We start from the raw sequence: 122526 nt of genomic DNA, 5'->3' as shown, positions 1-122526 counted from the left end.
AATTAGCCGGGCATGGTGGTGCATGCCTGTAGTCCCAGCTACTCAGGAGGCTGAGGCAGGAGGATCGCTTGAGCCCAGGAGTTTGAGGTTGCTGTGAGCTAGGCTGACACCATGGCACTCTAGCCGGGGAAACAGAGTGAGACTCTGTCTCAAAAAAAAAAAAAAAAGCATTGTCACTGCCTTGTGGGTTTGGTTGCTCAAGTTTGAATCTTTAGGCTGGGTGTGGTGGCTCATGCCTGTAATCCTAGCACTCTGGGAGGCCAAGGTGGGTGGATCATTTGAGCTCAGGAGTTCGAGTTAATTGGCTAACTAAAAATATATATAAAAAATTAGCCAGGCATGGTGGCGCATGCCTGTAGTCCCAGCTACTTGGGAGGCTGAGGCAGAGGGATCGCTTGAGCCCAGGAATTTGAGGTTGCTGTGAGCTAGGCTGATGCCACGGCACGCTAGCCTGGGCAACAGAGTGAGACTCGGTCTCAAAAAAAAAGTTTGAATCTTTAGCTTCTTTTAGTGCCCAGGTGACTAGCATTCTGCTCTTTACTCTTTAAGTGTTTGGCACCTCAGTAGAGTTTTTCCTCTGGTCAAACAATGGGAGCTAAGTACTGAGCACCAACCCATCAATCACTCTGCAGCTGGACTCTGAAATGCTTCCCACCAAGCTTCCTTTTTCCTGTTGACTGTGTTTAAATGACAGTAATAAATGCACCTGCTGTTTCTTAAATGGGTCAGTAATGTCTTTTACTGGGATGTGTTTGTTATAGTAGGACCCTAGCAAAAGAAATAGGGGCCCTTGTTTGGAAGGCCCTTGGTGAAACCTTCCCAGGCCATCCCTTTCCCACTTTTGTCTCTCTGGGCCACCAGGGTTCTTAGGACTCTGAAGGAAGGCAGGGTCTGCAGATGGTCCTCCAAGACCTCCTTATCTTGTAATGACCTCCTTTTGTGCCCTAGGACAGATTCAAAATCTCCTACCTCCAAGTCTTTCTTCTCCTTTAGGGTGGAAATAGAGTTCACTACATAAGTAAGATCTTTTTTTTTTTCCTTGCGAGGAGCACTGTGTCCGGGTGAGACGGTGATGTTCCGCAGGGCCCTGGCCACAGTGTCTGGAGGACAGAGCTCTAGAGCCCCGGCGACTAGACCTAGTCCTAGTGCTGGTCTCAGCTCAGGTGACCTCCGTACCTCACTGCTTCATGGAATGGGCTTTGCAGTTACCTCTCTGGCCGGTGCACAAGAGTGAGTTGAGGCAGGCGACGTGGAAACTGTAAAGCACTGTGCTCCTGGTGACCATGCAGCCAGATCACCTGGATGCCAGTTCTGGCCCAAATGCTTACTAGTGGTGTGGCGGTGGACACATCTCTAAGCGAAGAGTAAGGATAACAGTACCGCCCACAGAGCGTTGATCCACACAAGTCATTCAGAACAGTATTCGCTGTGATAAGGGGGCGAAGATCATTTTAACAGGGTCCCTTGGGGCTCTGAGGCTGCCGAGATGGGGTTAGGTAGAATCTAGGAAAACTCTCACGCAAAAGCAGCAGGCAGTTTTCTCCCAAGTGGAGATTGTTAATGATGCAAACGTACAAAGCAGAGCCCCCTTCTCCCCTTCGGGCATCACGGGTGTTAGGCATGTACTTGCGAGGGAGGCGAGCTGGCCCAGGTGGAGACAGAGGGCAGATGCTGTGGGTCACCGCTCTCGAGTATTTTTAACGTTATTTTGACTGTGACCCACAGGAAGAAGTATATTCTACTCCATTATGCCACATACAGACACGCTCATACTTGAAACGAAAGTTTCACAAAACAATACCCACCCTAACTTTCTTAAACACCTCTGATATTTCCTTCCTTCCTTCCTTCCTTCCTTCCTTCCTTCCTTCCTTCCTTCCTTCCTTCCTTCCTTCCTTCCTTCCTTCCTTCCTTCCTTCCTTCCTTCCTTCCTCCCTCCCTCCTTCCTTCCTTCCTTCCTTCCTTCCTTCCTTCCTTCCTTCCTTCCTTCCTTCCTTCCTTCCTTCCTTCCTTCCTTCCCCTAGTAAACTAAAGTCATGACTCTAACAAGCTGGGTAGGGCACGGAGGCCAGTCGGAGCAGGGCCCCTTCTCTGACACCAGAGTGGCAGTCGTGTCAGGCCACAGAGGCGCCAGGCATTTCGGCCTCTGCAGCAGCACACAGTAGGCACTCAGGAAAGGTTTGACGAGTCAAGAGCAGGAGAGTGCCCTGGATGGGGGCCAGCCGGAAGCTCTGCTCTGTGACCTGGGGCCTCACCTAGCTCCCTGTCTTGCAAAATGAAGGCCCTGTTCTCTGCTGGGGAGAGGTTTCCCACCACAGAACGAGCAGGCCCCAGCCACAGAACTCGGGACTCCCTTTGGGGAGTGGAGAGACTCACCCCTAGAGCTCTTCTCCAGGCCAGGTGCAATTCGGGAGGCTCCGAGAGGCTCTGGAAGTCCACCTTCCCTCTGTACCTCAGGGTGACGGGCAACTTCACAAACATGATGTCGCTCCATGGAGTCTGCTCTGTGGAGTGTTGGAGAGCCCAAGAGTAGGGGAGAGTGAGGATGACTTCAGCTTCTAAAATCTCCAGTCATGACCGGGACAGAGTGGCAGCTCCAAATGCCTTCCCACCCCCTGTTTAAAAATAATCAGGGCTGGTTTGTCCATTCAGCCAACAAGTATGTCTGAGCTATTATGTGGCAGGCATAGGGCTGGCCATGGGGCATGGAGATGTCCAAAAGCAAGGTCCCTGCCCTCCTGGAGCTTCTGGTCTTAGTGGGGGACAGTCAATAAGTTAATGAGATCCTATCAGATAGTGACAAGTGCTCTAAGGGAATAAGATGGGGTGAAGGGATAGAAAGTGATTGGGCTGGGGCTACTTTTGGTGGGTGATTATAAAGAACAGGCCTTTTTGAGGAAATAGCGTTTGAGTTGGAACTGATGAAAAGGGGCAAAGATACGTGCTTTGCAAATGACAATTTGAGAGCAAAATATAATAGATTCCCAGCCCCACCTTAGACTTGGTGAATGAGAATTTTAGAGCCACGGCCCAGGAATTTGCCTTTTTCCTTCCAAATGATTCCCAAGCACACGGACACCGGAGAGCTCACCTGGGGCTTCCACGCTTAGAGAGGACCACCCTTGGGGAACTTTAGGGCCCTTCAAACTCCCAGAGCCTGTAGTTCAGGGAAGATGAGCTGCTTCTTTGCTTGTGAATGCAAGAGGTAGGGGAGGAGCAGGACTGCTTGAGGTCATATCGCAAGGTGCAGAAAATGGGTGTGCACAGCTCCTCACACACACAGCTCTCCCAGGGCCCTGCCTCTCTATGGCTGTCACAAATTCTGAAGCCGACCTCCTCCAGGACGCCCTCCCTCATCCCCGCTCCCAACCCTCTCTCTTTTTAATTTCACATATTGTGAGGGTTGCTGTCATAGCAGCCTGGATTAGGTCTATCTTTTGCTTTGGGAATCATTCCAAACAGTTGGTGCATGCATTCTCTCCAGGCATATTTTATGATCCTGGGCCTTGGTTGCCTGTGTCTCCCCACCCCCACTCCATCCACCCTGAGTGTGGGACAGAGTTCTTCATGCTTTGGGTATTGTGGACCTGTTTAGCAACTGACTTCCTGGGAGTGGGGTTTTAAATCTGCAGCAGCTGCTGCATTAGGAACGCCCACTTAATCACAGCCAAAACAGGCAGCCATGGGTCAGACAAGTCTGTCTCTTCCAGCCTGTGGTGGTGGTGGTGGGGGGGCAGGGCTCCCCCGGGGAGCAAGAAAGCATCTGCCTCCCAGTAGCTCCTAGCACCAGGAGAATCAAGAAACCTACTGTGCTTACCTGTGAATGTTCTTTATCCCCTCTTCACCTCCACTGTGCTAGGTACTCCCTTCCCAGGCCTCAGTTTCTCCATTCATTCAATAGGAAGAATCTGGCCAGTGGGGTGGCTCAGGCCTGTAATCCCAGCACCAGCACTTTGAGAGGCTGAGGCAGGAGGATTTCTTGAGATCAGAAGTCCCAGACCAGCCTGGGCAACATAGGAGACCCCATCTCTGCAAAAAAAAAAATTAAAAAATTAGCCAAGTATGCTGGTGCATGCCTGTAGTCCCAGCTATTCCAGAGGCTGAGGCAGGAGGGTTGCTTGAACCCAGGAGTCGGAGGTTGCTGTGAGCTGTGATCTGCTACTGCACTCCAGCTGTCAGGTGTGGTTAGGGAGAGCTGTCCTGGTTCTGTGGCTCCTTTCTTGGAAGAATCACAAGCAGGGCTGGTGCCATGGAGTGATGACAGACACGAAGCACTTCCACACAAGTAGCTTTTATTGCAAAGCGAAAGTCATTCCCCAGAGAGAGGAACAGGTCTATCCCAGTGAGTGGAGATGACCCTGAGTTTAAAGACAGAGTATAGAGAGTATAGTACACTCTCAAGGTCAGTAGCGAGGGGACTGCTCCAATAAGGAACAGCATCATCCCAGGGTTAGGGTCTGTCCTTTATGCGAATCACTAATGATATGTTAAGCTGGGTGGAATATTCATATCTTTTGGGGGAAGTGGGTGGAGATTCCCAGAATCATGTACCCTCCCATTTTCTGTCCTCCTATGGCTGGCTCTAGAACTGTCAGGGCACTAGGGTGTGTGTGTTTTATTATGCTAATGAGGGAACTTTGGTCCTAAGTTCCTAGTTTCTGCGCTTGCTAAAGTCCCTAACCTTAAGCTCTTGATGTTGCGGTTTCTTTTTTTTTTTCATTGTACGATATTATATTTTCCTTATTTTTTATTTATGTCAGCTGTCAGAATATTACGGGTGTGCAAACAATTTGGTTATATAAATTGCTTTTGTGCCGTGCCCATCCCCCAGACAGTGTGCAGTGTAGTGTACCTGTTGGGTGTGATTTTAGCCCCCCCTTAATTTCCGAGGAGTGCTATCGCGCTGTTGGGGTTTCTGCTCTTTGTTTTTATTGGTCCAGACCCTCGCCCCGTGATCACATCCTCCTACCGCCTGCCCTGACACCTGCTTACCCTCATCCCTAACAGCCTGGGCAAGAGTGAGACCGTGTCTTTAAAAAAAAAAAAAATAGGAAGAAGCCTTTGAGATTTCTCCCAGAGGACAGAAAGAGGGATTTTGCCTTAAAAGGAGCCTTTTCCCCCTTCCCCCTTCCATTCCCCCGCCTGTCACTCCTTCCCTGCGGGGCAGCCGCACGCGCGGTCCTGCGGACTCCGGGAGTGTCTCCCAGGCCGGCGGCTGGGGAGGACGGTCCAGTGGTGTCACTGTGTCAGGGGACGAGGAGGAGGAGGAGGAGGAAGGGGTGGCGGCAAGGTCGCACGCAGTGCACGGCTCCGCGCTCGCCCCAGCCGGCTCCCAGCCGAGGCTTCATTAGCTGGCCACGCACCGCCGGGAGCCCCGCGGCGCGCCCCGCAGCCGCCCGCGCCGCCCGCGTCTATGCAAGTTGGGGCCGCGCACGCCACGCCGGGTGCTGCAGTGCAGACGCGGCCGAGCCGGCGGCCGGGCGGGCAGGGCGCGCGAGCGAGCGCGAGGCGGCGGCTCCCCATGCGGCGCACGTGGGGCCGGGCGGGTCGCAGGTCCCCGTGAGCCGGCACCATGGGGCCGAGGGGCTGGAAGGAGCTGTTCCTGTCGCTGTTCGACTACAAGACCGAGAAGTATGTCGTCGCCAAGAACAAGAAGGTGGGCCTGCTCTACAGGCTGCTGCAGTTCTTCATCCTGACGTACCTGGTCGTGTGAGTTCTCCGGGGACTTTGGGGAAGGAGGAGGAGGGGCGGGGACAAGCGGGGTGGGCAGGGAGGGCGCCAGCCACTGACTCTTTCTCCAGGGTCCTGAAATTTGCGCGTGGTTTTCCTTGTGGCGGTGGTGGGGAGGGGTTCCTCCTTGGGCCTTGGGGGTAAGGGTGGGGGTAAGCAGGGAGCCCTCGACTCCCCCCACTGGCTCTGGAGGTGTGGGCAGGGGCTGTGGGGTTCCTCCAGTTATGAGACTTCCCATGGTCAGCTCCTTCCCCCAGTGTTAGGGCCACAGGAAGGGGGCAGGGATGCAGGGGGCTGGTGGCAGCTGTCGCCCCAGGAGCCTCCCTGGGCCTTGGCCTGGCAGCTGACCAGGCGCTGGGCAAGTTATTTATAATCACTGGTGTCAGTGCCCTACTGGGGGCTGGAGCAACTCATCTGCCTGGCATGTCCCTGAACTCAGTTCCAGTCAAGTCACCGTGGCCTGCCTCTCTGGTACCCATCCGAGGGTCCTCCCCAGGGGCCTCTACTCCTGCTCCCGGCTTGGCTGTCCCCTTCCCCATCACCATCCCACGTGGCAGGAGTTGTTGCCACCAGCCAAGGGGGCAGCTTGTTGAGGTTGCTCAGCCAGGCATGTTCAGAGCCCCCGCCCCTGGGGGCGGTGACCAGGTGGAGGGAGGAAGTAGCCGGGAAACCGGGATGCGCCTTCTTTTACTCATTCAGTGGATGCTGCTGAGTCCTCCTGTTTCCTCCTGGGCGGGCAGCCCTGGCCTCACCTCGCTCTGTCCTGGAGGCCAAGCACTCAGCGTTCCCCCAGCTTCATCCCTGGGCACCTGGCTGTGTTCTTCAGCCAGGCATGCCTTTCCTCCTTCCATGCCTTTGGTGAGCGCCCACTCATCCTCCAGATCTGGGTTCTCAAGTGACTCCCTCTCTTCCCCCCTCCACCCACCCTGCCCCGCATTCCCACAGTGTAATTATAAGCTTATGTGGGGTATCATTAATGTCAAAGTCTGACATCCTGCCAGTCTGGGGGTGCCATGAGAGTGGGGCCTGGCGTTACTTAATTGCTAAGGGAATAGGAGTGAAATGAATGAATGAATGAAGTTGGTCCTCGAACATTTGCCTAATGTTTCTGTCGGGGCCAGGCCCACCTAGCATGTCCCTACTAAAATGGCTGGTTGACTCAAGGGTCACAGGCCTCTCACAGTTCCTTGGAGACGTGACAGTCTTGGGCCCAGGGCATCTCAGCTCTGCCCCCAGACATGAGGAGGGTGGACACATCCTGATTGGCACCTGCTATATAGAGAACCCTTACTGGCACCCTGCAGAGTGCAGGGCATTCCACTCACTGCATGGCCTCAGGCAGGTGGCTTTCTGCTCTCAAGCCTCAGTTTCCCCAACTTTACCAAGGGGGTTAACCTGGACAATCTCTAATATTAACAGCAACATCAACAATTGGTTAATGAGTTGTATTCATGGAGCTCTTCCAGGGTGCCAGCCACTCACTGTGCAAAGCAATTTACATGTGTCATCTCACTTTTTAAAAAAAATATCTTTTGGGTTTTGATATAATTTTAGACTTATAGAAAAGTTACAAGAGTAGCACCAAAAAAGTATTGAATACCCTTCACCTAGATTCCCCAAATGTGAGGATTTTACCATCTGTGTCGTCCTCCCTTTCTATGTGTGTATGCAATTCTTCCTGAGCTGTTTAAGAGTAGGTTGCAGACATGATGCCTCTTCACTCCTAAATGCTTCGATGTGTATTTCTTGAAAACAAGGAATTCTCTCTCATTCTTTCTTTTTTTTGGCTTAAACAAGAGAAATTTATTTCTCACAGTTCTGGATGCTGGGAGTCTGAGAACAGGGTACCAGTGTGGTCCAGTTTTGATGAGGGCTCTCTTCTTGGCTTGAAGGTGGCTTCCTGCTTGTTGTGTCTTCGTATCATGGGGAGAGCAGGAATTCTCTTGTTTACAACCAAGTACCAGTAAGAAATTAGGAAATTAACATTATAATAGTATCTAACCTACAGATTTTTTTGTAAATTGTCAAAATCATTACCTTTATAGCAAAAGAAAATCTGAAAGCATGCCTTGCATTCTTGGCCTTTTAGTCCCCTTTAATCAAGAATTGCTCCTGAATCTTTTTATTTCATGACATTGACGTGTTTTGAAGAGTACTGGATTTTTTTTCTTTTATCACTTTTTAATTGAGGTAAAATTCACATAGCATGTAATTCACCATTTTAACCACTTAAAATCACACAATTCGGCCGGGCGCTGTGGCTCACGCCTGTAATCCTAGCTCTTGGGAGGCCGAGGCGGGCGGATTGCTCAAGGTCAGGAGTTCAAAACCAGCCTGAGCAAGAGCGAGACCCCATCTCTACTATAAATAGAAAGAAATTAATTGGCCAACTGATACATATATAAAAAAATTAGCCGGGCATGGTGGTGCATGCCTGTAGTCCCAGCTACCCGGGAGGCTGAGGCAGAAGGATCACTTGAGCCCAGGAGTTTGAGGTTGCTGTGAGCTAGGCTGACGCCACGGCACTCACTCTAGCCTGGGCAACAAAGCGAGACTCTGTCTCAAAAAAAAAAAAAATAAATAAAATCACACAATTCAATGCTTTTTACTACATTCACAATATTGTACAACCATCATCACTATTTAATTTCAGAATGTTTCCATCATCCCAAAAAGAAACCTGTATCTGTTACCAGTCAGTCACAATTCTCCCCCAGCCCCATTCCCTGGAAATCACAAATCTCCTTTCTGTCTCTATGGATTTGCCTGTTCTAGACGTTTCGTATAAAGGAAATCGTGCAATACGTGGCCTCTTGTGTCTGGCTTCTCTTACTTAGCATAATGTTTTTGAGGTTCATTCATGTTGTAGGATGTATCAGATCTTCATTCCTTTTTGTGCTAGAACAATATCCCACTGTATGGATAGACCACATTTTGTTTATCCATTCATCAGTTGATGGACATTCGGATTGTTTCCACTTTCTGGCTATTGTGAATAATGATGCTAAGAACGTTCATGTATAAGTTTTTTTTTTTGTGTGTGTGTGTGTGTGTGTGTGGACATGTTTTCAATTCTTTTGGGAATTCCACTCTTAGGAATTTCTGGGTCCTATGGCAACTCTAATCTCTTGAGGAACTGCTAAACTGTTTTCCTCAGTAGCTACATCATTTTACATTCCCATCAGCAATGTACGAGGGCTTTGATTTCTTCATGTCCTTATCAACACATGTTACTTGAAGTTTTTTTTTTTTATTATTATTACTATAGCCATCCTAGTGAGTGTGAAGTGGTATCTCATTGTGGTTTTGATTTGCCTTTCCCTAATGACTAATGAAATTGAGCTTCTTTTTTCATGTGTTTATTGACCACTTGTATATCTTTTTTGGAAAAATGTCTGTTCAAATCCTTTGCCCACTTTTAAATTAGGTTGTCTTTTTGTTGTTAAATTGTAATAGTTCTTTGTATATTTCTGTATACTAGACCTTTATCAGATAAATGATTTGCAAATGTTTTCTTCCATTCTGTGGGTTGTCTTTTCACTTTTCTTGGTAGTGTTGTTTGATTTTGTTTTTTGTTTTTGGGAGTCTCAATTTGTTGCCCTGGGTAGAGTGCAGTGGTGTCATCATAGCTCACAGCAACCTCAAACTCCTGGCCTCAAGTGATCCTCTTGCCTCAGCCTCCCAAGCAGCTGGGACTACAGGCATGCGACACCATGCCTGGCTAATTTTTCTTATTTTTAGTAGAGACAGGTTTACAGGTGTGAACCACCACCGTGCCTGGCTGGTAGTGGTGCACAAAAGTTTTTAATTTTAGGCCAGGCGAGGTAGCTCACACCTGTAATCCTAGCACTCTGGGAGGCCGAGGCTGGCGGATTGCTCCAGGTCAGGAGTTGGAAACCAGCCTGAGCAAGAGCGAGACCCCGTCTCTACTATAAATAGAAAGAAATTAATTGGCCAACTAATATATATAGAAAAAATTAGCCGGGCATGGTGGCGCATGCCTGTAGTCCCAGCTACTCGGGAGGCTGAGGTAGGAGGATTGCTTGAGCCCAGGAGTCTGATGTAAGCTATGCTGATGCCGAGGCACTCACTCTAGCCTGGGCAACAAAGCGAGACTCTGTCTCCAAAAAAAAAAAAAGTTTTTAATTTTGATGAAGGTCAATTTATCAATTTTTTTTTTTTTTTTTTTACTGCTTGTGTTTTTGGTGCCAAAGAATACAGGATTTGAAGTCTTGTAGATTACCCTTCAGTGTGGGTTTGTCTCAGGTTGCTCATGATTGTTTTCAGGTTCTGTACTGTTTCCTTTAACCATCCCACCGTCCATGGAGGGAGGCAGTCATCCCCGTGTTACATGCGGGAAATCGGCTTCCCGGAGTCCCAGGGCCAGTACGCGGCTGAGCTGGTTTGGGCCCAGGCTTGCCCAGCGTCGGGCCTCGGTTCCTGAGCGCAGCGGTCTTCGGTCCTTCAGAGCCCCAGCCTCTGGGGCTGCTCGTCTCCTCTGCTGCTTGCAGGACGGGTTTCAGAGGGCGCTGGGAGCTGTGCCCCCTGCCCAGGAGTGGCGGGCTAGGTGGAGCCCTGAGCCTGCCCCCGCCCCACCTGGGAGTTGCTCTGCCTCCTAACCCGCTCCGGGCTGGGCACACTTCCCTGGGCGCAGTAATGTGGCTGATGCCTGCCTGCTGGCCCCTTCCACAGGTGGGTGTTCATTATAAAGAAGGGTTACCAAGACGTGGACACCTCCCTGCAGAGTGCCGTTGTCACCAAAGTCAAGGGCGTGGCCTTTACTAACACCTCGGCGCTCGGGGCACGGCTCTGGGACGTTGCCGACTATGTCATCCCAGCTCAGGTCTGAGACCCCACCTAGCACCGGGGCCCCGGCTGGCAGGGGCTGGCTCGGGGTGGGTCATGTGGGAAGCTGCACAGGTACCCAGGGACCTTCACCCCTGGTCTCCCTTGGCCTAGGACGGCTGCCAGGGCTTGCAGGTAGCCACCCTGTCCAGATCCTACTCCCCACACCAAACCCCTGTCCTCTTTGTGCCTTGCGTCACCACTCTGTTCCCAATGATCTCTGAGTCTGTTGAGACCAAACGGGGCTCAGAGAACTTTCGGGTCATTGTGAGTCAGGTGGCCTGGCACAGAGAACCCCCTTAGATGCCACCGTCCCTGGGAATGGCTCCCCAGCCTGTTCACAGTTGGCTGGGGCCGGGGAAGTCCCATCGCTACCCCTGCTGCTTTCACACTGGGCGTGGATCCCGGAGACTGGGGTCAGAACAGCCACCCATGGGTGGGGGCAGTTGGGTTTGTGGGCCCGGGAGAAACCCACCAAAGGGTCTGCTTGGGGACTGCGGGGTCAGCAAGCAGATGCTTCAGCCGGCAGGTGGGAGAAGTCTGCCAGTTTTGTGGCCACATGGTCCCCAACACTCAGGCAGAGGCCTCAGCCCCTGCCAAGCAGCCCTGGGAAGGAGGGTCCCCAAGAGAGCAGGTTCCTCAGCGCCTCTCTGGTTCCTCAGGGAGAGAATGTTTTCTTCGTGGTCACCAACCTGATCGTGACCCCCAACCAGCGGCAGAGGACCTGTGCTGAGGTTTGGTTTGGCATGGGGCAGGGGGTGGGGTGGGAGAGCCGCTGGCCGCAGTTCAGGTCAGCCCCCTGAACCGCCCCCGGTCCAGTCCCGGGGGCCCGGGAGGCTGTGTGCACGGTGCACCCTTCCCACATTGTTTGGGGGAGAAGCAGGTTCTCAAAGGGGGTGCGGCCCCGGCCAACCCTGTTCTAACCTCTGGGGTGGGCCCGACTCTGAGCTGGGGGGGCACCCCCACCCAAGTGCCCCTTCTCTCCTGGCAGAGAGAAGACATTCCTGATGGTCTGTGCTCTGAGGACAGTGACTGCCACCCCGGCGAGGCTGTTATAGCTGGACATGGTGAGGGCCTGGAGTGGCCAGGACTGGAGCGGGGGTAAAGGGGGCTTGGAGCTGGGAGGCTCCTGGCATCGTCCCTGTTCTGTCCCTGTTCCGCCCCCGCAGGAGTAAAGACGGGCCGCTGCCTGCGTGCGGGGGACCAAGCCAGGGGCACCTGTGAGATCTTCGCCTGGTGCCCACTGGAGACAAAGTCCGAGCCAGAGTGAGTGGCTGAGCCTCCGGCCCCTGAGGCGGTCCCTAGGTGGGTCCCGGCTGGAGGGCGGAGACGGGCTCATTGCGGGAGCCTCACTCGAGCGAGCGGGAAGCCAGCACGTCCCAGAGAGGCCTGAGGACCCCGCAGCAGGAGCGGATTAGCTGTCCTTGGCAAAGGTGCCAGGGGACCCAGGGAAGAGACCTCAGCCCTGGCACAGCCTGGGGGAGGCACGGAGCGGCAGGGCAGGGCAGGGACCCCTGGACAGGCTGTTCTTCTGGGTTGGTTTTCAGGGAGCCATTCCTGAAGGAGGCTGAAGACTTCACCATATTCATAAAGAACTTCATTCGGTTCCCCAAATTCAACTTCTCCAAGTATGAGGGGCTTGGCCACTGGGTCTGGGGGTGGGGTCTCTTTATGATTTGGGCCCCCGAGGGCCTAGGCCTGGCCCTCCTTGTGCTGTGCACGCCCACGTGTGAGAGCGTGCGTGGCGACTTCTGCTTGTGCGTGAACGGCTGGGTGGTGCCGGGGCGCCCCTTCCTCTGCCGTGGCCCGGGCTCTGTGCCGGGCTGAGCAGGGTGTCAGCTGGGGAAGTGGTGAGGGCTCAGGTTGGGTAAGGAGGGACCCAGTGACTCCCAGGGTCGGGCCCAGGATCCGAGAGGCTCACCCTCATCTCCCTGGCTGTGCATGGCCTCCACCCAGGAGCAATGTGATGGACATCAAGGACAAATCTTTCCTGAAATTCTGTCACTTTGGCCCTGAGAACCACTACTGCCCCATCTTCCGACTGGGCTCCGTGATCCGCTGGGCGGGGAGCAGCTTCCAAGAACTGGCCCTGAAGGTGGGTGGCATGTGCTCAGGGAGCCCTCCCTAGGGTTAGGGGGCTCTGGACCCGGGCTCTGCAATGAGGAGGGGGTGTGGAAGGGACTCGGGGGCCAAGGGTGGCTCTGCAAAGTCACCTGCCTTCAAGGACTCTCGGTTTTCAGAATTAGCTGTGACACACAGCTGGGCAGCGGCAGTGCTGGGACCACAGGCATCCGTGAGGGCAGCCGAGGCACCTGCTGTGTAGCTCTGAGTCCTTGCGGCACTGGATGGAATCGGACCAGAAAGACCCCCATGGGCACATCCTGGCTTGTATATGAAGTGCCTGTCGTGAAAGCTGCTCGCTCTGGGCCATTCTCTTCTCTCCTGGGGCTGGAACGATGCAATTTTTGCAGCCACTTGAGGGGTGGAGCTAGAACTTTCCAGAAGGGTGGTCCAGCCGGGCTGACCTTGCCTGAGCACTTCCGTGTCTTGCCCAGCTGTTGTGAGGAGCTGGCCTGCGACTTCTGTCCGTTTTCAGAAAGCTCTGTGTGCTGACCCTGTCTCTCTCTCGTCAAGGGTGGTGTGATAGGAATTCGTATTGAATGGAACTGTGATCTTGATAAAGCTGCCTCTGAATGCAACCCTCACTATTCTTTTAGCCGTCTGGACAACAAACCTGCAAAGTCTGTCTCCTCTGGGTACAACTTCAGGTAACTGCCGCCTTGTGCCCCTGACCACATGTCACGACCGTCCCTGGGTGCCAGCACTATGACACCCCTTCCTGCGGGTGGGTGTCAGAGCGGGAGGTGCAGGGAGCGCGGCCGAGGAGAGGTGTGGATCCGAGCATCTCGGAGAGGAGTGTGTCTTCTTGCCCTGCTCTTGCCACAAAGCCAAGGCTTGGCTCCTCTGCTGGGTCAGTTCCAGCAGTGCCTTGGTGGCCAGGGGTTGACCCAGAGTGCAGTGGGAAAGCCCTTGCCCCTGGGGGGATGTGGGACAGGGATTCCAAAGCTCTGGCTGAGTCTCTGCACTTGGCTCGGTGGGAGGGTGTGCAGGGTCCTGGGAGTGCTTATACGTTCCCAAAGCAGCCAAGTCTGTGCTGCCAAAGGGGGAGGCCGGGCGGCTGAGGCTTCCCCGGGCCTGTCTCCCCCAGGTTTGCCAGGTACTACCGGGACCAGGCTGGGGTGGAGTTCCGCACCCTGCTGAAAGCCTACGGGATCCGCTTTGATGTGATGGTGAATGGCAAGGTGCGTGGGCCGGTTCTCCCATCCTGAGGCAGGGGTGTTGGGAGAGGCCCTGGGGGCCCCCCCACGCGGATGCCCCCGCCTCGCTCACCCACCTCATCTGTGCCTTTCAGGCAGGGAAGTTCAACATCATCCCCACCATCATCAACGTGGGCTCGGGGCTGGCGCTAATGAGTGCTGTGAGTACCTCTGCCTCCCTCCCTGCCTCCTGCTCCGACTTGGCAGCCGTGGGGGGTGGGGGTGTGACTGCCCAGGGGGAGTTGGTCCCAGTGCCCCAGAAAGAGTGACACTGGCGAGGTCACGCCCTGCCAGCTGCCCCCAGGGGGCAGTGACGGCCTGGCTTTCCCTTCCCAGAGCCAGAGCGGCATCCATCCCTAGCTCTGGAGCCTCGGGTGCGTCTGGGTCAGTCCCCGGCCGAGGTGTGGGCTGGGACTTCTCTGGGATCCCGGGTCAGCCCCTGTACTGATGTCTCCATCTCCACTTCTGCTAGAAGAGGGCAGGATTAAGCTACACACAGGGTTTCCTAACCTTAGCACAGTCGACATTTTGGGCGAGATAATTCTCAGTTGTCTTAAACACATCCTTCGATGTGTTCTTCCATACCCTAGCATGCACAGGGGGCTGTCCTGTGCGTTGTAGGATGTTTAAGAGCATCCCTGGCCTCTACCTGCTGGTGCCAGGAGCACCTGCCCTGCGGTTACGATGCCTTGAGAACGTCTCCGGGGGAGTTAAATGCACCCTGGCGGAGAAGCAGCGGGCTGAGAGGAGGGGAGGTGGGAGGACAGCCCTGGGACCCCTCCCTGGAGGTGGCCATTCAGCTGGGCTGGCAGGGGCCACACAAGAGGAAGTAGTGGCTCAGGGCAGGGCAAGGTTTCTTCTGAATCTCTGCAGGGCCCCTTTGTACTTCTGGAAGTTTTTTTAAGATGTGGGAGCCCTCAGTGGGTGTCTCTCGTCCATCCCAGAAAGTCCCTTTCCAAGGTTTCTGGCAGCTTCTTCCCTCATTCCTCTTTGCAGCCCAAACAACCCCACTGGAGGATTCTGCTAGGCCCTAGGATTGGCTGTTTTTTTTTTTTTTTGAGACAGAGTCTCGCTTTGTTGCCCAGGCTAGAGTGAGTGCCGTGGCGTCAGCCTAGCTCACAGCAACCTCAAACTCCTGGGCTCAGGTGATCCTCCTGCCTCAGCCTCCCAAGTGGGGGACTACAGGCATGCGCCACCATGCCTGACTAATTTTTTCTATATATATTAGTTGGCCAATTAATTTCTTTCTATTTATAGTAAAGACGGGGTCTCGCTCTTGCTCAGCTGGTTTCGAACTCCTGACCTGAGCAATCCGCCCGCCTTGGCCTCCCAGAGTGCTAGGATTACAGGCGGAGGATTGGCTTTTTATGAGGCCGGGAAAACTGTGTCCTGTCACAGGACTCGGAGGCCATGCTCCTGAGAGGTGGTCGGTAAAAGTGAGCCCCAGACGGCTTCCTCCTAACTACAGACATTGTCAGGGACCCTGGACGTTTGCATATGTAACTTCTTAGAGAGGGGCCAGCCTGCAGGCATCATTGGCTTGTGACGTGCATAAAATCAGAACACTGACCATGAGGGCCAGGCCTGTTGGAGGAAGGTAATGGTGCAGGGAAGAGGGTGGTGGAGGCTGGGGTGGGGGCTGTTCTCTGTGGAACGAGAAATTGACAACACTTTTGGCATGTGGGGAAATGAGGTGTGCAGCGCCCAGGTCAGAGGACCAGGGCGGCCCGCCCATCACCCCCTCCCCACCTCCACCCTCCTCCTCAGTCGTTCAGGGTCCCCCCACCCCCATCCCACCCCTGGGATGTGGGTGGCATCACCCTCTGGCGGAGGAGGAGGGCATTTGTACAACTGCTCGGGACCGAGGGGCAAGCGTTCAGGTGGGAGCCGGTCCCAGCTGGGTGGCTCAGGCCTCACTGTCTTCCCTTGACGGCTGCGGTACTGTCCTTGCTGGTTGGGTTTAGAGCCCTCAGATCCATCCCACACTGGCCACCAGGGGGATCTTTCTGCAACGCCGCAATTCTCACTGTCGTGCCTGCCTCCTACCTGTAGGACCAACGCCTCCCTCGGAAGCTTTCTAAGGCGCTTTCCAGGCTGGTCTCCAGCCACCTCTCTAGAAGGGTCTCTCGCTCTTCCCCCACAAGCCCCGTGCATTTCCCAGGCATGACAAGCTCGCTCCTCCCCCAGGCTTTCTGTGCCTGTATAATAAACTCCTGATCAGCCCTCAAGACTCAGCCCAGGTGTCCCTCCCTAGGCTGAGCGAAGTCCTGTCTCCTCTCTGCTCCAGCTCCCCTCCCCATCACAGCACGCGTCACTGGGTCATAATTTACGTGCTGTCTCCTGCGCCAGAGGGAGGGTCCCCAGGGGTCTGTCTCTCTTGTCCGTGTCCTGCCTGCACCCCAGTTCCGGCCCGGGCACGTGGCGGGTGCTCAGGAACGAGGATGGGCCGGGGCAGGCGCTGGGCTCGGTGGCGCTCCAGGCTAGCCTTGGCCCTACCAGGGCCCAGCTTCGTGGGCTCGGACAAGGTGCCCCTTTCTGAGCCCGGTTCCCTCACCTATTAGGTGGGGATGGTGACGCCCCCCTCACAGGCTTTTGCAGGATGGAAGTGAAGTGCGGAGGGCGGCTGGTGCTCCCCCGAAGTCTAGGATTCTGAGTCAGGGACCCCAACTCTTTTGCAGGGTGCTTTCTTCTGCGACCTGGTACTCATCTACTTAATCAAAAAGAGCGGGTTTTACCGAGACAAGAAGTACGAGGAAGTGAGGTCAGTCACGGCTTCCTCCCCAGCTATCCGAGGGGGACTCCCCCCCACCTCTGAGCTGAGACCCTTTAACCCTGATTTGATTTCGCATTTGGAGTGTGTGGCAGGGGCTGAAGGGCCGGGAGGTGGAATGTTCTGGTACACGCTCTACAGAACTGGACTGAGGCTCAGAGCAGCCGGTGGAAGGAGAGGCCACTTGGGCTGTGGGGCAGGAGACCCACACACAGGCTCTGTCATCCTCCCACCGAGTGTGGTTGTGGACAAGTCCCCGGCCTTCTTGGGCCTCGGTTTCTCTGGAAGGCACGAGAGGTGGCTGACGTGTGGTGCCTCCTGCAGTCTGCTTCAGGGTCCTTGGACGTAGGGATCCTGGTGGGCTGGGGTTGAGGGAAGCTGGGTGGTAAAGGGAGGAAAAACAGATTTATTTTCCCACTACAGTGGCCTCTTTGAAGGGTCTCTTGGGTGTGCGCGTGTGTTCAGAGCCGCAGAGCACAGTATGAGTGGGGAGCCCGGATGTCCGTAGGTGGGCAGGAAGGAAGGGGCTCTGGCTTTCTGGAGGAATGGGGTCAGAGTGGGGGACTGGGAGATTAGCTTATTGAAATGGGGAAAATTAAAAAAAAAAAAAGAGAGAGAGACTGGGGAATTCGGCACTCCTTTAGCCCACCCCAGCCTGGGGCAGCGGGTGCAGGACCTGCCTGTGTCATTCGCCTTAATGAACCCAGCCAAGCCTGGGTCCCAGCCCTGGGCTACAGGGGCCCCCAGTCCTGACTTGGCTGTTGGAGGAACCAAGGTGGCGCCCTGCAGGGCTGTCCCAGGTTAACAGATGATGTCCTGTTAACAGATCGTGTCCTCCAGACAATGTCCTGGAGGCCGAGGAGGAGGAGGAGGAAGAGGAGGAGGAGCCGGGGCTGGGGCTGTCAGAGCAGCCTGTCTCAGAGTCAGGGCTTCAGGAGCAGCCGGAGCAGCCCAAGGCACAGCACGGAAGCCTCGACCTGAAGGGGAACAGCTACGTGAGCCCGCAGCGCCTGGAGCCCAGCAGGTAGGGGGTGCTGCAGGGAGGGGTCCCTGCTCTGGCACCTTACGCCCCGCAGCCCCAGTGGGCTGTTCTGCACCGGGGTGACCTGACCACAGGCAGGACGTCCAGGACCCACAAGGGCCTGTCTGAGCCTCTCTGGGGAGGGGGTCTGGTGGTGCTTGTCCCCCATCAGCTCCCACGCCCCGGGATAACCATCTAAACCGAGTGCACTTGCTGTGCTGTCCCATGTCCAGGTAACTGCTCCTCTCACATGCAGGGTGCTTAGTCCCTGCCGGCTCGCCTCTGAGCCCACTTAAGCGACTTGATGAGGTGGGCGCTGATAGGACCTACTTTACTGATGAGGAGTATGAGGCACAGCAAGGGTAAGGAACTTGCTCGAGTCACACAGCTCATAAATGGCAGAACGGGGATTGAACCCAGGCTGTGTGTCTCTAGAATCCAGTTCTTCTCCAATGAGTTCTTCTGCCTTATCAAGTCCCCCTCCCCCACCTCCCATCAGATCAGTCCCCTAAGTCCCTCTTCTATGTGTGCCCCAGCCTCAGGAGGGTGGTGGCTGTGCTGCCAGGTGGCCAGGGCAGCCTGGCCTTTTCTGCAAGCGTGAGCCCTGGCTGAGTCGGGAGGCCTGCTTCAGGCCTGCTCGGCGTCTGCCTCGGTGCGTGCCTTTGAGCAGGTGCCCCGCCCTTTCCAGACCTTGTTGTCCAGACCTTATTGTCCTTCTTTTCCCCGTCCCAGTGGGGGCTGGACACAGGGCCCCCACCCGCTCGGTCAGGCTAGCATTCTGTGACTCTCCTCTCGTAAACCATGTCCCAGGCTGTTCACCGGCCTGGGCGGCCTTTCCTCCGGCTGGGCTTTCATTGCTTGCTGACTCAGGTATTGGCAGCCTCCAGCTGGGAGGCGGGTCTGGGAAGGACTGAGGAGAGACAGAGAGGCTGGGGGATCCGGATAGGGCAGGCCCAGAGCCCAGAAGCCCTCTGGTGCTTCCTGAACTACTGTCCCTTCCCGGGCACTCACCTGAACTCCATGCCCTGCAAGCAGGAAGCGCCGCCGCCTTGCTTGTCTTGGCTTAGCCTTGCCTGCTGCTGCGGGAGGTTCTGTCCGCTCTGGCCTAGACTCCGGCTGCCATGCAGTTGCTGTTGCTCATTGCTGGGTGGCTCCGGAGGCCTCTGCCCGAACATCTCCATGTATCTGGGCTGCAGCAGGAACCCTGACAGGTGGCCCCTCTCTCTGACTGGCTTCCGACAGTCCTCTCTGCCCTCTGTGTGCGCCCCTCCCGCCCCCCGCAGGCCTGGCCACCTGGTGAACGTGGAGCAGCCGCAGACCCTGCAGACAGTGGAGACGTAGCCAGAGCTGCTGGCTGAGAACAGACTCAGTGGCGACGCCGGGGCCTGAACCACCCACAGCTCTGAACTGGGAAGAGGTGTCTTTGTGCCTGCGTGAGACAGGGGCTTCCAGGCACAGCCATCTCACCTGCACTTTGGGATCGTGCCACAAGCTTTTTGTCACGTGAGGAGGGGAGCCACCCAATGGCCAGAGTGGCTCAGATGGAGAAGAGGAGGCCCTGGAGCAGGCATCCAGGGAAGGGGGCAGGCCAGGGCCTGAGTGGAACGAGAGTGTTTCAGTCATCTCTGAGAACCTGGTTGGACACTCATTCATTCATACGGGCAGTAAACATTTGTAGATGCATGCTGCGTGCTGCGCCCTAGCCCAGAGACGCTGCAGTGAAATGCTGACCTGCCCTCAGGGCAGGGGGCACATGTGTGACTCCTCCAAGGCCAACCGAGACATTGCAGCCAGGCCCAGCACTCTGGCCTGCCCCTAGCTGCGTTTCCCAGATCCCTGTAGTAAATGATGGCTGCTCAGAGAAAGCCCTTGGACCACATCCAAGGGGACACTTGGCCCTGGCTCCAGGGATAAAATTTAAAGGAGGCCAAGGAGGCAACCAGGAAAGGCAGCTGGCTCTTAGGGGAGAGACCAACTCCAAGGGCTTCTAGGTAAGAGGGGGAAAGGGAGGCAGGGTGGCCTCTGCTCGGTCTCCATTCTGACTGCCCCCGTCCTGGGAAGCTCTAGGAATATCCACTTGCCCACGTGGGCGATGCATTTGCCTGTGTGGTTTGTCTCTTGCTGTTGTGTGGCGAGATGTCCCCTCTGGGCTCCCGGCTTCTCTCCTCAGAGGCCTGGTCTGAAGTTCTAGAGATGGGGCTTGAGCAGCAGATACAAACAGTTGTTGGGGACCCTCACCTCCCACCCGTGCCAACCCCACCCCGCAGAACTGGCAGTTGCTCCCTCCCTCGGTGGCTACAGAGCCTCACTATTCCAAGTGGGGTCCACGGGCCAGCAGCATGGCATGTGTCACTCGGGAATCTGTCAGAAACGCTGAGTCTCGGCCCCTCCCTCGTCCTACTAAACCAGAACCTCCGTTTGCACAAGCTTCCGAGGTGATTTGCGTGCACGGTAACGTTGGAGAAGCCCTGGTTCTGAGGGGAAAAAAGCCAGCTCTGGTGGGTGGGGCCAATATCTAGGTCAGACTTACACACGTGCTACCTGGAGGTCAAGAGGAGTCCTCCCCCACCCTGAAAGCAACATTATGCTCCATTTACTTAAAATTTTTTGATTAGGTAATACTTATGTGATTTAAAAGGTGCAAAAGAATAGACAGTGAAAAGTGACCATCTCAGCCTCGTTCTCAGGAGGCAACCAGTGTTAGCAATTCCAAGATGCTCCCTTGTTTTCCCTGAGAATCCACTGGGTTACTCGCACACTCACTCAGGAAATGACCTTTTTCTGATGCCTGCACGTAAGACAGTCTCCTCTGTCAAAACAGACATGTAATACACTTCGGTACTGGGCGTGGGGAGCCCGCTAGCACTCTTCTCCTTATGCCACTGTCTGGGTCACCCCCATGTAGACCCGAGGTGAGAAACCTAGAGCTCACCATTCACTGTTGTGATGAACTGCCCGGCAGAAAAGTCCTCCAGTGCTGCTCTGACCCAACCAGTCCCCACTCCCTGGACACACCCTGGGAGTCCTCTTTGGAAGGGCCTCTCTGCACACAGAAGAGGGCAGTGAGCATCCTTCCACTGAGGCCTTTGGCGAGGGTTGCCAGAGGGGCCTGGCAGCTCTCTGATGAGGCCCCGGTGGGGCAGAGGGCCATGGACCCCAGGACAGGAGGCCTTCTGGAGCGAGTGGCTCCCTCACTTCCAGTTGTCTGGGAACCCCTCAACAAGTCCAACCTGCTCTCTGAATAGAAAGTGAAAAATCCGGGTGATCCACTGAAGTGTTTCACTTCCTCACTAAAGCAAACCCTTGGATTTATAATCTAGCATGTTACATTTATGTTTTGGAGGAAGCAAAAAAGGCAGGGGTCATGGCTGCTTAGGGATTGGCCTGACTTTTTAAACCTGATTTTGAAATGGCTTGGCAGCAGCCATATAATCTGGGGACAATTGTACTATTTGTTTTATATTGGAATGGAAATGTCTTCCTACAATTATTCAGTCAGTAAATATTTATTGAGTACCTATGATGTGTCAGGTGTTGGGCTAAACGCTAGTGATACAGTGGAGAGTGACGCTACGGTTCCTACCTTGTGTGCTTCCAGTCTGGGGGGAATTGAATCTTAACCAAGTGATCACACCAGTCATCACTGGATAGGGTGTTTGAGACTTCAACCAGGTAGTCAGAGGTTTCCCCAAGGAAGTGATGTACGTGTTGGAAATTGGAAAGGTTATGGCAGCCTAACTAGGTGACAGGGAGCAGCACTCTAGGTGAAGAAACCACATGTTAGAGATGCTTTGACATGGGAAGATGCAACCGAGGAAGTGGATGAAGTCAGCAGACAGGAGTGGGTTTTGTGAGGCTTTTTTTTTTTTTTTAAATCAAGTTGACTTTAATTGTAAGGGTTGCCCCATTAAACTTTACTTCCTTAGAGGACTTATTCAACCTAATTGTTTCTTCAAGGCCAGCAAAACCTTCCAGGTGGCCTCCCCACTGCACGTCAGGGGTCCCATCCCCAGAACAGCCGGTGATCCATTACAGCTTCTGGACACTGTTGCACACGCTGCCAAGGTTTCCTTGCTTTCTGCCAGCCCCCCACCCCCCACCTTTCTTCTACATTGTCTCGGTGCAAGAGTGGGAGGCTCATCAATCTTATAGAAACTGGCTTTTAAATGGGGAGAAGTGAAGCAGGACCTTGAGCTCCTTTCAAACTTGGGAAAGCCCCTTTCGCTCTGGGCACTGGTTGCTCATTGCAAAGGTGAGTGCCAGCCTCTCACAACTCCTGTCCTGATAGTACGGGATCACATGAATCGTCTACACTATGCTCAGGCCCTAGCCTAGTACTAGGCCACCTAGTACACAGCCACCTAGTACTGAGCTATCTCATGCCTTTGGGAGTACCATGATGCTGGGAACGGGAAATTTGTACATTGGGTGCTATTAATGTGACATCACATGGACCAGCCATGAAAGAGCAAGTACCCCCAACTCCTGATGCTGGTATCATCAGGATTGACCAGTCACGGTTGTCTTTTTGCCCTGCCCCCCATCAGTTCTTCCTTTCTCAGTGGCTGGTTGCCCCACTAGGGAACCAGTCGTAAATGGGGAACTTGACTTCCTCTAGATGTCCTTGAGCACCTTGGCTAAGGACTGCAGTGCCTCGTAGAGTTCCTAAATCACCCCACTTGGAATGGCATCTTAAATGTCTTTAAAAGGACTCCACTCAGTTCCAGTCCACCTCCTCCCTCCAATGATGCAACTTTCCTCAGAGCATACTTTCCTGTGGATCGAAGAACTCAGCACCTTTCTGCCACCTGTGTCCCCTTAGGCCAGTACACAGAATTAAACAGGGGGAAGATGGCACTTTCTGGGACCTGCCCAATGTATGTGTTCTCTGGCACTTTTCTTTGGTTATAAAACAATAAAAGGTGTCAATTTCATATGTGTCCTGATTTTTTCCCCTTCAGGTCTTCCAGTTACCCTGTGTTTTAGGGGAAAATGTAAAGAGAAGGCGAGACCAAAAGAGGCAGACACAAGAAACAATTAGCAAGCAATATATTATGTTCCTTGTTATCTTGCAAAGAAATTCAAGTGAAAGCATGGAAACTCTTTAGATGAGCAAACATTAAAATAAAATTAAAGACTAGGAAGGCACTGATAAAACTGGTACTTTTCATTCAACAAGTATAATCTGATAAAGCTTGGAAAGCACTTGGAATCAAATTTTTATCCTTCTGCCCTAGGAGCTTATTAAATTCTCTCAAAATGACATAAACATGAAGACATTCATTGCAGTATTTTTTTATAATAATGAACATCTCAAACAAACTTACTGCTCAACAAGAGGGAAATGGTTAAGTAAATCAGCGCACTTATCCCTCTTCCTTTTCCCTCCTCTTCCAGCAGTAGGAACCCCCCACCCCTTCAACCACTGCTTTCTGCATCAGGCATGAACCCTTCCTTCCCACTCAGGGAAGGCCTTGAGAGAGAACTGGGGTGTGCAAACCATGAACATGAGGATCTTTGGTGGTGAGCAGAGACGGCTCATCAGGTGGGAGATGGAGGCAAAGCTGTGGCTTCGGCTGCTGCTTGGCCGTGTGTGCATGCATGTGGTCCTGAACCCAAAATGGAATTCAGGAGGTCTAAGTCCCAGTTCCATCTCTACTATTGGCCATAGGCTACCTAAGGTCTGTAAAAGAAAAGGGGACTTGGACACAAGCTCTCAGATCCCCTTACCATTTGATTCTTTTTTAAAAAAATCCAAATCTGATCACATCACTTCTGACTAGAAACTTCCAAAGGCTTCCCCCAGTTGCTCTTAGGATCAAGGCCAAACTCCCCACTGTCTGTCCATGATCTGGTCCAAATAATAGTATTTTGTGGCCTCTTCTCTCACTTTCCAGATCTAGGCCACATTCCTTCCTGCCCATCTGCCTTCACACAGGCTTTTTCCTGCAAGTAACCCCGCCCCTACACCTTACTTGGCTGAGTTATTCATTCATCCTTCCAGCCTCAGATATGTTATTTCCTCATAGAAGCCTTCCTTGACTCCCTCCAACCAACGTTAGTACATGTTTGTGGTTCCTATGTACTCTCTTCATAGCACCTACCATAATTTAAACATTTGTGAAATTAGGTAATGCTAGTCTACCCGTTTAGACTACAAATTGCATGAGCCCTATGTTCATTACTACAACTCCAATGCAGTATTTCTCAAACATGTGTGGTAACACTCCCAACAAGAAAGGATCGATTGGCATACACACAGAAGTGCTTACGCCCTAAATGAGCCCAGAGTTTAGCTTAATTGGCCAATCTGTTTAATCTTCTCTAAACATAGTCTAAAAAAATAGCTTGAATACATTTTTTAATGGAAAGGACTGCTAGCTTTGATGAGGTGAAATGACACCATTCATACCTGGAAGTAGTGGTTAGTGGGTGGGAATGCTGCACACAGCCAATACAGCAAGAGCCAATTAAGAGACCTGTATTTCAATCCTGGCTCTGTCTCTTCCTAGCTGTGCCTCCTCTGGCAGAGGTATTTAACCTCTCTGATACATCAGCTTACTTGCCAATATGGAGTTAAAAACATTTACTCCATAAAGTTATTGCTAGAATTAAATTAGATACTGGGTATAAAAACTACAAGGCACAATGCCTGGCATATAGGGAGCTCTTCATAATATATATTAACAATTATTAGTTCTTAGAATGCTAACAATAAGTTCTCTCCTAGTCCCTTTCTGCATGGCCTATAAATGCAAAGATATAACAAGACTATGGCCTAGTCCCTGCTCTCCAGGAGTCTAATCTTGGCGATTTTGCATGAACGGCAGACTATACGTTTAAGGTAGGAAAGAACTGCACAAAGTGTCTCACGCTTCATTTAATCTGAAGATACAGGCTCTCCGTCTTCAGATATAAATTATTTATAACGTTACAGAACAGGCAGCATATTCAACAATTTAAAAACTAGGTAAGTCTACTCGGTGTTAATATCTGGCAACAGTCCTCCCAATCTGTTGTTTTAAAAAAGTCACCCCTGCCCCCATTTCAGTAGACGTGCACCATGCCATAGAGGAATGTCCAGAACAGGACGTAGGTGAAGAGGCCTCCGATGAGGCCTCCTGTAAAGAGAGGTCTTCGTGATTTAAAATATTTGTTCCACCTCCTTCCTGCCTTGAGAATTAGGAGCAGGGAGAGCAGAATGGAGGCAAGCAGGTAGAAGATGAAGCCGTAGAGGCCGGTGAGGCCGAGGATGCCGGCCGTGGCCCCCGACAGCGCTGACACTGAGGTCCGGCAGTAATCCAGGACGGCGGCGTTGCCCCGCACAGCTGCCTCACTGATGAACGGCGGCCCTTCCCGCTTGGCCACCACCGCGGCCATCGCACCCGCCGGGGCTCAGCCTCTAGCTTTCTCGCGGAGCTGCGGAGAAAACCAAGTTACAAGTGGCGCCCGGAGCTTGGCGAGTTGGGCTCACGCCGCCCCCTCCCCCTGGAGCTTCCTGGCACCACTCCTGGGTCTCGCTCCTTCCTTCCAAAGACACTTGGAAGGCGGGGGGCGCTCAGGCCGGCCGAGGGGCGGCAGCACGTCTGCACTCCCCGGCCAGGCTTGCCCAGTTACCTGGAACACGGCGGCGGACACTGTCACTTAGAGTTCCCTCAGACTGGCAGGGACAGGTTCCCGCGGCGCCATCTTGCGCTGAAGGCTGCCGGGAGGGCCCAGCCTGCGCGTGCGCCAGATCCCGTCCCGCCCCCTCGCGCCTGCGCCGTGGGCACGCTCCGCTCTCGGCCCGCTTTTCTACGCACGCACCGGGACTTCCGAAAGCAGAACAGCGCTCCGGCCGCTGATTGGCTGGAGGTTCGTTAACTATTCATGAGGGGACGGGCCGCGCCTGCTGCCTTTGTTAACCAGGGAGGGCGCGGCCGCGGGGACTCTCGCTGCCGGCTTGCCTGAGTGGGTACTCGGTTGCCAGATTGGGGTCGAGATGTCCTACATCCCAGGCCAGCCGGTCACTGCCGTGGTGGTGAGTGCGCTCGCGCGGGCTCCTCTCCTCCTTGGCTCGGCTTGCCCCACTTCGCAGAGCGGCAAACTGACACCCCGGACAGGTCGACAAAGCGTCGAACCCGGGGTCCTGCGCTCCGGCGGCCGGGCTCGGCCCCCGCTCTGTCGGAGCAGGGCTGCGTTCTCCCCCAGGCACGTAAGGATGGCGGGGACCCCAGAGCCTCCCGAGACCCTGGACGGAGGCCAGACCCCGCGCGGTGCCGCCGCGGGAGTGGACGCCTGTCAGCCGCCCGGGGCGGGGAGGACGAAGGCCCGTCTGGGAAAGCGCCCCCTTTCCCGGGCCTCCGTGTCCCCAGCTGGGCAGCCGCGGGGGGCGGGCGCCGGCCCCGACGTCCATGAGTCGCAGCCTCTGGAATGAGGAAATGCTTCCTCCGCTCCTGCCGGCGCCGCCGCCCAGAGGAGGGAGATCTGGGGGGTGGGGCTGGCCCGAGCCTGCCACAGCAGCCCCTTCCCCCTCCCGTCCAGCCTTGCTCCTGGGACCTGCTCGCCGCCCAGCCCAGAGCGAATGCTGGAACAACGGGCTCGATCCCTCTCCGAACTTTTCCTGGATCCCCCGCCCTCGAGGCAAAGTCCGGGTCCCCCACTTGGCACTTGAAGCCTTTGGGGTCCACCTAGGGCCCTGGCCATCCCCTTGGTTAGAACAGGGAAAGGGAGAAAGGGAGGCTGGGGCATTAGACCCAGATGCCAGTGTCACAGCTGGATGGAGCCTGGAGGCCAACCCCATGGAAGAGGCAGGGAACAGTCACCAAGATAATTCTGGTCATGTCCAGCCAATTATAGGAAGCCTTCAGGAAACATACAGGTCTCCTGCCCTGGGGAAAAAAATGCCTGTCAGGCAGTCTAAGGGTCAAGTGAAAGTCCCAGCCCTGGAACCATAGTGACTGGCTGTGGTTTCATAAATGGGTGTGCTGGAGTGCTGCAGGTGGGTGGAGGCACAGAAGCCACTGATAAAGGTGACACGTGAGGGTGAGCTTAGAGCAGCAGCTTAGGCCCCAGGCTAGGAAGAAACATTACTGGATCAGCTGACAGCTGTCCTAAGTGTCAGCCTGACTTTTCTAGATCCCTAGCTGCCCCCAGAGAGGGGCCAGGTTTGCTCCGTAGCCGGATAAAAGAGGGTATGGGTGAAGAGCCAGAGAGCCACCTTGCTGCCTGACCTCACCTAGCAAGTCAGGGACAGGGCCTTGTCTTACAGCTTTGGGGGTGGGTGCACAGGTGTGTGCTGAAGGTAAAGCAGGCCTGGAGGAGCTCACGCTTTTGGGCATGAAGACCCAGCTGCAGTGGGTCTCAAGGAGCATGTTTCCTGCTCCTCCATCCTCATGACATGGCTGGTCCCAGGGCCTTCCTCAAAGCTGTGGGACCATGACTCCCCCCCCCCCCCAATTCCTCTAATACCAGGAATATGTAGGGTCTGGCTTCACCCCCTTGTGTTTTGGATTGGGATGGGGTGGGGAAGGCTTCCTCCACAGTCTGCCCTCTTCCATGTAGTTAAGAACCATTTTGGCCTCTCCTCTGAACTCTGGCTCCATAGATCCATCTGGACACCTGCCTGTGTGGCTCCTTGCACTCCAGCTTAGCCTGTGCCTCCTCCTCCTGGGGTCCCATCTGAGAGATACTTGTGTTCAGCCAGGCCAGGTGCTCCTCTTGGCTCCTCTCTTCCAAGAGCAGTCCCCAAGTCTGTTGATTGGAATTTCTAAGTAGCTCACATCTGCTGACCTCCACATCCCACCTTTGTGAGATGTCAGTTCCCCTACTGACTACTACTACCTGAGTGGTGTTTCTAGCATCAAACCTGACCATACCCTGCCCTACTCCTCAACTCCTGAGAGCTCCAGTGGGTTCAGCATCTAGGTCAGGTGGCCATATTATTCATCAGCCTCTCAAGGCCTGGTGCAAAGGACCTCTCCTTTCTGAAGCCTTCTTAGGTCTAGATCAAGTCACCCTTTTTTCCCCCTTAATCCTGTTAAAACCCTCAACTTTCGGAGTGATCTGTTCTGGCTTCTAGCATCTGGTGACTGGTGGTTGCTTGCTGAGGGCTTTGAAAGGAGCCAGGCACAGTTGGGGTCCATAGCTCCACAGCATGGTGGGGGAGCCCTAAAACACTCCTCTGTCTTCTGTGCTGAACAAGAACAGGGCCTGGGGCTTAAGGAGGATCCCCCCAAGCCCCCCAGATCCCCTTCTAGGACCAGTCTTATGGGCCTGCATCCCACAGCCTTCTTGATCTGGCCCCATCCTCACACTTTGTCTCATTTCACCTCCCAGTTCTGCATCCTGCATTGCACTGTACACTCTGGTCTCACAAACACGTATCCAAGCACCTTCAAGCCTCTGCTCTGTTTTTTTTGAGACAGAGTCTCGCTCTGTCACCCCAGGTAGAGCATAGTGGCGTCATCATAGTTCACTACAACCTCAAACTCCTGGGCTCAAGCGATCCTCCTGCCTCAGCCTCCCAAGTAACTGGAACTACAGGCACATACCACGATGTCTGAGCTAATTTTTCTATTTTTAGTAGAGATGGGGTCTTACTCTTGCTCAGGCTGGTCTCCCAACTCCTGAGCTCAAGTGATCCTCTGCCTCCAAGAGTGCTAGATTACAAGTGTGAGCCACCACGCTCAGCCAAGCCTTTGTTGTTGTTCCCTTGGCCAGCAAACCCTCCATCTCTTTTCTGTTAAGTTTGATTTTGGCTTTTCCTGAGCATTTCCTGTCTTGCCCTTCCTTGATGGGGCTGGTTGGTTCAGCAATGTGAGCTACTCCAGCAAGGTGCCTGCCTCTTTGTAGGCCTGATCCGTGCTGCTCTGTGGACACTCCCCTGGGAGATGGGCCTCTCATCTCCGAAGTCATAGCACCCTGGCTCTTGGGCCAGGAGGGGGTTAGAGCACATGTTGACTAAGGCCCAGTGCTCGAGACTAAAAGGGTAAGGGGGGAGAGGCTGAAGACAGAGGGCTGTGTGGGTAGGTCAGTGTGGCCAAGTTCTGAGTTCCAGCGCCCCAGCTTGCCAGGCTGGTGACAAGCTGGATTCCTGCAGAGGGCCTGGGCCCCACCCCCTTGGCATGGCTCTGAGCTGGCCCAGCAGCCTGAGGCTGCTGCTGGGGACACAGACCAGATTCATTTTCTACCCACCCACCTTCCCCCAACTTGCTTTTTTCTTTGCCAGCAAAGAGTTGAAATTCACAAGCTGCGTCAAGGTGAGAACTTAATCCTGGGCTTCAGCATTGGAGGTGGAATTGACCAGGATCCATCCCAGAATCCCTTCTCGGAAGACAAGACAGACAAGGTGAGGGGTACTAGGGTCCTGGAACCTCTTCATGGGGCACAGAGGCCTGAGATGGTGGGTCTCTGCTTCCTTGGCCTTCATGGAAGACGCTGGCATCATCTTTCTCAAACGGTGCTAAGAAGGCCCAAGAAATGATCTGGTGGGAATAAGTAGGGGTGGGGGTTAGGAGCGGGCCTCCCAGCCCTAGTAAGACCTGCTCAGAGGCCAGGAGGAGGCTACCAGCAGGAGCTGGTGCATCCGTGGGGCAGCCACACCTTCCCCGGCTGTCTGGGCATAGCCTGTACCGGCCATGTGCACTGGGGAGAGCCCAGGGCCAGGGCAACAGCTGGGACTGCACCATGCTAAGTTCTGTTCTGTAGATAAGGGACCAGTCCAGTGAGCACAGGGCCTGACCTGGGCTGCTTCTTTCCAGGGCATTTACGTCACACGGGTGTCTGAAGGAGGCCCTGCTGAAATTGCTGGGCTGCAGATTGGTGACAAGATCATGCAGGTAATGAGTGCCTCACAGGAGAACAGGGTTTGGGCCAGAAGGTCTGAAGCACTTGGTGGTGGTGGTGGGGGTGCCCCTGCCTCCCAGCTGGGAGAGACTCACCCATGTTGGTACTGCCCCCAGAGGCAGCTGGCTTTCTTCCTCCTCTGTGTGTCTCAGCTATGGTACTTGGTGCCCCTCAGCACGAACAGCCTGGGTCATCAGCTTGGGTGATCCAGGCTTCCCAAAGCCCTCTGCTTCCAGATCTGAAGGCAGGGAGCTAAGGTGGGCTGTGTTTTCTCCTTGGGCCAGGTGAACGGCTGGGACATGACCATGGTCACACACGACCAGGCCCGGAAGCGGCTCACCAAGCGCTCGGAGGAGGTGGTGCGCCTGCTGGTGACGCGGCAGTCGCTGCAGAAGGCCGTGCAGCAGTCCATGCTGTCCTAGCAGCCCGCCATGGTCCGTGACTCGTGCCTGCCTGCCTATTTGTACAGTGACACCACTTCCACACTGTCTGCTCCTTATCCTGGCTTCTGCCGAGTGCTGGGCCCCAGCTCAGAAGGGCAACCACTGACCCTAGAGGCCTGACCCAGCCTTCCTTCCCCTCGCCCACCTGCAGCCCGAGGCTCTGGGAGCAGCTCTCTCCCTTGGACACTGAGGACTGGAAACAAGGGCCTGGAGCTGAGTGGCAATCAGTCTGCAGTGGCCACAGGCTCAGTCCCCAGCCCCTGCAGCTCGGCCACAGCAGTGGCTGGGAGAGGGGGAACACCACTTCCTGGGAGCTGCCAAAGCTGGGAAATGCCAGGTGGGCTGGCCTTTCCTGCTTTGCCCTGGCCCCGCACTCTTGTCACCTCCGCAGTGGCTGTGCCCCATGCTTTTCCCCCGTGTTGCCCAACGGAGGACAGGACACACACACTGCCAGGGGCATGATGAAGGTTTGCCTGGATAGAAGCGGGGCGGGCTCCCCATTCAACACTACTCTCCTGAGGGGTGTGGCCCCCCCAGGTCTGCCTGCTTACCGGATTTAGAGAGGTTCGGGCTGACATTTCAGGGCACCTCTCAGGATTGCTATTTTTCTCTATGCCTGTGGGTTCAACTTTTGTATTTTTTTAATCACAACTTTGATAGAAAATTTTTTTATCTTATTCTCTGGAGATGCCAATCCTACTTTTGAATTTAGCTTACTAATTCACATCTGGGACAACGCCTCTTGGCAAGCGCACATGCCTTCCTTTGGTTACTGTGGATATGGGGCAGCAGGATGCCGCCCTCCCCTATGTTGTGTGCCCAATAAACAGTGCTGGAATTCACAAGGGCTCTTTGCTGAGGCGGGGGCAGGATGTTTGGGGTGGACTGGGGTGAGAGAGTTTTGGTTTTAAGGATTGCTGGTCTGTCTCCTGCTGTTCTGTGATGAAGCCCAACTATTCCCAGGCTGGAAAGTCTGGGGCTGGTGGAGCCTTAGAAGCCTCGCTGCCCTTCACAGGGACCGCGTCTGTGGGAGCGTCCTGGAGCACCTTCACTGCAGCTGAAGTGGGGAGCCTGGCGTGTGTGTGGTCTTTTGGGTATCACTGTGAAGTCCCGAATTGCCCCAACTTCCCTTGTGTAACCTAGTCCCACCTCCTACCTGGGAAGGGCCTCGTGGACACCCAGGGGTTCATGGGAAAAACACCTGCTCTTAAGACTCTTAAGTGTGCTCTTTGTACACAGCCATGGGTACAACCCCAAGTGTTCCCAGAGGCTGAGATCTGGCCAGATGGGGGTGAGCCGGAGAGTGCCTGGCCCTCTGCCTACCAGCTCCAGGAAGGTGTTGCCACTCTGGGACCTGCCTAGCATTGCCCAGATTTTTAAAGAAAAGTCAAGAATTTGGAATCTACCATTTCTTAAAGTATGATACCTAGTCACATTTTGTGAAAATCACTGGGTGGCCCAAATAAAACAGTCCTTTGGGCTTGGTCAGGCTGCCATCTCTGCTGTACAGCAACAAGACCTTAAATGCTTTGACACTTGTTACCACTGGATAGAGGAAGATTCTGGAAAATAAGACCCCCACCACCCACCCTCCCAGTGTCCCAGTGGTGGCATGCCCTTAAAAACCTCACCCAAGCCCTACTCACATCAACATCGTGAGTGGCGTACCCCAGTAACGGCAAGGATGTGGTACCTGTGAGACCTACCTGGCCCTAGCGGGCAGGTGTCTTGCACTACGCAAGAGGGCACCCCAGCGGAGTGCAAGGTCAGCACGCAGCCACCTCAGTAGTGAACTTCACAACCCTATGTGCTTCCTTACACGGGAGAGCAAGGCCGTCTCCCTAAGCCCAGGGACTTGACTCTGAAGGCCAACACACCTGCCTTCTGCACCTAGCAAATGCTCAGAGTATGCAGAAAGGAAACAAGTCAGGTTTTAATTAGAGATACAGGCCCCTCACATTGATCTTGCAGTAAAAAAAGTCAGGGTAGACTGACAAACTTGAGGCATGTACAAGGCACGTCCGGGGACCCTCCCCTCCTGCCATAGGAAGGACAGCAGCTTAGGGTAGGAGAGGAGGAGGTTTGAGGTAAGGGTGGAGCCCATAAGGGTTGTGTGAGGTCTTAAGTTATGTGAGGCTCCTGAACAGCCAAATTGGTGAGTCTTGGGGGGGGGGGGCTGGGAGAAGTGAGGGAAGGGTGCCTGCCCTCCTCTCCAGGGGAGCTCCTCTCACCATTTGGCAGGTCTAACAGGCCTCTAAGGCACAGACTGGTAGCAAGAGGGAGAGAAACGATGTGTATGCCTGTCCTGCACCCCAGATGCAGGGTAAGGAGCAGCTGGGGTGCTCAGGTGGGACCCCACCTGACTCTGGGAAGGTGGAGGTAGGAAAGGGCAGAAGAAAGCGAGCCACTTCCAAGACATCTCTCCAAAATGTCTGAAAGGAGTTAGTGTGACAATCTGACTCTGTGATAAGATGGGTGTTGGGTGTGAGTCCACTTCAGAACCAGTATGGTGGGCTCAGAAATGCTCAGGTGTGGGCAAGCTGTGACTGTAGTCACAGATGCTGAGTTACCTAGGATGAGTGTCAGGAAAGCGGACTTCAGAGAAAAGACCCCAAGGCCTGACCCCAAAGTCCTAGCCCCTCTGCCACCAGCACCAGCACCTCTGAGTCCAATGGCCATAGCACCTGGCTGCTGGGTCTCTGGAAACACAGCGGTGGCAGCAAAGTGCCCTTGGCAATCCGGCTGCAGGGTCAGCCCTTCAAGCTACTGCCAGAAACACTGGTTGTTTGGAGCAAGCCTTTGGCTGCAAGCTCAGCACTCAGTCCTGCCTGAGACGGCTGCCAGAACCTGTGTGTGCCGCCTGAAGCCTTAAAGAAAAGAGAGACGGTGGCATCAAGATGCAGGAGGGCCAGACGGTTGGCCAGGGAGGCGCAGGAGGGCCCTGGAGGGAGGCAGGCTGGTTGGAGTTCAAGGTGTTTGGCTCTGAGGAAGACAGCACTTCTCTGTCCACATGCCAAGCCAGCCTGCGACTCTGGCCTTTGCTGGCTGAGGCCTTCCCTGGCTGGGGTCTTCCCCACCAGCGCACAGAGCCTGGGGCTGTATACCTTGGGCCCCTGGGTGCTAGTTCAACTGGTCATACCCTGGTTTCTTTCTGTACAAACAGAAGTGCTGGATAAAGAAGACAATGTCGAAGAAGATGGAGAAGATGCCGAGTCCAAACTTGGTGGGGTCTCCGAAGATCAGTGTCCACTGGTCTGTTAAGAGCCACAGGAGACAGAATTTGGTTTTAGGTTGGCAGCTGGAGCCTGTGGGGCTGGGAGGGGTAGGGGTCCCCATCTGCCCAGAAAACCACAAATCCTCCAGCCACAAAGGCCCCAGGTGGGTGTCTGCTTGAGTGCTGGGATCCGCTTGGACCCCAGGCTGCAGGCTGGGGGCTGGGGGTGTAGCCCTGGCTGTGAGGTCCCGGGGAGCCTGGCCCTACCCTGTGCCTCCAGCCCACTGGGTGGCAGGCAGCCCGGTGGCTGACTCACCATTGTTGTAGGACTGGAGGAACATCTGGAGGAGGCTGAAGCTGCCCCCAGTGAAGTCCAGGAGCACGTTGCCAATACTCCAGCCCTCGGTGCTTTTGTAGTAAAAGTTCATGTAGGCCTGGGCCAGACAGACAGACAGACAGATGGAGGGCGGTGAGGGGGCTGGGCGGCTGCCTCACATGCCTCGTGACTGCCCCTCTAAACAAGAGTGGCTCTAATTCCTCCCACGCATGTGCTTGGGCTTTGGCTCCAAGGAACACAGTGACCTTTGGGCTCTGACAAACCTCGGCCAAGGGAACAGTTTGGGTGGTCCTGGGAGTCTCATCTGCATGTATAGCAATCAAAGCCCCCTCGTCCCTCCCCTGCACTTCACAGCTCCAAAGGAGGGAAGGCAGAGGCCACTTCCATCTTCTCCATCTCTCCCTGTGGACAAAGCCCTATCTTGGTTTCCGAACAACTTTGATTCTTCTCACCTCCAATGTCTGTCCCCAGACTCAGCCTGGACTTCACGTTGTGCTTAAGAAACAGGCTGGGAGTTAGAAACCCTGGTTTGAGATCTCTGTGTATCATCATAGCTGTACTACCTTGGGCAAGTTCCTGAGTTCTCCTAGCCTTGGTCTCCCCATCTGTAGAGTGGAGTTAACTCAGGCCCACCTGGGGCTTCCTGGGTCTAGTGGTTGGGTCCCCTGGGATGTGCCCCTAGTCCTGCTGCCTGCACTCTATACCCTTCCTTCCAAACCATCTTGCCTTCTGGGTGGCTCTGACTGCTGCAACTTCCCTTCCTTCTACCCGGGACACAGGTCTTGGCCTCTTTGGTGGTCTTCTCCCCACCAGTCACCACTCAGGTCCCATCTTTGTCCTCTCCCACTCTCTCCCAGACTTGCTGCTACCTCTCCAGTCCTACAGGATTCCAGACATCTCCAAGCTGGCTCCTGCCTCCCAGGTATCCTAACCCCAAGTCTTTCCACACTCAGAAACTGAGGCCCCGTTTCCCTCAGACCTTCCCCCACTCAGAAGCCCTCCCAGCCTCTGGGGCCTGGCCCTTTCTCCCCAGCGGCAGCACTCTCAGTACTGCCAGGCCAGCCCGGTCCCCTCACTGCCTCCCACACCCCCCTGCCTTGCCTTTGCACAGGCTACCTTGGCCTGGAATGCCCTTCTCCTCTCTCGTCCACAGAATTAACTCCTGCCCACCCCGAGGGTCTAGCCCTGCTTCCTAGCCAAAACACTCGCCTTCCTGAGTCCATGGAACACAGGTGGTGCCAGTGCTGGGGAAGCTGGCAAAGGGGCTTTTCCCTTGGGAATGAGGTGAGTTAAGTGCAGCCCTAGGTCCACAGGTGCAGCCACTGGCCCTGGCCTGGGCCATTCCAACTATGGGGGAAGACGTGTTTGACTCCAAGACCCCCAATCTGAACAGGACTGTCTGAGCACTTGTAGGAGGGTGCTAAGGGACCTCCAAGGAGAACAGCTCTGCACAGGGCTGCTGGTAGTAATGGGCTTCTCCTCCCACCAGATCTCTCCCAATCTCCTGCTGCTCCTCCTTGGGAATGTCCATTGTGGCAGTAATGGGGGCAGGACTGGAGTCACTGGGAAAGACTGGGATATGGGGATGGGAAACGACCTGAACAACCCTGGTGCTCAGCGGGGAGGGCTGAGGACCCTCTACTGACTTGCTTGTGTGACTTGGCTCTGGGAAGAGTGGGCAGCAATGCCTGCTGACTGGCTTTCTGCTGGCCCTGTTCCTACCCAGCTCACTGGCTCCCACAGTGGCCTTCCATTCTCATCCCCGCCCCTGCAGAAGCTGCCCCACGGGAGCAGGGCCCAGGTTCTGCACCTCTCACACTACTGGCTTGTGAACATGCAGGAAGGCCCTGGAAGTACCTGTGGAAAATACTTGACCAGCGTGACCGCTAGCTTGATGTAGGAGAAGCAGAAGAGAAACTGCAGCCATGTGGTCGCCCCGACTGCAGCTACAATCATGGTGATGAACGCAAAGAGCCACAAGAGCACCAGGAAGCCAATGGCAGGCCACGACACGCGCTGGCTGCCTCGCTGAGGACAAGATGAGACAGGGGAGGTGTGGACGGGCACAGAGGCTGCTGCAGGGTCTCGGGAGGGCATGGGCGTGGAGGGGCGAGCGGAAGGCAGAAGCTTGGAGGCCTGCACTGGGGCTGTGTGCAGGGAAAGGCAGGGTGGGGACGGATTCCCAAGATCATTGGGCTCCATCTGGGTCACAGGATAGGATGTCATGGCTGCAGCACCCACCACACCTTTTTACTATCAAGGTCTCCTGTCCACCTTGGACTTTCCAGCTCCCATCTGCTCTGCTTCCACTTTGCAAAACTGGGTGCCTCTCAGAGCTCATTCAGAAGGAGCAAAGGGTGCTGAGGACATAAACTCCAATACTCCGGAGGCCTGTCACCTGCTCCAGCCTAGAGGATGACCTGTCCCTTGACCCGATGATCTCAGGAATCTGTCTCCTACCGCTGCCTTTCCCTGGACACAGCCCCAAAGTGGGCTTCCTTCATCTGAGCGTCACAGCAAAGGCTAAGAAAACCTAGAAGGTCCATAAAGGAGGCAGCCAAACAGCCCCCGCTGGCCTTGCACAGTGCGTAAAGGGAACTCCCTGAGGGAGAAGTGAAAGCAAAGCCGTCATAACAGCCCTAACAGCGCCCTTCCCTGCTGAGACACCAATGTCCCAGCACCAAGGCTGTGTCCACGCTCCTCAGCCTGGTCCCCAGGACCCCTCCTGACCTCTTCTGAGTCTGCCCCCCACTGGCACCCTGAACCCCTGCTGCACCATCTGCCCCTCGGCCTCCATGACTCTGTTCCCCATGGGGAGTGCCCCACCCCACCCCTCTTCCCACCACCACGGGAATGCCACTCATCCTCGGATCACGACTAAGTGGCATTTCTACGATGTGCTGCTCTCCTCCCCAGTCAGGTTCAGGGCCTCCACTATGCTCCGTCAGCTGCCTGTGCTCCGCTTGGCGCCTGACCTGCTGGCTTGTCATCGCCTCTCCGTGTGCTCACCCCAGACTTGGGGGGTCCCGGAGGGCTTGGACTCACAGGCCATTCCCTGTACCCAGCATGGGGCCTGGCCCCCAGGAAGCAGATGCTGAATGAAGGCACCCATTTCATTTCTGGGGTCTCTCTGTGCATCTTCTCTCAGATGAGGCAGAGGTGGTGGGGGGCTGGGGGTGGGTACTGGCTGGGGCAGCCGTGGTGGGCCAGGCCACCAGGCCTGATCTCTCACCTCATACAGGCAGCATTGCACAATGACAATCAGAGTGAGGACGACTGCATGCAGGCTGAAGAAGACATCATTACTGTCCACGGGGTTCACTCCATTGGGGTATTTGAGGAGAAACTGCTCCTATTTGGGGATATGGGAAGGAGCTGAGTGATGAAGAGCAGCCAGGTCACCAAGCAGCCTGGGCAGGGCTGTGGGGCCAGGCAGGTCCATACCTTGATGTAGGGCACCCACAACAGGCCGATGTTGAACACACTGTAGGCCACAAAGCCTGTCAGGTTCAGGGCCACGAAGTCAAAGCTCAGACCAATGACACTGTAGGGGCAGAAAGGACAAGGCAGGGCAGGGAGTGAGGTCTGGGGCCACTGCTGGAAATGGGACAGAGCTCCTAGCACACGGGGAAGGAGGGCCTGGCCCTCCTCAAGGAGAGCAATGTCCTTAGGTCCCTCTTGACACACAGTCGATGCCACCCAGTCCCTGCCCTCTTAAGAGCTGGTTCCTTTCTCCTCTCACCTCCCCCCACCCCCCAGAGATTTCTCTGCTCAAGTCCTGGCCCCCAGAGTAAAGTCTGGAGGCCGCCTGAAGAAAGGACGCATGTCCCTCCCTGGCTCTCTGCTCGGCAGCCCCCTAAGAGGCCCATGTGGCCAAGGTGACTGCAGAAACTCGAGTCCTCACTGCAAGAAGACGCGAGTCAAGGCAGGACTGCTTAATCTCCAAGGCTGAAGGGCATATGACGTGACAGTGAAGTCTTCCGGGGCTGGATCTGAGCAGAGAGTATTCGGGTGGACCTCCCCCACATGCCCATTCTTCACTTAACTGAGAAGCCCTATTTTGCTGCTTTCATAGGGAGGGGTACAGCTGGGCAAGGTACCAAACGCACAGCACTGGAAGTCCTACCCAGGTGCTTAGCGAGAGCTTTCACAGGTAGGCAGAGAGAAGAGCAGAGGGGGACACATGACACGGAAATGCCTGCAGCCTTGCTGGAATTCCCCCCACCCCCACCCCCTCACGGGCCCCAAGTCAACCTGCACACAAAGCTTAGTGGTTACCTTTTCCGCCTCCAGTTCTTGATCACCTGAGGGTAGAAGGAGACGGACCAAGCCACAAAGTAGATCCAGCCAATCACCTGGTTTATGATGCTCACCACGCTGCTGTGGATCACCAAGAAGCGTATCCTTGGACTGGAAAGGAATTTGGGGACCGGGATGAGCTGAGGCTGGGCTTCTGGAGAAAACCCCCACGTGCCCCACATTGCCTCCTCTCTCATCACGTAAGGCCCACATGGGCTAGGCCAGCCTACCCAGTCTGGTTGGAATGATTTCCATGCAGGTAAATAGTAACTTGTCCAACATTTCGAGACGTCACTTGAAAAGAGGAATCTGTCACTCCAGGAGGCACCAAAACCTGTTAGGAAGACTGAATGTTACTGAGGGTCCCACTGGATATCTAGCTCCAGGTGCCATGCTAGGGAACATAGGGATGTGTCCCCTACGGGCCCTGCTTTCCACGAGCTTACTAACCAGAGGGAGACACTGGGCCCACCAGCCAACTCGAAGCCCCCGTACATCTGTGTCAGACTCTCTGAGCAGAGCTATGGCCTTGTCCTCAGGCCTTCCCTGGCTTATGTCTGAGGGAAGGGGGGATGTTCTCTTCCTTGCTCTATCCATGTGACCTTGGGCAAGTTATTCAAGCTCTGATCTCAGTCTGTTCATCTGTAAAAGGGGTTAACAAAAGTATCTACCTTTTAGTGTTGCTATGAATGACAGAATAAAGCTTATAGTATAGAGCCCGACACACGGCAAGCTGTACATGCTTACAATCACTACTATACTACAACTACAATTACTTATGCTTCCATCATTATTAGCTCCTCAATATCCATAGACAGAAGTCTGTCCCATGCCCAGCCTGGTTGCCAAGTGACAAAACAGAAAAGGTGTATGCACCAGATATGTAACAAGGAGAAGACTTTTACCCTCATTTCTGCCCAACATTTATCAAAAGCTCTGCTCCACAAAAAGTACCTGGAGGTCTGCCTGCAATATCTGATCTCCCAACCGTTCCTCTTGATACTTTCAAATCCCCCCAGAGTGGCAGGGAGCAGGATGATAGCTTTACAGAACCAAACTGTCTCCCCTTGCCCCCAACCTCTTTGCTTTCTGGATAACACTCTGGGTCCCACCTTCCACCCACATTACAGGTACTGAGAGGATTTAGCTGATTTGATTGCAGTGGCTTCTTAATGAGGATGCTTGAAGCACTGCCTTTTTTTATCTTAATACCAGAAATCAGGGGGCTTTAGCAGAACAAATGAAATGATATAAGTGGCTGCTACACAGCCTGGAGCCCAATTTATGGTTCACATCTTACATCTTACAATGTGTCTTCATGACATGTACCAGTCTTGGCTCATTTATTTTCCTATCAACTCATTTTTTCTTATTTTTAATAGATTTTCCTTGCAAAGTTGTTTACATATTTGTAAGTGGCCACTCCATCCCTTCTGGAACAAAGCAGGGAAAAAAATCAGTCAATCAGAAATTGGCTGATACAAGGCAAAATGAAATGATAATGATTGCTACCTTTCATGGAGTGCTTTTTATGTGCCAGGCACAGTCCTAGACATTTTATACTTGGTTAGTGTTTATTCCTCACAATGCTGTCAGGTAGACATTATTAACCCCATGCCTACAAATGAGTCAACTGTATCAGGTGAAGTACCCAATGCTCTCAGGCCACGCCCCTGGACCACCTGACTCCCATGTTCTAACCAGAGATTTCCTGCATCCCAGGTAGTGGGAGCAGTGGTTAGAGCTGGATGGAGAATGGCCAGTGAGGCAGGAGCCTGAAAAGGTGGGTGGTGCCCATAAAGATTATCTTAACACACATGGCTTGACTCCCATTGTTAAATTAAACAAAAAACAAAAAACAAAAAAACCTGACCCTGAACTATAACATATATGCAGAAAAATACACACATCAAAGCTTGATGAAATGTCTACAGAATGAACACATCCAGCTCCCAGATCAAGAAATGAAACATTGTGTCTCTAGTTTAGGATTGTTAAAAAAAATTTTTTTTTAATCCCAGAAGCCCCGTGTGTTCCCCTAGCCCTTCATACAGCTCAGGCTTTTTTTGTGTCAGGCTTCTTTTGCTTAACATTTGTGACTTTCACTGATTTTTAAAAGATGATACTTTCACTTAGCTGTTTGGCCCTAAACTAAGTGATCAGTGTTTTTGCTGAGGGTCTAAATTTGATCTGCAGGTCAGAGGGCTGTGTGCCAGAACCTGCAGTGAGAACTGGTGGCTTTCCTCGCCCTGCCCTGAGTGCTGGGCAAGAGGGAGAGCGGAGGGAAATGGCGCTGTCTAATGAGGTCTGGTGCTCACCAGGGAGGGACATTCATCCAGGGGTCCCTTTAGTTGGACACCTGGATCCCTCTCAGCAATGCTGTATTTTTCAGATCATAGAAACGCTTGGGACTGAGCACGTTTCACTCCTGTTTGCTTGCTGGGGGCTCAGAGCTGATTTGCAGCCCATCTCTGCAAGTATTCAGGGTCTCATGAAGCACTTCATGGCCACCTCTCTCACCTCTGCATTCATCTTTGCCCCCCAGCTTATTAAGGTATAATTGACAAATAAAAATTATATATATTTACAGCATGCATTGCCATTCTTTGATATATGCATACAGTATGAGGTGATTAAACCAAGCTAATTAACATAGACATCAGCTCACATACTTATCATCTGCTTGTGGTGGGAACATTTAAGATCTAATCTCTTAGCAGTTTTCAGGTATGTAGTACATGATTATTAACTATAGTGACCATGCTGTACAACAGGTCTCCAGAAATTATTCATCCTGAATTTCATTCATCTTGTTTGTATTTTATTTTATTTGTTTTTTTTTTTTTTTGAGACAGAGTCTCGCTTTGTTGTCCAGGCTAGAGTAAGTGCCGTGGCGTCAGCCTAGCTCACAGCAACCTCAAACTCCTGGGCTCAAGAGATCCTGCTGCCTCAGCCTCCCGAGTAGCTGGGATTACAGGCATGCGCCACCATGCCCAGCTAATTTTTTCTATATATATTCGTTGGCCAATTAATTTCTTTCTATTTATAGCAGAGACGGGGTCTTGCTCTTGCTCAGGCTGGTTTCGAACTCCTGACCTTGACCAATCTGCCCGCCTCGGCCTCCCAGAGTGCTAGGATTATAGGCGTGAGCCACCGGCCGGCCCATTGTTTGTATTTTAAATCCTTATTTACTCCCCTATTGATTTCTTTTATCCAGTTGAGTGGCACCTGGTTCAAATCCTTGTTAAGGTGGAGGCAGTGTACACACAAACAGATAAATGCATAAAGCTATGAATATTCACTATGAGACCAGACGGCCTCTGACACAGGTTTTTAGAAATGACCCCTAACCAATGGTTTCTCAGAACAGTGCTTCACAGACTTTAACCATTTCAGTACTAGTGTAGACTATAGTCGACAGCCATAGATGAATGTGCACAGCCGAGCATCGACTATAGTTGATAGCCACAGATGAACCAAGCGTCGACTGCAGCCGACAGCCGTGATATGACTTTTCTAATTTTTCATTTATCAAAATAAAATTGTGAACATTTAAAAATGACGTAATGAAAACATATATGTATATGTTACCTATTCCGATTACCAGTAAAGCTGCCTGTAAAGTAAAACAAGCTTTCAGTGCTTTAAAGCCTTCCTCATCACACAAGGGCAAAATGGATTCGTCGTCAATGCACAGCACAAACTATCGTACAGACTATGAGTGCTGGCTGTGGGCAAGGTTTCACGCTGGTGAGCACCGCACTGAAGTAGTTAATGTGGACCCAAATCATCAGGGGCTCTTGCTACCATGCGGACTTGGAATCAGTAGGTCTGGGATGATGCCCAGGGTTCTGCATTTCTAAAAGGGTTTTAAGCATGGCCAGTGCTGCTGGTCCCTGAGTGTCCCTTGAGTAGCAAGGGGTTAGAAAACCATCTTAAGAACGTCTACATTCTCAGAACCACTTCTGCCTCAGGTTTCTTACTTTCTTAGTAAGAAAACTTACTTTCTTAGTTCCATCTAAAAGGCATTTACAATGTTCATCCCCAAAGAGACCAACAAAGCCAACATCATAGATTTCCAGGATGATGGAACAGGGACAGCCCAGGTGACCTATTTCCACAAGCTCTTAATTAAATGTGTTTTGTTACCTAGCACTTGCCTGCCAGTTAAAATGTATTACTTACTTTGTCAGGGAGCTCAAGGATAGTGATATTTTTTGAAGCAAATGTGATTTCAAAAGTGATCACCAAGGTTGTGTTTAATGGTTGCCTGTGGACAATAAGAGTCTGATTACTGCTGAGAAATTTGACTCCCTGAGGTCTCAACCCACCCTCTGGATTTCACACCGAGCAGGCCTTTGTCAAGCAATTAGGCTTAGGGAAAGCTATGTGCTCAACCCTGAGGGGTAAAGAAGTGGAACCTCTGCTCCTTAGGGGTTTTCTATTTCTGACAGGACACTAGATGTTCCTTGGGGGTAGGGTGAGAATAGGAGAATGTAGCAAACTGGCTCTGAATGACAAATGAAGACTGTGGTGGCTAACAGGACCATGGCTCCTTGTTCTGGTGGGAAAGGCTTCCTGAGGGGCTCAGGTCTGAGAAGGGCTTTGAGTGAGCATCAGAATTTTTTTTTTTAAAGATATAAGGTCTCTCTTTGTCATCCAAGCCGGAATGCAGTGGTGCGATCATAGCTCACTACAGCCTTGAAATCCTGGGCTCAGGTGATCTTCCTGCCTCAGCCTATGGAGCAGCTGGGACTATAGGCATGTGCCACCATGCCTGGGTAATATTTGTATTTTTTGTACAGATGGGGTCTCGATATGTTGCTCAGGCTAGTCTTAAACTCATGGCCTCAAGTGACCTCCCAAAGTGCTTGCCCGAGGGTCAGAATTTGACTGACGGAAGTGAGGGCCTTCCAGGCAGGGCATGAGAGGGAGCAGCATGGCCCTGGAAAGCTGGAAGGTGTGTCTGACTGGATAAAGCAGACATGCTAGCTGGGAGCAGCCTGTCGGGGCCTCAACTCTGGGCTTAAAGGCTTGGAGTTAACTTAGAAGGCAGTGGGAGGACACCCAAGGGTTCTAGAGAGGGGAGAGCTGTGGTAAGAGGATGACTTATAAGATTACAAGGTGTCGAAGTGCAGAGCCGGCAGGAGCTGGGAACGGAATGGCAGGCCTGCTAGAGGGCCGTGGAACCAAAGCTTTGGTTTGAGATCTGACCTCCCAGGAGAGGTGAGGCAAGAGGACAGGAGTAAAGGACGGGGCTCCAGATCGTCATCTCAGGGAATCCTCCTGGCTGGAGGCAAGAAAAGGATACAGCAGCCAAGAGTACAGAAGCAAGAGGCAGGCTCTTTGGCACAGTCTGGATTAGTTGAGACCCTCATGCCTGAACAAGCATACATCAGCAAGTAAGACTCAGAGACAAGGCTAGGCATGAGCATGGCAGGAGCGGGATCCACCCAATGTGGTCACTTCTGCTTTTGGAAGTGAGCTCAGAAATGCTGACAAGCAGCTCAGCTCCTTGCCCCTGGACCTTTGGGCTCTCTTCAAATATTCAGAGCTTTGGCAAGGACTACCATGAAGTCTGGCACCAGTTGCTGATCACTCAAGACTCTTTTCACTTGGGGAAAAGACCCATGTCTCTGGGAGAAACACCCTCTCCTCTTCCTGTCTGTGGAAACAATGGTTCAGTGTGGGGGTCAGACTGTAGGACCCCACTGTGCAGCCTGGGGCTAGTACCACCCTCTTTTCTATGTCTTATGGTTAAGAGGCAAGAATGTCACATTGGAAATAACACACCAAGAGCCTGGGGTCAGCCTTGACCCAACCGTGGGTTCCAATGGGGCTGAGGAAAGAGCCAGGTGGGAACTTACCCGAGGGCGATGCTGACATTGGCTGAGCTGCCTTTCTCCAGCTTCACGACGGGAGGAACAGTGAGGCTGACAGTGGACTCTGGAAGGGCCCAAATCAATGACATGAGGTGTCAGGCCAGAGAGCTCAGGCCCAGGACCAGTTCATGATGGGAATGGAAATCTGGGCCTCATTAGACTCTTTCCCCATCTGCTGCCAGAGACAGAGGCAGGAAAACAGGCCAGACCAGGAAACGCTGTAGCTTCCTTCCCCCTCCACTGACAGGCTCTGAGGGTCTGCAGTTGAGCTACTCAGAGATAGTTTGAGAACTATGGGGTCCAAAAATTACCACAAGGAATTCCAGTCACAACCTGGGACTACAAAAGGCAGATGTGAGCCACCTCTTCAGAGGGAAAGCACAAGGGTCTCCTCTGTTCGTGGAGCTGGATGGCCCTGGAGACCTGGTCTAGCCCCTTTCCTGTATTGTCAGCTACCAAGTTTCTAGAGAATCCTTCTGGGCTCCCTTCCTAACCCAGCTCTACTCACTGACCCTCTTCCTGAGGCTGACTATATGCTGGGGACTGGAGGAAGAAGGGTGAACAATCAGGGACTTCCTCTTGGCATTCAGGTATTAACTCAGGGTAAAGTCACAAATAGGTGCCTGTGACTAAACAAAAAATGAAAAAACAAACACTCCCCTCCCCCCCAAAAAAACCCCACAAAAAACCAAATAGGTCACCTGGATGAGGGAGGAAGCAGGTCTGGATCTTGGAACACCTTATCTTGGGGGCCAAATACTCTATGGAACACCTTGCTCACAGAATGTGACTGAGTTAGCCTCTCTCTGACTGCTTCCTGTATTCTTTGGGCAGCCCACATCTCTGCCCCCACTGCCAGGTGTGTTCCTTGCCACACCTGCCCATCTCGTCTCCCCTGCCTCACTGCCTTCAGGTTATGCACAGCCTAGAGGTCATGATCATGAACCTAGACTGAGCTGGGGAAGCAGGTGCACAACTCTGATGAAGGCGTCTAGTAGAGGGAGGTGTCTATCAGGGAGGCCTAGCTGTCCCTCCACCCAGACCCCTCAAAGGCAGATGAAAAATTTGAGATCTGAAATTTTAGATGCTTGGGTTGGAAGGAAACTTAAAGTTACCTAATTCAACCTCTGATTCCTTGTCTCAATATTCCTGCCAGGTAGTTTCTCTTCCTTTGCCTAGACACCTCCAGAGATAGTAACCTCACCTCCTTCCAGGGACTCGGTCAGCCTAAAACTTGCCCTCCTGGGACTGCCTCTGTTACCCAGAGCCTCTCAGACCCTATCTGAACTGCTTTCTTTATATTAGTCCTGCACATGTGAATGAAGATGGAAGCTCTTGAATCTGAAAGTCCCCAGGCTGAGATTCCCACAACCCACAGTTTCCAGTCCCCCACTGCCTGGCTGGGCCCCTCAGGGTAGGATGGCCCTGCACTGGCCTTTGCAGAGGGCAAGCTGTTAGGTCCCTCTTACATGAAGCCTCAGGACCCAGAGGCAGCTTTGGCAACTCTATTGCTTCTTTGTTGTGCTCATGGCTCTGAGACCATTCCGAGGCTTTGTTCTGGGCTTGCACAGCTGGGGTAGTGCAGGACTTCCTGTCCCTGCCTGCTCAATTTGACCTACAGCTGAGGACTACACAAGATAAGCAAGTCCCAGAACCACTGCTCAGGACAGGGATACTGAGAGTGATGCCAGGCAGCCACCCATAGGTCTGCATTTCTGGATGGCCTTAGCTCTTTCACAGTCCTTGCATTTTGAACAGGGTCTCACTCTGTTGCCCGGGCTAGAATGCAGTGGCGTCATCATAGCTCACAGCAACCTCAAACTCCTGGGCTCAAGTGATCCTCCTGCCACAGCCAGCTGAGTAGCTGGGACCACAGGTGGGCGCCACCTTGCCTGGCTAATTTTTCTATTTTATGTAGAGAGGGGGAATCTCACTCTTGCTCAGGCTGGCCTCGAACTCCTGGCCTCAAGTGATTCTCCCACCTCAGTCTCTCAAAGTCCTGGGGTTACAGGTGATAGCCACCGCACCGGGCCAGTCTTAGCATTTTAAAAGGAGAGGTTGTGAACTCTCAAAGAACTGGATCAGAGAATGTTTATTTCCCCCTCACATAGCACCACAGAAGACAGTAGTGCTCCGAGCTGAGATATTGGGCTCTGAAGACACACAGTTCCATTCTGGCTGACATTTCCTAGCTATGTGGCCATAGGTACTTAGCCTATCTGAACCTACAGCCTATCCTTACCTATAAAATGGGGAGAATAACAAAAGCTATCTCGCAGGGTAATTTTGAAGATGAAATGTATTAATATAATGGAGAGGGAACCAGGGTCCTATGTGGGTACCAGCTTTGTTACTTTCTAGCTGTGTGACTTTGGGAAAGTCTTCTACCCTCTCTGGGCCTCAGTTTTTCCTCTGTATAATTGGAAGGGTGGTAGCTGGATTTTTTTTTCCCCTAGGGAAGTACATTAGCATTACTAATGGAGATTTCAAGTGTGCAAATAAGCACACACGTGTGTGTACACACACACTCGAGCCTCAGTCCCAGAGAATATGATCCAATAGGGCTGGGGTGGGGCTCTGGCACCCATGTTGAGAAACACTGGGTTCCATGGTCTAAAGGACTTTTCCTTTCTTGGAAATTGCCTATTCAGGAGGTGTGACTACAAAGAAACATGCTTTAACAAATCTTTAAGTGACCTAATGACCACTGTTTTTGCTCAGAGATTTAAGAAGCCAGATAACCACAATAGTACAAAGCTCTTGGGAAACTTCTGCAGGATTTGTGTTGTTTATCACTTACTATCTTGCAGTCTTTAGCCAGGGATTTCAAGAAGTCTTTGATCTTTGACAACAGCCAAGCTGAGGATCAAAACAACAGTGGCCCCCTTGGAGTGTTAATTAAACACAGCTCTTCATGGAAGGAATTCCAGAAATGTTCTGGGCAGTGGGAGAATTACTAGAATGACAATCAGTCTTCCTACAAGGATGTGCAAACTCTGATGTGTTCTGTGTGGCCCCTAGACCTGCTGGGGCTGTCGTACCCTGTTTTTTAGCCCCTCTCTAAGGGGAAGGTTTTCTTATCTTACATGGAGATGCCGGGCAGACTCCTTAGGTTATCTGTGTTTGGCAGGCACAACAGGGTGGCTACCTCATCTGCCTCCCCAGGGTCTCCTAGGACCCACAACTCTCTGTGAGGTCCATGGGGCAGGGGCATAAGGCATTCTTTAATGTATTATCTTAGGTTGTTGGGGCTTCACAGTTTTACTATACTTTGAGAGCCAGTTGCATACTCTTGACTTTAAGAACCAACTGTTGACTTTGGTGATACAGAAAAGGTAACAGGGACACCAGGGGAGAAGGCCAATTATTTGTGGAGCCATCTGGCTCTTTGTAAAACTCCTGGGCCCTGGACCTGGGTCTGCTTTACCAGCCCAGTGGCCGCCTGGCTGAGGGGCAGACAGACCCACATAGTCTGGACAGCATTATACCCTTGACGACAAACAGGGCAGGCTACTCACTCCTCTAGCCACCATTTCCCTCTTTACAAAGTTGATGACCTATTTTTAAACTTACCACATTTCTCTATGAGCTTCAGGGGAAAAAGGATAAAAATAATCAGCCAGTTCTTTAACATGTTCCCCGGATTTCTCAGAACTAGGAAGAAAAACAGCAAGTTCACATTAAAGTTGAATCAGCTCAGCTCCAGGTGGACAATATGCCATTTGGAACCATGGTGTGGGACAGCTCATAATGGACTTTCACTTATACTGGTGACCTCACAGGCTTTGCATCACAACCTCGGAGGAGACTCCAGAGAATTTATCTTTGATATATGGGGAAACAGGCTCAGAGCGGCTAAGTGGGTTGTGTAAAGTCCCACCCTGAGGAAGTGAACAAATACCCAAGTTTTCCCCTTCTCAACTGCTTTCTATAACTTAGTTAAAAGAAAGAAAGGATGTAGTTTTACTGGCTTGAGGTTCTTTTTTTTCCCCCAAAAGTTATTAAAGCCATGGTCAGATATTTGAATTTGTGAACCTACAAACCTGAAGGAAACTCATTTCATTTCCTGTCCTGGGATAAGAATCCAAGGGCTAATGATACCAGCTGACCCATGAATAAGACTTTTTAACTTGACAAATAGCACCTTTCCAGGATTGACTGGGATCATTCACAATGAGGACTCAGGGAGGACAAGCCCCAGAGTCCTGTAGCAATTCATTGGTTTAAAGTGGGAGACAGGGGGCTGCATTCCTATAACACCAAAACACAGCAGGTAAACCTTAGGTTAAGAGGGGGCAGGTCAGCATGGATTTCTATAACTTGAACTCTATATTCTGCCTCAGGGTACAGTGCTCAGGCCTTCCCACCCCTGACAGCCTCTGGGGGTTTCTGTAAAAAGTGGGGAGAGCTAGATGAGGTCTGTGTGGAAACATCCCTGCTCCCACTCTGGTTTCAGTTTCTCCAAGGCCTCCAGGAGCTCCTCACACCTCCCTTCCACCTTCCTCAAGAAGTTAGCCTTAGCATCATATAACGCTATTAGTAAAACAAACAAAAGAAGTCTTCCCAATTGCTGCAACTGTCTGATCTCCACATGCCCCCATCTCTTCCAGGGGCCTCTTTGCCTGATCTCTTAGGTCTTCCCACTCTCTGGCTTCCTCTGGGGGCTTTGCCCTTAGTGCTGGATCCATGTGCTTTCTCCCCTCCGATCTCTGTACCCTGATCTTCCAGGAATTGCCCTCTTGTGTCTATGGAATGACCACAGGTCTCCCTGTTACTCTTGCCACTCTTTATTCCTCACATATGCCCTGTACCCTCAAGTTCAGAATTCAGTTTGTTGCCCAGGGCAGAGTCTGGGTTTTTTTCCAGAAATGAAATGGAGAATCAGGCCTAACTGGCTCCTCTCTCATTTCACATAAGTGGAATGCAGAATGAGAAAGTCAAACAATTGGTCAGCAGAAGTTCCCCAGCCTCAAAGGCCGAGACACCTGGAAGATGACATGAGAGATGAGAGACATTGAGAGATAAATCAATTAAAATGCTAAAAAAAAATCAGATCAATAATTATACACAATTAGTGCCTTGTGAAAGCTGCAAGTAGAAATGAAACATTTCAAACAATGGGCCCTGTCTGACATGCCCTTCTTCCTGCATAAGTCAGATATCATGCATTTTAAGAAGCTTCCCCCACCCCATTAATCCCCTCCCAGAGTAACCTGGGCTCTGAGATCTCCTGCGGCAGCTCCTCCCTTCCAGAGTTAATCCTGTCCTCTGTTCTAGGGCCTGGAATTCCCTGGGGGTTCCTACTTCTAAAAGCATAACACAGACAATGGCAAGGAATATGTGCCTGGAGACAGACTGCACAGGTTTGAACCCGGGCTCCCCCGTTTATTAGTTATGTGATCTTGTGGTGCTACTTATCCTCCTCAAGCTTCAATTTCCTAGTGGGAAAACAAGGATGGTGACAACTACCTCACAGGATTTAAATGAGATGAAACATACATTCTCAACTGGGACTAAAAATGGCTCTTGTGGGGTGATGAGAAAAAAATCTCTTAGATATTACAAAGGTATGTGGCCCTGCAAAGGGCTACAGTAGATAAACAAACACAGAATTTACTGGTGTATTAAGGTTTCATGGAAGGGGGTTAATAAGGATAAAAATGTTGAGAAACAAAGTAGAAGTGATTACTTCTGTTGCCTAAGGAACTTAGCAAGCTCTCCTGTAGCATGTTATTTTCCTCAATGCTTTTTAAAAAGGCAGAGTCCAGGTATTCTCCCTTCCTCCAGTCTTGAAAACCCCAGAGGGCTGGGTGGGCCTCGTTCTGTCCAGTAGTCCCTCGGAGCCCAGGACTCAGCCCTGTCAACAGGAGCTCCTGCCCGTGGTCCCCTCAGCGTCTGGCTTCTCCAAAGCAATCTGAAAACTCCCCAACCCAGATCCAGGCGGCAGCTAAGCAGGAGGCAGGGCAGGGTCTCGGAACCGCGCTGGGGTAGACACCCGCACCACCCCGGCAACACGGCGACCCTGCTGCCGCTCACCACCACCCGGGCCCTTAAACCTGGGGGCTGTCCGGTGTCGCGAGGCCAGGACTGGTGGCAAGGGGTGGCACCGAGGCGCGGGTGAAGGGGGCTGGATCCGTGGCTGGCCGCTCCACTGACGCGGTGGGCCAGTCTCTGGACCTCCAGGGCTCTGCCTCTCACCTCAGAGGCTCCGAGGCTCGGAGGACGACCACACGGGACGTAGGAGCCTCGCGCCAGCTGCCACTCCGGACGGTGCCGGTTCCCCCGGCCGGCTAGACTTTGTGGAGGGCGGGCCCGCTGTCACCTGACCTCAGCCACCTGACTCGTGGGCGCTCATCTCCGCGCGGTGCGCTCTGGGAGTTGTAGTGGGAGACTTAGCCGGCCAGAGCTGGGCGGGGCGGAGGGGTGGGGCCTTGGCAGAGATGGAGGCTCTGGTGTGAGGGAGGATCCAGTCACTTCTAGGGAAACCGAGGCTCTGGGAGTCTCCGGCGCCCCTTGGCGAGCCATCCGCTCTTTTGGTGAGCTAGGCTCGGCCAGCGCTCGTCTGTGCCGGAACGGCAGCCCTGCGGGGCGGGGCCCTCTAAGGTCCCGCCTTCCACTGCCTCTCCGCCTATAGCCGGGCCCCGCCGCGAGGGGCGCGTAGGGGGTCTGCCTTCCTCCACCAATGGGAAGACTGGAAAACGCCATGTTGGGTGTGGCTGAAAGATTGGCAGGCGGGGCCCCATCCCGGAGCCTCCCACCCGGGTGAAGTGTGCGGGCGGGGGCGCGTCGGGCTGCAGACTGTGCTGCGCGGGTCAGCGAGGTCATGGCTGCGCGGCCCGTCACTCTCGGCATTGACCTGGGCACCACGTCTGTGAAGGCGGCCCTGCTGGGGGCTGCGCCCGGCAACCCATCCGAGTTCGTGGTCCTGGCGAGCTGTGCCCGGGCTGCACGGGCAGAGGTGGCGGCAGAGAGCACGGCGGCCGGGCCCCAGGTGAGGTAGCGCCCTGGAGCCGCGCCGCCTCCAGGAGCCTCCTGACGACCCTTTTCTTCCCCCAAGCAGCGTCCTTGACAGCCTCTCCTGCAAAGGAGTCTCTGCTCCAGCCTGTCTGACCTCGCCTGCCCCCATCTCCTCCAGGGGCCTCTCTGCCTGACAGCTCCGCCTGATCCGTTAGGTCTCGCCCCGGGAGCGTCCCCTCTCCTGGTACCGATCTCTCCACTCTCTGGCCTCCCCCTGGCGCTGGATTCCTGTGCTCTCTGCCCTCCACTCTCGGTACCCTGGCCTTCGAGGAGGAATTGCCCTCTTGCGTCTATGGAATGACCACAGGCCTTCCTCTCACTCTTGCCATTCTCTCAGCTCTTCACGTCTGCCCTGTGCCCTCCAGTGCAGGATTCAGTTTGTTGCCCAGGGCAGAGTCGGGGTTTTCCTCCGGAAATTGGATGCAGAATTAGGCCTAACCAGCTCTCTTTCTTTCCACAGAAGTAGAATGCAGACTGAGAAAGTCAAACACTTGGTCAGCAAAAGTTCCCCAGCCTCAAAGGCTGAGACATCTGGAGGAAAGAGCTCAGCAGATAGAAAGACATGGAGAGATATGCAGAGAAAATGTTTTCAAAAAGGGTCAGATTGGCCGGGGGTGGTGGCTCACGCCTGTAATCCTAGCACCCTGGGAGGCTGAGACGGAGGATTGCTCAAGGCTGGGAGATTGAGACCAGCCTGAGCAAGAGCGAGACCCCCGGCTCTACTAAAAAAATAGAAAGAAATTTTCTGGACAACTAAAAAAAATATATATAGAAAAAATTAGCCGGGCATGGTGGCATATGCCTGTAGTCCCAGCTACTCAGAGGTTGAGGCAGTAGGATCGCTTGAGCCCAGGAGTTTGGGGTTGCTGTGACCTAGGCTAACACCATAGCACTCTAGCCCGTGCAAACAGAGCCAGACTGTGTCTCAAAAAAAAAAAAAAAAAAAAAAAAAAAAGGTCAGATTGATACTTTTTTTTTTTTGAGACAGAGTCTTGATCTGTTGCATGGGCTAGAGTGCTGTGGCGTCAGCCTAGCTCACAGCAACCTCAAACTCCTGAGCTTAAGTGATCCTACTGCCTCAACCTTCCAGAGTATGAGGATTGATACTTATATACTAGCCAGGCCCAGATTGATACTTATATACTATAGCTAGTGGCTTATGAAAGCCACAAGATAGAAATAGACAATTTCAGGATAATGGGCTCTTTTGGGAGATGTGGGTAGGTCAGAAAAGATGATTCTCAGAGCTGGATCCTGTTAATTACCTGAAAAAGGTAGCTCTATAGTCAGTTAATTGACATTAGAAATTAGTATAAAGGAACTTTCTGTGTAACCTCAACTTTTTTCTGGGCCTTAGCTTGTTCTCTGAGTTTAAATAGGTAGACTCTAAGGCTACTGCCAGCCACAAACTTTGATTTTCTGAGCCAAGCCCCACCCCCAAGAGCTTTGTTTTTCAAAAGCTCTTACCACATATCTGGACTCAGTTCTTTAGACTTCAGAGCCCATTTTGCTCAGAAGTGTTTTATGTTATTTATTTATTTAATTTTTGAGACAGTCTTGGTCTGTTGCTCAGGCTAGAATACAGTGGCCTCATCATAGCTCACAGCAACCTCAAACTCCTGGGCCCAAGTGATTCTCCCGCCTTAGCCTCCCAAATAGCTGGGACTACAGGCATGTGCCACCATGCCTGGCTGATTTTGTTTTCTAATTTTTTGTAGCGACAGTGTCTTGTTCTTGCTTAGGCTGGTCTGGAACTCCTGTCCTCAATCAGTCCTCCTGCTTTGGCCTCCCAAAGTGCTAGGATTATAGGCATGAGCCACCAAGTCCAGCTTAGAAGCATTTTAGAGGATAAAGATTTCAGGAGCACTTTACATTCTTGTAGAGGTTTTCAAAATTAGTTTGGTTGGAGCATCAGGGTATTTTAAAGTGATTACTTCACTTCATGGAGTAGGAAATGGAGGCAAAGTTGGGTCTGACACTGTGGGGGTGGGCAGGAAAGCTGGGATTACAAAATAGTGAGCACCAACAGTGCCCCTTTCTCTTGAAATAGAACCACTTATGGAACAAGCAGCATTGCTGTGATTTCATCTGTAGCAGGGTTTCTCAACCTTGGCACTGTTGACATTTTAGGCTGACATTTTAGTTTCTGTTGTGTGTGTGGGTATCCTGTGCATTCATTGTAGGATATTTAACAGCATTCCTGGCCTCTACCTTCTAGATCCCAGTGGCACCTGCCCCTCCCCCCCAGATGTTACAACCAAAAATGTCTCCACATTAACAAATGTCCCCCAGGAGTCAAAATCACCCCCCCCCCAGTAAGAACCACCTGATGGCTGTGTTCTTTCCTTGTGTTCACACTTTTCACTCATTGAATATTATGTATACCAAGGTCAAGCTTGGCAGCTTGTAGAAGATCAGATTTTTAGGTATTTGTAAATGTAAAATATAAAGTTTTTGAAGGAAGCTCTGTGACCCTTTCTCAACTATTTATTTTTCCTCTGTCGGCTTTAGTTTCCTCTAGCTGTAAAAGGGCATGGGGAAGTAGGGTTGAATGCCTTTCTAAGCACTCTTTTTTTTTTTTTTTTTTTTTTTTGAGACAGAGTCTCACTTTGTTGTCCAGGCTAGAGTGAGTGCCGTGGCGTCAGCCTAGCTCACAGCAACCTCAAACTCCTGGGCTCGAGTGATCCTTCTGCCTCAGCCTCCCGAGTAGCTGGGATTACAGGCATGTGCCACTATGCCCGGCTAATTATATATATATATATATCAGTTGGCCAATTAATTTCTTTCTGTTTATAGTAGAGACGGGGTCTCGCTCTTGCTCAGGCTGGTTTTGAACTCCTGACCTTGAGCAATCCGCCCGCCTCGGCCTCCCAAGAGCTAGGATTACAGGCGTGAGCCACAGCGCCCGGCCTCTAAGCACTCTTTTCAAGCCTGAAGCTCTAAGCTATGATCTGGGTGTAGATTTGACTGATCAAGGAACGGGGGCAGTGCCTTTCTGGTTCTGTTGGGGGTCTGCCCCATTGTCTGTCCAAGTACTTCTCCCTGATCACACTCAACCCTAAAACTGGAACTAACTGCTGAACACTGTCTCCCTTTACTCCCTCCCACCTGGCCTGTGTCCCTCCTCTGTTTCCACTTATGCAACTTACCCACCATGGCTTCTCTGTCCTGGGCTGATGTACTATCTGATGACCATGTGCAGGGACTCTTTAAGGTAGCACTGTCCAGTAGAAATACAAACCACTAATGTGACCCACGTGTGTCTTTTTCAATTTTCTAGTAGCCATATTGAGAGAAAAGGAAACAGGTGGAATTAATTTTAATTGCATAGTTTATGCAACCCATTATCAGTTCGACATGGAATAATCAATAGAACATGTATTAATGGGATATTGTACATTGTTTTTTCATACTATATTGAAATCTGATGTGTATTTTACATTTCCAGCATCTCCATTCAGACCAGTCACATGTGGCTAATGACTGCAGTGTTGGACAGTGCAAGCTAAACGTCTCTCTCCCCTGCTTCCTTCTTGCTCCCCCACTCCACCCCCACCCTGTCTTCTTTCTTCTCTGTGCCTGGTAATCTTTCACTTCCTCTTGGCTATTGTGTCTCCAACACATAAAGAATCCTTGTTAGGATCTGGGGCTGCCTTCTCAGGAAAATGCTTTGTGCTCTGTCCCCATTTCTTCTTTCCCCATCCTCCCCTTCCTCTTTGTCCTTCTTTCTGTTCCTTTGTTCATGCTTGTTAGGAGCCAGGAACAGCCACTGACCTAGGCCTGCAGGCTGATAGGAGCAAGTGAGAGGTTTCTTCCAAGGAAGGGAAGGCTGTGCTCCCTGGGGGGAAAAAGAGGCTTGAGAACTCAGTTTTCTGATGCTTTTCTAAGACCATGGCTTTTTTTGGTTTCCCAAAGAACCAACACTGATTAAAAGCTAAGCCACATTTCTCTTGCCCTTCTTCTCCTCTGAACTTTCCATGGATCCTTCTAGTTGTTAAATAGAAGTTTAGTTTGTGCCTTGAGGGGATTTTGTGTGCCAGAAACAGTTTACTTTGAATAAAATCAAATAAGTGTTCAATTTATGAAATTCAAAACTTTTAAATACCTTAGGTGTTTTATTTCTTTTTTCTTTTTCTTTTGTGTCACTGTTTCTGGGATCTTAGATGTTTTAAACTACAGTTATACATTTAATCTATTTTTTTGTTTATGTGCTGCAATTGATTTAAATCTTCTCAGAATACTTAAGTAATTCTTATAAATTAAATGCGTACCTATGTAAAGACCTTAAATACTCCTGTATATTTCAAAGCCTTGTATAAATGTAGTAAGATTTGAGCTTGTAATTACTAATCTAGAGCAGTTCCTCAATGTCACATTTTAAATCAAAATTATAAAGATAACCTAGGCCAGATTATCTTAAATGTGTAAATTTACTTAAAATACTAAGTACCCTGAGATTCCTTAAACACACATATTAATAACATAGGTATGATTGTTTTAAACATAGGTGTATTTAATTCTTGATCAGTCCACTTTGAAATTTACTTATTCACCAACAAAATAATTATGTCATCTAAGTTGCTTTCATAAGTAAATATTTTGTGATGGTATTCTTCGCTTATATATATTTTTAAATTATTTATTTTTTTGAGACAGAGTCTCACTTTGTTGCCCAGGCTAGGGTCAGTGCCGTGGCGTCAGCCTAGCTCACAGCAGCCTCAGTCTCCTAGGCTCAAGTGATCCTCCTGCCTCAGACTCCCGAGTGGCTGGGACTACAGGCATGCACCACCGTGCCCGGCTAATTTTTTGTATATGTATATTTTTAGTTGGTCAATTAGTTTCTTTTGATTTTTTTAGTAGAGATGGGGTCTTACTCAGGCTGGTTTCGAACTCCTAACCTCGAGTGATCCGCCCGCCTCGGCCTCCCAGAGTGCTAGGATTACAGGCGTGAGCCACTGCACCCGGTCTGAGATTTCTTACTGATAACAGGCATCCACTGGAATGGGATGGGACCGTGGGGTCCTATTATAGTCTTGAACTGGGACTTGATAATTTAAAGGAAAAGTTAGTCACAGAGCACAAATTTCTTAGGTTCTCATCACATTGTTGCCTACCTATTTTTTTTTTTTTCTTAAAAAAATAGGTGTCATCATAGCTCTTAGCAACCTCACACTCTTGGGCTCAAGGGATCCTCCTGGCTCAGCCTCTTAAGTAGCTGGGACTACATGCATGTGCCACTGCACCTGGCTAATTTTTCTATTTTTTGTAGAGATGAGGGTCTCACTCTTGCTCAGGCTGGTGTTGAACTCCTGATTTCAAGCAATCCATCTGCTTCGGCCTCCCAGAGTGCTAGGATTACAGGTGTGAGCCACCGCGCCCAGCCTGTTGCCTACTTCCAAAGTTGAGTCTGTACCTCCTACCCAGACTGGTTGATTGGATTTGATATTTCTTTAATTTTAAGATCTCAAAATGCACTCCTGACCCCAAGACCTTTGAATTTGCCCAAGAATTTTGTCCAAATCCTGTGTCCTTTTCATATTCTTGTCTCTTAGGACCACTTCACTCTTAATACCTTAATATGATAATTGATTAAGTTCTGCTTACCTCTCACGACTTTGTCTTTTAAGGTTATTCTGCCGAGAGAAGTTTTCGAGGAGAAAGGAAGTCAGAAGAAAAGGCTAATCAGGAAAAGAAGGCCCTGACTTTCTTTAATCTCTTTCCACCACTGGAAAATCTTTCCCCACTATCAGTCTCATCCTGTGTAGCTCATACCATTGCCCAATTAATCTTGTGAAAACACAGCTGTGATGATAGTGCATTCCCATTCAGAAAGCCCCGGGGGCTCTCCCTGTAGGAAGAGCATTGATTAGGCCCCAGCCTCTCCTCACTTCCAGCCTCAGTCCCCAGCCCGGCCCCATTGGCACTGTGCCCCTGTGTTCCTGCCTTCCTCCTTGGCCACATTCCCTCTGTGGGTTTTGATTTCAAAGTCCAGGGCCTGGCCCTCACAGCACCCAGAAGATGCTTGCCAGATGGGTGAAAGCACCAGGGCTCATCCTAAGGTGCTTTAGTCCCTTAGGCCTTCCTTGACCACACCTCTCCTGCCAGGCTCCTCCCTGCCGTGCTCCCCAACCCCACTGCTCCCCTTGAAAGACCCTTCCCTCATTTCTCCTATTCATAGCACAGAGCAGTGCTTTCTCAGCTCAGGCTGACCACGGTGGAGGGCAGATCCCGGGCTGTTTGCTGCACCTCACCTGCAGCTGCGTCTCATCTCTGAAGGCTGTGGGTGCGACCTGCCCACCACCTTCTTACGCCACACCCTGCTGGTGGTGGTGGAGAACCCTCAGTCCCAGGGAATCCTTGGAGGTCTGCCCCCCACCCTCAGCCTGTTTGTCTGCTGCCGGCCAATGTGCCCTGTTCTATTTCCAGGGACGGGAGCAGGATGTGAGTAGAATTATCCAGGCCTTAAACGAGTGCATTGCTGCCCTTCCTCGGCAGCAGCTTCGGAATGTCGAGGGCATCGGAGTGTCGGGACAAATGCATGGAGTCATGTTTTGGAAAACAGGTCAAGGTATGCTGGGCTCAGGGGATGATCTCATGCTGGTAATGGTCACTTACAGAGCTAGAAAAGTGCTGCAAAGGGCTTTCTATGAAGAGTCTGGTTATCCTGCAGTGGGACTAGGGTCTCACTCCTTGGAATGAAATAACACAGGCTGTCTCCTGTATTTTGTGTATGGTCCACCTTGTACAAATGTGTAATGAATGAGGGAACTTTCCCCTCACATACCGTCAGCACATTATCCACGAACAAGCAGAGGGAAAGGGTGAGTTTTGTCTGATTCTTCTTTAGGATTCAGCAGAGCGTATTTTCCACAGCTCTCTCTTTATTTATGTCTCAGAACATTAGTGCTGACAAACCAAGAGGTTAGCTGTAGCTGTAGGAGATGCCAAGACACAGAGGGAACTCTTTTACATTTGGGCATGCTTTTTATTGTTTGCACAATCACAGATATTTATGATTTTTTTGAATTCCAGGGCGTATCCTTTTTATGGGCTCAGGTGCTAAATAAGCATTGTTTAGTCAGTTGTCTCATGAAGGCGCAGAGGTGGGTGATGTATTCTGTTTGGCCCCTAGGGAGAGAACTAAGCCATTAAGACAACAATGACCACTTCACATGCCAGGTGCCAGGTTAAAGACTTTACCTGCGTGATCTCATTAAAATTTCCCGACAACCTTATGACATAGGTTATACTGCAGTCACCATTGTGCAGATAAGAAGTTGAAGTTCAGAGTGCTTAGAATAATATGCTTAGGGTCATATGTTGGCAAGTGGCAACTCCAGCTTTTGAACTCAGGTCTATCTGATGTTAGACACTGAGAGTTTTTTTTTTTTTTTAATTTTTTTTTTTGAGACAGAGTCTTGCTTTGTCACTTGGGTTAGAGTGCCATGGCATCAGCCCAGTTCACAGCTACCTCAAACTCCTGGGCTCAAGCTATCCCCCTGTCTTAGCCTCCTGACTAGCTGGGACTATAGGTGCACACCACCACACCTAGCTAATTTTTTCTATTTTTAGTAGAAACGGGGGTCTTGCTCTTGCTCAGGCTGGTCTCAAATTCCTGACCTCTAGTGATCCTCCTGCCTTGGCCTCCCAGAGTGCTAGGATTACAGGCATGAGCCACCGTGCTTGGCCCAGACACTGAGTTTTCAAAGGCCTCTGTGAGGACCAGAGCTATAGGAGGGCACAGTAGCTCAGTGAAGGAAGGGACTTCCCAACAGAATGCCCAAGGAAGGATTAGGCTCCTATAGGAGGTTGTGAGCTCCCTGTTATGGCAGGCATTAAAAAATTTTTTTAAAAAATTATAAACAATTTTGCATAGACATACAAAGATAGGGAGAATAGTGCTATGAACTGACACATACCCATCACCCAGCTTCAGTAAAACATTTTACTGCAGATGTTATAAGCAGAGGAGGGATGGCTACATTGGGGGGATGTGGTTAAGGGGATGTGAACATTGAATTCACCCTTTCTGCCTGGAGAGTCAGCGATTCAGAGTCCCCTGGGCTCAGTGTGTGGTGACTTGCCTCCCGGAGGGACTGGGTGTCTAGTGCTGCATCCTTTGATCACTCCCAGGATGAGGCTGGGAAGCCAGTGCTTCCCTCCCTCCTTCCCTCCCTCTGGTCGGCCTGTCGTCAGGCGGGCTGGGCCATAGGAGCTGCTTGGCTCCAAGCAGCAGCAGCAGGAGCAGAAGGCGATTAGGGTGTTAGAGTTGGCCTCTCAGAGGGAGTCTAGGTTGTAAAAGCTTTTTAAACTCCTTAATTTTGCATTAATGAGAATAAATGTCCTTTTAATACTAAAACCCTTCCCGAAGAGGACAGGAGAGGTCTAATGATTGTGGTCTGGTCACACGCCTTCCTTTCTGCCCGTCTCCCAGGCTCTGTAACAACCACACAAACCATCAGCCACATCGTTGGAAAGAGCTGCTTAATATTTCATTGGGCCAGCCCACATGCCTTCTGGGTTTGTTTTCAGTTTCTGGGAAGAAGGAAAGCTAGTGTTTGGTGATGATGATACCTGCTTGGTGGAGTTCAGTGAAATCATGTTTGGGATCAAGTCTTGCTGCTTTTAATGGTGGCCTTAATTCAGTTTGGTTTCAGTTCTTATAACATATAAGGCCCTGTGGTAGGCCCTGGGGGAGATGTAGAAGTGAGGGAAGGCAGCCTGTACCTTGCAGAACACAGTCAAAACAGATGGGCACCAGGAACTTGAGCAGAGAGCTGAGTGAGTCAGGGAGGGCACAGGCGGGCAGGCTGGAGGAGAGAAGAGGGAGCGATTAGTGTCTTCTGAAAGGCCTGTGGTCACGCCAGTTTTGTAGACTCCATTTCCAGGCTCAGTAAAAGCAGGAGCGAAATGAAGATCATAAAACAAAGCTAAAAGGCAAGCAGCAGACGGGGAGAAAATATCTGGCAGTGTGTAGCAGACAAAGAACAAGTCAGTACATAGGCAGAACCAATAATTAAGAAGGGACAAATGGCCCTGTGGAAAAGTGGGCAAAGGATACCAGTAGGTTATTCCTAGAAGAGGAAATACAAATGGCTAATAAATATGTGAAAAGGTACTCATCATTAGTAATTAGGAAAGTGCAGATGAAAACAATAATGAGACATCATTTTCTACCCATTGGAGTGTAAGAAAGCAAAAAGTTTGATAATGGCAAGAGCTGGCAAAGGGAGTGGAAAGTTGGTTCTTTTAAATACTGCTGCTGGGAGTGTGAATTGGTGTAGCTGTTTCGGAGGGCAGTTTGGCAGGGCCTAAAAATAAGACAGCTACTACGACTCAGCAGTTCTACCGCTTGGAATCTTTTCAGGGCTCAAACATGCATGTGCATGAGGAGGCATGATCAAGGTCCTTCTTTGCACCCTTGTTTACAGTGAGAAATTTGGCGTTCCATTCTGTGGGACTGGTTCCATAAATGTGGGTGGGTCCATGCTGGAGAATGATGTGCAGTATTTAAAAAGAAGAAGTATCATTCAGGTGTATTGACATAGAAAGAACTCCAGAACAAGTTGCTGGATGATAAAAACAATCCTAGAACAAAAATACAATACAGCACCATTTTTTCTTTTTCTTTTTTTTTAAAAGTCTCGCTCTGTTGCCCCAGGTAGAGTTCAGTGGTGTCATCATAGCTCACTGCAATCTCCAATTCCTGGGCTCAAGCCATCCTCTTGCCTCAACCTCCCAAGGATCTGGGACTATAGGTGAGCACTATAGCCCAGCTAATTTTTCTATATTTAGCAGAGACAGTCTCGCTCTTGCTTAGGCTGGTCTTGAACTCCTGGGCTCAAGTGATCCTCCTGCCTTGGCCTCCCAGAGTGCTAGGATTACAGGTATGAGCCATCTCACCCAGCCCTATAGCATTATTTTTTTTTTTTAAATAGACTAAGTACAAAAACTAACCAAAAACCCAAAACCCAAATCAATGAAACAAAACAAAATGTGTTGTGTGAATGTAAAACCGTGAGAGAGTTACCCAACAAGTGCCTACGGAGATAAGAAGGGGCTGGAACTCAGGCGGAGGATGGATAAGGGCCTTTGCTTTATCTGTAATATTTGACATCTTATGTTAGGAATGCATTCATGTGTCATGTGTGTCACTAAAAACTTAAAAATAATATCAATTCTTTGCCAATTAAAAAGAAAGGAACAAAAGGATATATTGATGAGGTTAGATTCTGGAGGAGACTGCCTAGATTTGAGTCCTAATTCTAGGCAAATTTTTAAAACTTCTCTGTGCTTCATTTTTTTTAAGTGTAAAATGAGGGTAGTTATCCCACCTACCTTAGAAAGTTATTATGTAGGTTAAATGAATTATTATTTTTATAGTATTTTGAATAACACCTGGTACCTGGTCAGCACTCTATTTTTGTTTTACAACCAAAATGGCAGTCTAAAAATTAAAAAAATAAAAGGATCAAAATGTTTTGGGAGAAGATAAAGGGATTGCAAAAAAGCTGCAGAGATCCAGCTTTTATGGCTGGGATAAGAATCCCAGCTTTAGGTTTAGGGAGGAGCATAGCCATGGGTGTAGACTACTCTGACCAGGAGCCTCCCCATTCCTGTCTCCCCACCCACAGCCCCTGTCCCCAGGTGAAAATATGGCACCAAGCAGATGTTTCAGGTCCACGATCCCGAAAGCCTTCACCTATACCATGCCTTCCTGCTGAGCACTGGCCAGGGGTAGTAACCAGAGATTGCCTGACAAGATCCCTCAAAGTCTTTGCCCTCTCTGTTCCATTTACCTATAACACTTGTCCCCAGATATACTTTTTTTTTTTTTTTTGAGACAGGATCTCACTCTGTTGTCCTGAATAGAGTACAGTTGTGTTATCATAACTCACAGCAGCCTCAAACTCCTGGGCTTCTTCTGCCTCAGCCTTCTGAGTAGCTGGGACTATAGGCATGCACCATTGTGCCCAGTGAACTTTTCTATTTTTAGTAGAGATGGGGTCTCACTCTTGCTCAGGCTGGTCTCAAACTCCTGACCTCAAGTGATCCTTTTGCCTTGGCCTCCCAAAGTGCTAGGGTTACAGACATGAGCCACCACGCCCAGCCCCCACATATTCTTAAGGCTGGCTTCCTTACTCTATTCAGCTCTGTGCCCACATGTCACCCAAGAGAGGATTTCCCTGACTACCTTCAATAACCCATCACCTATCACCTCAATAACTTCTCTTTCCCCTTACCCTGCTGTATATTTCTTCATAGCAACTAAAAGTACCTGGTATTTTATATTTGCTTGTTTATATTCTGTCTCCATCCTTAGCATATACGCTTCATGAAAGCAGTGACTTTTCCTTGTTCACTACTATATTCTCAGGAACTCATACATATTGGACACTCAATAACTATATTATGCAGTCATGCATGTATGAATGAATGGATGTTTTATGTCCTAGAACCCGAGGGGGAGTGGCAGGTATGTTTCTTTGGCTCTTTTGGTTTTTTAATTTTTATTTTTCAGAAACGAGGTCTCGCTATGTTGCCCAGGCTGGACTCGAACTCCTGGGCTCGTGCAATCCTTCTGCCTCAGACTCCCGAGTAGTGGGGACTATAGGCACATGCCACTACTCCCTGCTTCTTTGGTTCTTAATGAGCAAATTTATAGGAGAATATGAGGGCCTTGGCTCCAAAGTATGGGATCTTAAATCTGACATAGCCATCAGACAGCTTTACATGCTGTGTGCCCTGCTTTGCTTTGTGGCAGGCCCTGTTCTGCAGTGGAGGCCCGATTCTCATCTACACCTGTTAGGTTCAGGGTGTTTTCAATTGCTGTTGACTTTTCTGGACTGGCACTTGATGTCAACATTCTTTCCCCATTCTGCTGCAGTGGTTGTATTTATATTGCATGAAGCTATGGGAAACATCCCTTGTTTGAAGAGAAGACAGAACAAAAGATACGTAACAGAGTACATTCTCTCTCTCAAAGACTGCTAGAAAAGTCTTGGGACCATGCGCAGAGTTTAGAAGCTAAAGGTTCTTATTCATCATCATCATCACTAACATTTATTGAGTACTCACTGCATGCTGGGTACTATTCTAAATGCACTACATGTGTTAACTCATTTAATACACACAACCATATACACACAACACCCCCTCTCCCAACCCTAACTCTACCTCTTCCCCTTGCTAGTAGCTCAGGCATCAGGTCAAGACACAGAGGCAGGCAGAGCCACTAGGATCAGGGAAACAGAGTTATAAGTGCATTCTACCTCTGGACTTCCGGATACAGTTGTCACCATGATAATGAACTAGCTCCACTTCCAGCTCTTTCTCCCAAGATCATTTTCCAGGGAATCATAAGAGAAAAACAGCAAGAAAATGGGAGAACATCATGAAAAACCCTGGGGTGATGGGACTCTTTTGAGCTGGTGTGTGTGTGCGTGGATTGTTTGGTTCTGGGGCAAGAGGCAGCCAGCCTTGCCTGTGGGAGGATAAACCAGGAGGGGAATTGCTGGTTCCTCTTGATTTCAGGGCTCTAGAACAAGTGGTGTCTCTCCTCATATCCACAGGAACTCAGGTGTCTTCAGGAATAAAATCAAGGTGGCAGAGAGGAGCAGATGTCCTCCTCCAATCCAGAGCTAGTGACCTATAATATAAGGATCCTTATAACATTGTTTACTCTTGGGGGACAGAGAGGAAGCCCTGACCCAGAGGAGATATTTTGTGGGGATGGATTAACTGTGGATTTACCTGTGGGTCCACCCTAGGACCCATCCATCCTCCCTAGCTCATTGGGGCTGATGGGAACTGGCCCGTTTACATGGCCAGATAAAGTAGCCAATATTCCCAGGGGAAGATGAGCTTCCACAGGTCAGGATTACAAGATATTTGAAGAGCACAACTATTTCACAAGGAAAACATTGTACTGGGTTATTTGAAGGAGATTCTGTCAGAAGGAGAACTATTATAATTGGACACACTGAGAATTTAAAATTTGCTTGATACACTAAGTGATGTTAAAAGAAGATATTATTAGCAAGGGCACAAAAAAAGAAACATAAAAAGACCAAAACAGAAATATTAGGTATGAAAAATATAATAGCTGAAGTAAAGAATATAATATTTAGGATTAATAGCAGAATGGATAAAACTTCAGAACAAATTAGAGAATGAAAGATGAGATTGAGGAAATCTCTCAGAAGGAAGGAGGAAAGGACAAAGGTAGAAAATATCAAAGAAAAGCTAAGAGACATTGAGGATACAAATAGAAGCACTAGCATCTGAATAATAGGAGACTCAGAAAGTGAAAAATAAAAGTGGATAGAAGAAGAAATTTGAAGAAATAATGGCGAAAAATTCCTCATAATTGACAAAATAAGGTCGAATATCCCAGACTAAAAGAGCCCATAGAATGTCAAAAAGGAGAGATAAGGAAAACCCCACAGCTAGATAGATATGTTTTGTGAACTTTTTTTTTTTTTTTTTTTTGAGACAGAGTCTCACTTTTGTTGCCCAAGCTAGAGTGAGTGCCATGGCATCAGCCTAGCTCACAGCAACCTCAAACTCCTGGGATCAAGTGATCCTGCTGCCTCAGTCTCCCGAGTAGCTGGGACTACAGGCATGTGCCACCATGCCCGGCTAATTTTTTCTATATATATTAGTTTGCCAATTAATTTCTTTCTATTTATAGTAGAGACGGGGTCTTGCTCTTGCTCAGGTTGGTTTCGAACTCCTGAACTCAAATGATCCGCCCGCCTTGGCCTCCCAGAGTGCTAGGATTATAGGTGTGAGCCACCGTGCCTGGCCACAAATAGTGTTTTTAACTAACCATTGAAGGAAAGGAACTTAGAACCTAGAATTTATAACTGATCAAGCTATCATTCAAGGGTGAGAACGTGAAAAAGTATTCAGAGGCACATAGGCCTTCAGACACTTTGCCACAGAAAAACCTACACTTGGAATAGTTTTGGATGAAATATGTAAAGAAGAGCAGAGAAAAATCCAGCAGATGTCACAAGAGATAAATGAAATAAAGATGGCCAGAGTCCTTAAAAAAGTTTGATGTCTAAAAATCAATTAGCTAAGACCTAGGGGAAGAGAATATACATTGGCAGTCACCAGAATCCAGCCTCCATAACATCATCATGGTGATGGGTGGGAGGATGGAGCCAGGAGACTTGAGACTGTGCCAAACATCACCTTTTATGGGGTGGTGGGAAATATAATATCAACTTAAAAAATGAATAAAAAGAAACATAGAGGTGGGACGAATGGAGGGAGTACATGACTTGCCCAGGGTCACACACGTGTTATGTGGTAGAGCTGAGCGCTAAACGCAGGCACTCTGCTATCGGGACCCACGTGCAAGCCAAGCACCGCCACAGGGTGATGAGTGTCCGTGCTGTGAACTCCCCAGGGGTGTAGTCTCGGGACGTGCTGGTGCACAGTTAGTTGCTCTTATTTGCATTTTTGATAATCTCCTTTGTTCCAGGCTGTGAATGGACAGGGGGAGGGGCTGCCCCCCTGTTCGAGCCCAGAGCTGTGAGTCACCTGGTCACATGGCAGGATGGCCGGTGTAGCAGTGGGTTCCTGGCCTCTCTGCCCCAGCCAGAGTCCCATCTCAGCGTGGCCACGGGGTTCGGCTGTGCAACCATCTTCTGGCTTTTGAAAAATCGGTACGGACAACTGTTCTTTGAATCAGGTGCTGGGTTTCCAGGAGAATGGGGGGTGCGGGGGGCCACATCAGCATCACTCTCCCTGCTGGACTGTGCCTTAGTGAGCAGGGCCTGGCACCACGTGCAGTCTTAAGGCCTAGATTAGGTCCAGAATTGCTTCCTTTTGCAGAAGGCTCTCTGATGGTTATCCAGTTCTCACCCAGATGGGGAAAGGAGACAGGGCTAGTGACTTGCCAAAGGTCACGTGGTGAGTTCACAGTAGGGTCAGGCCTGCAGGGCTGCTGAGAAGGACAATTGTCCTGCTCTCCTAGGCTTGACACTTCCTCCTGAGTTCCCTCCACTAGAGCTGACTTGGGCTGGCTTTTCTTGGAGCAGCTGGGAGGCCCTCACCCCAGGGGATCCAGCTGTACTTGATCCTCAGCATTGGGGTTATCGACATAGCATAGCCACCTAGCTATGCTGTGTCTGGTCCCCACTGCCCACAGCTAGGTGCAGCACATGATTCTGAGTCTATGTTAGACTGTGTTGAATTGTTTTTGGTGTGAAAAACAGCCCAGAGTTCCTGAAGTCCTATGATGCAGCGGGCACCATCCACGACTATGTGGTTGCCATGCTGTGTGGCTTGCCGAGACCCCTGATGTCCGACCAGAATGCTGCCAGCTGGGGATATTTCAACACTCAGAGCCAAAGCTGGAACTCGGAGATGTGAGTATAACATCCTTGCAGGCTGGCTCCAGGCTTCGGGCCACCTTCAGAGCTTGAGCTTCGGTGGGCCCTTTCCCGTCCGGGAATGGTAGAGGATTCCTAGAGGCCAGGGATCAGCATCCAGTGCCCCAGCCTGTTCCAGTCACTGGGTATGGGTGGGCCCAGTGTAAATGAAGCCCTGGGGTTGGGGTCCCCCCAACACCTGCCCTTTCCATGCTGTCCTGCTCTTCCACAGCCACCCAGACCTAAGCTGGGCTCCCCTGTTCTCTGTGGCCCTGAGCCCAGCCTATAGATTTCAAAGTGCAACATTCAATCTTTAATATATTTTAAAATAAGATTAAGGACTAGAGGTTGTAGTCTTGAGGGGTGCTTTTTAAGTTCTTTTTAAACGATCATTTGCCTTTCCAGGTACAGAAGTCCAGTGCTCTATAAGTTCACTTCCTTCAGGGCCCAAATTCTGAGCTCTGAAATAAAACAAAAAGCACCTGGTAGTTCAGGTAAAGGACTTTTTAGCATGTTTTGTAAAATTTTTAAAAATTACTTTATTTTATTTTTTTAAGCCACTCAAATTCAGCAGTGGGGGGTTGTATACCAACTTTAGTGACACTAATGTTAATAAATTCTGATAACCCACTACCATCGCACTGGTTTTGTTTTGTAAAATTGACAGCCCCATGTTCACTAACCCTGAGTGATGAATGCATTTGATGTTCAGGAGATCAACAGGTTTGACTTTGGACTGTGCTAACCAATCATAACTTTGCACGGAAACTCTGACCACCTCCCTTTGCAGAGTGAGTTCCCTTCCAACACAGGAGTATGGAATTGATCGCTGCTGCTTAAGCTGGTTGTTTTCTTTCCTGGAAGGTGAATCCTAAGCTTTTGAAAGCGAGTATGCACTATGTACAAAGCCTAAGCTCACGGTTTTTAAAAAGCCAAAAAGCTGTCTGTGACAACAGTGGATTCTCTCCTTCCTTCTATGTGTGTCCTATAGCACTTTCCCTTGCTGAGTTTCCTGGAAACAATAAAAAACAGGAAACCATGTACAGGTCAATACGGGTGTCCACGTTTGTTTTACAGACTGAAGGGTTCAGGCTTTCCCATCCACCTGCTCCCAGACATCGCCGAGCCTGGCAGTGTGGCAGGCAGAACTTCCCACACGTGGCTTGAGATCCCAAAGGGGACGCCGGTGGGAGTGGCCATGGGTGATTTACAGGCCTCTGTCTATTCTTGCATGGCCCAAAGGACAGATGCAGGTGAGTTTTTTTCCCTCTCCCCAGAGTTATACTGCTACCTCTAAGCACCAGCTCTGTGTGGGGACTGGAGGGACACACAGAACTTAGCAGCCTCAGCATCCTGTTGGAGATCATTATAATGTAAAGATAAAAAAAATCCGCCCTCATCCCTGCAGGTGAAACTGCTCAGGGAGATTACAGGACAGCAGGGCAACCCCTTCGAGGGCCAGGTGAGGGAAAGAGCTCTCTCTAGCTGGCTGGTTTCCGTGTAACTCCATGACTGGGAACATATTAATAGATGAGTAGGTTAGAGTTTTTGTTATTGTGAGTTTGTTAATGACAGTTACGTCAGATCTGATTAGACGTGCAGAATCACAGTCAGGTGGAGGCAGCAGTCTAGGGCAAGAGCTGGCAAACTTTTTCAGTAAAGGGCCAGCCAGTAAATATTTTCAGCCTTATGGACCATGCAGTCGCTGTTGTAACAGCTCAGTTCTGGTGGAGTTCAAAAGCAGCTGTAGACAATACGTATGTAAATGAATGGGTGTAGCTGTGTTCCAACAAAACATTATTCATAGACAGATGCGAATGTTCTATCATTTTCATGTGTCATGAAATAGTCTTCTCCTTTTGATTTCTTTTCAACCATTTAAAAATGTGAGAAGGTGCTAGTGGGTTTGTAAAATGGTGCAGCCCCTTTGGAAAACAGTCTGGCAGATCCTCAGAAGTCAAACGTGGAGTCACCACACGACCCAGCAATTCCGCTCCTAGAAATACATCCAAGAGAACTAAAAACATCTGTCCACACAGCAAACTTGTACACCGATGTTGACAGCAGCATTATTCATAATAGCCAAAAAGTAGAAACAATCCAAATGTCCTTCAGCTGCTGAATGGATTAAAAGAATTCATCCACATAGCTAAAAAGGAATGAATACCTACCTTATAGAAGACAAACTTAAGCACATCTAAATGTTAAAGAGTTTAGTTGAACATTCAGTGATTCATAAATTGGGGTAGCCCCAGAATACAAGGGGCTAGTACCCCACTGGGAAGGGGAAGACGAGAAATTTCTGTAAAGTATTTGCAGAAGCAAGACAAAGAAAATGATTTTGATTGGTTAGAATGGAAAACTAGTTAGCAGTTAGTTGGTGGTTTCTGATTGGTGCAGTTTCTTGTTTCATTTTTACTGTTCACATTGGACTTTGGTTTGTTCATGTGGGAATTTAAAGTGCCAGAGACACCCTAGTCTAATGGCCTCCCATTTGAAGTTTTTAAAAACAATTTCCCCCTCTTATTTATTGAGATCAACTAACATCAATTTTACAACATCAGGCTTATTGAAGAAAGAATCCTTTTGTTTTTTATTTCATTTTTGTTATCCTAATCACAATGAGACCATCTGGCATGCCATTGATAGCTGTAAAGGCACATTTAAGACCCTTGAGAGAAGACAGTGTACCGGGAGATTATAACATTGACTGTCAGATTAGCCAAGGTCCCCATGAACCAAACCAACTAAGACACACACACACACACACACACACACACACACATATAAATATATTCAAGATGGGATCTTGCTATGTTGTCCAGGCTGGACTCAAACTCTTGGGCTCAAGGAATCTTCCTGCCTCAACCTCCCACATAGTACAACTAATATTTTTATGGAAACAAAAGACAAAGAAAAGTTAATGACTATTTAAAAAAACTATAAAATTAGTCTCTGAGTCTAGAGGGAAGTTAGTCGAGAAGATTTCTAGATTTGAGCTCAAAGCATATTTTCCTGATTTGAATGTCTTTGGTGGTGGCATTGGGCATTTCAGTGAACTCTCTGGAGTGGTCCACACATCAGACAGGGTGGGGGGGGCAGGGAGGATTTATTTTCCTCTGAAAATAAATCAAGTTGTTTGTCTGCAGTTTGTGAGCTTTCAGGAACAGAGCATTTCTTACCCTTAGTGACTCCAAGTCAGAAAAGTGGCAGAAAATTGAAGGAACCTAGAAGTATTCAGGATCCAGTCCTGAATACTGTCACTGCCAGTGACAGTTTTTACTCACTCAATGTAAGACTGGGAACCTGTGAAGCCAGGCATTCTACACACATTCTTAAATGTGACATTCTAGTCAAAGTCTCTGTAATACAACCAATGTTTTCAATTGTATACTGTTACAAAGAGAACAGATTCTTTTTGCTCTTGTGCCAATAACTATAGCGCCATATACTGAAAATGTTCACAAGTAGCTTTCCAGATTCTGGAGGGTCAAGTAAGGAGAAAAAAGTAAATATTTCAATTTTTATTCACAAAGATATATTTTACCAAATAGCTGCCAATTTTTGATAGTGTAAAATAAAAGGAAAAAAATATTTCCTTAGATCTGGGAAATAAAAATTAAGGAACCAGCAATGTTTCAAATGAAAAATCATAAAGATATTATCCTCATCAGTTATTTAGTCCCATATAATTAATTCTTGTTCTGCTTGATCTTGCTTAGCAGTTTCATGAACCCACCATTTCCTCATTAGAATTCTGGAAATTCTTAGTCTAATGATACGATCTCAGAGTCGTTAGAAATCTGTATTCCGGAGTACTTAGCAGAGTCCCACAAATCTCTTTGAAGAAGAAACAATTTTGGGTTGTAGCTGATTGTAAATGCCCTTATTTATGTTTTTAGAGACAGAGTCTGCTACAGGGCAGTGGCGTGATCATGGCTCACTGTAACCTTGAATTCCTGGGCTCGAGTGGATCCTCCTGCCACAGCCTCCTAAGAAGCCAGACTTATAGGCATGTGCCACCATGCCCAGCTAATTTTTAAAATTTTTTGTTGAGATAGGGTCTTGCTATGTTGCCTAGGCTTGTTTCAAACTCCTGGCCTCAAGTGATCCTCCTGCGTTGGCCTCCCGAAGTGCTGGGATTATAGGTATGAGCCACCATACTTGGGTGCAAATGCTTTTAGAGAAGAATCAAAACAATAGGTGTCTATGGAGGACAAAACTTAAAATTGCATGGTTAAATTTTGATGAGGATTCATTATTATAATGATGCAATTGACAAGGAAATTTGGTTATTTTCCATGGCGTACAAAATTTAACATAATGACAGAAATTTGTGGCTGACAGCTTATACCATGACATATCAGATTTCTAGGAATTTTTAGAACATGTATTAATAATATATCCATACAAATATAAATCAAAGGAAGTTAAACATAGGTTTTTATTTGACAAGGCTTCCCATATAATTTAAAATATCAAATAAGCCTAATTAGTTTAATATTAATCTCTTTCTCTCTTTGTTTTTTTTTTTGAGACAGAGTCTCACTCTGTTGCCCAGGCTAGAGTGCTGTGGCGTCAGCCTAGCTCACAGCAACCTCCAACTCCTGGGCTCAAGCGATCCTCCTGCCTCAGCCTTCTGAGTAGCTGGGACGACAAGCATGCGCCACCATGCCCGGCTAATTTTTTATATATATATTTGGCCAATTAATTTCTTTCTATTTTAGTAGAGATGGGGTCTCGCTGTTGCTCAGGCTGGTCTTAAACTCCTGAGCTCAAACGATCCGCCCACTTTGGCCTCCCAGAGTGCAATATCTCTCTTTTACAGATCCTTTCAGATATTCCACAGGCCCTCTAGAATGTCTTAACGTTAGGTTGAGGTCAAACATGTTCAGGAAATGCCACCTCTGAATATGCCACTTTGGTATATTGATCACTTTGAGTGAAGGCACTTGAAAAATAGAAAATGCAGGGAGAAGCTTTCTTTCTTTTTTTTTTTTAAAGACAGAATTTCACTGTGTTGCCCAGGCTATAGTGCTGTGGCATCAGCCTAGCTCACAGCAACCTCAAACTCCTAGGCTCAAGCGATCCTCCTGTGTCAGCCTCCTGAGTAGCAGGGACTACAAGTATGAGCCACCACTCCCGGCTAATTTTTCTATTTTTAGTAGAAATGGAGTCTTGCTTTTGCTCAGGCTGGTCTTTAACTGCTGACCTCAAGTAGTTCTCCCATCTTGACCGCCCAGAGTGCTGGGATTATAGGTGTGAGCCACCACCCCGAGCTGGGAGAGGCTTTCTCTGGACTCCCCTTATCTACTTAAAGATAGATCCCTCAAAGGATCTCAACTGTCATTAACCCCCTCCCCTACACCATTATCTAATTTTATTTTTGTTGACAAATCAGGCAAATATCAAAAATAGCACAGAAGCAAAGAAACTGAAAAAGCTAAACTTGGTTCTTCCTTCTTTTTTTTTTTAACTTTCATAAATTCACCAAACAGTTCATTTTTATTGCACATACACACTTAGGTTGGATTTATGGTTTTATGGTCTTACACATCTTGCAGAGATAACACAAACCTGTCTTGCCAGCAACCCAGGGAAAACTGACAATTGTGAAAACATTTCCATTTTTATTTTACCAAAAAGTTTAAAACTAGATTTACTTACCAGAGATCTACCTAATTTATGTGAATTTAGAAAAAAACCCAAAACATTTGGGTCAATTTTTATATTTCTGAAAGTTTTAGAAATAATTTACATGAGCGCTCATTTATCTCAAGCCAATTTGAATAGAACTCTTTTAAGGGATTTTATAAATTGGTTTAGTAATACCATCCAAAAATATCATGTATAATAGCATACAAATCTACATTTATTCATACAAAGACATAAATACATAAGGACAGAAGCAGATAAACGGCTGACTTAAGAGTCACTTATTAAGAGAAGTCCAAAGGTCATTCTAGGTTGTTGATTGCCTTCGAGTTGTTGTAAATCACATAAATTCATTATAAAATACACCCTTTTAAAGTGTACAATTTACTGGTTTTTAGTATATTCACAGCTGTACAGCCATCACCACTATCCAAATTTAGAACATTTTTATCACCCCACAAAGAAACTCTGTACCCTTTAGCAGTCATTATGGACTTGCCTATTCTGGGCATTTCATATGACTAGGATTATATAATATATGGCCTTTATCTGGCTTCATTTATTTCTTTCACTTTCACTTACATTTTATAGTATTTATCAGTACTGTTTAAAAAAATTCTAACTACAAGTTTATTAGACTGTGGTGGCTCTAGCACTATACATTTCTACATGAACAAACCAAAGCCCAGTATCAATAGTAAATTGAAACTAGAAACTGCACCACTCAGAAACCACCAACTAGCCTCTAACTAGGAATTTTCCACTCCACCTTTGTAATAGTTAATATTTAATAGCTTTTAAATATTAAAGCTATTATTTAAAAAATGGGAAAGCCATTCTCAGCTTCTTGGCCATATAAAAGTAGATGGTGAGCTGGATATGGCCTGTGGGCCGTGGTTTGCCGATTCCTGGTCTAGAGTAGAATCTAGGCCTGCTCGCCCAAGCAGGGTGGTTGAAGGATGATATAGTCACTGTCCCTGCACCAGCCTGTGTGTCTTTTTTCATCCTCATGGAAGCCTGGGAGAGCGAGTCCACTTTTGGGGCCCCTTCTTGTTATCGAGGGGAGCAGAGAATTTGTTCTTACCCAGGGTTTTCTTCTTGGTCATGACATTTTTTCCCCTGCTCCATCAGTTAGACATATTACAACTCAACTCAGTTGACAATGTAGTCAGCGTGTGGAAAAAAATACAAGATTAGCGGACAGCTGCCAAAGAAAGGTGAAATTCTACCAATTTTGTTTGTGTGTGTATGTGATAAACTCTTTGAAGATGAAGACAGTTCAAAAACATCTTTTTCTCCCAAATTTTCAACTGAAATCAGTGCCCCAGGATAAGATGCTAAGTTAATCCTTTGACTTTTAGTCTTCCCAGTACACCATCTCTGGCCTTACATCCCTCTATCTCAAACCAGGGATACCAGGGAACTCATGGAGGCTTTGCCGTCCAGCCCCCAGGGTTGTGATTTCAGCTCCTCACCTTCTGCAGCGTGACCTTGGGCAGGCCTAGTCTCCTCCCTGGGCCCTTGTCATCATCCAAAATGAGTGTGAGGATTGTTGCCCTTCTCCTGGGGCAGTTGTGGTCATTGACTGAGACGGTGCTCACCAGACTCTTTCCTCCCACCTGGTGGTTTTCACATCTTGGGCTGTTCCCTCTACAGAGGGCCCCTGTGTGCCTGGACATAAATGTTCTTTCTACACGGTGAGGGGCCAGTCTAATAGGAAGAAGGTAAGAATTAGGTCCTCTCTTCACTGAGGTGGTTGCATTCCCTGGTTCCAGATTGGGGCCTGTGCTCAGTTGTGTTCTGTCTGTGGCAGAGCTGGTCAGTCCCATCTTGGACCCCTGCACCTGAGGGGACAGGTAGAGGGCCTACTGCTTCTGGTTTATAGTCATGGTAGGAGGCTGGATGCAGCAGAAGGTCAAGGCTATTGGCTTTCTGAGGCTTGTTGTTGTTTTCTTTGCTTGTGGACCAGTAGGTAGAAAATTGAATGCTGACCTCAGTTTGTTTGGCCTCCACACAGATTGAGAAAAGCATGCTTTTTTGGTCAGGTCTCGTGAGAAATGGAGGAGGAGAGACTGCTGGAACTGTTCCACAGGCTCTGGCCTAGAATCAGAGGAGGAAATCATCCCCTCCGTGCTGAGACTGGGAGATTTCCCCTGCTGGTGGGCTGGGGGTTTAAGAAGAATACCTTGGGATGAGAAGGAGGTGGTACTTGCCACAGATAAATGAAACCTCCCCAGAGAATGGAACACTTGGTCTGAGGTCTTATTCTGTAGTAGTTATCTATTGCTGTGTGACAAGTTATCCCCATACTTAGTAGCCTAAAACAACAGACATTCATTATTTTAGGCAGTTTCTGAGGGTGAGGAATCTGGGGGTAGCTGAATGGCCTGGCTCCAGGTCTCGCATGAGCTTGGATTCATGCTGGGGCTGCAGTCACCTGAAGGCTCGACCGGGCCTGGAAATCTGCTCCTGAGCTCACTCGTGGGGCTCACTCCTCAGCACAGGAGCCTCACCCCGGGGCTGCTCATGACACGGCACCTGCCGTCCCCCAGCAAGTGCGCCAAGAGAGCATGACTAAGACGGAAGCCACAGAGCCTTTTATGACCTAGTCTCCGAAGTCTCGCATTGTCTCTTCTGCTTCATTTTATTCGTTAGAAGCGAGTCACTAAGTCCAGCCCACACTCACGAGGAGGCGAATCAGTCTCTACCTCTTGAAAGCAGGAGTCTCAAAGAAGTTTTAGAAATATTTTTATTTAAAAAAAAGTTTAATAATAAAATTTTCCCCCAAGTTTATTTATTTTTAAATTAACACGTAAAATTGTAAAATTATTTATCACATACGACATGGTGTTTTGAAGTATGCATACATACATTGCGGAGTGGTTAAATCTAGTTAGTTACCAAATGCATTACCTTACACAGCTATCATTTTTTTGTGGTTAGGACACTTAACATCCCCTCTCTTAGCGTTTTTCAAGAATACAATACGTCATCATTAGCTATAGTCACCTTGCTGTATAATGTAGATCTCTTGAATTTATTCCTCTCATATCTAACTGAAAATATGTATCCTTTGACCAACATGTTCCCGACCCCTCACCCCACTAACCAACGTGGTCGTATTTTTAAAACCACCGCTGTCTCCCACCGCCCTGTTGTGACGAGTTAGCCCGACAGGCCTAAACTCTATTTTCTTCGGACCCCAGTTCTCAACATCAGCACCTCGGTGCAGCTGGCAGCCGCCATGCCTGCAGGATTCCAGCCGGCGCAGACCCCAGACCCCGCGGCTCCGGTCGCCTACTTCCCATACTTCGACAGGACCTACCTGGGGGTGGCAGCATCTCTCAACGGGGGCAACGCGCTGGCCACGTTCGTCCGCATGCTGGCGCAGTGGATGGCAGATCTAGGTAAGGCGTGGCCCACGCAGTGGTGAGTTGTCTGCTTGTCCCTTCCATGTGGCAGGGTCACAGGGCTTAACGTGCTCTTTTATCATCTAGACTCCGGTCCCGGCAGGCCCCAGCACATTCCTTCCTTCCTTAGGGATCTGAACGTGCAGACTCTTTTCCTCTTGTCCTCTGAGCTGCTGTCACCTACTCTCTTCTTTGGAGGGGGCAACTTTCCCCCTAACCTTGGCCGTGGAGTATCATGACAGTCTCCCCAGCTTTCTCCGCTCTCCAGTCTTACTATCTCTGTCCATGTGTCCCTGGGTTCGTTCCTTGCATTTAAGGTTTTGTTTCTGATGACTACAGACAGCTGAAAATAGAATGATCAGACATGAATGAGTGAAAAGACTCCTGGTGTTTTGCAATATTGTAAAATCCTCACAGCACTTATTCCTGGTGGTTAGTTCCTGACTCACTTTCCTACAAGGTTCCCTGGAAGCTCGGAAGCCCTCCCGCTCCCTTCCTTTGTTCCCTGGGTAGAAGTTAGGAGGTCTCCCTCTGGTCTGCATGCACAGATAGATGCTCCTTGACTTATAATGGGGTTACATCCTGATAAACCCATTGTAAGTTGAAAATATCATAGTCAAAAATGTACTTAATACACTTAACCTACCCGAAATCATAGCAAATCCAATAAAATTTACTCAGATAAAAGACATTACATTTATTAACCAGAAATGGAAATATCAATACACAAAATACAAAAATAAAACTCTCGCTCTATTCAGATTGCCCTGGGTTTGCACTATATTCCCGAGGTCAGCAAACAGGGTCTCCCAAGCTGGGTGGCTTGGGTTTGAATCCCAGCTCTGCCACTTACTGTGTGCCTTTGGGCAGGTTACTTAACCCCTCTGTGTACTTCACTTCCTTCCTCTAAAAATGGGGATCGTCCTAGTGCCTACCCCAAGGCACTGTGAGGGTTAAGTGAGTTAATATTGGGAGGCACTTGGAACAGCATCTGGCCCACTGTGAGTGTGGTGAAAGCATTTGTCACATAAGCATAGTGTGGTGGGTGGAACCCAGGAGAGTAGCCTCGGTTGCCAGCCCTGTCCCCGAGTCCTTACGTGGCCCTGGCAAGTCCCTTCTCTCCGGTGTTTCCTAGCTCTAGTGTTTTGTGGTTCTAAGCCCACGTTGTGGACGCTTGGCAACTCACAGCAGTTTCTGCCTGTGTTACTCCTGCAGATAGATTAGGATGAGGCGGAGAGTCAAGAATGCAGACGCGGAGCTAGAAGCTGGGTCTCTCTCGGGCCGGCGGTTGGTGTTCACTCTCCTTCAGGTAGCCCCAAAGTCTGGGTCATGGCCCGAGTGCCTGCCAGTGAGGAACAAGACTTTGGGTATATTTTAGCCTTTCCATAAAAACTCTTTTGGAGCCAGGCACAGTGGCTCACTATAATCCTAGGTACCTGGGAGGTTGAGGTGGGAGGATTGCTTGGGCCCGGGAGTTTGAGACCAGCCTGGGCAACACAGTGAGACCCCATCTCTTTAACAAAAATTGTTTTTTGAGTTTGCTCTGAAAAAAATACAAGTACATGATTAAAAAACCAAAACTAAACTATAGACTGTATTTGGATTTCACTGGTTTTCCCACTAATGCCCTTTTTCTAGTCCAGGGTCTAATCCAGGATCCTACGTTGCCTTCAGTCATTGTGTCTCCTTAGCCTCTCTGCCTCCTATTCAATTGATTTTTTAATTTATCTCCTTTTCCCATTTTCCTTATTAGCTTGGTGGCTTTACAATCTGTATCTATTCTTTTAGAAATTACCAAACATGCTATGTTTCCTAGGATATGGAGAGATCGCCCCTGTCGTGTTTCGTAGTATTAACAGTATAAATTGGTGAGCTTCTAAGGACGGAACGTAATGTGTGTGTCTTTTAATCCAGCAGTTTCCCTCCAAGGATTCAGTCCTATAGATTTATATACATGTGCACACATACTAGGCTAGCTACCAAGCACATGACTTAAAAAAACCCAACAATACGGGAGGATTTATAGAGAAAAACAGCAGACCCTACTCCACCGTTTCTAACCCAGTGCTGGTCCTGACAGGTAGTCCTTTAAACTCTAAGAGCTGTTGTATGTGCTTTTCAGAAACGCCAGTCGTTGCTCTGGTTTTAACTGGAGCAGGTGTGGCAGCCAAAGTCTTGGTGTCCGATCAGTTTTAGGGGGAATTGGCTGGTGCAGCCCACAGGCATCAAACCGAAGGCTGCAGAGTATTTGGCTCCGTGTCCCCAGAGCTATACGTGTGGGCCCTGTGCACCTCCCTACTGGGGGAAGATGGGATGCAGTGAGGCCAGCACAGTCTGCAGAGCATCTGGAGCCAGCGCCAGGGCCTGGGAACGCAGAGCGAGAAGAGTTTCTTGGCGTGAATCCTCTTACGCAGGGACGACTGGGCTGCACTGGCGAGTTGGGCTCAGGAGGGCTCATGGGCTTTTGGTTCTAGCGCTGGTATCACCTCTGCCCTCCGAAGTGTCTTGGGCCTGCAAGGTTCCAGTCCTTACGGAAGATGAACTGGCTTCTTGTCAGCATTGTCCTCCGTGTGGGTTCCCAGACTGTAGCTTCCTTGTCTCTGCTCTGAAACGGGTGTCAAAAATCTCCCTTGTCTTGTTTCCTCTCCTGTGCTTTTTGTCCCTGTTGACCTTTCTCTTTTTTTTAGATTTTAATTTACCAGTATTTTAGTGTAATTTCTAGAGGGAGAGGAAAGATTCTTATATTCATTCTGCCATCTTTAACCAGGAGTCTTGATGATCAAATTTGAGGAGTTGCCTACAATATTGCAATTATTTCTCTCTCTCTCTCTGTCTGATTCCCCGGTGTGTGCGGTTGAATGTGCATAGGTTAAATGTTCTGAAGATGTGACTCCACTGTGACTCTGCATTAGTGGTTCTCAGCATTAGCTGCACGCTGGAAACACTTGTGAAAATTGAAAGCAGTATTGACATCCTAGTGCCATGCCCAGAAATGCTGATTTATTTGGCCTGGGCATATGGGGCCTGAGCATGACATTTTATGAAAGTTCCTCAGGTGATTCTGATGCCTGTGAATGTTGATAAGCACTGCTCTAGAACTTTCTTCTGAAAAAGCGTGCTCCGCAGCCCAGCAGTACAGCTTCCTCTGGAGCTTTGAACAAATGCAGAGTCTCAGGGTCGAGCCAGGCATGCTGAGTCAGAAGCTGCATTTTACTTAGATTCCTACTCGATTCGCTCACACTGGTCTGGGCTGGTGGCTCTCCAGCCTGGCTGCAGGTCACAATCACCTGGGGAGTGTGATTGTGCCCTCCAGCACCCTGGAGGGCTCTCCCAGCCCTCAGGCTGCAGGCCAGACCAGTTAAATCGGAAAGTCTGAGGATGGAGCCCGCGGTGCTTTTACAGCTTCTTAGAAGATTCCAGTGTGCTACATCAGTGACAAGTCTCCAATCTTTATAACTTTCCTCTGATTATTAAGTCCATGTTTGCTTTCCCTAGGTTAATGGCATGTTAGAGATAAAAAGTTATTCTAAGGTCAAAGTGTATTGAAACCAAAAGCCTCCTTTTTTTTCTTTTTTTCAGAATACAGAGCTAACATAGTGTGTGTGGGGAAATCTGACCGGGACTCTGGCTTGACCCCAGAGTCAACACATCCCTTTTCCCTGGGCCTCAGGTGCCCTGTGCATATGACAAGTGTGGCTTAGGTTGCTGGGCGCGGTGGCTCACGCCTGTAATCCTAGTACTCTGGGTGGCCAAGGCAGGAGGATCGCTTGAGCTCAGGAGTTCGAGACCAGCGTGATCAAGAGTGAGATCCTGGCCGGGCGTGGTGGCTCACGCCTGAAATCCTAGCACTCTGGGAGGCCGAGGCGGGCAGATTGCTCAAGGTCAGGAGTTCGAAACCAGCCTGAGCAAGAGCGAGACCCCGTCTGTAACATAAATAGAAAGAAATTAATTGGCCAACTGATATATATAGAAAAAATTAGCCGGGCATGGTGGCGCATGCCTGTAGTCCCAGCTACTTGGGAGGCTGAGGCAGCAGGATCGCTTGAGCCCAGGAGTTTGAGGTTGCTGTGAGCTAGGCTGAAGCCACAGCACTCACTCTAGCCTGGGCAACAAAGTGAGACTCTGTCTCAAAAAAAAAAAAAAAAAAAAGAGTGAGATCCTGTCTCTACTAAAATTAGAAAAATTATCCAGGCATGGTGGCACGTGCCTGTAGTCCCAGCTACTTGGGAGGCTGAGGCAGGAGGATCATCTCAGCCCAGGAGTTCAAGATTGCTATGAGCTAGGCTGATGCCATGGTACTCTAGCCTGGGCAACAGAATGAGACTTTGTCTCAAAAAAAAAAAAAAAGAAAGAAGAACAAGTGTGGCCTAGACTGTGATCAGCCTGGGACCCTGGGATTTCTGTGATGCTCCTAATGACTACTAGCAGCTGTCATGATACTTATGAATCAGTGCATTTGATCCCTTTGTTAAGAAAGCTGGGTTAGGGTGAGGGCTTGCGGCAACATGACAGGATATCTCCCTGATGTCTGGCTGGGGTTTGTAGTGAGACACCTGGCCAGGATCTAGGGGAGAGTGTAGCTAGCCTGACTAGATGAGTCCCTGAGCCCAGAAGCTGCCAGCCACAGTGGGAGGAGAAGCAGGAAGTAGACCTATTCATGCCCCATGGGAATTCTATACCATCTTCAACCTGCGTCAAGGGGCTGTGTGAGCTCACACAGATCTTCTCTGTCTCTGGCAGGCCTGGAGGTTGAAGAATCCACTGTGTATTCACGCATGATCCAGGCAGCTGTGCAGCAGAGAGACACCTGCCTAACCATCACCCCAACAGTGTTGGGGGAGAGGCACCTGCCGGATGAGCTGGCCTCAGTGACCAGAATCTCCTCCTCTGACCTCTCCCTGGGGCACGTGACCCGTGCCCTGTGCCGAGGCATCGTTCAGAACCTGCACTCCATGCTCCCATTTCAGCAGCTGCAAGAGTGGGGTGTGGAGCGGGTGATGGGCAGTGGGAGCGCGCTGTCCAGGAACGAGGTGCTGAAGCAGGAGGTGCAGAGGGCCTTCCCTTTGCCGGTGGCCTTTGGGCAGGACGTGGACGCGGCTGTCGGGGCAGCTCTGGTCATGCTCCAGAAAAACCTCAACCAGAAGTCTTAGCCAACTCTTTGGCCAAAGGACTGCTGTGAATTTTACCCAATTAACATTCCTAAAACCATCTCTGGATCATCCTTTTCCTGGACACTTCTGTGGACAGCTTTTAAGCAATGCTTGTCACAAGGCACCGCCATGAATGAGAACTTACCCTCAAGACATACTCTAATAATGCAGCCAGGAGTCACCAACCAGATCCAAACCAGTGCCTTCTAAAAGAGACCCACCCGGGAGTTGTTGGGAAATGTGAGTGTGTGTGTGCGTGGGGGAGAGAGAGAGAGAGAGAGAATGCATGCCTGAACAGTAGCCCAGCCTCCTGATCATCTCTGGTTCACTTGTAGACAGAGAGAAAATAAATGTGAACTTCAGACACCAAAAAGTCTGGTGGCTGTCACTCCGAGTAAGAAAAGAAGAGCCACCCCATGTCCAACTTTTGGATTATTGTTTTTAGAAACATGAAGCCCAGCCTTGGGTCACATGCAGTGCTGGAAAAACCCTTCCCTACTGGCTTGTACCATGTGGCTGGAGGCCCCATTCCCAGCCTCATCCCCCCGGGCACTGCTGTTTAGCTGGGGCACGGGGTAACATAAACGTAGTAAAGCAGGCTGGCTCAGATTACGATGCAGAGGTCTGTGCCGGCCTCTTGCTGTGTGTGCTACACTTGATCTTAGCCAAAGGCCAAGAGGCGATTGCTGTGTGTACTTACCCCCTGGTGCACTGGGGCTGCCCAAGGTCCTCACAACACAAGTGGCTTGGAGGCACATCACAGGCAAGGAAAGGTGGATGGCACAGCCAGCGCCATTTGACACATTGCTCCCAAGAATCCGGCAAGGCATGGACAGGACCCTTTTCCAGGAGTGTGTCTGTGCAGCCGTGTGCTTTTGCCTCTGCACACCCCGAGAAGCTTCACGGGAAGGGACACAGCCAGGCAGACTCCTGCCAGGGGGGGTGGCCAGTTTTATCAGAGAGCACCCCTTATCCCACAGGCCCCAGCTCCTTTTTCACTTGGTGTGGGCCTTACTGGCCCATCGTGCGTTCCTGGCTCAGAAGAAGCCTCCGTGTGAGCCGGCATCACTGTAGGGCCCCAGAGCATCTCAAGTCTTCCTGGGATGGGCAGGGATGGCTGTGGAATGGCTTCCAGGAGAGGGCCACTATCACTGCATCTGCTTCCAGATGCCCAAAGAATCCCAGGCTCAGGCAGGCCTGGCTCTGAGGCACCCAGGCAACTGTGGTTTTGGGAAGCAGTCAATATTTTCTTTTATGTCATTTTACAAATTATGTGATTGTCTGAAGCTCTTCAAGGAAGGCAAATGTCTGACCATGCTTATTGAATTTCATTCCTTTAGAGCCTTGTGCCATTATTAAAACACACACCTCTCTGCTTTGGGAAGACTAAGTTATGGCACAGCCATGGAGCTTGTTCCGGGAGGTTGAACATAGCTCTGGGGGAGCATCTGTAAGTTGTCCCGAGAACAGCCTTGCTCCAGTGTTCTACCAGGACAGGCAGTTGCAGATCACTCAGGAACGCTGTATACAGTAGTCCCTTCCTATCTGCAGTTTCACTTTTTGCGGTTTCCATTATCTGAGGTCAACCACAGTCTGAAAATATTAAATGGAAAATTCCAGAAACAAATTTCTAAGTTTTCAGTTGCGCACCATTCTGAGTAGTGTGATGAAATCTCTCGCCATCCCCTCAGCCCCACCCAGGATGTGAACCATCCCTCTGTCTGGCAGATCCATGCTGGAGATGTTACTTGCTTCTTAGTCACTTTGCCTCAGTAGCCAGCATGGTTATCAGATTGACTCTCGTGGTATTGCGGTGCTTGTGTTCAAGGAACCTGTGTTTTACTTCCTAAGGGCCCCAAAGTGTGAGAGTAGTGATGCTGGCCGATCGGATATGCCAAAGAGAAGCCATGAACCACTTGCATTAAGTGAAAAAGTGGAAAGAAAATATCATGTGCTTAAGTAAGGTTGCTATGATCAACTGTGAGAAGATCTATGTGGGAAATTGTGAAGAAGGAAAAAGAAATTTGTGCTAGTTTTGTTGTCACACCTCAAACTGCAAACGTTATGGCCACATTGCATAACTTTTATTACAGTATATTGCTGTAATTGCTCTAGTTTATTATTAGTTATTGTTGTTAGTCTCCTATTGTGCCTAATTTATAAATTAAAATTTAGCATAGGTATGTATGCATAGAAAGAACATGGTGTAAATATAGGGTTTAGTACTGTCCTTGGTTTCAGGTATCCACTGGGGGGTCTTGGAACACATCTCCTATAGGGAGATATGGAGGGTAGATAATGATAAAACAACTGTAATTGTTTTCTCAGCCAGAATGAGTCATCCGCCCTCGTTTTGGAGCCCCTGAGGATGGTTGTATGAGAGGGAGGGGGATTGTGAGGGCTAACAGAGAGCCCTGCCTGCTGTCTTTCAGGGGGAGCCAGGCCCTCTGACCTCGGGGAGGCAGCCTGTCTTACATGCCCAGGGTGCTGTGGATGGGGTCTGTAAATACAAGGTTAGGAACCGCATGGATGTCCTGCAAGCCTAGGCAGCCCAGCCTTGTGTCCTGGGTGGCACTGGAACTCTCTGTTCCCTTTCCAGACCGCATGTCCACTCTACCTCTGTCCAAGCTTGTCAACTAACAGTCTTGCTGCCAATGCACATGGCCTGGAGCCTCTGTGGCGGTGGGGGGTTGAGTCCAGCTGCCTCCAGTTGCAACCACTCACTGCTTCTGCCCTTTGTCCCTGGAGGTGCCAGTGTGTGTTTGAGGCCAGCATGCTCTTCAAGTGGTGAACTCCTGTTGCTGTCCCGTTAGGGCCGGGCTCAATCTCCTGAGGCTACAAGCACATGGTAGGGTTGCACTTTCCCACCTGATCCGCTTCGGCCAGTGAAATGTGAACAGTGACATGTGTGTCACTTCCGGGCAGAAGTCTTTAGGAGCCAGTGTGCTGTTTGCCATGCTCCTTTCTGTTTGCCGCAAGTGACCAGCGGTGTCCCAGAGAGTGGAGGCTCTGTCAGTGTCAGTCCCTAAGTGAGGACAACGTGGTGTGGAGCCCTCACCAACCTGTGAGGGACACACAGTGTGACTGAGAAATAAACCTCTGGTGTTGGAGGCCACTGAGATTTGGAGGTCATTTGCCACAGCATAACTGAGGTCATCCTGACCCCTGCAGACACAGGAGACTGTGCCTGGGAAGCCTCCAGGGCCCCCAGCCCGGACCCAGATAGTCACACTTACTGAGCACCAGTAGGAGCAGGGTATCTGTTAGGCACAGCCACGTGCTATTGGATTTCCATCACTAGAGAATGAGAAAACACCATGACAGTACCCACATGCCTGGAAGGAGAAGCAATTCATTGTTTACACAAATGACATCAAACTAAACCTCTAAGAGTTTCACTCCACTGATTCTAACAGCAGTTAACATGTTTTTGAGCATCTACTATGTACTGGGAGCTGATCTAAACTACTCGTTTGAATTCATTTGATCTCTATAATAAACCTAGAAGGTGGGTCCCATTTTCTTTATTTCACAGATGGAGAAACGGATATACGAAAACGTTAAGTAGCTCGCCTGAGATCATGCTGCTGGGATTCAAACCCCAGAGCCCGCTCTCTTTAGCATTCCAGGCAGAGGGGTCAGGGTAGGTAAATGTATTTATGTTAAAATGGTCGGTGTGTCCAGGGCGTGACAATTGTCTGGTGTAACTTGGTCACAGGGCAAATGAAAGGATGTCCGAGGAGTTGTGGCTGGAAGTGCTGCCCAGACCGTGAAGGGTCTTGGATGCTAGGCCGAGGGGCCTGGGCTTCTCCTGTAGGCAGTGGAGTTTGGGGGCTGGGGCTTCATGGACTTCAGGAGCATAGTGGATAGTGTGGGTGCTGGATTGGAGGATGGGTGGTCCAGGAGGCAGGAGCTGGGGAGGGGAGGCTATGAAACAGCCTGGAGAGAGAGATGGCGGGGCCTGACCCAGCACAGGGTGGGAGAGCGGAGTCCAGCCCACCAGCATTTGAGTACCAGTAGGAGCAGGGTATCTGTTAGGCACAGCCACGTGCCTAACAGCCCAGCCTTGTGTCCTGGGTGGCACTGGAACTCGCTCCCCTTCCCCCTGCTACACACACCCTGCCTTTGGCCCTTGACTCTGCCCACAAAATGTTTATATTCCTATTTTTCTTTTCTTCTCCAGTGGATCGAGAGCTCTTCAAGGGTTTCTGTTAGGTGTTCTCTGCCCTGTTTTCCTGCACGTTAGCTCAGGCCAATGGCCATGTTGGAATGTCCTTGTAGGGCAGGATCCTGTGTCTTGTCCAAGGCCCAGCCCAAATGCTCCCCCACCCCCCGGCCTGCTGCACAGAGTCTCCCAGGTGAGACTCAGGCTCCCATAGCTGCTGCTGAATTGCAACTGCAGCTGGAGTCCAGGACCCTGCTCGGCATTTGCTATGGGAGCCCTTGGTGTGTGCCTGCCCCATGGGCCCTGCCTTGCCTGGTGGCAGACAGCGCCTGCGCAGCCAGCCCTCACCAGCCCCGTGAGGGCAGAGACCACCTCGTTGACCCTGCGCTCTGCTGCGGGATTTGCAGAGCACGTGGCCGGCCCTCGGGAAAGAGGGTCCCATCTGACCTCTTCTCAGCTGCAAATGGATGGGCAGGCCAAGTCTTTGAAAGCGAGATATTCTTGGTATAGAGATGTTTACTTGCATGACTCACAAAACATTAAGCAAATCTAATTTTTTTTTCATTAAAAAACAATTAGTCACAACCTCAAGCTAATGGGCGGATGCAGCTCAGCAGTTAGCAGATGTGGTTCTCATGCTGAACTAACGAAGATGAGAATAGTAATCCCTCGCGCCTGCCTAGAGCTTTGTCAGCTCACACAGCCTATTCACACCCAGAATCCTTATTAATCCCCAGAAAAGCCCCGTAAAGCAGGCTGGGCAGGTGCTCTGGATTGTTTTGTGGATGAAGAAGCAGACCCAGAGGTTCAGCTAGGAGCCCAAGTTCAACAGCGGCCACCTGGCACAGCGGGGCCTCTTCCATCCCGGATCCATTCTCTGTCCACACGCTGACCCTACACCGGTCCTTGGCCCTCTTGTTCTTAGTTCTTGCCCCGGGACAGAGCTCTGCAGAGCAGGGTTCCAGCATTTTCTGCTGCTCGGGTGCCTGATCCCTCCCCAGCTCAGACTACCAGCTCCAGCCACTTCCGGAAGGTGCTGACCCTCTCCAAGACCCCTGCCCTCCATGGGAGCTGGTCTTTTAGACTCATGGGCACCCGGTGACACTAATGCACAGACCAAATGCAGAAAGGAAGGTAGTTTTCTGCTGGGTTTGCTGTTTGCCACCTGGATCCAGGGCCCCTGAAGCCATTTAAAATCTGAAAGCAAGACACAAAAATCTGAGAAGTTACATCTCAATACAAGATTTAGAAAACTCAAGGTGGGGCTAGTGGCGTTGCTGCTGTCCTGGGGCAGGTCACGGGCACTTGCAGTGGTGCCTTTACCCCTTTCCCTGGGGCCAGGACTAGTACCACTCGGTTCCTACCTGGTTCCTCCCTGACATGCCAGGGGGACAGGTCCCGACGTTAGTCATTAGGCTTTGTCAGCACATGGGAATTCGCTGGTTTCTAGCTGTGCCAGGAAGTCTGGCCTCAGGTCTGAGAGGGAGGGATCCAGATAGATGGAGAAAAGAAATTAGACTCCTATTGCCAGGGTCAGGAGCTCCCGCTTAAGCCAATGTGCCCCCTGGTGGCAGCACGAAAAGGTAACTGGCTGTTAGCGACATTAGTGGTTCTCACCATCGGTCCTGCCAGGCTTGGCCCAGCCACCTGCTCATGCATCCTCCAGCTGCTTCCCTGTGCTGCTCCTTGTCCCCATCAGACTTGAGTTTAAGTCATCATGAAAACTCGATCTACTCTCAGGGAGTTTTAATGGGTTCATCGTTACATAGATTCGAGAACACCATGTTTCAAATAAGATCCAGAAAACCACATTGATGGCAGCAATGCCCAACTCTGAGGTCCTGGCCCTGCCGCCGTGTTGAGAGTTTTGGTAGAGCCGCTCAGTGTAGGTGCTGTTCGGAGAAAGCCAAGCCAATAAGCATTTCCTGAGTCCTACTTTGGGCAAGGCACGGTGCTGGGTTCAGAGAAGGGAGGAGGGCCGAGAGCCTCATCTCGTCCTGGAGCCATTTCAAGTCTGCAAAGCAAGATGCACAAATCAGAGAAGTTAAATCTCAATGCAAGCTTTAGGAAGTTCCAGATGAGACTAGTACAGTTGTCGCTATCCTTGGGCAGGTTACGTAGCCTGGCTATGCTTCATTTTCTTATTGGTACAATGGGGACAAAATCATACTCACTTCATGACATTTTTGTGACAGTATGATAAGGTAGTGCATAGAAAGTGCTTATGCCAACGCCTGGCACATGATGTGCACTCAATAAATACTCTTGACCATTACTGTTGTCATTGTGACCATAGGTACTGTACCAGTGGCTATAGGAAGCATATAGGTTGACATTTTTGTAGGAGTTTAAAGGTGAGCACTGAGGGCTGAGGCCTTTGAAGGGGGAGGACTTTGGCGCCCCCTTCAAAGGAGGTGGAATTTGAATGGTAGGACTGAAGCATCCCAAGTGCTCACCTGGTACCCTGAGATGGGTTGAACGGGGTAATGGGATGCAGAATGCGAGCATGTTGGATGGAGGAGGGAAAGGGTAAAGTGTGAAAGTAGCACAGTCAGTGTGGCTGGGAAGGGGACATGCCCAGGTGACAGAAGAGCATGGGCCACGGTGGAGAGGCTTCATTCAGCAGTGGGGACACCTGAGAGGAAAGGGGCAGGGTCAGGATGAGGTTCCAGGTGTTGATCGGGAGATGACGGGGTGCAGAAGGCTGGACCAGGAAAGGGAGGCACTTCTGGTCCTTCAGGTGAGAAGAAGGGGGCCACCAGGTAGAGGAGGGATGGACTTAAGCCACAGAAACGTAGACTAGACAGAGAGGACAGAGGAGAGGTTGGAGGTGACAAAGTGACCAGAAGAAAGTGGGTGCCTTGCCAGGCAGGAGATGCTCAGGGGGAGCTGAGTGTGGAGGGAAGAGGGGTCCCTCTTGGGATGTGCCAAGGGGAAGGGGTTCATGGTCTTCCCCTGCAGATGCCGGGAGGCAGGGCTGGGGCTCAGGGGAGAGGGCTGGGCTGGACACCTGCAGGAAGGAGTCGCTGGCTTGGAAACATCAGATGGGTCCTTGGGAGGGGATGGGTGGGGGTCTCTGGGGAGTGCGTATGGGGTGGGGGCAGGTAAGACTGAGGACCTGGTCCTGGGGACCCCTGTGTGTGGGGGAAGGGCAGGGCGAGGAGCGGCAGCTGGGAGACCCAGAAGAAGCTGCCGGGGAAGGAGGAGGGTCAGGATTCCCCCGCAGCCCTCGGAGCATGCACGGTGCCATGTAGACTCTGGGTGATACTGTTAGCACCAGGGCTCTATTAGCAAAGGGGACATGTTTAGTGACATGTGCTGTCTTCACTGGAGGCTAAGGTGATGGTTCCGGAGAAGCCTGACCCTCCCCTTTCCTGGCTGTTGCTCTGGCCCACGTGGTTAGAAAGAAAATGACCCAGGAGGACCTGCAAGTTGAGGGGTCACTACTGGTGAATCTTTTGTGTTACAGACTCCATTTCTAGGCCTCTATGTACCCCAAAGAATAGAAAGCAGGGACATGAACAGATACTTGCACACCCGTGTTGATAGCAGCATTACTTGCAACAGCCAAAGTCTAAGTGTCCAGTACTTGGTGGATGGATAAAAAAAAAAAAACAAGCAAAAAACGTGGCGTATTCATCCGGCGGAATATTAGACAGTCTTAAGAGGGAAGGCAGTTCTGACACGCGCTGCAACACAGATGAACCTTGAGGACGTCGTGCTAAGTAAGAGAAGCCAGTCACAAAAAGACAAATACCATAGGATTCCACTTTTCAGAGGTACCTAGAATAGTTAAGCTCATAGAGACAGAACATAGACTGTTGGGTGTCGGGGGCCGAGGGAAGAGGGAATGGGGAGTTATTTTTCAACAGGTGCAGAGTTTCGGTTTGCGATGATGGAACAGTTCGCGGATGGACAGTGGTGACAGCTGCAGGACAGCGTTAATGTGCTTGATGCCACTGAGCTGTACACTTAAACGTGGTTCAGGCGGGAAATTTTATGTTATGTACATTTTACTATGATTTATAAAAAAGGATGAGTTCTAAGGGCCATATTAATTGAAGCTAAAAGGGCACATATGACATAAAAAGGTGTCTGAGTGTGGCATGGTGGGATGGGATTGGCTATTGTCACGTCTAGACCCACAGTATGACCTGGGCAGTTGTCTCATTGCCCAGTGGCACAGAGTTTGCACCTGTGAAGTGGGTAGGATGGTCTATGCCCTCCTGCTGCCCAGGGTCGTGGGATGGCCTGGCAGAGGGGGTTTGGGGAAACTGTCATGCAGAATGGATGGGGTGGCCGCACTTTAATGCCTTGACTTGGGGTCGGAGCTTTCAAGCTGCTCCGGGCCGGGCTGCAAGAGCCCCTGGGCAGGTGGCTGCTCATTTTGGGCTGTGCCTGACCTGGGGCTTGTTTGAGACCAATAGGGCTCCCCTGGGCAGCTGCTAGGCTGGCTTCTGCAGGGCTTCCTGGGCTGTAGCCTGGATGCACACCCAGGGGGACTTTGTGGCTTTTCTCAGCCAGGTCCCAGGAGAGGATGAATGATCTCCTCACCTGGGCACTTAGGATGGTACTAGGTGAGGTGAGAAAACAGACAGCCATGACTTCCTGTGTTCTGCGGGCCCCTGAGGAACCCCAGTTGAGAAACGCTGGAACCTGGCAGACCCAGAAGCTCCGCCACCTCACCCTCATCCCAGGTTTGGGCACACAGAGTACGAAAGGCCCAAGAGAGGCAGGCTCTGGTTCAAGGTTGCTCAGGATCTCAAAATAGGTCCCTGCATGCCAGGTCAGGACTGTGTCATGGGTGACATGACCGTCTGGTTCCTTCTGCATTTTGGAAACAGAGCAGTTCGAGGCTGCTGGTTTCCAGGTCTCTGGCCGTGCAAGCCCATCTGTGGAGCTGTTTCCCAGCCCTCCATGTGCAGGAGCGGGGGCGAGGGGGGGGTCTGGGAGGCCGAGCATCTCCCTCCTCTGAGAGCTGAGGTCGCGGCTCTGGCTGGCTCTGGGCTCTGGTAAGTGCATTGCAGCCCTGGCATGGCTGGAGGAGGGGCAGCGGCTAAGTGGTTTCTGAAAAAGGGCAAAAATGATGGGAAAAGCTTTGGGATCCTCTGGGAATCGGAGCGGCCGCCGCAGCTGCTGCTGCCATTGCTGGAAACAGTTTCCCTGCGTGCCAGACTGCGCCCGCAGCCCACGCCCGCCGGCCTGGGGCGGAGCTGAGGACCCTCGCCCCCTCCCGGAGGCTGGGAGGCCACTCTTCTCCGCCCCGGCCCCACGCTCCCTGCAAGCTCACACCGGCACCCACCGGGTCTGGGCTGTGCCCGCGTCTAGCTGGTGAGTCCCTTTGGTTGTTTGATGGCCAACGCAGATGTCAGCTTTCAGGATGGCGTCGTGAGCGGTCAAAAGCTGGGCCCTGCCACTTTCCAGCCGTGTGACTGTGAGTTGAACCAGCCTCTCTGCGCCTCAGTTACCCCATCTGAAAACTGAGGACGAAGGCAGTGGCTGCCGCAAAGGTCGTTGCGAGGCTGCAGTTGTAGCGCACTTAGCCGGGCTGGTGGTAAGGGGCTGCGTGGTAAGGGCTGGCGTTATTGACGCTTGTTGCATTTGCTCCTGCACCCGGGGAGTCCCGGGGTGGAGAGGCTGCTGAGGCTGGTGGTTTGTGGCTGGAGGCTTCCATCGCGTTGCCCCCTCTGTGGAGTGGAGGAGCGTAGGGTGGGGGGCAGGAGCTCTGGGCTCTACTCTCTCTTTGTTCTTCACCTGGGAAGCCCCCAGACCACTGTAGGAGATGCTCGGGCAGGACAAGGGGATGACATTGATCTGGGCTGGGTCCTGGGCCAGTGTTCTCTCAGCGTAAAGTCACAGGCAGGTGCTCCCAGGAGCCCACCTGGACGGATGCTTTGGGCAGAGAAGGGTGTGGGACAGCCACACCCCGGGGTGTCTCACCTGGATTGAGGAGAGAAGAGAGTCTTCTCCCAGGTGGTGGGCAGTGTCCTTTCTGGATCTGGAGTTGAGAAAGACCCAGAGGTTGAACCTGATCTCTGTGGGCAGGGTCGTTTTTTTCAGGACCATTCTTTAGTCCAGATCAATGAGTTTGTGAATCTTGTATAAATCAGAACCACAATCTCCATCAAACAACCAAATACTCATCTGCCTAGATCATGGCAGGAAATTCTCCGATCACTGTGAAACGTTCTGTGGTGACAGGTGCATCACCATGGCCTCAGGTGCATGGCACACCCCAGACATGGCAGTGACAGACTATCCTGTCCCTGTTACCCATCCCAGCCAAGGACAAAGACCTCTCACTCCTTGTCCCACCTTGTGCCCTGGGAGAAGCTTGGTTTCTAGTAGAGAATCGGGCGCAGGGTGTGCAGTGTAGATTCAGGGTTTGTTGACAGACTAAACGACAGTACCATGTGGGCTGCTTCCTGTTTACTGGCTTTGGTAAGATTGGGACTGGTGCGAGGAAGAGGCAAAGCTGCTAACAAAGAACATTGCTGACAGGTTCCTGGAGCCTCCTGCTGATAGATGCACTCTTGTTGGGCCGTTAAGAACTGCTGGTCACGGATTAGTTTGTTTTTAGTTTTGTAGCCAGCCTCATCCAAAGGGAGACCACAGACATTCCTGGTAGAGCCAGGCGTGGGATATGGCCTGGGTCTTAATCTGTGTTTCATTTTGGAGGTTTGGGCTTCCTGGGATGCTTGTTTGGGCAGGAGTGTGCTTCGGGTTGAGCCTGTTCCCAGGGGTGGAAGTGCCTAATCTGATTGGCTCCCAGGCCCTTGTCTGGGGTCTGGGGCTGAGTTTCACAGCTGAGAAAGAGCTGCAGACCCCCAGGACGAGGGTGGAGTATTGGAGATGTCCTGGAGCCAGGCCGCCTGGGATCCAATCCAGATTCCACCTCTTATTGGGTGACCTTGGACAAGTGACATAACTATGTGCCTCAGTTTCCTCACCTGTGAAATATTTACTCCTTGGGGATATTGTGAGAATTAAGCAAGTGAATGTACATAAAGTGCTTAGCATAGCGTCTGCTTTGTGCATGGAACTTGCTCAAACATGTCAATTATGTTTATTCTCATTAGCTTCTGGTGCCTTTTATTTTTAGTTTTTAATTTAATTTTATTTTTTGAGACAGAGTCTCGCTCTGTCGCCCTGGCTAGAGTGCAGTGGCGTCCTCATAGCTCACTGCAACCTCAAACTCCTGGGCTCCAATAATTCTCCAGCCTCCTGAGTAGCTGAGACTACGGGCGTGCGCCACTGTCCTGGCTAATTTTTCTATTTTTAGTAGAGACGGGGGGTCTCACTCTTGCTGGTCTCGAACTCCTGAGCTCGAGCGATCCTCCCGCTTCTGCCTCCCAGAGTGTTAGGATTACAGCCATGAGCCACCGTGCCTGGCCATGCGGTGCCTTTTAAATGCTAAAAGGTTCCCCAAACCATGAACAGTCCTTGACAGGGACTGTCACACCCCGTCCCCGTGCTTCTGAAGCAACTCTCAGGAAGCCCTGCCGTCCACATAATAATGTCCAGTTTCTGTTCCTGGGAATTCAAGGCCGACAGCTGTCTGGCTCTGACCCTGCGGCCTGTTCTCCAGACCTATCGACTTCCTATTATCAGCTGCTCAGGGGATCCCTGGCCTCACCCCCAGCCCCAGCCTGGCTCCGTCCCCTTCCAGATCTGGCTCATCTGTCACCTCCCCCATGAAGCCTTCTTCAGTCCCTCTGCCCAGGCCAGCACCTGGTTTCTGTCTCAGATGGGGTTCGACCCTCTCCATGTCCCCAGCACAGGGATGGAAGACTCAGTAGACTCAGGGTGTTGAGTGAGGGGTCGAGTGCATGGGTTGGTGGCTGGAAGCAGGGGTCTCTGTGGTTGGGAACACCTCCTGCTGCAGGGTGTCCCCCTGCCGGGTGAATCAGAGACAGACCCAGGCCCTACTGAGAGCAGATCGACAGGCGGGAAGGGGCATGGGGCTGCAGTCAGCTGTCTGTCCTGTTGGCAGGATATGGGGTGATGAGGCCGCCTCATTTTTTTTCTCATGGATCTGGCGTCAGACCGTAGCTGATTTACTGCCTCGGCCTGGCCATGTGCGCTGGGTTTTCACGGCCTGAATTTTCACTCACAAACGCAGGACTTGAGAAGCCTCCCACTCCTTCAGTGGCTGTTTTCCGGAAACCAGCCACTGCTGGAACATTCATCTCCCTAATTTCCCATGGAAACGGGACTTAGAAGGGTCCGTATCTGGTCACGTCCCCATGGTGCCCAGCGCGGCTTTTTCATGGAGAGATGGCTCTGTCTGGGAGGAGGTCCCAGGGCGTGGGGAAGACACAGCAGTGACTGATAGTGATTGCTAGAGCACAGGTGGACCACCAAGAGGTCCACGAGGGGTGGATGGTCAGTGAGCCAGGCCACTCTGGAGGGGGAAGGGAGATTGACAAGTGCAGGGATTAGGGGCTTCATGGAGGAGGCGGTGTCACTGCTGGATCCCGAGGCAGCAGCATCTCAGAGGTGGATTTGGGCAAGGGCAGAAGCAGAAAAAAGCACCCCAGGTAGAGGCATCGTGGGACAAAGGCCACGAGATGGAATGGGTGGGATAGCCCTGGGCTCCAGGGATGGGGTGCACCCAGCCAGGTGGAGGGGACATAGGAAATACGGCTCGGAAGGGAGCAGAAAACAGTTCTAGCGCTTGTGTACGGCGACACGTGCTGCTCCAGCCGCCAGCCCGCCTCTAGGGGTTCAGGCTTAGAAGGCCCAACAGCCCCAAATCACTTAAAGCCTAAAAGTTCAGGGCCAGGATGCTTGAAATATACTAATTTCACCAACGTGATAAAAAGTGCAAGAAGAAAAGCCCACAACCCTGTGCAAACTGAATGGCTGCCAGTCGCAGAGCGAAGGCACGTGGCTGATGGCAGGTGGACACATGGCAGAGGAGGGCCCTGCAGGGCAGAGTGTGGGTGTGTTGGACTCAGCTGGTCACTGTGTGCAGAGGACACAGACTGCTCGGCTGTTCGGGGCTGAGCCATCCTCATTATGAGTTACTTCCTGAATGCAGCCAGCGACGGCCACCCCCATTGTTCCCCTTGTTCTGATCTTGGGAGGGAGGCAGAGTAGTGGTTATCATCCTCACTCTGCAGATGAGGCAACTGAGGCCCAGAGAAGGGGAGGGATCACTTTAACCTGTGTCCCCCAGAGTGTGCTGATGTCTGTGATCACGGGAACAGTCTGAGTACCGCTAGGCCGGCCGGTCCTCTGGGCCTCTGGGTGGGAGGTGCAGTCCTGAAAGCTTTAGTTCTGGGGGGTGAGAACAGCAGCCAGTTGGCCCTTGGGGTGCCCTGCTTCACCTCGCTCTTAGCAAGGAGGGCAGGTGGGGGCCAAGGGTGTAGTCCGTAAGTTGGGAACAAACGTGACTCCGTGGCTGCCCGCAGGCTGCATACTGGGCCACAGAGGATCCTGCAAGGATGAAGAAATGGGGTAGCTCAGACCTGGGGGAGTCTGAGGACCCACCCCAACAAGACTGCTGCCCAGAACCCCTGGATGGAGACCCTGACTCCAAGCCACCTCCAGCCAAGCCCCACTTTTCCATGGCCAAGAGGCGCGCCCGGCTCTTTGGGAAGGGCGACTCGGAGGAGAAGTCCTCCATGGATGGCTCTTATGAGGAAGGTGAGCTGGCCTCGTGCCCGACCATCACAGTCAGCCCGGTTGTCATCATCCAGAGGCATGGGGACGGCCCCACCTGTGCCAGGTGAGTCTGCATCTGGAGCCCCCTCCCTGAAGAACATGCCACATGGTGGTTGGCTTCTGGGCTAAAGTCATAGAGCCAGGGAGCTGGGGGGCCTTCGAGGTGGTCTGGTCCAGTGTCTGCACTCACACAACCTCACAGGTCACATGGTCACAGAGGCTGGTGTATACACTGACCCCAGATGCCAGCTGACCGCTCGGTGTCCAGGCCTGGAATGCTCACCAGCCCCAAACACTTGGACTTGAAGTGCAAAAGCTCAAGGCCGGGAGGCTTTTGGGCAGCGAGTATGAGACAGCGGGGCAGGGAGGGCCCACAGGCTGGCTGTCTTGGGGAGCCGAAGGACCCCTTTCCCTTAGCAGGGGCCAAACCCTTGCCTCCAGCCCCAGCCAGGGTATGGCCTCCTGAGCCCCAGCTCCCCGGCAGGCAGAGAAGCGAGGGCTCTGGGTGTAGGAGGTGTTGGTGGTGAAGACGTTCCAGATGGCATTTACAGACAGGGCACATAAGTGCCCCACGGTTCCCTGTTACATTGGCTTCCCGGAAAGTCACCTAGATTGAGGGGTGGCTTTTGTATCATGCTTTTCCCCCTTTTGGTCTGCCTTGGGGTTTAGCTGTGTTTCCCTGACAAGCTCTGAAGGCCGCAGGGCCGAGCCGAGACCAGGGCACGAGAGAAGGGTATTTTGTGGCCTGCAGGCAGCTGTCCCAGGACTCTGTCACTGCCGGCGCCGAGAAGACCCTCAAGCTCTATGATCGCAGGAAGATCTTTGAAGCCGTTGCTCAGAATAACTGCCAGGAGCTGGAGAGCCTGCTCCTCTTCCTGCAGAAGAGCAAGAAGCAGCTCACCGACAGCGAGTTCAAAGGTGTCCCTGGGAGCGCTGGGTTCCTGGGAGGGCCGCGGCCCCAGCCCTGCGCTGACCCTCCCTTTGTCGTTCAGACCCCGAGACAGGGAAGACGTGTCTGCTGAAAGCCGTGCTCAACCTGCACGAGGGGCAGAACGACACCATCCCCCTGCTGCTGGAGGTCGCCCGGCAGACGGACAGCCTGAAGGAGTTTGTCAACGCCTGCTACACGGACAGCTACTATAAGGGTGGGAGGGCGGCAGGGGTCAGGGCCGGGTGTGGCTCAGCTGCCAGGAAGCAGGAGGGCATGGTCCTGCGAGGGACCTCCTTTCTGCTCTGAGTTCCCTCCTCCTTGTCCCTGTGTTGGTGGCTCCTGGTCCTGGGGGTCCCTGCCTCCCCCATCTGCTGGTTGGGTTTCTCCTGGTTCTGATGGTCCCTGCCTTCCTCATTTGCAGTCTCCTCCCTTGGCCTGTGAGGTCCCTGCGTCCCCCTATCAGCTTGGTGGTCCCTCCCCTGGAAGTCACGGCCTCTGGCCTCTCTGCTACTGTCCTTTGCAAAATTCCTGGGCTACTCTGACTCCTCTGCCTTCCAATCTGGTATCCTCTCTTCCTAGGGTCTCCATTCCTGCCTCAGGACCTCCCAGGGCCCCCCCTGGGGGATCCTGGCCTGGCCCCCTGCATGGGGGTCAGCCAGGTGCTTTCTGCCTAGTTCCTCCTGTCGCAGCTGCTGCCTCCCCAGGCCCTCCCCCAGCACCTGTCCAGGCAACCCCACAGGACTGTGACCACACAGCCAGCGCCGTGTGTCCTCTGTAGGCCAGACGGCGCTGCACATTGCCATCGAGAGGCGGAACATGGCGCTGGTGACCCTCCTGGTGGAGAATGGAGCAGACGTCCAGGCTGCGGCCAACGGAGATTTCTTTAAGAACACCAAAGGGCGGCCCGGCTTCTACTTCGGTAGGGAGACCATGCGGCAGACACTTGGCTTTTTGGCTTTTGCTAAAGGGGAGATTTGGGGCAGAGGCAGAGGGAGCTGGAGGCCTGGAGGTCCACTCCCGAGGCCCACCCTGAGGCCCGTGTTGGCTGCAGGTGAGCTGCCCCTCTCCCTGGCCGCGTGCACCAACCAGCTGGCCATCGTGAAGTTCCTGCTGCAGAACTCCTGGCAGCCAGCTGACATCAGCGCCCGGGACTCGGGGGGCAACACGGTGCTGCACGCCCTGGTGGAGGTGGCCGACAACACGGTCGACAACACCAAGTTTGTGACAACCATGTACAACGACATTCTGATCCTGGGGGCCAAACTCCACCCCACGCTGAAGCTGGAGGAGATCACCAACAAGAAGGGCATGACTCCGCTGGCCCTGGCCGCCGGCAGCGGGAAGATCGGGGTAGGAGGGGGCTTCGGCCCAGGCTGGGAGTGCCACTTGAGACGGTGTTGCGGGAGAGGGCCGCCCGCCTCACTATGGGTGCCTGGCATCGCTGCCACATGCATGCGGGACTCCAATTCTGTCACACCAGCTCAGAGGTCTGTTAGACTAAGTCAGAGGACAGGACTTCTGATTCCCAGCCCTGAGCACTGGCAGTTAGATACGGGGTGCGGGTGGGCTGCTGGGGCCTGGGGCGGCAGGGAGTGAGGCCTAGGGTGAAACAGAAAAAGAAGTTGCTGGTGTTTGTCCGTGGCAGGCAGGAATTTTGGGTGATAGGGAGGTCCTAAGGGGAGAGGGTGGGGTAGGGCAGGCCTAGGTGAAATCAGGCGCCACAGGAGGCTGATGTTGGGGTTGGGGCTGCTGGGAATTGGAGGGGAGGGGGCATCTCAGGCCCAGGGGGTTTGGAAGCCTGTCCCTGCTCAGATGAGCCCCTTAGGATGAGGAGCCTGGCTTTATGATGTCGGTTTCATGTCTCAGATTTTCTGTTTATGTCCTCCTGGCTTGAGGTTTTCTAGAACGGACACCACCGTCCATCGCTGTGAGATGGTAGAGCTAGGGGCCCTGGTGTGATGGGCTGCATGTGGCTGCAGGTGGAGTTGGAGGCAGCGGTGGGTTGATGCTGGTGGTGGGCAGGAGGGGGTAGGGGCTTACCTGGGGAGGGGCTGGGAAGCAGAGATTTGGCTGGGCCCCAGGCTGGCCTCTAGCAGGCTCCCGTTCCCCGGCGGCAGGTCTTGGCCTACATTCTCCAGAGGGAGATCCAGGAGCCCGAGTGCAGGCACCTGTCCAGGAAGTTCACCGAGTGGGCCTACGGGCCTGTGCACTCCTCCCTCTACGACCTGTCCTGCATCGACACCTGCGAGAAGAACTCGGTGCTGGAGGTGATCGCCTACAGCAGCAGTGAGACCCCCGTGAGTGGCAGGGCTGGGACACAGCCGGGGAGGAGTTCAGGGCCACCACACTCCAGCCCCAGCCCCTGGCCTGGCTCCCCCGTCTCCTCCCATCAGTGCAAACCTACTGCCCGGGCCAGGTCCTGCGGCGTCCTCTTCCCTTTCATCCCCACTGAATGGTTTCCCTAAGCAGACCGACAGCATGTGATTATGGCCCCACAAAGATGGAAACATCTCAGAGGTACATAGACAAAACGGACCCTCCTTACAATGGCATTTAAAAATGTGTAATTTCATTTTGTTTACAGAAGCGGGATCATGCTATACGTAATGTTGAACAACCTGGTTTGTCACTTAATGGCATGTCTTGTAGGAAGTTTTATATCAGTACAATAGGTCTGCCCCATCAAAAAGTTGCCACACAGGATTCCATAGTAGGGATGGGGAGTAAGTGTCACAGGTTGACATTTGGGTTATTTCCAGTTTTTTGCTACTACAATACTGCAGGCCACTCAGCATGGGTTTGGGAGTTTTTCAAGGAAGGCTACCTGGAATTGGAACAGCTAAATCAAAAAGTATGTTCACTTAATATTCAAATGCTACTGAATGGACGCACAGGCTACCCAGTGGGCACGACTTTGCCCATGGCCGTGCCAACCTGGATATTAGCAATCGTTTTGGAAAACTAGTTTAAATCAACAGAGCCAAAAATGCTATCTCATTAATGTCTTAATTCTCGTTTTCTTGATCGCTGTGAGGCTGAGCATTTATTCGTGTTTTTTGATCTTTTGTACTTCTTTGGTAGATTTCCTATTCGTTGTCCTGTGGGACTTCTCCTGGGACGGTTTGTCTCATGGTGTTTGGTTGTAGATGCTGTCGTTACAGAGTGGATTTATCCTTCCTCTATGGCATATGTTGCAAATATTCTCTTTTCTCCCAGTCTGCCAGGCTCTTCCCTGCCTGCCCTCAGCCCCTCCCGCGTAGCCTCACGCCAGAGCCGGCTTCTTGGGCAGGAACAAGGAGGCAGGCTCTCAGAAGGGAGTTACTGGAGACAGTGGGCCTAGCGTGTGGGCCCTTCTGTGAGCACTTGGGGCTTGTCCAATTCCCCCCATTCACTGTGCCCAAAGGGACACTTAAGCCAAGAGGGTGGGTCGCTCAGCGATTCGCCGCAGAGCTGGCTCAGACCCCCTGCGTGGGCCGAGGCATGGGCAGGCAGGGACCATCCTGGTGACGAGGGTGTGGGCAGCGCCACGGGCTGGGGTGGGCGTGTAAGGTGGTTGCTGGCGGGGGGAGCGAGCCTCACTTCTCTTTGTTCCCTCTAGAATCGCCACGACATGCTCTTGGTGGAGCCGCTGAACCGGCTCCTGCAGGACAAGTGGGACAGATTTGTCAAGCGCATATTCTACTTCAACTTCTCCGCCTACTGCTTGTACATGATCATCTTCACCGTGGTCGCCTACCACAGGCCTGTGGACGGCTTGGTGCGGCCAGAGGCTGAGCCCTCGGTCAGGGGTTGAGGGGCGGGGGTGTGGAATTCCCATAAGCCCCACTGGATCCCAGGCCCAGGCCCTGCCCTGGACTTTTCCCCGGCTTGCTGGAGCTACGGAAAGATCACCTGGACAGCCTGGTGTCCCTGTGCTCAGCGTCCCTCTCAGGCTGTCCTGGTGACGGTCCTCAGCCCCTTTCCTTTAGCCTGGAGGTCTGGGGAGGCTGATGGCGTGGTCACGGAGGTCCCTGGTGGCAGAGGGGAGTACTTGGTTAGAAAGCATGCAGGAATTAGGCCACAGGAAGCAGCTGGCCCCTGGCCTGGGTGTCCGCAGGGACATGGGATGGTATAGGCCCCGAGCCTGCCACCATCTTGCTGGCCTGCCCTCTTTTATTCACTTGCTTGCTCATTACGCAGTCTATGGACCTATACTTCTGAGCACTCCTTCTGTGCCAGGTCCTGGGCCATCCGTAACATCAGCCTAAGACCAGAATTTTTCCTCTGCCAGGAGCCATGGACTCTGTGGAATTCCTGAATTGGGTCCTTCTCATTCCAGACCCTGGGCACTTAACTTGCTGCCTTTATTCACAGGGCATTGTGCTTGTAAATTTGGTTTAAAAAACTCCACTTCCTAGTTAGGTAAAACCTGATTTCTATTCACCTATTTTTTTTTTTTTTTTTTTGAGACAGAGTCTCGCTTTGTTGCCTAGGCTAGAGTGAGTGCCATGGCGTCAGCCTAGCTCACAGCAACCTCAAACTCCTGGGCTCAAGCGATCCTACTGCCTCAGCCTCCCAAGTAGCTGGGACTACAGGCATTCGCCACCATGCCCGGCTAATTTTTTTTATATATATTAGTTGGCCAATTAGTTTCTTTCTATTTATAGTAGAGACGGGGTCTCGCTCTTGCTCAGGCTGGTTTCGAACTCCCGACCTCGAGCAATCCACCTGCCTCAGCCTCCCAGAGAGCTAGGATTACAGGCGTGAGCCACCGCGCCCGGCTTATTCACCTATTAAGACCATAGAATGACTTCATTTTTTTTTTGAGACAGAATCTCACTCTGTTGTCCCGGCCAGAGTGCCGTGGTGTCAGCCTAGCTCACAGCAACCTCAAACTCCTGGCTCAAGGGATCCTCCTGCCTCAGCCTCCCGAGTAGCTGGGACTACAGGCATGCGCCACCATGCCCAGCTAATTTTTTCTCTATATTTTTAGTTGGCCAATTAATGTCTTTCTATTTTAGTAGAGACAGGGTCTCACTCTTGCTCAGGCTGGTTTTGAACTCCTGACATTGAGTGATCCTCCCGCCTCGGCCTCCCAGAGCACTAGGATTACAGAGAATGACTTCATTTTAACAGAAAAAAGAAATGTGCTAATAAGACAAGTCCGTGAACTAGTGCTTAGGAAACATTGATAGGAAGCTGAAAGGAAACCCACCTCAAAAATGGTGGCTGACACACAAGGACAATGCCTGCATGTGTGTGTGGGATCGTCTCTTCCTCCATTGTCCATTAGGGTCCCTGACACTCCTGGGGTAGCAGGTGCTCACGTGGGCTGTGGGGGCAGCAGGATGCCTATGGCAGTGGGACTGTGCCTCCACCTCCACCTTGTCCCAGCCTTGCTCCCACCCAAGGGGAGCTCTGGGCCTGCGGGGACATTGCCTGGGAGCAGCACCGTGTTGCAAGGACATTCGGCCTATCACCTGGAGGCTGCCACTTTGAGGAATTAGGCCCCAGAGAGGGGCCTCCTTGCAAGTGTCCCTATAAAAATGCACAGTCTCTCTCCTGATGAAGGCTGTGCCTTCTGGGCAGGGGCTGGGTGCGAGTCACGGGGCTTGGTACCTGGTAAATGTTTGTTGAATGAATGAATTAGTGAATGGCGTCACCCACTTCTCTGCATCTCACAGCCTCCGTTTAAGGTGAGAAACACCGTTGAAGACTACTTCCGAGTCACTGGAGAAATCCTGTCTGTGGCAGGGGGAGTCTACTTTTTTTTCCGAGGGGTAAGCACTCCTTCCCACTCTGTGAGTCTCCGTTGCCACCGAAACAAAAAGCTAAGAGAAGCACTCACTTTTTTATTCATCAGACACACAGAAATCATAGGTGAGGTAGTATAGGTATGGCTTTTGCAAGGAAGATGACGTAAAATCCCAAACAGTGGCCCGCATTCAAAGACAAGATTGCGGCTACATTAGATCAATAGCCAAGGATTGTGCATGTATGACTTTTCAGTTAAAATAAGATGATTATTCATTTTATTTTAGGCATTCACAGCTGGTGTGTGTGTGTGTGTGGGGGGGTCTGCCCAGGGCATGACCACAGGCCCAGGGTAATCAAGCTTGCAAATAGGCAGGGCTCTTCCCAGTGAGCCTGCCATATATAATTGTAGAAGCAGAGTGGAAGCCTCTTAAGGGATCACCACTGGTAGTTGTTTCATTAATCAAAATAGTCTGGCCGGGTGCGGTGGCTCACGCCTGTAATCCTAGCACTCTGGGAGGCCGAGGTGGGCAGATTGCTCGAGGTCACGAGTTCAAAACCAGCCTGAGCAAGAGCGAGACCCCATCTCTATCTCTACTATAAATAGAAAGGAATTTATTGGCCAACTAAAAAATATATAGAAAAAAATTAGCAGGGCCTGGTGGCGCATGCCTGTAGTCCCAGCTACTCGGGAGGCTGAGGCAGGAGGATTGCTTGAGCCCAGGAGATTGAGGTTGCTGTGAGCTAGGCTGACTCCATGGCACTCACTCTAGCCTGGGCAACAAAGTGAGACTCTGTCTCAAAAATAAAAAAGTCTGTTAAAGCTCAGAACAATGAAGGAAATCTACATGTATACTGGAATCATTTTATTTCCACAGAAATCATTTTATTTTAATTGAAAACTCATACATGCATGATCCTTGGCCATTTTCTAATGTAGGAGCAGTCTTATCTTTGTGGGACCACTGTTTGGAATTTTACATCACCTCTCTTGCAAAAACCACACCCATGATATATCATCTATAATTTCTAGTTTCAGCTTCTTAAGGAGGAACTAGAACTTAGACGTGTACAAAGAGACCTGAATGCAGAATTTGAGATAATTGTGATTATTCAAACTCCCAATCTTTTGGGTTTAAGCTATGCCCATTTTTTTTTTTACTTACCTTTATGGAGTCTTTCCAAGTCACTGAACTTTGTCTTCACAGAAACAACTGTCTTTTTTTTTTTCCACACTTATAATTTATGTTATAATAAAGTACAATGCCATAAAAGCACTCCTGGCAGAGGCAGGACTGACCCGCGGGAGGGAGCAGAGGCCTGTGGGTGTCCTGGCTAGGACCTCACAACGGTTTGTCTTGTGAGTGAGTTCAGTGGAGGCTGGTTAAGAGAACTTTTACTCTAAATGCTTATTTAAAATTAAGAAGAAGAAAAAAGCACCTATTCAAAAGAAGAAAAAAATTGCCCAATCCCATCATTTATTCATAGCAATTAATAACATTTTGGTGATTTTCTTTCCTGACTTTATTTCTAGGTATAGTTGTAAATCCACTCTGTATTTTAAAAACATCTCTGCTGACTGCGTCACCTGACATCACCCCATTGGCCTGACCTGTTTCCCTCTTTTCGTAATCTCTGCTTCAGCGCACGCCGCTGCCCCATGGTGGCGCTGTTTAGAAGAAGCACGTCTGGGTGCTTACCATTTGGCTACAGCTAACAATTCCTGGGCTTTGACTCGGTCTGTTTACCTGCAGATTCAGTATTTCCTGCAGAGGCGGCCATCCATGAAGGCCTTGTTCGTGGACAGCTACAGCGAGATGCTTTTGTAAGTGACACTTTGATCCTTGTACCTCCTTTGGCCCGGTCCTGAGGAGAGGGCAATCAGTTCTTACTCATTCTCTCACTTGCGCCGGGCCCAGCACACAGTAGGCCCTCGGTGAACATGGTGAAGGAATGATGGAAGGCATTCGGTAAGCATTTGTTGGATGAATGAGTACTGAGGGTCTACGCTGTGCCAGACATGTACCTGGTGCTGGGGATTGACAAATTGTGCCCTGGGCTCATGTGCCGTAGAGCACGAGTTAGATCTGCCCTTGTTCACCTTTCCATCCGTTTGTCCATCCATCTGCCATTTACTGGTTGGCACTGGGGTACTGAGATGAAGTAGACATGGCCTCTGCCTTCAAGGAATTTCCAATCTTTACGGCAGGGTTCCTCAAGCTTGGTACTACTGACACTTTAGACTGGATAATTCTTAGTTGTGGTGGTGGAGGGGCTGCCCTGTGCATTGTAGAATATTTAGTGGCAACCCCGGCGTCTACTCCTCGATGCCTGTAGCTCTCCCCATCACTTAGTCTTGACAATCAAAAATGTCTCCAGGTATTGCCAAAGGCCCCCAGCCTGGGGAGGGGATGTCAAAATCACTCCTGATTGAGAACTACTGCTTCAGGAGGAAACAGATAAGCAAAAACAGTTATAAAACCATGTGGATGTTACGGGAACCCCCTTCCTTCAGAAAATGAGCTGGAATCTTATTATGTGGTTGTGGAATGATTTTTTGTTTTAATCAGTATTCAGTATTCACATTCTTATGCCTCTGTGAATATTTACAGTCGAGCTTCACAATATTCTATAATATTTCTTTTCTTTTTTTGTTTCTTCTGAAGTTAATAATTACCTTGTTTTTCACTTGTTTAGTTTTCTCTGTGGCCATTGCTAATTCTTCCCACACCTCCCCAAATCTCTCAGTGTAATTTCCCCCAAAATCAAAAACATAAATTACATTATCAGGTTTTCCCCCACCCCTTTTTTTTCTTGAGGGATTTCTTCCTCGAGCCCCATCTTCTCTTTCTAACTGGGCTAGTTGTTCTCCAGGTCTGCTGCTTAGCTGTCATACTGGGACTTCTCTTTGCTGCCAGCCTTGGAATTCTCATTGCTTTCCCCCCAGGTTAGAGTTCATATCTCTCTCTCGTATCTTCCTCTTTCTTGGTTTTCCCCCTTGTTTTATTTGAGCACATCCTTCAGTATTTTCATCTGGTGAAAAAAGAGGGTATAATGGTAGAGGGCAGGGTGATGACAGCTTTCAGTGTGCCTGAATCGTAAGTCACATTGCTCCAATGTGTACAGGCATCATTCCTTCACTAACGTCTTGGAGATCCCTTTCACTTTTCTCCTGAGTTGGATCTCTTATTTTCTGAACCCAATATTTTCCTCTTTCCTGGTTTACTTCTTTATTTTGGGGAGAACATCTTGAACCAAAGAGAGAAGACACATGGTGAGGAAGAGGGGAGTAAAATTTTCTTTAAATCTTGTATGTCTGAGAATCTCTCTGTTACAGCATCACATTCAGTTGATAGTTTGGTTGGGTATTAAAATTCTTTAGACAACTGAAAGATATTTCTCCATTGTTTGTTGGCTTCCAATATTATGGATGAAACCACTCTGATTCTGGTTCCTCTTTTAAGATCTGTTTTGATTTTTTCTCTTTGTATCTTCTTTTTTATTTATTTATTTATTTATTTATTTATTTATTTTTTGTTAAGGTTGTTTGTTTGTTTTTGAGACTGAGTCTCACTTTGTTGCCCAGGCTAGAGTGAGTGCTGTGGCGTCAGCCTAGCTCACAGCAACCTCAAACACCTGGGCTCAAGCGATTCTCCTGCCTCAGCCTCCCAAGCAGCTGGGACCACAGGCATGTGTCACCATGCCCGGCTAATGTTTCCATAATATGTATTAGTTGGCCAGTTAATTTCTTTTTTTGTTTATAGTAGAGACAGAGTCTCGCTCTTTCTTGCTCAGGCTGGTTTCGAACTCCCGACCTCGAGCAATCCACCCGCCTCGGCCTCCCAGAGTGCTAGGATTACAGGCGTGAGCCACTGCGCCTGGCCTCTTTGTATCTTCTTTACGTCCCTAGTGTTCTGAAACTTAATGATGCATTTTTATATAGGTTTGTTTTTATCCAATCTTCAGAGCATTTAGTGGGCTCTTTCAACCTGAAAATTTATGTTCTTTATCTTGGGATATTTTCTTGAATTATTTCTTGATTATCTCTCCTAGAAATCCTATGATTTGTATATTGAACCTCCTGAACTAGCCCTGAACTAGTTTTCTTATATTTTCTCACTTGTGTTCTATCTCTTTATATTTATCTTTATGTTTTGGGAGGTTCAAATTAACTTTAATTTCTAACCTTTCTATTGAGTTTATCATTTTTAAGATCATGTTTTTTAAATTTCTAAATGCTTTAAAAAATTCTCTTCATTCCTTATTTTTAGTTCTCTATTTTTGTTTCATGGATACAATATCTTCTTTTGTCTCTCTGAGAATATTAAGACAGATTTTCAGAAGTTTTTCTTCTTTTCACATAGTTTTTCTGTTCTCCAAGTTGTTGTTTCCCATTTGTTTGTTTGTTTTTTCTCTTTTGTGTTAGAGCCCTCACCTCAGAATATCTGGGAATCCTTGGCATCTGCTTATGATTGGAGTGGAGGACTGAGAAGCTGGCTGGAAGATCCAAATGTGTGGATGGGGCTTATCAATTTTGGGCTTCACTGTAGGCTGATCTAGATAAACCATTTATTGGATATTAATAATTCCTGAAGTCAGTCTATCAGGGTCTTTCTTCTTGGGGTCATCAGATTTCACAGAGAGCATTTTCTCAATCTTCTACTTGGAGAGGAGACATCTGGTTGCCAGCTTTCTGAGAGATGAATTAAGAAAGAGGGTTTTCTGGAATCTGGATTGTATACAATCACACAATCTCCCTAGTTTTGGGCAAAATACCAATACTTTCAATGGTTCTGGATGAACCTACATCCAAAGATCCTCTGTTTTGTCTACTTCAGAGACAAGAGCTCTGTTTTTCCTTATTTCAGGTCCTTCATTGCATCCCCTCTGGGGGGTCCTTTTGAAGTTCCTTGATTCCAAGAATCGATTCTCAGCTTTCCTCCATGCTGGCTTCAGATTTGGCTTTCTTGGATCTACTAAGTCACTTTCCATTGTTCGCTGCTTTCCAACTCGCCAAATTTATATGGGGGGACCCCATTTGTTGCCAAAGACAATCTTTTACCAATTCAACTGATAGCAGTTCTCATTTTGGCCAGGGGTTCCACAAATGCTGAGCAATGCTTTTTCATTGCAGCAGAATTAGAAAACAGACTCTAATTGAGCCAGTTTATTGACACCAGTTTTCAACAGACTCTCAGCAGCACAGTGTTGGCTCCTTGCTGGGTTCTGTCACACAAATGGGAGGCAAGGTGGTCAGTATGCTCTACCGTGTAAATGCAGCCAGGGGGGTTTTCTGGAGGAGGCCACAGTGGACAAGGGGCCACGGAGCAGCCCCTGTCATAGGACCATCCAGCTGCCCTCTCCCCATCCAGGGCTCCTACTTGGATACCCTCCATTGGACTAAGGGGCTGAGGGACATTTTCCCTCGTTCTGCTCTTTTTGAGGGCACGACCAGCAGACACCCCCTGTGGTTTTTCAGGAGAGCATGGGCTTCCCTCCTCACTGGCCTAGGGCTCCCAGGTTATCTGATGTCCAGTGAGGCTCTTATTCCTGGGGACTGGACAGGAAGGTTGTTGGGGCTAAAGCAGTGTTTCCCAGCCTTTTAAAATTATTGCCTTTTTAGATATGTTTTTCTAATCCCCCCTTGAAATTTTAATGCCATAAGTATACTATATTTCTTTTATATTTAAATCTGTGCTTTATGCATAAAAGGAATAAGATTGGGTACCTGTCCTGAGCCAATTTTTGCCCCCTGGGTGTGAGGTTGCTCCCACAAGGAGCCTCTGCTACCTGGGCAAAAGGTGGCAGGACAGCCTGGTTCTAGCTACTACCATGGACTACAGGTGGGCCTCTGAGGAGATGCCCAAGCATCCTGGGGGGCACCAGGCCTCCCGGGTGCCCAGAGCCAGAGCTTCCTGTCCCTCCACCCTCAGCTTTGTACAGTCCGTGTTCATGCTGGCGACCGTGGTGCTGTACTTCAGCCACCGCAAGGAGTACGTGGCTTCCATGGTGTTCTCCCTGGCCTTGGGCTGGATCAACATGCTCTACTACACCCGCGGCTTCCAGCAGATGGGCATCTACGCCGTCATGATTGAGAAGGTGGGTGCCCTGTGCCCCAGTGGGGGCCCCTCAGAGCCCCGCTTGCCCTAGGGGTGTGTGAGATTGTCCCACAAGCTCTGTCCCCGCTCTCTGTATTGTCAGGGGAGGTTTTGGCTTAGCTCCCAGCCCATTCCCTAAGATCCAAGCAATCTAGTCTTGATCCAGGTGTAGGGGGGTCCCCTGAGACTGATCCCTCTGCATACCAGCCCCGCCCCCACTCCTGCCCAGAACAAAGGCTGTGGGGGGAGGTGTGGATGACTCCCTCATGACACCTGAGCTGAAAACCACCAACCTAAACTCTCCTGCATGTTCCCCTGATCAACTCCAGGCTGATGCTGTCCTGGTCCTTCCCTCAGCTCCTCCCTGGGCCTAGCCTTGGCTCTGATATCCCTGCTCTCTCCTGCAGATGATCCTGAGGGACCTGTGTCGTTTCATGTTTGTCTACATCGTTTTCTTGTTCGGGTTTTCCACAGGTAACGGGCTTGGGCAGGGCTGGTGGGAGGGTGGGGCTCCTGCTCCCCTCGAATATCAAGGAATTCAGAATATCAAGGAAATAATGTGTGTCTTTCCTGAGGACCCTGCCAGGGGCCGGGTGAGGGGGAGCCAGGTGGGGTAGGCAGGTGCCTGTCTGCAGGTGACACGCACTTGCAGAGTGGATGGACAAAGGACACACCAAGTGACCCTGAGAACTTGGAAATGTGATTCATAAAATGTTTTAAGTAACTTTGCAGGTAGGAACTGCTGCTCGCCTGAAGTATAGCTGCATTTTGGCTCAGGTTTTAAAAAATCTTTTTATTTCTACATTATTTCAGGCTTACTGGAAGTTGTAAGAATAGTACAAATAATTTCTCCATACTCTTTACCCAGATTCTCCAAATTTTACCACGTTTTTATCACTTTCTCTCCTCCTACACACACATGCACACACGTGTATCTTGCACTTTAAAAAGACTGAGAGTAGGCCGGGCGCTGTGGCTCACGCCTGTAATCCTAGCTCTTGGGAGGCCGAGGCGGGCGGATTGCTCAAGGTCAGGAGTTCAAAACCAGCCTGAGCAAGAGCGAGACCCCGTCTCTACTATAAATAGAAAGAAATTAATTGGCCAACTGATATATATATAAAAAAATTAGCCGGGCATGGTGGCGCATGCCTGTAGTCCCAGCTACCCGGGAGGCTGAGGCAGAAGGATCACTCGAGCCCAGGAGTTTGAGGTTGCTGTGAGCTAGGACGCCACGGCACTCACTCTAGCCTGGGCAACAAAGCGAGACTCTGTCTCAAAAAAAAAAAAAAAAAAAAAAAAGACTGAGAGTAAGTTGCAAACATGAAACACTAGATACTTCACAGTTTATTTCCTAAAAGAAAGAACATTCTGTTATGTAAACACAGTACAACGATCAAAATCATGAAAGTAACATCAATACATACTCTTAGCTAATCTATAGCCCTTCCTCGAATTCCACCAATTGTCCTAATAATCATGTCTTTTACAGAAAATGAACATCCTGGAGCAGGTGTTACATCCTGTTGCCACGCCCCTCTGGTCTCCTTTACTCTAGAGCAGTTCCTCTGTCTTTGTCTTTTGTGACCTTAGCATTTTTAATGAGTAAAGGCCAGTTGTTTTGTGCAGTGTTTCTCAATCTGGGTATGCCTGATGTACCCTCACGACTATATTCGGGTATGCATTTTTAGCCAGAATATCAAGGAAATAATGTGTGTCTTCTTCAGTGCATTTTATCAGGAGTCACAAGAGGTCTGTTTGTGTCATGTCTGGTGAGGTTGACTTTGATGACTTGGTTTTGGTGGATCTGCCAGATTTTTCCATTGTAAAGTTGCTATCTTTCCCTTTGTAATTGATAAGTCATTTGCGAGGAGATGGTTTGAGACTACGTAAATATCCTGTCTCTCATTCAGACTTTCACCCAATAGTGAGAGCATCCATTGATCCATCCATTGAGTCCTACTGAATCACTTAATCCGATGATGGTGGCTGAATGCTGATTTTGTGACTCCATTGTTCCTTCCACATTATTGGCTGACATTCTATTAGGAGGAAGAGCCTTCCATCCCCCTATATCTATTTACATATTTGTATCAGAATGGCCTCATGGATTGTTTTTTCCCCCTCCATGGATTTCCACTTTGTTAAATGGGTTATCATCTTTACTATCATCATTTATTTTGATGCTCAAGTTGTCTGAGATTTAGTCATTGGAAGCCCCCTCAGGCTGGCTCCTGTGCTCTTTGGACACATCCACAACATTTTTTGAGGACACAACTCTGCTTTGATCCTCATCCAAGTCCTTCAGTAACATGGTTCACATGGTGCACCCTCCCCTATCCCCACACTGCGGTTTGTTTTGGAATCTCTGTCTTGGAGGGGTGGGCAGCTGTGACCAGGAGGGACCTGGTAGGTGTGGGCTCTGGCACCTGGATCTGAAGATGCTGCATATCAGTGGGGACTTGGCCAAGGGGGTTAGTGGATACCGATACTACCATGGTGCACAACTTCTACAGAAGATCTCAGACTCTGGGCTATACTTCCTCCAAAAGAGTGCAGAATGTGGGAATAGACCATTCTGCTTCGAGTTACTCAGAATCCATGGCTCTGGAATGGACCTCTAAGGGACACAGGCAGGCAGAGTGTGACTGACAAAGTGGGTATGGAGCCAGGGCTGACATGGAAGGTTAAGCATGTTGTGCGTTGCACAAAAGTGGCTGTATTCATATTGTATATAGAGATTTGTATATTTATTTTAACATTTTTTCTAGCAGATGATGATAAAGTTCTTATAACAAAACAGTGTATTATGACAACTCTTTGATAGTTTTCAAGAAGGGGTGCTTTAAAAAATTCCCACAAAAGCACCACTTGACTGAGCATCATGCCTGCTGCAGACCCATCCTGGGGTAGTGGGGATGGATGTCAGGGCGCCTGGGGTCTTGGCTTTCATCCAGCTGCACGCCTCCCTCCCTGTGCCCCATAGCGGTGGTGACACTGATCGAGGACGGGAAGAACAGCTCCGTGTCGACTGAGTCCACATCACACAAGGGGCGGGGGCACAGCTGCAGGCCATCCGACAGCTCCTACAACAGCCTATACTCCACGTGTCTGGAGCTGTTCAAGTTCACCATCGGCATGGGCGACCTGGAGTTCACCGAGAACTACGACTTCAAGGCTGTCTTCATCATCCTGCTACTGGCCTACGTGATTCTCACCTACATCCTCCTGCTCAACATGCTCATCGCCCTCATGGGCGAGACCGTCAACAAGATCGCGCAGGAGAGCAAGAACATCTGGAAGCTGCAGGTGGGCCGGTTGGTGGGGCGAGCAGCCAGGAGGGTGCCGGCTGCTCTGTCTGCCGCCCTGCACAGCTGGGGAGGGGGCAGGAAGCCCGGCCACGCCCAGGAATCAATCAGGCGCTAGCATCTCCCTCAGGGGACTCCCTTCCAGCAGGTTCCCCTGCCACCGTCATCTGCTCAGTGCCAGATTAGGTCAGATGGCATTCACAGACACTGCGCTTGCCTGTGGGCTGGGTGGTCCCACGGGGAAGGAGATGGGGGCTACCATGTCCAGAGTAGGCTCCAGGGACCAGACTCAGGGGAGCAGATAATATGGGGCAGGGCCCTGACAGCCACCTCTCTGTGCCACATGGGCCATTTCTACCTCCCCAGCTAACGACAATAAAAGTATCATTCTCATTAAGTAGCACGTGCTCTATGACAGGTACCGTTCGAAGTGTCTTACCCGATCTCACTTAATCCTTGCAACAGTCCAATGAAGTAGATTCTATCACTATCCCGTTTTTGGATAAAGACACTGAGGCATGGAGGGTTTAGGTGTCTGTATTCAAGGCTGCACAGCTGGTATGCAGCAGAACCAGGACCTGGCCCAGGTGGTCCCACTTTAAGGCCCTGCTCTTAACTGCTGCCCTATGTTGTCCCTTGCAAGCTCCTCAGGGAAGGGGCTGGGACACTCCATGTCCCTCTTCAAGCTGCCCTGCCCAGAACCGGCAGGCACCAGCTGTGCCTGGGTGGATCCGAGGCTGGACAGGCTGTGCTCCTTTCATGGAGTGTGTCCCCACCAGGCAAACCTAGGGCAGAGGGCATTGGAGGTCCAGCTCGGAGGCGTCTGGGGCTGGGAGAGACCTTGGTGGGGCTGGTCCTGGCAGCCAGCACCAGCAGCCAGCGTTGCCCCCGCACGAGCCCTCGGCCCCTGCCTGTCCTGTCGTCCCGTAGAGAGCCATCACCATCCTGGACACGGAGAAGAGCTTCCTGAAGTGCATGCGGAAGGCCTTCCGCTCGGGCAAGCTGCTGCAGGTGGGGTACACACCCGATGGCAAGGACGACTACAGGTGGTGTTTCAGGTAAGGCCCACGCAGGAGTCCAAGCCTGGAGAGCTCCGGGGCTCAGCTGTGGGCACCGGGGACCCACCTTGCATCTCGGCTGGCGGGACGCAGACATTAAATATTGGAAAATTTGAGGCGTCCAGAAAGGGTCACCTAGTGAGTGGGGTCAGAACCAGGAACCAAATATTTAAAGTCCCCTGGCCTCAATGTGTGGTCAGAGGACACATCTTCAGCGGTGGTGTCCAAAAAGCAAGGCCCTGTCTGCCCTTCCCCGCCAGCCGGGCCTCCATCCTGCTCTGTGGGCTTCTGAGGATTGGCCCGTGGGGCTGAGCCCTGGGCCTGGGACGCGGGGCATGGCTCCCAGCCCGCTAGCTCCCTGCTCCCCGTCCCCTCACCCTGCAGAGTGGATGAGGTGAACTGGACCACCTGGAATACCAACGTGGGCATCATCAACGAAGACCCGGGCAACTGCGAGGGCGTGAAGCGCACCCTCAGCTTCTCCCTGCGGCCAGGCAGAGGTGAGGCGTGAGGGGCGGGTGCCGTGGCACGGAGGCTGGTGGCCTGAGGTTGGGCAGGTGGCACCTCGTGGATCCCCCACTCCTTGCAGGCTTCCTCACGCCCCATCCCCGCCCCTACCCCAGGGCTCCGTCACAGCCCCTGATGGCAGCCATGTGCACACACTCAGTCACGGGCACTCGCGTGTGCCTTGCAGGTGTCGGCGTGGCTGACGGCTCAGCAAGCCCGTGCCAGCCACTGTGCCAGCAGCTGGCCCAGGCTCCTGTCCCCAGTGCCCCAGGGGAGGCAGCTCAGCCCACATGCAGACACCTGGGGTGGCCAGCTCACCCCGGCTGCCCTGCCTCCCCCGCCTGTCCCCCACACCCCACGAGTGCACGTCACATCATGGCTCTGGGAGGCCACATGGACGCGAACAGGCACGTGTGAACTCTGACCTCTCATGGACACGTCCAGACAAGGTGGGGGGGGCGGGGAGGGGGAGAGGAAAATGACCACCAGAAAGAAAGTCATTTAACAGTTATTGGTAAACATTTAACCATAAACATTGAATTAAAAAGTCTAGAGAACATTTATTTAAAATGAAGTAAACAGTTTATACTGAACAAATTTTGAATTATACTTACAACTGTACACTAATTCTTTATTTTTGGTTTTTAAAACAATTGTGGTAAAATATATATCACATGAAATTTGTCATTTTAACCATTTTTAAGTATATAATTCAATGGCATCAAGTACATCGACATTGTTGTGCAGCCTTCACCACTATTCCCAGAACTTTCTCATCATCCTAAACTGACACTCGGTACCCACTAAGCAGTAAGTCTCCATTCCCCCTTCCCCTCAGCCCCTGGTAACTTCTATTCTGTTTTTGGTCTCTATGAATTTGTCTGTTCTAGGTACCTCATATTGGTGGAATCGTGAAATGTTTGTCCTTTTGTGTCTGACTGCATAATATTCCATTGCGTGGATAGAGCACATTTTTTTTTCTGCATATTTTGGGGGTACAGATTTTAAGGTTTCAATAAATGCCCATTCCCCCTCCCCCCACAAGTCTGAGTCTCCAGCATGACCATCCCCCAGATGGTGCACATCTCATTCATTATATATGTATATACCCGCCCCCCTATCCCCTCCCACCCCAATACCCTATTATGGTAGAACCTATGTGTCCACTTAGGTGCTGATTAGAGCACATTTTGTTTATCCATTCATCTGTTGATTGACATTTGGGTTGTTTCTGCCTTTTTGGCTATTGTGAATAATGCTATGAGCACTGGTGTACAAGATACTGCTTGATTCCCTGCATTCAGTGATTTTGGGTCTATACCCAGGAGTTGAATTGCTGGATCATAGGATAATTCTGTTTAACTTTTTGAAGAACTGTCAAATTGTTCTCCAAAGCAGCCGCGTCATTTTACATTTCCACCATCAATGCACAAGAGTTCTAATTTTTCCACATCCTCACCAACACTTGTTCTTTTTTTTTTTCATTCTTTCTTGCTTTTTTTTTTTTTTTTTTTTGAGACAGAGTCTCACTTTGTTGTCCAGGCTAGAGTGAGTGCTGTGGCGTCAGCCTAGCTCACAGCAACCTCAAACTCCTGGGCTCAAGCGATCCTCCTGCCTCAGCCTCCCGAGTAGCTGGGACTACAGGCATGCGCCACCATGCCCGGCTAATTTTTTATATATATATCAGTTGGCCAATTAATTTCTTTCTATTTATAGTAGAGACGGGGTCTCGCTCTTGCTCAGGCTGGTTTTGAACTCCTGACCTTGAGCAATCCGCCCGCCTCGGCCTCCCAAGAGCTAGGATTACAGGCGTGAGCCACAGCGCCCGGCCTTGCTTTTTTTTTTAAATTAAAAACATCCTAGTGGGTGTGAAGTGGTACTATATCTCATTGTGGTTTTGATTTGCATTTCGCCAAGTGATAGTGGGTATCTTATCATGCACATATTTGCTATTTGTAGATATTCTTTGGAGAAATAGTTATTCAAGCTCCTTGTCTGTTTTAAATTTGGCAATTTATTTGTAGCTGAGTTGTAGGAGTTCTTTATATATTCTGGGTATTAATCCTTTATCAGATGTATGATTTGCAATATTTTCTTCTATTCTGTGGGTTGTCTTTGCGCTCTTTTGAGGGAGTTCTATGATGCACAAAGTTTTTAATTTTGATGCATTCCAATTTACCTAATATTTTCTTTTGTTGCCTGTTATTTTGGTGTCATATCCAAAAAATCACTGCCAAATTAAATGTCATGAAGATTTCCTCCTATGTTGTTTCCTACGAGTTTTATAGCTTTAGCTCCCTACCATTTTAAAGTTGCTTTTTTCTTGATTTGGCAGTTTCTTGGTTACTGTTAAACTTGAATCCTTTTCCAGAGTTCTGACAAAGTTGGATATGAAGTTTCTGCTTGGTTTTTTTGATGTTTTTGTGGAGAAATGGGTATTTGGAACTATCTACTTTGCCATTTTGCTGATGTCACTCTTGAACTAATTCTTTTTTTTTTGAGACAGAGTCTCACTTTGTTGTCCAGGCTAGAGTGAGTGCTGTGGCGTCAGCCTAGCTCACAGCAACCTCAATCTCCTGGGCTCAAGCCATCTTCCTGCCTCAGCCTCCAGAGTAGCTGGGACTACAGGCATGTGCCACCATGCCTGGCTAATTTTTTCTAAATATTTTTAGTTGTCCAGCTAATTTCTTTATTTTAATTAATTAATTCAGCTAATTAATTTCTTTTATGTTTAGTAGAGACGAGGTCTCGCTCTTGCTCAGGCTGGTCTCGAACTCCTGAGCTCAAATGATCCGCCTGCCTCAGCCTCCCAGAGTGCTGGGATTACAGGCGTGAGCCACCGCGCCCAGCCTGAACTAATTCTTGAACAAAGAATGAATCAAATGTTAATAGTTGTTTTTTGCTTTTTTTTGGCACGGTGGGGGAAGGGACATAATTTTTCAGACCGATTAACCTGATATTATGATACTCCACCTTTCATATTTAATACTGCTTCCTAGAGAGGATCTTTTTTATATTTTACAAACTTTTAAAAATCATCTTTATTGAGATGTATTAAATAATTTACATATAAAATGAACATATTTTAAATGTGCAGTTTTATAAATTTTTACAAATGTACATGCTCAACCACCACCCAACTCAAGATATAGAACATTTCCATTTTGCAGGAAAGTACCTTGTGACCCTTGGTAGCCAATTTGACTCCCCCATCCCAGGCCATTATTTGTTTAACTGCTATCACTATAGATTTATTTTACATCAGCTTTTGTTTATTTGAAAAGGTCTGTTTTACCCTCATGTTTGTTTCATTGGATATAGAGTTCTGGGTTAGCAGCTGTTGTTTTTGTTGTTGTTGTTGTTTGTTTGTTTGTTTTTAATTTCAACACGTTCTGTTTCTCCATTGTCTCCTGGCCTCCCTTGTTTCTGAAGACAAGTCATCATTATTTGCACTGTTGTTCTCCTGTATGTAAGGTATCTTTTCTTCCTTTGGCTGCTTTCAAAATATTCTGTTTTATGGTTTTCAGCAGTTTGACTAAGGTGTGAAGGTATGACTAGGTATGAATTTCTTTGTTTTTATCCTGCTTGGGGTTTGCTGAAATTCTTGGATCTATACATCAATATGTTTAATTAAATTTGGAAAGCTATATATATATGTTGCTTCATTCTCCCTATTTTCTCCTTTTGGGACTCCAATTACATATATGTTAGACCATCTGATACTATCCCATAGGTCTCTGAGGCTTTGTTCATTTTTCCTCAAACTTTTTTCTCTATTTCTCAAATTTGATAATTTTTTTTTGATCTGTCTTCAAGTTCACTGACCCTTTTCTTAGCCATCTTCAAATTGCTGTTAAGCCCACCTACCAAATTTTACACTTGAGGTATTGTGCTTTTTGATTCTAGAATTTCTATTTGGTTCTTTTTTATGTTTTCCATTTCTCTGCTGAGATTCCCTAGCTGATTCCTCATTAAGACCATATTTTCTTTTAGTCTTTTGAACATACTTATAATAGCTGCTTTATTTTTTATTTTTATTTTCATAACTTGTTTCTGTTGATTTTTTTTTTTGTTGTAAATCTTTCCCAAGACACTTTCAGATTTAAAAATAAATAAAGTTGGTATTACAGGTGCTGGTCAACCTTCTTGTGCCCTTGTACCTCAGCCTCTGGGGTAAAGGTGAATATCCAGGTTAATGCAGCAGTATCTTTGCCAGGAATAATAGCTGCTTTAAATTCTCTGTCTGTTAAATCCAACATCTGGGCTGTCTTAGAGTCAGTGTCTATTGATTGCTATTTTTCCTGACTATGGGTCACATAGTTTCTTTGCATATTTAGTATTTTTAAATCATAGTATTTTAAAATAGTATACTGGGTATTGTAGATAATACACTGTAGAGACTCTGGATTCTGTTACCTTCCTTTAAAGAATATTGAATTTTTGTTCAGTTGGCAGTTCAGTTACTGATGAAATCACCTTGAACTTGTGTAGGCTTAGCTTTAAACTTCATTATGGCAGGCCCGTGAACACCCTAAGGCATTTTCCAAGCACATAAAACTTGGGGGACACAATCTCCAAACTCTGTCTCCACTGAGGATCTTGCCTGGGCTTGGTTTTAGGTTTTGTTGGAGTAGGTCTTGAGTAGGCCTTGCTCTAGGGCATGATCCTTACTCTAGGGTGTGGTTCTCACTCCTAAGTGGGGTCTTTCTAGTATCTTACCTTGATCCTCAGAGTGTTTAAAGGGTGTTAAGGAGGTCTCTCCACTCTGGCTGGGCTAGACCTCCAATATCCCCCAATACTGCTCACCCCTTCATGTCTCTGTCCCACTTTCAACCCCATAGCAGCCACTTTCTAATAATCCTCCTGCAGTCTCACCGTGAACAAGCACAGCCCAGCTCTTGGCCAAGGACTTGTGGGGAATCTGCTTGCCCCAAAGATTTCTGGGCTTCTACTCCCATAACTCCTTCTTCCTCTTCTCCTGTGCTCAGCCCCATGCATTCTGCCTGCTTCAGCTGCCCAACACTCTGGTTTCTTTCTCCTCAGTTCAAAGGCAATTCCATGCTCTGCTTGGACTGCAGCTCACTGTGCTGTAGTTGGGAAAATTACCCTGAAACTGAAAGTCAGGGTGATCACAGGGCTCACCTGGTGAATTTCACTCTGGGAGGGGGGTGCAGTTTTTCGCCATCTGTTGTCCTCTGCCTAAAAACATTTGCTGCGTGTATTTTGCCTAGTTTTATAGTTGTTGATAGCAGGATGGCTGGCTCAGTACTAGATTTTCCATTATAGCTGGAAGTGAAAGTCTGTTTTTATCAAAGGCTCATAAAACTGGAAAACTGCTCAAGGTATTCACCCATTTTTCCACAGGCTTCCTGCACACCTGGGATTTTTCTATGAGTCTAATTAGAAGCACTCCCTGTGTTGCATCATAATACTTGTAGATTATCTCTCCTTCAGTAGTTAACTGGTCTAACTTTTCCAGAGAGGTATTTGAAGATGGCGTTGCATGTGATTTAAGCAGTTTTCTCATGTCAATCTCATAGATTTCATGAAATCCCACATCTTTTTCAAGGTTTGCTGTTTCACTTTGCAGTTGATTTGTATTATGTTTGCATGACATTGTTGGCAGTTCACAACAACACGTACATTCACTGTGATATTACTAAAGACATTGAGCCAGTTGCTCAACACACCCATCCATGTTAATTGGGTCAGGGATGGAGGATGGTTGGAGGTTGTCTGATTTCAGGCTTATAATTAATTAGTGAATATTGCCTGAGGATCTTGCTTTCTTACTCGACTTTGTAACAGTAGAAACTCCAGTAATGAATAGTCAGATAACTCAGAGGACAAGGACCTCTCCTGTCCCCACCAAACACTGTGTGTGATTGGAAAGGGGGTAGGGGGATGCGTGAGAGAAAGGCCAGGGGAGAAAAGGTTAGTAGAAGAGGGAGTGGGAGGATGTGAAGCTGTCCAGGCATCAGAACTGTGGGACGTGGGCACCAGATGTCCTGTGCTGACTCTGAGAGCCCTTGAACCAGGGCTAGGCCACGTAGTCCCTGAGGCTGGGTGTCAAACACCCGGCCAGCCAGTAGACAGTGTCCCAGCTGGCCTGTGTCCCCACAGAGCCCTCCTGCTACTATGCCCGGGTTCCCAGAGGGCTGGTCCTTCAGCGATTGGAGCTTGGTGTCAGACAGGCCAGTGTCCGCCTGCTGGGCTGGGGAAACACCAGGACCTGCAGAATTCAGCTAGAGTAGTCACGACGGGACCAGCCTCTGGCATTGTGGTGCCTTTGGGATGTGGCCAGTGTTGGACACCAGCAGAGGGGCGGAGGCTGGGAGGTTGTGCGTTTAGGCTGGTTTTCCAGAGAGATCTGACTCAAGGTGGCCCACCAGAGGGCTTGGCTGACCAGGGCTGTGGCAAATAGAAGGGGAGCACACACAGCCTTCCCACTTGGCTGCCACCTGTCTGAGGTGGCCAGAGGCCAGAGGTGACTCCGGGGAAGACAATTGGGTTTTCCTCAGGAGCTTCCTGGGATTTCAGACCACACTTGATGTCCCCATGCGAGACTCAGTGTCCCTTTGCTGTGTCCCAAGGGTGGCATTGTTCCCAATCTGCTATGCCCTGGTGGGGCCTGGACCCCACATCCGTATTCTTTGGCTGGTGTTCATCACCCCGACCTGGATCGGTGTGGAGCCACTCACAGGGCAGGCCCGTCGCTGCTCTGTGGAGAACTCCTCTGCCTCCCGCTCGGGCAGGGAGGAAATGGAGGCCGAGAGAGGCAAGCGATGGACTCTCTTGAGGTCACAAACAAGTCAGGGTGGGATAGAGGAAGAGAATTTAAGGGGCCAGCAGGGTGAGTGAGGCTCCTTGAAAAGCCGAGGGAAGAGGACATTGCTGGGATCCCGGTACCTCAGGAAGCTCTCGCAGCCCGGGGCCTCCTTTTGTCTGGAGACTTGTGAGGCCGGCAGGTAAATGTTTGTTTGTTTTGCTGCCTCCAAGGTAGTGATGGTATTTTACCGTTCAGCTTCAGGGAGAAACTGGAAGAACTTTGCCTTGGTTCCCCTTTTAAGAGACGCAAGTACCCGGGACAGACACTCTGCCCAGCCTGAGGAAGTGCACCTGAGGCAGTTTGCGGGGTCCCTTAAGCCAGAGGACGCCGAGGTCTTCAAGAATCCGGCTGCTTCCGGAGAGAAGTGAGGACCGCACTCGGGGTGCTCTGGGCGCTGGGCCCTCGGAGACCCCGCTACCGTGGGGGGCTGTCGGGGAGCGCCCGTGCTCTGTCAGCCGCCTGGCCCGCTCCGTGCCTGCCCAGAACTTCCCTGCCTAAGACCGCACGGGACAAGCTGTGAGAAGCATTGTCGGGCGCACTGGAAGAGACGCGCCTCCAGCCATCACTGTCCCCGCGTGAATCTCCCAACAGGAAGTGACCTGGCTTTCGAGTTTCTACTCGCTTTATTAAACAGTGTGAATGGCATACCTCTCCTGGGACACACAGGTTAGGCCCTTGTTTTTTTTTTTTTATTTTATTTTATATGACTGGGAGCAAAAGTAAATGAAGACCAGGAAAACACCCTGGAGAAGAAAAATCTCCCTGTGATATAAAATGCCGAAGCCCTTCCTCCCTGCATTGCGCTTACTGTCTCATCTGCCCAGGGTGGTCAGGCGGGTGATGTCGTTTCCTCCCCAGAGAAGGCGGGAGAGGCTAGTCCCATTCCCAGCTCTGGCAGAACCAGGTTGTGGCAGGAGTGGCTTCATCCTTCTGTGTGATGTATCACAGTCTCCAACTTAGTAGTTCTATTGCGGTCCAGATAAAGAGCACAGAACCACATCCCAAAGCCACATGGTGAGAAGTTTTCAATGATCTTCCATTTGTAGGGACCCCAGTCCTGCTCCCCTGCCGTGGTACGTGCTTCTACCCTCATTCATCCTGTCATCCATCAAATAAATAAAGACATACATGTATATCATATGAAGTGTGACGTTTGTACTAGTCACTGGGCTGGCATAGCTAATTGACTCTGTGCAGTCTGTGCATGTGTGTGTACATGCATGTGTGTCTGTGTACACTACCCCCTATGGCTAGGAGCACATGTATGTGTGCATGTGTGTGGATGCACATGTGTGTGCATGGCATGTGTGTGTGTATGCTCTACCACACATGGCTAGGAGCCTCTGGTCACCCTTTTGTTGTTACTCATGGGTGAGGGCACTCCTTCACATATACACCTATTATAGTCAGCAAACTATGGCCCCCAGGCCCAATCCAGCCTGCCACCTTATTTTGTAAATAAACTTTTATTGAAACACAGCTGCACCCATCTTTTACATATTGCCCATGGCTGCATTTGTAGCATAATGCAGAGTTGAGTAGTTGCAACAGAGATTCAATAGCTCGCAAAACCTATAATATTTACTGTGTTGCCCTTTACAGAAAAGTTTGCTGACCCTTCGTTTATGGATAGAACTTAAGAAACAAACGGTTTAGAAGAGAGGTCGGTCCCAGGCACGGGCCGGTTCTCTCAGTGTGTGTGGAGTGTGCAATGAGCTGCCTGGGCATGGAATTGTCGGATGTCGGTTCACGAAAGGATGGATAACTTTAGCTTTGGTCCTACTGTAAGATGTGTTTCTGGAGGAAATAGTGGGGCCCGCTTTCCTGTTCTCTACCATGGCGTCTGCCTCCACGTGGGAGGCTGGACGGAGGAGCCAAGGACTGGCCCGCCAGGGGCCCGCGTGGGCAGCGAGTGACAGACTGACCACGGCAAGTGAGTGTAGAGGAGGAATGCGGACAGCTGGGGCGAGGCGAATGTTTATGAAAGTGCTTGATGTGTGTGTCCTGCAAGCCTCATAACAGCTTGTGAAGAAGCTATTATTAGTCACATTTTATAGATGAGAAAATCAAGGCCCCGACAGTTCATAAGGTCACGCAGCCAGTAAATAGCATCGCCTGGTTCTGACCCCTGCCAGTCTGACTCCAAAGCCTGTGTCTTCGCTGCCATGTCAGGCTGCCTGGCAGGGAACGGGCCAGGACATGCCAGCCCATCCCCGGGGCAGAAGGCAGAGTGCGGGCTTCTCACGCCTGTCGTGGGCCCGGGACTCCTTGCTTTACCTGCAGGCCTTCCTTGGAAAACATGTGGATGCCGGATATTTGCAAAGTTCTGCAAATTGGGTCAGCGTTCGAATTCGCTCACAGCTGGAAGGAATCCTGTGGGTGTTCTTTTGCAAAACGAATGAGCAAAACCTTTTGTGTAACCCTAGGGTTGCTTAAAGAAGGACATACCTGCAACTGGCCTGTTCTTTTTCTTATTCCTTTTCTTTTTTGTTTTTTTAATAAGCTTTATTTTTAGAGCAGCTTCAGGTTCACAGCGTAATTGGGCAGAAGGTACAGACAGTTCCCATACACCCCAAGTGGCCACACGCCCACAGCCTCCCCTACTATCAATGTCCCACAGGACAGTGTGCATTTGTTATAGCCCATGAACCTGCATTGCTACATCATTACTATCCAAAGTCCATTAGGGTTGCTCTTAGGACAAAGATGTAATGACATGTGTCCATCATTATAGTACCAGAGTAGTGTCACTGTCCTTTTACATCCTCCGTGCTCCTATTCGTCCCTCCCTCCCCCAACCCCTGGCAACCACTGATCTTTTTACTGTCTCCATACTTTTGCTTTCTCCAGCATGTCGTATAGTTGAAATCATCACACCATATGTAGCCTTTTCGGATTGGTTCACTTCACTTAGTAATATGCATTAAAGTTTCCTCCATGCTTTTTCACAGCATGAGAGCTCATATCTTTTTATCGCAGAGTAATATCCCATTCTCTGGATGCATCACTCTAAAGCCACTCACCTACTGAAGGGCGTCTTGGTTGCTTTCAAGTTTTGGCAATTAGGAATAAAGCCGCTGTGAACATCAGGGTGCAAGTTTTTGTGTGGACGTATGTTTTCAACTCCTTTGAGTAAATACCAAGGAGTGTGATTGGTGGACTTGATGGTAAGAGCGTGTTCAGTTGTGTATGCAACTTGCCAAACTGTCTTCCAAAGTGGCTGTACCATTTTGGGTTCCCATGAGCAATGGATGAGCGTTCCTGTTGCTTCACATCCTTGTCAGCATTTGGAGGTGTCAGCATTTTTGATTTTGGCCATTCTAATAAGCATGTAGTGGTCTTTTTCTTTTTTCTTTGTCTTCTTTCTTTTTTTTCTGTTGCATGTGCTCTTTCTCTCTCTCTGTTTCACTCTTTAGCATTTTCATTTAAACTTTTAATAGCATTGACCAATGTGTTGTATGCATTTACATTTTAGCATGTTCTATTTTTCTTCTGGTCATATTCACTTTTCTGTGTTTTTTTTTTAAACTAATGCTCTTAAAATAAAATGGTAAATGTGGGAATGAAACAAAACAAAATCATTGTTTTATAGGATGCTATTATTGATTTCTGTATTTATGCTTTTTAAAAAGTTTATTTTATTTTATTTATTTGTTTGTTTATTTAATTTGAGACAGAGTCTCACTCTGTTGCCCAGGCTAGAGTGCCATGGCGTCAGCCTAGCTCATGGCAACCTCAAACTCCTGGGCTCAAGCAATCCTGCCTCAGCCTCCCAAGTAGCTGGGACTATAGTATGCGCCACCATGCCTGACTAATTTTTTCTATATATTTTTTAGCTGTCCAGCGAATTTCTTTCTATTTTTAGGAGAGAAAAGGTCTCACTCTTGCTCAGACTGGTCTTGAACTCCTGACCTTGAGCAATCCTCCCG

At 50.2% G+C, this 122526-nt stretch overlaps 6 protein-coding genes across 8 annotated transcripts; 4 read left to right on the top strand and 2 right to left on the bottom strand.

The window, feature by feature from the left end:
- Positions 1-5377: 5377 nt before the first annotated feature.
- P2RX5 (purinergic receptor P2X 5) lies at positions 5378-23511 on the top strand. The gene is made up of 13 exons (XM_012779312.3): positions 5378-5709; positions 10423-10573; positions 11238-11309; positions 11567-11642; positions 11745-11841; positions 12123-12203; positions 12532-12670; positions 13210-13343; positions 13784-13877; positions 13988-14053; positions 16571-16653; positions 17489-17686; positions 18967-23511. The coding sequence occupies exons 1-13, from the start codon at positions 5573-5575 to the stop codon at positions 19022-19024; spliced, it is 1386 nt and encodes a 461-aa protein (XP_012634766.2). The 5' UTR covers positions 5378-5572; the 3' UTR covers positions 19025-23511.
- A 1037-nt stretch (positions 23512-24548) lies between these two features.
- On the bottom strand, positions 24549-25457 carry EMC6 (ER membrane protein complex subunit 6). Its single transcript, XM_012779321.3, has 2 exons — positions 25301-25457; positions 24549-25102 (listed from the first exon to the last, which is right to left on the bottom strand). Exon 2 carries the CDS (start codon positions 25061-25063, stop codon positions 24731-24733), a length of 333 nt encoding a protein of 110 aa, XP_012634775.1. The 5' UTR covers positions 25064-25102; positions 25301-25457; the 3' UTR covers positions 24549-24730.
- A 90-nt stretch (positions 25458-25547) lies between these two features.
- On the top strand, positions 25548-30797 carry TAX1BP3 (Tax1 binding protein 3). The gene is made up of 4 exons (XM_012779320.3): positions 25548-25703; positions 28893-29012; positions 29425-29502; positions 29794-30797. The coding sequence occupies exons 1-4, from the start codon at positions 25665-25667 to the stop codon at positions 29929-29931; spliced, it is 375 nt and encodes a 124-aa protein (XP_012634774.1). The 5' UTR covers positions 25548-25664; the 3' UTR covers positions 29932-30797.
- A 1064-nt stretch (positions 30798-31861) lies between these two features.
- Positions 31862-50013, bottom strand: CTNS (cystinosin, lysosomal cystine transporter). Of its 3 annotated transcripts, XM_075994217.1 has the most exons (12): positions 49883-50013; positions 47258-47338; positions 43670-43748; positions 41988-42072; positions 38033-38136; positions 37782-37913; positions 36948-37047; positions 36736-36855; positions 35361-35531; positions 33483-33600; positions 33092-33206; positions 31862-32819 (listed from the first exon to the last, which is right to left on the bottom strand). In XM_075994217.1, the coding sequence occupies exons 2-12, from the start codon at positions 47316-47318 to the stop codon at positions 32771-32773; spliced, it is 1134 nt and encodes a 377-aa protein (XP_075850332.1). In that variant the 5' UTR covers positions 47319-47338; positions 49883-50013; the 3' UTR covers positions 31862-32770. The 3 variants fall into 3 exon arrangements, with proteins under 3 accessions (XP_075850332.1, XP_075850334.1, XP_075850333.1); XM_075994219.1 differs by lacking the exon at positions 35361-35531; XM_075994218.1 differs by lacking the exon at positions 31862-32819 and having other exon boundaries at positions 33070-33206; positions 35361-35523.
- Positions 50014-50431: 418 nt separating this feature from the next.
- SHPK (sedoheptulokinase) lies at positions 50432-80675 on the top strand. The gene is made up of 7 exons (XM_012779311.3): positions 50432-50675; positions 57128-57269; positions 65196-65379; positions 65932-66084; positions 67165-67340; positions 74949-75149; positions 79893-80675. The coding sequence occupies exons 1-7, from the start codon at positions 50508-50510 to the stop codon at positions 80300-80302; spliced, it is 1434 nt and encodes a 477-aa protein (XP_012634765.2). The 5' UTR covers positions 50432-50507; the 3' UTR covers positions 80303-80675.
- Positions 80676-93889: 13214 nt separating this feature from the next.
- Positions 93890-119729, top strand: TRPV1 (transient receptor potential cation channel subfamily V member 1). The gene is made up of 15 exons (XM_012779310.3): positions 93890-94200; positions 94888-95054; positions 95129-95281; positions 95846-95986; positions 96119-96417; positions 97185-97364; positions 98666-98824; positions 100731-100826; positions 102555-102625; positions 106734-106899; positions 107306-107372; positions 109882-110204; positions 111134-111261; positions 111646-111761; positions 118793-119729. The coding sequence occupies exons 1-15, from the start codon at positions 93917-93919 to the stop codon at positions 118963-118965; spliced, it is 2523 nt and encodes an 840-aa protein (XP_012634764.2). The 5' UTR covers positions 93890-93916; the 3' UTR covers positions 118966-119729.
- The last annotated feature ends 2797 nt before the right edge of the window (positions 119730-122526 follow it).

Source organism: Microcebus murinus, chromosome 18, assembly GCF_040939455.1.
Source record: "Microcebus murinus isolate Inina chromosome 18, M.murinus_Inina_mat1.0, whole genome shotgun sequence".
NCBI classification, from domain to species: domain Eukaryota; kingdom Metazoa; phylum Chordata; class Mammalia; order Primates; family Cheirogaleidae; genus Microcebus; species Microcebus murinus.
The sequence above is the reverse complement of the archived record's forward strand: the minus strand, read 5'-3'. Positions and strand labels throughout refer to the sequence as shown.

Excerpts from the sequence above, each read along its gene's own strand:
- EMC6 (XM_012779321.3), bottom strand. The coding sequence starts at position 25,063 with ATGGCCGCGGTGGTGGCCAAGCGGGAAGGGCCGCCGTTCATCAGTGAG.
- SHPK (XM_012779311.3), top strand. The coding sequence starts at position 50,508 with ATGGCTGCGCGGCCCGTCACTCTCGGCATTGACCTGGGCACCACGTCT. Across the intron at positions 50,676-57,127 it reads GCACGGCGGCCGGGCCCCAG|GGACGGGAGCAGGATGTGAG; the intron begins GTGAGGTAGCGC and ends TTCTATTTCCAG. Across the intron at positions 65,380-65,931 it reads TTCTGGCTTTTGAAAAATCG|CCCAGAGTTCCTGAAGTCCT; the intron begins GTACGGACAACT and ends TGTGAAAAACAG.
- CTNS (XM_075994217.1), bottom strand. The coding sequence starts at position 47,318 with ATGTTAAAGAACTGGCTGATTATTTTTATCCTTTTTCCCCTGAAGCTC. Across the intron at positions 42,073-43,669 it reads AATGTCAGCATCGCCCTCGG|GCAACCATTAAACACAACCT; the intron begins GTAAGTTCCCAC and ends TATTGTCCACAG. Across the intron at positions 37,048-37,781 it reads AAGAACTGGAGGCGGAAAAG|TGTCATTGGTCTGAGCTTTG; the intron begins GTAACCACTAAG and ends CTGCCCCTACAG.
- P2RX5 (XM_012779312.3), top strand. The coding sequence starts at position 5,573 with ATGGGGCCGAGGGGCTGGAAGGAGCTGTTCCTGTCGCTGTTCGACTAC. Across the intron at positions 5,710-10,422 it reads ATCCTGACGTACCTGGTCGT|GTGGGTGTTCATTATAAAGA; the intron begins GTGAGTTCTCCG and ends CCCCTTCCACAG. Across the intron at positions 12,671-13,209 it reads TCCAAGAACTGGCCCTGAAG|GGTGGTGTGATAGGAATTCG; the intron begins GTGGGTGGCATG and ends TCTCTCGTCAAG.
- TAX1BP3 (XM_012779320.3), top strand. The coding sequence starts at position 25,665 with ATGTCCTACATCCCAGGCCAGCCGGTCACTGCCGTGGTG. Across the intron at positions 25,704-28,892 it reads AGCCGGTCACTGCCGTGGTG|CAAAGAGTTGAAATTCACAA; the intron begins GTGAGTGCGCTC and ends TTTCTTTGCCAG. Across the intron at positions 29,013-29,424 it reads CGGAAGACAAGACAGACAAG|GGCATTTACGTCACACGGGT; the intron begins GTGAGGGGTACT and ends GCTTCTTTCCAG.
- TRPV1 (XM_012779310.3), top strand. The coding sequence starts at position 93,917 with ATGAAGAAATGGGGTAGCTCAGACCTGGGGGAGTCTGAGGACCCACCC. Across the intron at positions 102,626-106,733 it reads AGCTACAGCGAGATGCTTTT|CTTTGTACAGTCCGTGTTCA; the intron begins GTAAGTGACACT and ends CTCCACCCTCAG. Across the intron at positions 110,205-111,133 it reads AGAACATCTGGAAGCTGCAG|AGAGCCATCACCATCCTGGA; the intron begins GTGGGCCGGTTG and ends GTCGTCCCGTAG.